The sequence below is a fragment of the Macrosteles quadrilineatus genome, unplaced genomic scaffold (genome assembly GCF_028750875.1).
Source record: "Macrosteles quadrilineatus isolate MER2022 unplaced genomic scaffold, UCM_ALF_1.0 Scaffold_3__2_contigs__length_128488019, whole genome shotgun sequence".
Taxonomy (NCBI): Eukaryota; Metazoa; Arthropoda; class Insecta; order Hemiptera; family Cicadellidae; genus Macrosteles; species Macrosteles quadrilineatus.
The window spans coordinates 8,572,848-8,717,026 of NW_026542596.1; the positions used below are offsets into that span (position 1 = coordinate 8,572,848).

At 32.6% G+C, this 144,179-nt stretch overlaps 1 protein-coding gene across 1 annotated transcript; it reads right to left on the reverse strand.

Moving 5' to 3' along the window:
- Window positions 1–16,002: 16,002 nt before the first annotated feature.
- LOC128988540 (uncharacterized) lies at window positions 16,003–87,867 on the reverse strand. The gene is made up of 10 exons (XM_054409915.1): window positions 87,856–87,867; window positions 85,661–85,881; window positions 21,498–21,551; window positions 20,977–21,056; window positions 20,083–20,204; window positions 19,313–19,472; window positions 18,397–18,572; window positions 17,628–17,696; window positions 16,864–16,953; window positions 16,003–16,131 (listed from the first exon to the last, which is right to left on the reverse strand). The coding sequence occupies exons 1-10, from the start codon at window positions 87,865–87,867 to the stop codon at window positions 16,003–16,005; spliced, it is 1,113 nt and encodes a 370-aa protein (XP_054265890.1).
- Window positions 87,868–144,179: the final 56,312 nt, after the last annotated feature.

The window sequence follows — 144,179 nt, forward strand, 5'->3', positions numbered from 1 at the left end:
TATATCTTTACAAAATGTATCCCTTTTTTTAAACAACAAAAATCCTACTACATTCTTAACTAAACAAATTTCATTTACAACATTTTTGGCGCTAACAATTATTCTGTTACGTCATCCATTGTTGGAAACACAATGCCTGATAAAGTCTCAGGCAAATCAATTTAACATAAAGCTTGTTGACAAATCTACAACCTTTCGCAATGCAATATCATTACGAAAAATAGAGAGCCATAATTTTGTTGTAAGAAATTAAACAAAGTTTGCTAAAATATAATCAGCATTTTTTAAGAATGGGTGAATATATCTTTAGTGATGACGATCATCGAAACCAATTTTGTATGTGTACCTAGGTCAGTTTTCAGTTCTCTCTTTATAAACGTCACTGGCACTGAAAGTGCAAAAAAACAATTAATGGGTCAAATACATTCTTTCGTAAATTACCGAATGACCCAAACGTCATAAGTGTTCGTATTTAACTCAAGGTATTTGCCACTACACCATAATTGGCACAATTAGTAACATCAAAGGATTAATTTCCATGTACCCTCAGTAAATTTGCATCCGAAAACTAGATTACGGTCTGTATCGTGTGATGTATCTATTCAGGACGAATACTAAATGTGTCTAGTGGTGTAGTGTAGTTTATTAGTACGGTTATCTATTTGTACAAATTGTTATTTGTACAAACGAAAACCGTTCTAGGAAATCAATAGAATTAAATATATATTTATGTTATAAAATACTTTACTTTATACTTTTCAATGAAATGGCGACCATATAAAGTAGGTATTTTAAGCCAAGTATGAATGGAGATGAGTGTAGGATGAGTGGTGCGATCTTGTAGTCTTGTTAGTTTGACTAAGGACGACATATTCCTTAGATACAGCTGTTAATTTTTAGCCCATACAGCTAATGGCAACTAAGGAACCTACAGTTTATAGTGGAATCCGAACCACATTTTTATATACAAATTGGTTTAATTTTCAGGATAGTAATACAAAGTCCACACTAATTACTAACCATATCTTTAGGACCTAAAATACCAGGATTTGTTTTTTATGGCATATTATTTCAAATTTAATATTTTGAGTTTGATTCAGTTTAGAGATTGACAATTTGAACATCTCTGATGACGAAAGTACAATTAAAAAATATCATATAAATAATATGTTAATGAAGTTTCTCAATAAACCTACCGTCTTTGCTAGTGACAAACCCACCACCCCAAATCTTCTCAGAGTTTCAATGTTGAGATCGGATTTAATTAAATGTCTGGAAGCTCGTTAACTACCGTTTATGCGCTACAAATGTTTTGAGTTCTTTGACACAGGTTTTTGAATAGGGTGTTCAAAAACTGTTACCATCTATAATGTATAATGTTTGTAGCAATCCGTATAACCATGTAAGTTTATGGCAAAAATTAAATATGTAACAACTATTGTGGCCTAGTAGCACTTTACTCAAATAGTTCTTTTTAGATAATTTATTAACGAGACTATTTGGGTTACTTTATTGCCTTAACAGAAATATGAACAATACATTACTTTACAGGCACGGGTTTCGCGTGCACCATATGATAAATTTTAAAATAATAATGAATGTTTTTATACGCATATAAATATTGCTCTATGTTTTACTACAGACTTGTATCACGGGGATCCAATAAAATACCTGCTACTCATAAACTGTAAAAATATATTACAAGCATATCAAAAACCACAGAGAGTCATCTGTTAGATCGCTGTTGTGTTACATATGCAACTACTCACACTTTTAATTAGAACGGACACGATTTTCTCTCTCACGTACGATTAAAAACCCTGTCTTGAATAATTTGTAGGAAAATTATATAAAAATAAAACGACTTGTTTTGTAAAAACACCAAAGAGAAATATATAAATGTTTGAGACAAAAGTCAAACACATCAGGGCTCACACCAAAAGATTAGTACAATTTCATATTTAAACCATGATGTAACTTTTTGTCTTACGATGTTCTGTTAGTGTTGGTTGTCTGGCTTAAGTTTAGTTTAACTCATAACTGTTGCCAATTTTATACATTTGAATATATATTGAGACCTAAAACATTATCTGTTTACTAGCAGCTCAGGCAAGGGCTAGCAGATACGATGGACAACGTTAGCCAATAACGTCGTTAGCCAACTTCGTTTTTCTGACATTATCCCGTGAAATGGGTTCCTATACGATAAGTAAAGGGACGTAAGAAAAAAAGAACGTCAGTTGATGAACTAAACGAGAGAGTTATTGAATTATTTTTCAAGGATTCCAACATAATATAAATACCCCCGCCGCAGCAAACCTGCAGACTAAGCGAATTTCCATTTACCTGGTTGGATTCCTTCTAATAAAATATTCCCTGAACACTTTTAGATTTATTTAATATTTAAATAACATTAATTTGTACCTAGGTTCGCTACTACAGGGCAGGTATTGAGGTGTGGTTTTATGGAAATGTTAATGTAATGATAGCTTAGTATGAAATAAACAAAATTGCCGATTATATCCATAAACTAGCAAACTACAACAGTTTATTTATTCTCCATAAAAATAAAATGGGAATTTTAAATTTACAGTTTTTTTTATTATCTTCGTAACCGTTAGATATGCAACAGTGCTTCAATACACAAAATTGTTTCTTTTTTAAAGCTCTGCATAATGGTATTCATTGAAATTGTGACATTTTATGTTTTTAGAGTTAAAAGTGGGAAAACCCAATTTTTACCTCCATAAACCCCTGTTCCCATAGTCCGATTATGTTGGTCGGCGTTCGGTCCCTGGTCCAGGTCTTACCATGAGTTCTACGATAATAGCTTATTCCCTAGACATTGATTTAATTGGAAATAGGATTAGTTGGAATCTTGTAGAAAGACCCCACATATTTCACTTCTAACAGGTTAACTACCGTCGGCTCACTCCTCTGTATGCAGAGTACCCAGACACCCGGTAGTAAATGGGTTAACTCATCAACTATTATGTTTTATCTAGTAGGAGAACACCATGCCATTCATTTGTCCTAATAAAGAAAATAAAAAAGGTGATTTCAAGAAAATGTGGAATCTAGGATGTTGACCAACCACTTCTATTGTGTCTGCTAATCACAAGGTTTTATTTTAAGTCAAAATATATATTTATATTAACAAACTTGTCAAAAATTATCACCAAAATTATACAACAAGCACGGATGGAAAGACAATTTTTCGTTTAAAGTAATTGGATGGCTTGAGTATGAAAATTGTATTTATATTTTGTAGACACCCACACATTGTTTTCTGTACATATAGAGTAATAACTTTTATACGACGTAAACACGTTTTATGAATTATTTGGGAGGAAAACTGAGATTTTACTACCTTTAAAATATTTTATCTGCATCTCTTTAAATTTATTTTAGTTGTTTCAAACTAATTTTAATGTTATCTCAATTTGACAACATACCCCGGCTACCTTAGCTTGGAAACACCTGAGTTCTAATTTACATTGCCCAAATAAAAATTGAACCAAGTCACTCCAACTAGATTTTTAACATTAGTACATTTTACAGTGCAAATAACAGGCTGAATATGGTATCGTTGACATGAAAAGTTGTTTTAGCAGGTTGAACTTTTAAATAATATCATAACAGATTTTTTTACACTATTCATGTGGAAAAATAATTTCTTTCACTATTTTAAGCTAAAACAAATTACTTAGAAAATAGTCCTAACATTCCAAAATTTGCGTTCCAATATTTTAACGTGAATGTTGTGATTTTCACTGAAAATACTAGAATCGGATAAGAATCAACTTTCACAAAACTATTTGAATCTACTAGATCATTAGTTTGATTAATCAGTTGTTTTCGCTTAAAAAACGATTAAACATTTTAACATAATAAAACGTTATACGTAAGCAACTTATAATACGCTAAGGCAATTACTGTAAGATTGAGCCATCAATATTTTAACGCACATTTTAAGCCAGTTGGTAAAATTGAATCTTTTGAAGTTAACCTAAAATACTCTCTTTGACGGCGGACTTTCAGGACCTATACATGATTGATGAACTTAGACGTAGCTTTACCTTAACCACAACCCCTCTATTTCTCAAATATTAAAGAAACCGTTTTGTTAAATCTGATTAAGGTTGGCGTTTTTAGTTTTAAAACTATAGCCCAAGGTTGGCTACAAGTCATCTACAGTAGTCCCGCACATTATCACATGAATAAAAGCATTTAGTGATTGGTGGGGTTTGAGCCCTCACCTTGTGGAAAAGCGTCCCGTGCTGTAACTAATAGACTAGCCTAAGCACACATTTTCTTAATTGCAACATTCTAGTTGGACCAACCCAATTACAAACAAATCTTCATTCTATTTTTGCAGTGCTTCTAACTGAACTCGTTCGTGTAAGTGTGATGTAATGTAAAGCATAAGGTATAAAATGTCTAAATTATGAATTCAAACCTCCTATTTCCATTTTGATGCTTCAGTCATTCATCAACCCTTCCAGTCTTGTTAGGCAGCTTGTTTATTTTCACAGCGTTTAGAGGTTGGTTTACTTTCATTGTTTACGCATCGCTGTTACTTTCCTGACGAGCTTTCTAGCCGGTTTGTTGGTACTTTCCTGTTAAAGGGAACATTCATTAATATCGATGATTTTTTTCGATATATCGATATTAACATATTGAAACATATCAGCTGACAACTACGATAAATATTGTTCAGTATATGAAACTGTTCAAAAAAATAACCTAAAACTAACCAAACTTGCTGTAAAATTTAAAATATTATCAAACCCAAACGGAAGTTTTAAATGGTACAGCAAGTTTGGTTGGTTATGTTAGGTTAGCTTAGAACAGTTTCATTTCTTAATCCATAAAGACTATTTTAGCCTTAACAAGATCAGTTAGTTGTTGTTGTCAATTTGTAATAGATCTGATCGGAAAACAAAAATATCGATATATCGAAAAAAATCATCGATAATAATGAATGTTCCCTTTAACAGGAAAGTACCGGTTTGTTTAACCTAATATAGAGATAACACAAATACTTTATGCCATAGACGTAAAAACATAAAGAATTGCCTCTTCGGGAATAAAAAATACCCCCGCCGCAGCAAACCTGCCGACTAAGCGAATTTCCATTTCTCTGAATGATTTTCAATTGAATCTATTTAGGTTTAACGAGTACCTAGGTTTGCTGCCACAAGGAAACTGAAACTAATAAAGTGTGTTTTAGGAAAATATTAATAGCTTAGTATAAAATAAATAAATATACCTAGTTTGATCAAAATATATCAATAAACAAACAAACTACAACATTTTCAATATTCTCCATAAGAATAACATAGGAATTTTTAATTTACAATTTTTCGAATTTTCTCCGTTACCAATAACCGTACAAAAACTCTTTGATATACTAAATTATTTGTTTTTTAAGCTCTTTAATGTGGTCAAGAGATAAATTGGGAAATTTTGTGTTTTGGGGGTCAAAAATTAGAAAAAACCAATTTTTACCCCATAAAACCCACCGGGAAACCCCGTTCCCATGCTGGTTCATGCTGTTTCGCGAACTCATTCAAGTTTATCTTGCCTTACACCTTCAAACCAAATTTCATCAACATCGGACAAAAATTAATCAAGTTATCGCGTGTTGGACACATATATATATATAAATCTATATATATATATACTGTATATATACATATAAATAACAATTTGAACGAATGGTGTTTTTGGCCACTGGGGACATCAAAATGAAAAAGTAAATCGGTCCCGGGCCTAGGTTTTACCGTGCCACCTACGGTAATAGCTACTTCCCTATAGGGAAATTCGCTAAGATACCCATTGAATTAATCAATTTATCAGCCTATATAAGATAATATTCCGTGAGACAATTAACCGTTTTCTTGTATCTAATTAAATATACTTATCTGATTATTAAACATTGAAATAATAATACTTTTTTACCATCGGTATCTGAAAAGTTAATAAATATAGTCTCTTATAAGATTATTTTTCTACGTATTTTTTAAATCTATGAAATAACAAAGACGCATTATAAACAAATAAGAAAGTTACGATACTGATCAGATGTTCCTTTGTAAGAAACATTCATGACGACATAAAGTCACGTTTTCATCTTGTTTATTTTAATTACTTCAGATGGATGTCTACCTCGTTATCTTCGGCTCGTTAAAACATATATCTTTGTTAAAACTTCTTTTATCGTATAAATGAAGCTATTTAACTAAATGTATTTATGCATTTAATTTTTTTTAAGAGGTTGGTGGCCTATTTTAGCTATGGAATACTTTGGAAGATCGATTATAAACAGCACTAACCTTAGAGAATAGTTTTGGGATGGTTATTAACATCTGTTAATTAAAGTAAATATTCATTTCAATAATGGCGATGCTTTAATGTGCATTTAATATAAATAACGTGATTATTTAATAAGACATATAGTCATACATGTTATAGCTTTTTTAAATATTTATAATCCTTATCTATAATATTAAAACGAAAGAGGGTTTTTTTATTTCACGATTCTGAATCAACCACTTGACGTATTTTCATGATTTTTGTGTTGAAAGAAAGATAATTTTGAGAACTAGGGAATGTCGAAGCCATAATTTTAGTTTAGGGTTTCAGCTTTTTAGAAATTAAGTTAAAAATCTTTTTAAGTCTAGCAGCCGACGCTAGCAATTTAAAGTATTATCAATGATGGTTTAACTAACAGCTGGTTTATAAATGTCATTGAAATGTTAATGTTACGAGTTGTTTGTTTACAAAAATATTGTTCGTTGGTGTTTGCCTACATACTATTTCACTTTAAAATGTAGGTAGTTTTCCTCTACCGTGAAGGATCTGCGTTATCAGGAAATGTGTTATTTTAAACTAAACATCTCAAACACTTGCGTTTAATCAAGTTTTGTCGTAAATGTAATCTGTGTAAGTATTTAGTTTATGCATTGCAAATTTCAACTCATATTTGGGAAATATTTTTTCAGCAGTTTATAGCTTAATTGTTTAAGATACAAATGGTTTACGTGTTGATACTTCTTTTTCTGCATGTTTGAATGTGAGTGTGTCGGCATACTAAAATTTTGGTTAGTAATGAAAGCGTCAACCGGTGTAATAGGTCTCTATAACACTGTCAAATAAACTGCGGGGTGCAGCAGAAACCATATTTATAAATTCTTTATCAATTGTTCTTTTTGTCTTTGCTATTGTATAGCTTTTGATAATATCAAATTGTGTTCTTTGCATTCTACTTAATCATTCTAATGAATATCTTTTCATTTTAGCTTTCCTTACTGTAAAACCCAAATGTAAAATTGTTATTGCCGTGTAAAAATAAATAAATAAATTTATATTGAAATACAAATAATAAATTATTGTTGACGAATCATTTATTTATGATGACGTAAATCACGTAATATTCTGACTAAAATCCCAAATGATATTTTTCGTAAGTAATAATGACAAATATCCTACATTCTCGACTATCTTTGTAAAAATATAATAAATAAAACAAATACTAATATTTTTGCATTATTTATTCATTTGAAATACATCTTTTGACATTTTCCTCAAAAGCCCTATGTGATTCTTTAGGCCTACAACACAAACGCATCCATAGGCTAAGGAAAGAATTGTCCAACGACATGCAAAGCGTCCTATCTTAAGGATTGAACACTAGTCTTAAAACATTTAATGGTTAGACTCTAGTGAGTTAATACTCATTATGTATGTTAATACTTATGTTAATACTCAGGGTTGGTAGGCCTGTGCCTACACTTGTGGTAGAGGACGATATCGAAGGTGATTTTATTCAAACATCAGTGCAGTTTTAAGAATCAGTTCGTAGTTTGAACTAGTTACCATTCTTCTTGGACCCCGCGCCTGTGCGGCCGCGGTATCAAACTACTCCGGACTGTTGTAAGTAGTCTAATTTTTCGGAACAGCAAAGTTGCCGTTATCAGTGAAGGGTCAGATTCTTGGAAATCCGACATTGCCAACGTCCTGCAGTCATTCACAACTAGGTTGGCGCATGCGCACTGATAACCCAGTGCAGGGAGCCAGCCGCACCAAATATCCCTTCAACCGGTTGCATCTGCTTGGCGGGGGTTGATGAGACACGGCTTTTTCGCTGCGCCTTCTATTTGCTGGTCTGCAATTCATCTACAGAACTGTATTGTTGATTACGGCAGATACATCGCAGGGGAAAACAAACTCCGTTTCCCTGTTTTAAACTCATTGACTGGGAGTTATTGACATTATATTTATGTTTATTCATTTGAACCTTTAAAAATAAAATTACAATTTTTATTTTTGTAATAGCAAGATGGTGATGACACGTGCTGGTAAAATGACTTTTAATTTATGTGACTCTACTTTTGAAAATATTTTGACTGATACTGAAAATTTGGATGAACAAACTGGAAGCTTAATTTCAGATCTTTGTCTAGAATTTAAAAAGGTTTCAGCTAATAACCCAGACTGTCAATTACAAGTCTTGGAGCCACATTTAGCTTGTTTGGTTAAATCACTGGATAAGTCTGCTGAACGAGTAAACAAGTTGGAGGAGCTGGTTTCTGAATTAAACATTCAGATAACTGGACTTGAGTTTCGGTGTGAGGAAGAGAGAACACAAAGACGTTCGGAACTTAATGAATCTTTTAATGTTCAGGAAATTTTGACAGAAGAAAAAGACATTGTCTTAAAAGAAAACATAGAATTAAAATCTAGTCTAAGTAATACTAAGGCTAAACTAAATAACTTAACTAGCGATTTGGATGCTATCCAAAAAAAGTTAGATGACAAGGATTTAGAAGTAAATTCATTGAGTAAACAAATTGAGCATGTTTTAAAACAAAAGACAGAAACTGTAAATATTATTGCAAAAATGAAAGCCCAGGTAAAAGAAGCCGAGGCAAGGTCATGGTATAGTAATAGGTTTCTCGATGACAAACTAATTGATTGTTATTTTCAGGCATTAGCTGCCAACAATGGGCAATCAAAGTCAAAAACTGCTTTCCTAGGGCCTGCTGTGAGTCAAATTATTAAACATGGTAGTGCTAAAGATGTAAATGAATCCCTATTGCAGCTGTCATTTCCTAGCTTAGATTATGCATTTTTATGTATTTGTAATAATCCAGTAGGCACGCATGAAGCTCTGAACTCTGACATTTTTCATTGGAGCTTACTGTTTGTTGATGTGGCTTCAAAACATGTATTTCACTTTGACTCTCTTAAGTATACCAACTCAAACACAGCTAAAGAAGTTGCAAATAGGCTTTTTTCTGAACAATGTATTTTTACAGAAGTGACTTGCAATCAGCAAAACAATGCTTTTGAGTGTGGGCTTAGCGTACTTGTTAATGCTAAGTTTATTTATGAGGGGTTTTGTAAGAGGGAGAGTCCCTGTCATGTTCAGTTCCTTGAATGGTACAATTGTTTTACTGGGGAAGGTGCTGGCTGTAAGGTGATGACAGCTAATGTGAACTCCTTTCAAGAGAAGCAAAGAAATGATGAGTGTGGTACTCCTTCTGAGTCCACGGATTTAGTAAATACTGATATCATGCCTGTAACCAATGTTCTAGCTGATAGTAATGTAGATAATGTTAGTATAAGTGAGTCACCAAACAAAGGGTTGAATCAAGGTAAAGTTTCTTCGGATGATGGTAACTGGAATGTAAATCAAAACAAGCGTAAGAGCAAGAGTAAGAATAGATCAATGAAGAGCCAAATGTATCAGAAGGCTCAGATTGACTGTCAAAATAAATTTAGTGCTTTACAGGATTTAGATGAACCAATGGGTACTTATGTAGTGGACTCGGTAAAGAATGTTTCTGGGGTATGGAGGGTTAGAAATAGTAGCTTAAGAAAGAAAAAAATGTAAAAAAGTAAAGTGCATGTTTTAGCAAAGAACAAAGGTGAGCCTAATATTACTTCTTCTGATGTCCATGTAGCAAGAGACAGTGCTTTTGGTCAGCGGGTGGGTAATCGTAACAAGGGAGTTTCGCTGGCAAACACGTTGATAATTGGGGACTCACTTTTGAGATTTTCAGGGGTAAAATTAGCTGACAATGGGGCTTTGGTTGACGTAAATCCAGGGTCAAGAATTAGACACATAAAAGAGAAACTCATGAATTATGTTACTTGTCAACCTAAATGCATTTATTTTCATGTTGGTACAAACAACCTGAGGTATGGCTACAACGGTGGTCCAGGTTATAATGGTGGTTCGGGCAAGCGCGAGGCCTTGCATGAAATGGCAGATCTCTTAAGTACAGCTAGGCATAATTTCCCACAATCAAAGCTTATTGTAAGCAGTGTTCTTTGTCGTAGGGACATAGGCAACTCATCTCTTGCATATTTCAATGAACAGCTTTACCTCATGTGTAACAACTTTGGTGTAGCCTTTGCTGATGGAAACAAAACCATTCGCAGATATCATCTGTCTCGTGATGGAAGGCATTTGAATAGAGTGGGTGTAAAACGAATGGAAAATGTAATATTTCATTGGGTTTCAAAGGATGGGCTTAGGGAAGTAGGAAGTGAAGTAAGTGATGTAGGAAATGGTGTAAAACCAACCCAACGTAAGTCTGGTGACTACCAGCAATTATGTGTAAACACTGAGTCAGTGCCTCAGGGGCAGTCTTTTTCGGGAAACGGAAAAAACGTCCAGTTGATAGTTTCAGGATAGGGCATGTAAATATAAGATCCCTAAATACAGGTTTCCCTGAGTTCAGTTCTGTCTTGGAGGATTTTGACTTTGACATACTTGGGGTGTTGGAGACTTGGCTTAACCCAGAAATTAACTCAGACTGTTTTGAATTACCAGGATATACATTTTTGAGGAGTGATAGGAAGTCTGACACCTCTGTATCCGGTCAAGGAGGAGGTGTTGCAGTCTATGTGAGATCTGAAAAAAATGTAAACCTGATGCAACTAACTGATATTGACAATCGCATGGACTATATATGCATGAAAGTTGATATTGGAAACAGAAAGATTTGCGTTTGCTTTTTATATAGACCACCTGACGTGCCTTATAGTTACCTGAAATCTGTATTATACTCTCTTTTTATTGACACTCTCCCACTTGTAGACTCTGTAATATTATTAGGGGACTTGAACATTAATCTATTCGGGGAAAAAAAGAGTGATGGCAAGTTCTTAAGTAATCTGATGGAATCCCTTAGCTTATCGCAGTTGGTAATGGAGCCAACTAGAGTCACAGAAATGTCATCGACCCTTATAGACCATATTATTACTGAAAGTGTTATGGAGATGAGCAGGGTGGGAGTGATTGACACTTCCCTAATTTTAACTAGCTATGGTAAGAAACTAACTGACCACAAACTGGTTTTTTGCGATTTTCCGTGTAGCAGACGAAAACGGAATGCAGAATATATAACATATCGAGATTTCACAAAGTTTGACATGCCTCACTTTATTTCATTAGCTTCAAAAACCAACTGGGCAGCGATAGCTAGGATTGATGGTTTAGAGGAAATCTGTACTAAACTTACAAATTCAATCATTCAGATTTATGATGAGTGTGCGCCCATAGTTAGGAAAAGAGTCACCAAACGAAAAGCTGCATGGAGGAATGAGGAAATAAAATTTCTCACAAAAATAAAAAATAAATATAAGAAGGAGCATCTGCATGCAAATTCCCCTGAGTCTAGGCAGCAGTACTGTGGAGCTAGAAATAGGTTAAATGGTGCAATAAGGCGGGCAAAGCAGAACCATTTCAGCAATAATATTGAAATTAGGAACTCTAAAATGTTCTGGAAATCAATTCGGAGAGATGGCCCATCTGTATTGAACCTAAAGAACAATAATTCTTGTAAACTAGCTCCAGATGATATGAATAGTTTTTTTGCTACCATGGGAACTGGTAATAATATTAACCCTAATGTTCTAAACTATTACAAATCTAACATTGCTAAACACGTTTCTGGGACTTTTAGTTTCTCTGAAGTAAGTGAAGGCCAAGTAAAAATGGCCATGAATAGCATAACTTCAGCATCTGCTGGAATAGACGGAATCAACATTCATATGATTAAGTCACTAAGCCCTTACTGCCTCCCTGTAATAACACGCCTAATGAACATGTCATTAAGAACGGGTAGTTTCCCAGAATGTTGGAAACATAGCCTGGTAATCCCCCTTCCTAAGACGAACAATGCATCCATGGTTTCACACTTTAGACCAGTATCATTGTTGCCTTCGTTGTCAAAACTCCTAGAGAAGGTTGTTGTGGACCAGATAACGCATTTCATTGATGCAGAGAAGATTTTAGATGTTAACCAATCTGGTTTTAGAAGGGGACACAGTACATGCACAGCTTTGCTTAACATGATTGATGAAATTTACAAAGCCAAAAATAATAAGCTGTGCAGCGTATTGTCGTCGTTAGATTATACACAGGCGTTTGATTCTGTAAACCATAGCTTGTTGATTTCAAAGTTAAAATATTTTAGATTTGATTGTAAGGCTCTAGAGTGGATGACCACATATTTGAGTGGGAGATCACAGATTACAAAGGTGGGCAATCAGCTCTCATCGTCAGTGGCAAAGACAGTCGGTGTTCCCCAGGGAAGTTGTCTTGGTCCTATCTTGTTCAATCTGTATATAGTAGGCATTGAATCAGTGTTGGATTTCGGGATTATGTATTCTTATGCTGATGACTGTCAAATCCTCTTTTCATACCAGCCTACTTTGGTTGGGGAGGCATTACAGCATATGAGTAGTGACCTTTCAAAGGTTTGTGAATGGTCTAAGGATCATGGATTAAAGCTAAACCCTGAAAAATGTTCCACTATACACTTTGCCAATACAGCAATCTATGAGCAGCTGGAAAAAAATAGCATCAAAGTTACAGTTGATAACTCAGAGCTTTCAACTTCCAAAAGCATTAAGATTCTTGGTGTGACAATTGACTCACAGCTGACATTCTCTAGCCATGTAAAACAGATAAGCAAACGTGTTGTTGGAAAATTAAAAGTGCTTAATAGGTTTAGAACATTGCTCCCAGCAAACATCAAGTTGAGGTTGGTCAAATCCCTGATTTTCCCTACTTTAAATTACTGCCTACCTGTTTTTGGATACAGCTTAACACAGGAACAGATCACAATACTTCACAGGCTACAGAATTGCTCCCTAAGGTTCGTATACAAACTTAAAAAATATGATCATATAACAAGTCACCGTAGGATCTCAAATACAATGTCCATCCGAGAGAGCTGTGATAAGCAGGTTGCATGTATCGTCCACAAAACACTGGTCACTCAGGCACCACAGTACTTGAAGGAAAAACTGAAAGCGAGGTCGGCCGTGAGAGAGCGCAGAACTAGACAGGACTTGTTGCTTGACATACCAAGGGTTGTTCTTGATGCTGGGAGAAGGGGGTTTTCTTACTTCGGGCCGGCTCAGTACAATGCACTTCCTTGCAAGCTAAAAGCACTGTCTTACAACAGTTTTAAGAATCACCTAAAGAGTTTGTAACTAATCTTATTTTGTTTCGTAGTTATAAGAGGTTTTATTTAGTTTAAGTCCTGACTTGAGTCAATTTGTAAAACAGTTTTGTAACTGAAATTCGCTCATGAATAAAGACCTTATTTATTTATTTTTATTTATTTATGTACGTACGTTTCCTTTACTTGCAAACAGATTGTTATAAGCTATCTCGTCGATAAATGTATCATCTTGTGATTTACATAATTCACCTCACAGTGTAAACAGAAATTCAGATTTATGTATTTTTTTGTAAAAAACGTTTACAAAATCAATTGAAATAACTTATAATTTATTTATTTATTCGTACTAATAACTTTAATACTTTCAAATGTAATAATGATTGCAATTTTACCTTGAAACGAAGGCAAAAAGCACGAATTTTACATAAAATCTCTTGATCATCGCTCCCTGATATACACAGTTTGGTTGAAATGACGGTTGCCATGGATACAGTTTGATTACTAACACTGTGGTGTGTTGGTTTTCGGTCACAGGAATCAACAATGTTATTACACCTTACAACATATCAATTGCCAAGGGGATAGGGTATTCATGATTCCATTCGATTTGATAGACATTTAGATCGGAAATGTATTCCGAATCATTGAGTTTTTGGTTGAACATTTCATAACTTAATTTCCCTGGGTAGCAAAATGATAACATACCCTAGCATTGGTGCATAATACTTAGTTATTTCAACTTGTAAATAAACAATCTCTATATATAAAAGGCAAAGTTGTCACTGACTGACTCACTAAATCACTCACTCACTCATCACTGATTCTCTTACTTCCCATTTACCTAGGAGTCAGAAATTTGGTACACTGATTCTTTAGGCATTAAATAGGAAAACTAAGTTCTTTTAGCGAATTTCCCTATAGGGAAGTAGCTATTACCGTAGGTGGCACGGTAAGACCTAGACCCGGGACCGATTTACTTTTTCATTTTGATGTCCCCAGAGGCCAAAAACACCATTCGTTCAAATTTTTATATATGTATATATGGATATATACGTCCGTGAACGCGATAACTTGAGTAATATTTGTCCGATTTTGATGAAATTTGGTTTAAAGGTGTAAAGCGGGATAAACTTGAATGAGTTCGCGAACCAGCACGATCGGACCATGGGAACGGGGCTTTACGGGGGGTTTTATGGGGTAAAAATTGGTTTTTCTCACTTTTAACCCTCAAAACACAAAATTTCCCGATTTCTCTTTAGACCTTTTTAAAGAGCTTAAAAAACAAATAATTTAGTATATAAAAGTATTTTTGTTCGATTATTAGTAACGGAGAAAATTAAAAAAATTGTAAATTTAAAATTTCCATGTTATTCTTATGGAGAATATTGTCAAATGTTGTAGTTTGCTTGTTTATGGATATATTTTGATCAAACTTGGCAAATTTATTTATTTTGTACTAAGCTATCAATATTTTACTCAAAAACACACTTTATTAGTTTCCTTGTAGCAGCAAACCACCTAGGTTCACTCGTTAAACCTAATGTTATTAAAATATATTTAACTGAAAATCAATTCAGACAAATGGAAATTCGCTTAGTCAGCAGGTTTGCTGCGGCGGGTGTATTTATTCTGATCGGACTCTCGGGCTCCGCCCCAGTGGCTCTGGAGTTTCCCATGTTAACCTTATCAGTACTCAACGAACTTCAACCTGGAGGCGACTTAGCGTAGCGAACGAGCTAACCTGAAGGCAAGTGAGCTCAGCGAACGAGCTCCAACCTAAAGGTGAGTGAGCGTAGAGAACGAACTTCAACCAGGACGTGATTGAGCGATGCGAACGAGCTCACTTATGAAGTTAAACGGGGCTAAGCCCGCGGGTACAGCTAGTACACTAATAAATAAGAGTTTTCCTAGTTAGATACCTCTTTCAGCAGTCCTACTCAACTGATTTTGACGATTGAGGTAAAGCTTTTTATCTAGCGGATTTACGAATGGTAATTGAAAAGGTATTCCCTTTAGGGGTTCGCCCCCCTAGCGTTTGATTACACCTAAAGTTTGCTTTAAAAGGTTCAGTGAAGCTAGAAACTCTCTATAAAGAAAATTTCTATACATAAAGAACCATTATAAAATCGTTCACATGTGAACAGCTGATCTTTAAGTTGAATGTTTAACGATAGCCAGAATGCAAACAAGAGACATAGCACTTTATGAAAATGGATTTTAAATAAACTACTTTTTATAACTGTAACCTGGTTGAGGTAGGTAAATGACTCTTCATGTTGTAGATATAAAAGCCAAAGATTTAATTCATTGTAAATTATTTTTTTATTCCTTTAAAAACTGCCTCAAATATATATATTCTTTGGTGAGAAAAATGGGCATTCCATTTCTCGTTTCGCCTCAGAAACGAATCCTAGAAAACTGCGTAATTAAACACGGTCCCCTCGTTATTATTTTATTTACCATAATCTAATTATGTTACGACATAATTTCAAGCAGATAGTCAATCAGGCCGCTACTGCTGTGGACTGCTATTGGACGATGCCTGAGTAACAGGAGAGGTTTGTGCTTTGGTAGTGACGTCTTCTGATGAGGCTTGGAACTGGATAATGATGGCCATGTAGGTGGTCACTGCACTGGCCACCTGGAAATCACCAGAGGATGAATGAAGGAGGAATCTTTTCAGCATAATAGTTATTTGTGTAACTAGTGGGCAAAGTGGCACTTTGCTGCACACCTCGGCAAGAAATGTGCTCCGCGTTTTGAGAATATAGTTCCGTATGTTTTTGTAATTTGAAGTGGTTTCTGCGCCTAAAAAAATGCTTTAAAGGTATTTTCTTGTTTATTAAGATCGTAGGGATGTTTTAAAAACGTTTAAAAGAAAAGTCGAGAAAGTTCAGAAATACCGAAACTATAAACACGAAATGACAGGTTAAATCGTAGTTATAATAGTCAATCAGCTGCTCATAGTATTATTTATTATCTTTAAGTGTTGCCAACCTATTTCCAAGCGTACACGGATTACGTGCATAATAGAACCACGCTGTTTTGTGTTGTTTCGTTGGAATCCTGATGTGCGGCAAAGTATAAACCGTACGACAAAGTATAAACCGTACGGCAAAGTATAAATATGCAGCAATTAGCAGCTTTCTGTACTATAAACAGTACAAGGAAGGCAACTTTGTCGGGTGACTGTAGGAAAAATAAAATTCGTAACAATAGGAAATCTTTTTACGAAACCTTTTGACAAACTCGTTTCGTCGAATTATTTAATTTTTGATGGATTGACTTAGATCACTTGGCTGTAGATATTTTTTATTACTTTTTGTTGACTGGCTCTTGGTGTATTTGTTCTGACTGTAAACATTTTACTTACTGATATCACGAGAGATGTCTGGAGTGTGAACAATCCACAAGCGGTGAACTCAACATCTCTATGAAACAGCTGATCTGCAAACGTCTCCAACTAGAAACGAAATATATTTTTACGATAATACAGTATTGAAGTCTTATGTTATACCATTACCATTGTATACATACATACATAACATTCATAAAGACAATATATTTTCTCAATGAGAATGAAAGAGCTTCTTATAGACCACGCTACAATTACAGCATTTTCTTTTATTCGTATTGTAGGAGGGGTGGACTCAGGATCCTAACACGTCAACTGAAGCTTATTGTGCATAAAAATATGAGATATGGTTGAATATTTTAGTTAGGCTTCAAAAGTTGATGCGACATTAATCATTCTGTACTTCACAGAGAGGTAGTAGTCCTTTTAGTTAGGCTAGGTTAAAAAGTAGAGTAGCGTATATTCGACCGAATCAGTCATTGACAACTACGCACCCTGTCGGAGGCTCAATAGCTAAGTTCATTGACATTATAAAACTGAGCTCAGCTTTAATAATATAATGGGATGCCTACTTCTATCCATACCCAACAACAATACTAGTTTTGAGGACGTTTCACCGTTACAATGACTTTAGTATTAAAGAGTTAGTTTTAAAAGTTACGTTTAAAAACAAATTAGTAAAAGTTTATTTGTTGCAGCCTACTTTGTTTTGGTAAGTATTACGATTGTGTTCTTTTGAACAAAAAAACATTTTTAAGAAACAGATTAACAAAATGCATTACCTCTTCAAATAGTGGTTTTGCCATTATGTTTCCCATCAGCTTTGCAACAATAGCCACAGTACTTTTAGCCTGTAATGGGACATGTGTAATAAGTAATGTCATATAAGTAGTTTCATCACTCAATCAATATTGTAAGATTTAATCAAAACAAACCAAAATTATAGTTGTTAGAAGCTTAACTTAGGCATACTTCTTAAGTGAACATTAGTGCTAGAATAATACAAATCTTGTCAAATACGCGAAAGGAACGTAAAAACGTAACCTTTTCACTAAATATCAAACACTAATATCTTACACGCATTTTTACATGCCACATCCTTTAATTTCTTTTTTATACTTACTATCCAAAGAACAGTGATATGTCTGAATGAAAGCATATAATTTCCTAAAAATTGTTAGTATGTTTTTCGTATGCATCATATTCAGGTGTAACAATGGGTATAAACATCCAGCTAAAGTATAATTTTACTGGATTAAAGTACTTGTCTATCTGTCAATACTAAGTTATAAAGTGGTTTTACCACAATAACTCAATTAATATGAAAATTACAAGCTATTTATTTTTTGACACTAATAAATCTGAAATGCATTGAAACCACTTAATTCTTTATCAAGAACGAAATAACAGAAAACACTAAAACCAATTTCCGATGCATATCTTGTTTACCTCTTTTACAGCCATTGAACAAGGTGTCACCATAACAAACAGAAGTAACGCCGATATCAGTGTCCATATTGCTGAAAACCCTATGAATACCCAGTTCCCTACCATGTTGTCGTACAGGACAAATAGTAGGTACGGAGTGTAAACTAGGTATGTGAATAGATATATCATTGCAGTAACACATTGACAGCCGTAGATAGAGTTGATGTCGTAAACAATACAGCAAAGACTCCAGTGAATTTCACTCAGTCCTGGTAAGGTCATCTTTGTTTCTTGAGGCACTGTAACAATTGCGTAGATTACCTTTTGGCAATGGGAGCTTTATACAGGTTCTTTTTAAATTATTTCCAGATATTTCTCTGAAAGGCTTTACTCCAATAAATTATACCAAAACACTTTTGTTAACTTCCTCTCTCGGAGTAGGGTCTTTTGAAGCGATGTCATCCACCAAATGCGTAAATATATGACATCCTAAATGCAAATCGGTCCCAAACTCAGTCCAATCACATAAAATAAAGATTGTATGACATTTTACAATATTTCATAATTAACAGGCAATATCAAGTCCAGCGAAACATGTTATGGCGAGTCAAGGCTACAGGCAATAAGATCTCAGCTTTTGTTACAAAGTTCTAGAAGCTGTATCAGCGTATATAAGCCACCGTAGTAATAAATTTGTCTTGACTTTAAATCACTCTATAACTAAACAACATTTAAAAATAAACTATTAAATAATATTGAATCAAATTGTTTGTTTTCAGGGGTTCCTTATAGTTCTCAAGTTTTTTTTTTATTTGAAAATGGAAGATATAATAAATCTAAGTCATGTGGTATTTTAAGAAAGAAGTTTTATTTTAATAATCGTAAAGGAGATGATTTTATTTAATTAAAACAATGTAAATATCAAGTTGTATTGCTCTATGATCAAGTTGTACACAATAAACCTAAAAATGTTTGAAACACTATTAGTACATTAAAACAAAACATAAAACAATCTAATCACAATAACACCCCTACTTACTTGTAAACGTTTCGACACAAGGTAAAGCCATTGTCCACATGAGCTGTTTGGAACGACTCCTCATGACCAGGTCCAGGACTCGTTCATTGACCAATCGGAATCGTTCTCTTACTGACAACACGATCTCCATTACCTCCAACATGCCGAAAATGATTACCACCTAAAAACAAAACTCTAATACAGAATCACCATACGGAATTTGAATTCGAATACGTAGCAAGAAACTTAAAAGCAATTTAACTAAATGACCTTTGAAAATAAAAAGCTCACATTAAATTTACTTCCCAACAGTTACATTAGATAGCGGCTATTTCTGCACTGTTTAAAATAGACATAAGTTTCTGTTCTTTTTCCTTTTGCTACCCTCATTTTTACTTTTCTACAATTTCAAGGTTTTCTACGTAAAAAAAACAACAAATAAGCAGCTACTGCTTAGTGATGAGGTAGAAACAAGTTTTTATCACTAGCTGTAATCAGATTGGTTATTGCACTGTTCGACATCGGCAGTTGTTTTGAATATCACGGTAATGTCTTAGGTTTGACTGTTCAAATAACTTATTTATCTCCAGAGTATGGATGTCATTGAGGGATTTAATTAGTTTTTATTTCAGTTCAGTTAATGCAAGGAAAACTTTGTAAGTCCTAGCAACATATGAAGAATTAAGAAAAATGTTTTATTAGGTTACATCTTTTATTACTGGAATCCGACAAAATAAATACGAACAAATATCCTTACATTTATTTTTATGGGTAAGAAAGAAATAAAGCACCAGGAGATTGGGATGGGCTGGACACGTGTGGAGGAGATAGAACTCATTAATAAAAGCTGTGGACCAGAACAAACGAGAAGGCAGAAGACCACTCGGCAGGACTGTGGTGAAAGAGTCAGGCTCTAAAAGATATGGCTTCGTTGGGCACTACACCTGAGGCAGCCTAGAATAGAGAAGAGTGGAGAGGAATCGTTGGCAAGGCCAAAAACCTTTTGAGGTTTCAATGACCGTGAAGGTAATTTAAGTAAGTAAGAAATAAAAAATCCATATTATGTTCTTAGGTAACAATTAATTAAAAATTCATAGGTGCAAGGCCTTCCACCCACTGCGCCACGTTCATACAATACAAGACGTGTGTATGAGGGCGTCTAAAACACCACAAGCTTGGTTTTAAACGATGTTGAAGCAAACTGTACTTACAAGAATTTTGGTGGTGGTAAAACGCATGTAGTTTTTTTCCTTTCATGTGAAGGGCCGAACAAAAATGTTTACGGTAGAATCAAGATCTCTCTCTGCCTATACACTTTCAAACACGTACTCACCCCTTACCCCCTTCAGCAGGGGTTGTCTATTCTAAAGCGGACCACCCAATGGGGTCATTGGTATCTAACAGAACAAGACCAAACTATATTCAGATCGTCTTACGTAAGTAATGTGTGGCTTGCTTAAATATGTGCTGAATGCATGTGCCAGAGGGCAGATAAATGCCACTTGTCTCACCAGTTACACAAATAGTTGTTTAAAATGCGGAACCAACCCGAAAAAACTCGAAAGTCCCCAGGGTAATAAAGGCCATAAATACGTCTCCTCTATTGTTGATATACAATGCGTGAATGAATTCCAGGATGCACATTGCGAAAACACAGTCAAGAAGTAAAATGGAGACCATCCTACTTCTTGGAGGACCTAGCTTATTATGGAGAAGGAAGTCTACTTCTCGCATCTTATCCACAAGCTGAATCTTCTGTTTGGAGCTGGAAAATTCAAAGATGAGAGTTAGAAGAATGCTAAAATGTTGATAACATGTAACTCGACATAATTTGTTACGTAGCATGGTAGTTTAGTCGTAATGTAGGCCTACTAGGCTGATAAGTCAGACTTTGCTGGTTCGGGACCGATACCTTTACTGTTGGCACTAAATGGATTTTCTGTGTAACTTACACTGTAAAAATACTTGCTTTTTCATTTTACTTTTGATCACTGTAATAGTTTATTAGGTCCAAACTAAGTACAAAAAAATATTCTTTGAAGCAGTTTAAAAAATAAGAATATTACGATTACATTTTATAATTTTATAAATTTAGTATCGTAACATGGGAGATCTAACATTAACTTATACATTCTAGTCCTTATCTTGTACACGAACCACATAAATAACATTCATTATTTCCTATTAGACAAGTATTTATTTTTACCTGGTAGCAGCAACTACAACAGGCACCATGGATCCTACAAACGTGGAAAAGAGGCTGCAAAATGAGGTTATCCTGAAAGTTGTTTGTGCTGATATATCCGGCAGATCCTTAGACTGTAAAAATCGAAACCATGTATAAAAACAGGTAGTATAATGATTCTGTGTACTGGGTTTAAGGATATTATTGAGCCAAAAAAGCACTTCTCTTTGCTGGAAATTACCCATTGAAGCTTTATGTGTCATAACTGATCTTCAAATCCTTAAAAAATCTGCTTTATGGGCGTCTAAAGTTTCAGTGTTAACAATGAAGCGGACGTTAATAAGGCATTCATTAAAATAATGCCAGCTGTTGATAACAGAAAAGTTAAATAATTATCCCGTGGAACAAGAGCTCTATGAGCAAGTTTTTTTTATTACCATCTGTTGACAACAAAGGGTGGTGCATAAATAACAGATCATCTTTAAACATATGTCAATCAGCTGTTATTGTAAGCAGAATTTTCATTGTTGTATTAAACAACAACAAATGTCGTTTGCATTTGAAGCCTATTTAAAAAATAACGAGTCTATGATTGTAACTCAGCGGTTGTTTCAAAATGATTTCAACTTTCGTCATCATAGTGTGGTTACCTCTAGGAATAATATCCATAGGTGGGTGTTTATTTTAAGACCTAAGGGATCTGTTTTCAAGAATAAAAATCCGGGTACATCAAGAGTTCGGGAACCTGTTCTCCAAAGACCAAAAAGATCGGCAAGAAAGCATTCTGTCACTTGAGGTTGCTAGGACCAACTGGTTGATGCAAACTTGTATCGTACCTTACATCTCGATTTGAACTTACATACCAAACAACTGCTTGTTGCACATGACCTTTAATCAAGGTTACAATAGATTACGCCTGATGTTTTGCCAAGGAATAATTCAGCTGATTGAAGATGAAAACCTTCTGGGGCACCTTATAATGTCACTTATAATTAAAATAGGTTTCAACGCAAAAGGTACGGTGTTGTACTGTATAACGATCCTAGTTTACTCAAATGACAAGACATTTTTGTTGTTTAATACAACAATGAAAATTCTACGCCTAACATCAGCTGATTGACATTTGTTTAAAAATGAACCGTTATTTATGAACCACCCTTTACAAAGTTCGACTGTGAGTCATTCTAACCTAACCTGCTGAAGTCCTCAGTAGTATAATCTACTAGGGACGAGAACTTGTGTACAGTTGGCGACTTGATGTAAAGTCTACCTATTCTTTGTTTACGATTTTTGGTTAATTTGAGATGCTGTACATTTGACATTATGTTATTTTTTATACAAAGAAAACTGTTGTAATTTTTTTCTCAAAATATTTGACAAATTTACACATTTTATCGTATATTATTAACATTTAATAAAAAAGTATTTTTCTCTTCACCGTAGCAGCAAACCTAAGTACAACGTAGCAACTAAATGGTACAGATCAATTTAAACAACACGACGGCCCAAATAAATAAGATGAAGTTTAAAGTTATAATAACACTAATAACAGTATTGATACATTACCTGCCAAATCCAATTAGTAAACATTACGCATTCGAAAAGAAATACTAAAACGGAGTAGAAAACCTTTAAACATGAATAAGATGCAACATCCCCTCTAAGGGGTAGATGGTTCACAGTCACTGGCATCAATCCTAGGATCTGCAGGCCACGTAACACTACCGGGGAAAATATGTACATTGTGATACCAAGACGAGCTCTCAAAATCAACGAACTTCTATCCTGACGAAAAGAGTCACACTTCCGACCAGCTTAGCAAATACAGCGTAGAATTCAAATGGAACTCTGCTATATGGTTCTATATGTCATCGTTACAACTGTGATGTAATTCGATCGATAGTAATGTTTGTTTGGATTGTTTTACGTGGACAATGTATTAGAGTGACATCGTTATCCATATTAAGTCAGAGTGAATTGAAATGATGGATGTTTTAACACTTTGTTGGGGCGGCTATTTGATTTGATTCTAGTAGAAGGGTTGGTAAGAAAAAAGGTGGAAAAATAACTTGACAATTTATATTTTAATAATTTTTGTTCTGGTTTTGTAAAGGGAATTTTCTAATCTTCAGAAAGCTCTTACCATCTTAGAAATTTGTATTTTTAATTTGAAGATCACTCGACCAATCCTTTATATAAACATGTAACATAGCTTAAAGGTATTCGTGATTGCCGGGATTTGGACCTGGCACGATAGACAAGATCTCTCTAGCCACAAGACCATTGACGCGTCTCAGTATATAGTATATACATTTAAAAGACTAAGTATTGCATGCAGAACATTTTTAAAAGAAGGTAAAATAATTAAAGAAATTCAAAAACTAGTTCTGTTGCCAACTTTGAGGTAGATTACCTACTATATTATAATTTTCTTGTGCCAATTACAAGTAAATTTAATAAGCTGCTGTGGTCAGATTATCATTCAGTTAACTATAATGTTTTTAGCTGTTAAGTTGCGTTGAAACTCACACCTAACCTAATAAGTTTCTCCATATTTTATCTAATGTATTCGGGGAAATAAAACTGCTCTTGTTAATACATTATGATACACTTAATTTATTCAGCAAATCTTTTATCTTACAATTAATATCATTTTACAATAAAAGTAGAGGCAGTTATTGTACCCTAAATAAAATTATAATACTTAGTAAATAAGCTTTCGAAATACTAAATCTCATTCGGAAGGTCGCCTGATAATTCAGTTTGGTCCGAGAGGATTAGTTCCTCATAGAAGTTGGACTGATTTGGTCTCTATACATTTTGTAATGAAGACCAGTATAGAACGGGGTTTCTAACGGAAATTATTTATTGTTTCTTTCTTAATATTTTTGATGGTATTTTAGTGTAAGTCCAAATTTATTTGTTTAAATTTGTGATCTTAATAAAAATTTATGAAATCTTTACTAAAACAGAGCTAGGCATTTATTTATCAATTCAGTGTATAAACTTACTAATTTATGTTAGATATGGCTCTAGGTGTATGTTTAGTCCACCCAAACATATGTTAAACACATAATTTAGTTAATGTATTACCATTTTTATGCAGGGCTTAAAATAAGCGAACTGTTAGGGCTTATTGAACCTTTAAAACAAAAAATAAAATAAAAATACACTGTTCCAACGTTATGAAAATAGTGCAAGGTAGAATGTTAATTCTAAAACTAATATTTCGAAAAAAAATAAATTAAATACAGTAATGGCTTTCGTTTAACTACAGTATATGATCATTTCCCAAAAGTGTCTAAGTTCCTTTTCGTGGTAGATTACTTGAAGCAATCAACTTAATTATTTGGTCATTGGATTATCTCAAGAAGAAGAGTACAAAATAAAAATTAAAAATTACATTATTATTATAAGCGATGTACTGTAGATTAAATCAAAAAGATTTCGGAAACATTATGATTAGAATACTAATAATTGTATAATGTAACACTTTCTTGTGATGGTGATGTATAACGCTGTCCAATATGAAGAGTTATTTCTCAATTTGACGTCGTATTAATCTATGATTTTGACAGCTACTTATTCCCGTTTGTTTATCATGGTTTAATGGTTCTTCATGGTTCATGGTTTATCATGGTTCTTCGTTAAGGAAAACTTTGATATAACATGATCGTTTCTTTTTTTAAATTTGTAGTTTAAAATTTGAGATAATAAAGTGCATGTCTACTCATTATATTATATAGGTATATTGAAGACTTCTAATTTTTGGATTTAAATAAAGCTTTGTTTAATCTCTGAAAACCAGGCTATGTGATTATTAAAGAACCAAACTATACTGAGATAATGAGTAATTATTTGAGATAACAAGTCTTTATAGTAGTAGGGAAACTTATAACTCATTTTTATAAACCATTCAATTATAGAAAAAAAGTTTAAGTAGAGTAGGTGCATTGTTAACATTGCAGTAAGGAACCAAATAAAAGTAAATTTACAAATGGAATAGAAATTATTAAAAATAATGTTTTACAAAGGGACATAAATACAATTTGTTACTTCGAATGTCTTTAAAATGTTAAGTCACGCAATTAATAATTATTTATTGTTATGGTCTTAGATTATCGTTGACTTAATTATTCAAACAGTTAACAGAAATACTAATTATTCTCGCAGTATAAAGTTATTAACAAATAGTAGTTTACGCAACGATTGCGTAAAGACTTAACGCGAGTTGCGTACACCACTTTACCTACGACCGTTTTTTAATTACTAAAAATCTGGTTTATTATTACTAACAATCACTACTCATAACTTCCTAGAGAGGTTATGTTTTCGTGTATTGTCATTGCCACTGAAAGTGATGCAACGACTTATTGTATAATCAGCTGATTTCATGTAATTACGTGTTTGTAAAACTTTGTTAGATAATACGTTACTTTTTCAGTCAATAGGTTCTGCTAGCAGCATTCTTACCATAAATACTGTATCAGGTACAATTAGGGAAATATTGCATATATTTTTGGACAACTGAATAATATAGTGAAACAGTTAATTTACAGTTAGATCTCAGCATTGAATATGTGGTCCACAATGAGTTGGTTATCAATTTAACCTTATTTTGTTTTGTCCATTTAATGAATTGCTGGTATGTATTTGCATACCTTTGTTTTGATTTTGGTGGCAAAAGATTAACACAAACAGTTTGTGCTCTTATTTCCATCTCGTCAACATCACTTTCACTGACTGATATTTTAAAATCAACCTTCATTTAACTTCCACCAACTTAGGTTAAGAATACGCGAGTATCAACAGGAACAAGCCGGATCAACAATTAAAATTGTCAACTGATCAGCTGATCAGCTGATTAGTTAACGTTCGAAGTATTACAATTGTACTTCTTTTCTCTCAATCCTTGAACGGGTCCGTTACCCGTGTTGTTATGAGAAAAACTATGCTGTTATGAAACTATGCTGTTATTAAAGTAAAGAGATGTTAAGTGAAACTTTTCAATTCTAAGAACTGTACTGAAATGACTACTTTAAAAAACGGTCGTAAGTAAAAAAGTTTTCCCCCGCCTGGAAGACTTATACTTTTTGGTTTTATATGCAGTTTTGTTTAATCTATGAAAACCCGGCTAAGTGATATCGATGGATTTTACATGCCAATCCAATTTGGAATACAAATATGTAAAGGCCAACAATCAACAATTTAATAGGTTGGCGAATTATTTTATAAAAATGTATAGGCATTTTTAAATAATTGCTTCCTTTCTTGCGTAATCGCTCATAATAATATTTTGTGGTTTAAAGTTGAAACATGTTTTCCCAGACCTTTTGACAAATTGATTTTTATATTTATTAAACTTCCTAACCGAAACCAAAGTGAAAAGCTATATACAAAAAATGGTCATTATATTTCTTACTACGATACACTGAATAAATAAGTAAAAATCTCACATGATTTCAAAAGTCATATAGCGAATTTTATTCAGTCTTTTTGTAAAGGTTGAACGTTAGAAATGTCCGTTTCGGTCCAAGATAGCTCAATATTGATCTTGAAGCTTACCTAAATATATGGAGGGATTTGTGCTGTCCAACCTTAAGTCTAAAGTATTTGTGATATTTCTTCATGAACTAGAATAGTATTTTTTAAACGTTTTTACTTGTTGTGCAAAAAGGGTTAGTAATTGATAACATAATTTGACATTAAGAGCCTTATAGTTTCATTATTTGTGATAATAAGTGTTGATAGTTATATGTTGATAGTAGTTAAACTTCTCTTTTTTAAGAACCATTCAATTAGATTTATTTATTACAAAATGTCTACAAAACTCAACTGTCTACAAATGTGGTGGCAATTGCTTTGGTCTTTTACAGAGCTCTAAAATGTTTTGTACTAAATAATAATAAAAGTCCAGGAGTGTTTTCAAACAACTAAGTAATTTTATATGCAGTTAACATATTTGATGTATTCAACATTAGTTGTAGGAATGTTAAGCATGTAAATATACAAGCGTCTACAGCCTGACTGATCACTTATTGCAAACGAAAAAAACTGGCCCATGAAGAAGAAGAACCATCTTGTTGATGACTGCGGTCTGTCGTCTGTTACTTAGCAGCATAGCATAAACAAAGTCAAACAGACTCCCAGATATAAATAAAACATAACCTCAACCCTCAAAACCAACTAATATTTTGTTTTATATTATTTCACCTTGAATCCTACTAAGGTATTTAAGTTATTATTATTTTAGGTATATAAGCTATTTTTAATGTTGACGTTATCGTTTATCTTATTGTTTTTTTTTTAATTATTGCTACTCCATTTGTTACTTTGATTTCCAAATTAGTAAGTTAGGTTCTAAACAAACTAGACACGTTCATGATTTCTTGGATATGAGGGTTAGAGGATTAAGCTAGATTAAACCTACCTGGATAGTATAATTTTATGTTAACAAACCAAATTTAATTCTGATTAGATGAAACCAATGGCAAATCTATAACACTAGTCCTAATGTGTTGAATCGAATTGGGGTACAGTTTCTTAACTGGGCTACGCTAATATTGATTGAAACTATCGACTCGATTAGTAAACCTTCATGCGATTTGTTCACCATCAGCAAGTTTGGTTGGTTAGGTTAGGTTATGATAGTTTAATTTTATAATAGATATATTTTAAAATATCGATTATTAATCAATATTTTCAATTCGACAGTTTCAATCAATGTTTGCGTAGCCCAGTTAAAGAAACTGTACCCTTGAATGAAATTACAAATTTTTGAAGTAGATTGGAAAACGTTGCCTCTTGTATTCACTTCACTAGAATTGGGTTTTGTAATTATTATTGTTATTATTATTTTATTGTTTATACTTCCATACTTACATTTCAAGTATTTAAATTTAACCTTTTTTATTTTTGAAAGGAAATACAAGGTGGTGTTGCTAGCCTACTTAGTGGTTAGTGTCTTCGACTTCAGAGCAAGGATGACAGGTTCGATTTCTGACACACCCACAATATTTGATGGGTTTGGACCACTTTACCTTGAATGTTTTTGTGATTAGCTCTCCTACAAAATGCCTCTGGTATACAGAGAACAGTGACAAAAAAGAAGATAAAAATATAGAAATTCATTCCAACTGCAATTTTTGTGTATGTCGGCCATGGCCACTATTAGAGTGATTAGGTCATAACAAACAGTTTACAAGTACGTACATCCTTCATTACATTTGAATCCAAGGATACAGGGACAACTTTTCCAAAGACAAATTTCCTTCCACCAAATACTGCTCTAACTTGGCAAAGGTCAGATTTTTAACAGGAGTGGGCAAATTGTATAACACTGGGTTTTCACTAGACCACAAAGTTTGTTTGGGTACTTTCCTGTTAAAGAGACATTAATTATCGACGATTTCTTTTCGATTTATCGATATTTTTGTTTTACTTCACGATCCGTATTCCTTCTGTTTTAATATCTTCAAACACATTTAAATTACAAATTAAGAACCAACCTTTTTTAGGCAAAAATAATAGCCCATAGGCCTATATTAGAGTAGGAAATGAAACTATTCTAAACTAACCTAACATAACTAACCAAACTTGCTGTAGGCTGTTATCATTTCAAAATTCCGTTTGATAACAGAAAATGCATATAGGCTATCAAACGGGGCTAACGGAAAGTTGAAATGTTACAGCAAGTTTGGTTTGTTTGGTTAGTTTAAAAGAGTTTTATTTCATTACAATATTTTTTGGCTGCACTTTACTTTAGGTCCTACACTCATTTAAATGAAAATATCGATTATTCTATTTTTTCATTTGATATATCGTTTGGTTAGTTAGGTTAGGTTAACCTTACCTAACTAACCAAACGATATATCGAAAAAATCAATTAATCAATATATCGATCTATATTTTCATTCAAATGAGTGTAGGACCTAAAGTTAAGTGCAGCCTTCAATTTGTTATAATCAATATATCGGATAGATAAAAAAATCGCGTATCTGTTGGCACAAAAAACCGAATGAAAATATCGATTGATACCCTATATCCATTATTCGATAGCCTATATAGTTTGGTTAGTTAGGTAAGGTTAACCTAAACTAACTAAGTTAACCAAACGATATATCGAATGAAACAATCGGATAATCGATATTTTCATTCGGGGGCACACTTCCATATCTGTTGGCACAAACAACCGAATGAAAATATCGATAGATAGGCTATATCGATTATTCGATATATCGTTTGGTTAGTTAGGTAAGGTTAACCTAACCTAACTAACCAAACGATATATCGAATTAAACAATCGAATTATCAAAATTACTCATTCGGTTGTTTGTGCCAACAGATATGGAAGTGTACCCTTATTCGGTTGTTTGTGCTAACAGATATGGAAGTCCACCCAAAAATCTTATTACAATCTCTCAACAGTTTCATCCATTGCACTTTCATTGTAACTTATGTAGCCTGCATTCATGTAAGTTAAATAGCATTGCCTATGGTGAAAGACTCAACGGCCATTTTAAATGTTTAGATCTTTGCTATGGAGTGTAAAAGAATGCTAAGGAGCAAGAATTCATAGGCTTGGCCGGGAGGTTAACCATGATAGACATAGGCCTAAATGTCTTATTTTTAATTATCATTAAGAATAAAAATGCAAAAATTGAGTAGGCATAGGCATACACTAAAAAACATTAAAGGGGCAAAATTACAAAAGGATAAAAGTACATTTTTATAAAGTTTAGTAAACATGCTATTTATTCACAGAAATGGATTTTAATCTATGCAGTAAAAATGTATAACACTACCCACAAGATTAATAGTTTACAAAAGACTACACAAGGACTACTAGGATAACAAAACGTAAATATCACAACATCTACATGTCCAGACATGGAGATGGAAACAAAATGAATAACTGCAATGAAATAGACAAAATCAAAATACTATTACCACAGTCTAATATAAATAAAGTATTTATTGTTAGACTGTGCTATTACTATATATACTACACTTTTGATGTAATGAAAACAAACAAACAGCTAAACCAAAACACAGCCGACAGCCAAAACGATACGTCATGTCATAAAATAAAATCAAGCAGACAACAATTGTTTCTTCTTCTTCAGTGGCTACTGGCCAGTTTTTTCCGTTTGCAATAAGTGATCAGTCAGGCTGTAGACGCTTGTTGTAAATATTGCTAGAGTCTAATACACTATATACCGAATAATCTCCCTTAAACCACTTTAGTAGTAGTTAGTCAATGATATCATAACAGGTAAAGTTTTGATCATGTAATCCCCTTTTGTGGGCCATGAGATTATTAGGTTACATGTCAGTCAGTTTGGGAAAGCTATTGTGATAGCGATTTTTGCTGTCATAGGTAAATTTTAGTTAAAGCTTAGGTTTATTTTTACGTTTACAAATTTTCAACATCTTATTTTATTTCCAATTAAATCATCTCATTTATGTTCTCATTGTCATTAAATGTAACAATAATTATTATTTTTGGGCATGTAAAAAGTATATAAAAGTCAAATTACTTTGATAAATATATTTTTAAATTTATTATTTATAGAATAAATTAAAGTTAACTGACGTTCGACACTTAACAGAGGGGTTTAACAATTTTGGTGTCCAATACATGAATCAGCATAACTAGCTGTGGCTGGATTTAAGACTCTGTTCTGGATATCTGAGAATTAATTATTGTGATTGTTATTATAGCAGAGTTCAATCCATTCATACACATGTTTATTCATATTTAATATTTAATTGTATTTTTATAAAGAATGTGAAATACCAAAGCAATAATTGAAGTTTGTACACATTTCATTGTTTCTCTATGAATTATGCAAAAATTCCTTAATATTACAAGCATGTTAAGGTTAAACTATGTAGCTTTATTTTTTGTTTTAATCTTGTCTGTAGAAAATTGAAACGTTTAATTTTAGGGATGTTTATCTGCACTATTGTAATAGCATAACAACTTAAAATTAGAAAACAATTTTCGATATTATGACTGGTTAATTATTTCTAGTGGAACAAAATAGTTTCCCCGTATTTATGCGTCCAAGCATCTGTTGCTAAAGAACTTGCAGTAGGTAATGCAATATATTGCTTAGAATTAATTTTTATTTCCGAGGTTAGGTTTTCAGGTTGATCTAATCAAATAAATATATAATATATTTATTTGATTAGATCATATAAATCAAAGTAGATGAAATTTACCCTTTAATTTACCAAAAGGTCTGTAGGTATTTTTGCACCAAGCTAACTTCAACTTACCATACTATAAAAACCATTATTAATCAAATGGTTGGAAACTTGATAACTTAAGCTCCTTGATAACAAGGCCTCCTTGAGTTGATCACCCTGTATTATAACTATTTTACGAGGCTATGAGGAAATTACAGTTACAAAAAGGACTAGTCTTTTTTTTTGAAACCCGATAAGACACTGTAATTAACGAAATAAAATGACAAGGCATTCCATTTCATCTTATTTTACAGAGTGTAACAGATTAAATGCAAATAATCACACTTTACAATTAATATTTATGTTCAACCTCATTACATTAAAGCTTCCCATTCGAGTCTCACCGAACTCGTCAAATGATTAACTAAACATCAGCTGGGGGCCAAGCGATGACAAGTGAAAATTAAATTTTAATTCAATATTCGGTGGAACTCGGCAATATCTCCTGCTCGTCCCTTCTAATTGTAAATAACAACCTTTCATATTTTTATCATGCTGAAATTAATGCATCATAATAACACCAATTAAACCTATTTAACGGTCATTGGACAGTAAGAACAAGACAAAACTTACGATTTCACTTTTAACTGTATAAGCCAAGAGTTATAGACCGAAGTTAGTAGCATACTGAATCGTATTCACAGATTTTCTCTACGAAACTTGGTTTTTAGTTAGTAACATTTAACTTGTTTTAATTTATTTAACGTATCAAAACTAAATACAGATTTTATTCGATATTGATATTATACGGTAAAAAATATTAATTGCTGCATACCGTTGCATTGAATTCCCGATCATAAGTAACATATTATTTTCTTAGAATGTGATTTATCTAAATTGTGTAATACTTCGTGAATATAAAATAGTTTAAGCCAGTCTTTATTGAGATACAAAAGCTTTTTAATCATAGACATTTGAAAAAATCCTAACTATAAATAAGAAACTAAAATCCAAAACTATGTTCTTTAATTAAAGACAATTTTTAAATTACTAAAACCTATGTTGAAATTTTAAACCATACGAAGAGCGTTGGATAAGTTGCATCATGTCGGAATAAGCACTTCTATTTTCATAAATTCTTAATCATATAGCTTACATTATATTTCAGGATAATATTTTATGAGATTAACATCTTCCTCTCGGTCATTTCAAGGGATTTTTAAGGCAAGCTATAACAACTTGAATAGCTGTGTTATGTGCAGAATTTTATAGCTTTGGTATATTCTACTTGTTTTACAAGTTTTTACGATTGTAGGATACAACGCACATGGCCATAAACCTTACGCGTATAAATAAGCTTTACAACTGTGTCATTAATTCTCAACTTCCTTAAGAAGGTTTTAAGAAAACCATTAAATAATATGAGCTTAAGAAAACGGGCTATAAAATGCATCAAACATATTTTGAAAGTATTTACAAAATCTTTTATATTATATCATTTCCTACTTTTAACTGGATTATTTTAAAACCTTATTTATGGTTTTTCTACGTTACATTTGGACCGCTCTCCGATCACTTTTTAAAAATGGCAATGCACTATTAACATCTAAAAATTACTTTGTTACTGGAATGCGTACGTTTTTTTAAGGCTACTCAGTTGTTATTTATTTTATTAAATTAGGAACAACAGCCTTCATTACCAGTTATTTAATTTCAGAATATAAAATTAAGATTGTACAGCTTTCAGTTAAGGTAAAACACCTTCGTTAAGCATAAAAGAACTTCACCATGCCTGAGAAAAGTATCTTTGGCAACCATTTCCCAACAAGTGAACCTTCGATGGGCTTAAAAACGATTGGAGTTCTGAACACATCCCTTGGTGACAAGGCATTTTCAAATAGATGAAATTCATTGGTAACTGGCGGGATTTCAGCCAAGGACTCTAGATCAGAAGTACAACACTTCAAGTGCAATACCACATCCTACCACGAAACTGAGCTTACGAAATCAATACTATTCTTACGGGGATAATGCCAAAAAATAAATCACCCTGTAATGGTGGTGGATAGGGATAATAAGCTCCCTTACCCCTAATAGGGAAAATAGGGATGATACGTTCCCCTCCTTAGAGAGATTAGCGAGTATTATTAACAATAATCACTGTTTCAGCTAAATTGTTTTTAAATATAGCTGGCCCACTGTTAATTTATTCTAACCTTCAGAATTGTGACAAACAAATCCAGGTCTGTTAAGAAAAAACGGATTTTCAGTGAGTATTATGTTTAGCAGGAGTTTTGCAACACAGTATTGCTACTTATGTGTGTAACAAATTTCTTTCTCACCTTAAAGGTTGTATGCGTAGATCAATCATGTATTAATAGAGTCGTGAAACTATTATAAAAAAATGTTTATAAAAGTTAAAAACATTGATTTTATGTGCTGCAAATTGAAATGTATCATATTTGAAAACCAAAGATATCAAATTCAGAGCCCACATTGACACTACATCAAAACGCAATATTCCCGTAATTGGTGACGAAATACATCACAAAGTGCTCTAGGGCGAGGGGTGAAATCCAGTGAAACCTGCATCCCCAGAGGAGGGGTGTTATATGGAATAGAGTGGTCGTCAGTTGGAATATCTTGTAAATACCTTTTGAAAATCTTGTAAATATCAAAATAAAAAGTGTGAGTACTGCTATATATCCACATAAAAAAACACATATATCCACATAGTGACAAAAGATAACTGAAATATAAAGTTTTTGTGTAAAATAAGGCAAAAAGTCGGGGAGCCCTTAATTATTTTGCTTTATTTTTACACAAAAACTTTATATTTCAGTTATCTTTTGTCCGATCTTTTTGATCTTGACATGGTTTGATATGGAATTAAAAAATCTAAAAAAATATCCTTGGCATTTTTTCATAGAATTAGCCATTTTTGAGTTATTTAAGTTAGAAAAATTCAAACAGCCACCATTTTTAAATTTACAATTGAAACAACTTTAATATTTGTTCTATTATAGGTCTTGTGTATGTTAACATGGTTACCAAATTTCATAATCATGGAATGAAAAACATCACAAATAAAAATATTTTTGTATAAAAAACAAAATGGCGGATAACTGGTTAAATATGCATTTTCGGACATACCTTCACATAAACTTTTTTCTTCCTTTTAGTATGACAATTCATTTCCCAAAGTCTTGAAACGTGTTTTATGGACAGCCTGTATGTTTCAAATGTTATTAGACGCACTTTTATTTACTTTATGTATCCTGAAAAACTAGTCCAAAGGAAATACTGAAATACTATGTGACATTCACCCACTTTTGGACATGTTAAATTTTTAATACGCGAGTTTGAAGTTTTTTTTTATACATATAATAAATATAATAACGAAATTGAACCAAGACTTAATAAAAGTACTTACCAAGAGTTTTAGTGAAAGAATTATTAAAATGTATTAATATTTGCCGAAATTAATATTTTCCGAAATCAAAGTCCAAAGTAAATTACATTGATAGCAAGTGCTATGCGTGGATTCACCACTCACCCTCTTTATATCTACTCAACGCACCCTTGGTAAAGGGGTGAATTACTACATCAACTGCGATTAGTAATTATCTTACCCAATTAGGATTAGGTGTTCATAATCCTTAATGGATCTCATGAATATTGTTAGTTTGAACATTGATTCATTGTGTAATAATTTATGATTGATAGAAAGTAGGGTAAATTACAAGATTTTAACTAGCTCTGCCTAAACCCATTCAAATTTAATTATTTTTAAGATCTTAAAGTTATCAAAGCTTATACCATAAAATACAGTTTTCCACTTTTTTCATGTTTGCTACCATTTTGGAAAATGGCCGCCATCTATATAAATAAAATTAGAGTTTTGTCTGTACTTTGCTCAGAATTATATACTTTTAGGTTATTTTTACGTTTTATACTTAAAAGAAGCAGAAACGAGTCTTATCTCTATTTCTGTCTGTCTGTCTGTCTGTCTGTCTTTCCCTTTGTCTGTAACACTCAAGATGGCATTTTACGCAATCTTCTCCGTGAAAACCAGAGTACCTATCAAGATCCAAGTCATTTTAATGTATCCACTAGATTGGCGAGAGTGTCTTTAGTGATTTAAATATAGCCTCACTACTTTGTAAATAAAATTACGTACGTTCAAAAATGCAGTTTTGTGCGATTTTTGTCAAATTTTCGTTCAATTTTTATCACATAATCGTCTATGAAATAACGAACAGCTGTTCGGATCAAGATTATTTTTTCTAGCTGTCAATGATATGTTTACAAATGTTGTTTACAAATACCGCAACCATTACGAATCACGTTTGAAAGCAAATCCCAACCAAGTGAGATTAAAAACGTTTTTCTTACATAACGGATTTAATTAATCGCAAGTGCAATAATATAGTCTAATAGTGTAACCGTAAATGAAATTAAATAACTAGACATCGTCCAAATCGGAACCAGAAATTCTTTGAGTATAAAATGTTTTTTGAGTTTTGAGAACCAGAAAGAAGACCTTGAATCAGTGTTGTATAGGGCTGGGACACTGAAATGATCGTCGCCAATAGCTTACAAAAAAGGTGTCCACTCATTGACGCCGCTTCAATGGCGGTTGTGTAAAGTGTAAAGTAAAAAATCACAACTGCAGTGGGTGATTGTAACAGAGGTTTTACATAGGAAGTGCTAAACTCGCTTTTCCAATGTGTCACTTTCTGTTTCTACTCACCGTGTGATGCAATCGCTGGACCATACAGCCAATAGGCCCATAGCTCATATCTTGGGTACGTAAGCCTACATATTTATTCATAACAACCTTTTTGACGACGATCCTTGATACCGGTACTTTTCCATAGAATACATGGCCTACCTACTTAAGAAATAAAATTACAAATGACCAAAACCCCAACATTGTGTGATTTTCGTCACATTTCCTTCTAATGTTAATAGATATACTAATCATTGTTTAGAGAATGCGTAATCTATTAAATAACAAAAAGTTGTTTGGGTAAGGTTGTTTTTTTTTTTCAAACTGACACCGATAAGTTTACGCTATAACTTTTTACGAGAAAATCCAAAAGCAAGAGATCAATAACCTCGGGACTAGATATTAATGTATTTAATTGGTCGTATGTACTATAGTTCCCAGGTAGGTTCTTACGTAGGTACTGGTTCTTTTCCTTAGAACCGTTGGTAGCTGCTAGAATCATTTTTACGTAGGTACCAACACATCACTGTAGTTTACAAATTAGTAATCGTTGGTGTTGCACCTTATTTTTTAGAGCCGTCCGTATTCAATTTAAGTAATGTCTTAACTCTGTATAAGTTTTGCTTTTTCTGTCTGGATTCCAAATTTTAGCTTACCCGGTATGCTAAGAAAATGATAACCTATTTGAGTAAAACATTTGTTGGGCAAACCATCATGACACCTTTACGCCTTTATATTGTTTATGTATCAATAGTTCGTGGCCTTTTTTGGATTGTTGTGTGTATGTCTGTTGGTAACGCATTAATGTCCTTATTTCTCAGTGTTTCACGGAATGGACAAGAGCACCTTTGATACTGAAAATGTCAACCGGAATAAAGTGTTATGGTGAGGTTGAGGTAGTACTTTAAATACGTTTAAGTTAACCGATGTGGAAAGTAACTTTCAATTATAGGCCTACTTTAGGGCTACGCTTCATGGATCTATAAAACATTTTTTAGTTTAATCATTGGACATATGGACCATAACGATCCGGGTGACATTTAATTGCGAAGCATTTATTTTGGCTTGAACTGTCAGATACTGTATTTGCGAAGGTTTATATATAATAGTTTTGCCAGCATATCTGCAAATGTGCAAACTAACTGCTGTTCTTAATCTTAATATAAGAAGGTTTCAACTGACTACTATAAGATCCCCGTGCGTAGAACGGGCACACAGCTAGTTTTTAAATAATAAAATCAATTATGTATTTTCTGGTATTTTTGGAATTAATATTTACTGTTCGCATTTTTGCTCTAAACTTACTCCTTTAGGGGCTACATGATGTTAAATGTACACAGGAAGTATCTTTTTCATAGGCTGTAACTCCTAAACGAGTGGGTTTATAGAACAAATGTCATTTATAAAAACGTTTTTAAATTGCATTTTCAATCCGAATACATGATCAAATATAGGGTGTTCCAAAAGAAAATTCAAAGTTGGCCACCATATTGGAAAATGGCGGCTGAATTTCTAAAAATTAAATTCATATTTTTAACTGAAACAAAAAATCAAGGAATGTCCCCCATTTAAAGTTTTCTCTAATTCTTACTGTTTTCGATATCTCAGTGGTGGCCTCCTTGAGTTGATCACCCTGTATAGATTTCAAATTCAGATTGCATGCATATTTTGAAATGTTTAGTAAAAATAATAAAGTTTATTTCCGATCGTTTATTTACGAATCAAGCAAAGTCTAGTAGTTGCATTTTTTATATAATGTATATAGGCAGCCCACATAAGAAGGAATATTAATTTTATTTTTGGGAAGTAAAATACAGCTACAAAAACCCATGAATAGTATACAATTTTTTTTGGTACAGATAAAATGACAATGTCACAAACAGTGCACTGAGTTATTCTTAAGCTGTATAGTTAATTACCTTTATCTTGGACTTATGACAATAACCATCCAATGATCAAGCGTAGTTCTCTGTTTGCTATTATTCAGATCGGTCCAATAGCAATTACAGATCCCAAGGGAGCCTTGAGTAATCATTGGGTGAGATAATATTTGCTAATTATTCACTATTAATTACGTTTTAGGTGAAATAATACACAATAAATAACTACAATTAAAATCGGTGTAATTCTGAGAGCACCAAATATTCTAAGCTAGTTTCAGATTTAAAATCAAATCTTTTAATCGATGAATCTTTACTATTAATAGGCAGGCATGTTTCTTTAAAACCTTTTTTTTATCAGCTAGTGTGCATCGCAGGGAAAATTTATGCATACTGTTAGAACGATATTTTCCTGTAGATGTACAGAATAAAATAAAATAACCTGGGCCTTATGGGTTGCCATGTTGGTGACGAAATAACAACGAAATATGAACATAAAATCAAAACAAATGGAAGAAATTCTAATCACATGTTTTATTAACAACAGTGTGGAGTGAAAATAGAGATGTGTGTACATTACATATTTTTGGTCGAGTTTTCGACCTCTGGACGACCTCTAGTATTAATTATTCAACTTACCTACGAGTACCTTAAAGTAAAACATGTTACCTTTGACCATAATTGCAAGGGTTGTTATAAGATTATACGAATTCCTGCCTAAAATAAGAAATACTCATACCAACTGTTATGATATAAAACTACAAAAAGGAAGATAATAGCTTAATTGTAGTATAATTGTCTTGTGCCTGCTAAAAACTGAGATCACCTGGCTTAATATAGATGGAATACCTTCCCTAGAATGTAAATGCTATTTATTTATCAACGTGTCTTTCATTTTACAAGAAAAGTAAGTTATCAATATTGTATAAGATCTTAAAAAATATATATTTTTTTAGAACAGATAAAAAGAGTCATATCCAGTATAGATGTGCTTCAGATTTCAAAGATGTCAATCGATTTATGGGAAATAAAGAGTTACAAAAAATCTAGGATTTACCTTGCTGTCATATGAAATGAATAAATGAGTGATTTACAATTAATATCATTCTTTATTCGAAAAGTAAAATATCAGTCGTAAAAATTGAATAAATGCTTTTTTAGCTAAAAACCCGTATTTTTTGTATTCAACCAAGGTGAATATTCTGTTGACAGGTGTGAGCGTGACTTCAGTGACAAATTAAAAAATTATCATTTGGCTTATCAAGGAGTGAGATTTTCAATATAAAGACATTTTTGTCGTCTTAGTGAGATTTTACTTTCTTTAAGGATAGAAAACTTTAGGTAGCTTTCAAACCATGGGGGAAATACATTACAAAGCTAATATCCATTAGGGTTTGGTGGGATTTTAACCTGGTCTCCAGGACGGAAGCTCCACACAATAACCTAGATTGGCTTACGTTGGAGAATTATTTCACAACTTAGATTTATACAGCGTTATCATCAACATTGTAAACCTAATTTCAAAGTTACCTTCAAAAGCCTCCTAACATTGGGCCAACAGAGGGCAAATACAAATCATTAGTCTGGTCATTAGACTATTCCTAATTGACGTCATAACCGTTGGTCATTAGTGGGGTTCTGGGTTTGATGGGACGAAATCATCCTAACAACTGCTGCAAAAGGCTGAACCATATCACTTTGCAGTTAATTTCATCTGAGATTTAATTGATTAGCTAATACCGTCTTACTCAATAGGTAATCAATGCTTCTTTATGATAGGAGTACTATTGTACTGATCTGCATAATAGTGATCACAGAACTAGGCTTGGCCATTGTTGAATGGTTACTGGTATTGCTCCTTGCGTAAGGTAGTAAGGAATGAAGTGCATTGCAATTAACGTTTACATTTCATGATTCAGTAAATAGTTGTAGTGAAACTCATCATGCTGATGGATGTTACTGGCCTTATCAACTTTTTTCCGTTCAATAGTACAAACAACAGACATTTTATAACAGAAGAAATAGAGGTTCCTCTTCAAATTCAATGGCTGACAAAAATATTGAGTTAAAAAACACAACATTCCCTCTTCTGTATTCATTGAACATGAAAATACTCACCCATGTAAATTTATTTGCCACATTTTATCATTTAATATCGTACCTAAACCGTTCTGATGTATAAGGCAGTAAATATAAGTGGTTGTCCAAATAAGGCACCGCTGGAAGGGATGAGGGATGATATATGTGGCGAGACGCCGCCTACACTGGACGAGGGTCCAACATTTACATAGTATTCTTGATATCAAGGCACTTTGAAACCCCTTAGTGCCAAAGCAAAATCTCAGTGAAAATATATTGATAAAAATATTAACTTGATTTGATACATAACGTATTGTATTGTAGCTTTAACAATATGAGAGAAAAGTGTAATATTATGGATTTAAATTTGCATGTTTATCCGTAATAAACTCAGACAAGAAAAGAGTTTTTATTGTAATTCTGTACTGAAAGTGGCTATTTCATAGTCGAGTAAAGTTTTTCGTAATAACTCTCGATAAGTAGTAAGGGGAGTGAGCTGGTATAGTGGTAGAGCACGGGGCTTCGGATGTTTAGTTACGCTTCAAAATAGTAGGTGGTATTTATTTGTTGGCCTGCCTTTCGTTTTGCGTTATTGTCTGTATTGCGGTATTAGAAAACACTTTAATTACAAAGAATATATTAGAAAAAGCATAACAATTTAAACAGGAGGAATTATTTTTTCAGAAAGGAGAAATTTCCAAAGAACAAAAATAGGCCTTATGTCAAGCGAGCAATATATTTCAATAAATTACCCAAATCAATAAAGGAGCTAGAAGGTACAAAATTCAAATATGTTCTGAAAATTTGGCTCATTAATAGGTGTCCAGCCAGCCTTAAGGATTTGGATTAAGTAAAGGCATGACTATTGTGTGAGTTATTTTGCCCAAACTTCTAATTTTGCTGCATTAGAAGTTTGTTGAGTATAACGCATGGTTTTGTACTCAAATCCGTATTTTTGCATGGTTTGCTTTGTATGATAAGTGACATTGACGATTACAATGCATGTTTTTCATGTTAAAAGCAAATAAAGACAATTTATTTCATTTCATCACGTAAATTTGTTATTTTGATAATTGGTTAGAGAGCTTTGCCCAACAACACTATGCCTACTGTTCCTACTTTAGTGTTTGGTAAAAAGTAATTTGGCCCCTATAGCATCAAACATGTTTTTTACATAACCTTTAATTCAATGGATATATTATGAAATGTGATAAAACACAACAAATTCTTTATTAATCGAACCAGCTAACCTAACATTTAACCGATCTAATTTTATAAATATAAAATATTCTTTACCTATTACGAACTTGTCGAATAAAATAAACGCAGTAAACTGAAATATGTGTAGTCTTGACATATTATTTGATGGGGGTATTTAAACATTTGTTTTATTATTCTGGATATTAATTTTTATGGCTGAATTGTGATAAGAATAACAACGTTTTCTTACATAAAATCCATCAACTGTTTAACTGATTCGTGCTCGTAAACTTTTCAAACGTCCAGTCGAAGAGTATTCTATGCATCGATCAATTCTTAAACTAGATGAATTTACAAACAGTTTGAGCATGCCTGGACCCCTAACTCCCTTGTGCCTAGGCCCAATCAAATATCGATATTTCTAACTGCTACAGTGGTGCACGTGTAATGCACTATGGATGTGAAAGGCTAACCACAGCTAAATCAGAATATTGTCGATAGCCATAAGTTGTAGAGTTGAAGTTTGCTGATTGAAGCTTTTGATCAAAAACAACAATGAAACTTTCTAAATACTAATACAGCAAACAGTTTTTTCTCCGCCTGAAGTTTACATAAATTAATGTAAATTAATTAATAAATAGAAATAAATCTAAGAAGAAAAACATTCCAACGACACCTGAAAAATTGAAAAATGCAATTTATAAACCTTTTTACATATGTACAGTACCAGGGATTATTTTTTAATTAAAAGTCCAAATTTAATAGTAGTTTTCGTTTCATCACTAAGAGCAAAAGTTTCTCTTGTCCCTCCTTGTAAAACACGATTACGTACCAAAAATACACTTTCATCCGTGTGGTGAACAACTATTTTCATCATACTGTGGAAATAACCTTATAATCGATACAAAATTAGACCACATAATTTGAGGTTATACTAAGTCATCATCAATGTTTATATTTCTGTTGTTTAAACACACAACTTAAAATATCGTATGATTAGCAGCGTTTTTCATAATGTAGCCTACTAAACAAATGTTGAGGTCAGCGAACCGAAAAATTTACTATATCTTTTTTTCTGTTCTCTATTTGAAGTTACCCGGAAACGATGATTTTGCTGACGATTTAGAGAACTAAATGGCTGTTTTCCGAACAGTATGATGAAAACATTTTTAAATCGTCCTGTACCTACTAACATAATCATAGTTTGGCTCTATTGGTCTAGGGGTTATGTTTTTGAGGTCCGGGTTCAAATCTTCCTAATATTCAATAAAATTTTAATGGAGCTATTGAAAGACATGGACAATGTTTATTGGTATTTTTGATCGTTTTGATTTGAAGGGGTTTCCAAAATTTCAATTACTTGTTTCCTATAGACACAATATGCTTTTGTTTTAAAAATAAGTATTACATTTTTTATGAATGTGAAGAAATAGCAATTTGAAATAGTGCGGTTAAAAAGTATTGAACATATTCCATATGATAATGTTGTTCTAAGTTCTATCTGTAGGTTCACTCCTCTGAAAAAATATAACAGAAAGGTCTCATGAAAAAAATGATAAATTACAATTAGACGATATTTTTATATGATAAAAGGGGTAGATAATGTTATCCCTAAACCATTAAAATAACAATAAAACTAAACAAATAAAGATTGAAAAAAAAACTTAATTTAAGACCTGGAACCCTTTTATAATAGTTTAGGAACAAAAGAAAATAGAGGCTCTATAATGCTACAAAACTAGGAATAGTGTCTTAAACGTAATTCAATATACTAAGTAAACTCAAATAATCGTGATATATTGATTGATCCCACTAAAGTGGAAACAGTGTTTGCTAAAAACTTCTGAATTCCATCTATAATACAAACAGAGACATAGAAATAAAGTTCTTGACTTCAGATAATTTTCTTGAATCCAAACCCAGTTTATACTTTTACTTTTTACAGCAAGATGGGCTTTTAAAACAACAGTTGTAAGATTTTATTGGGATAACTATTTAAGTTCTAAATAGACTGTTTTTTAAACTTATGTTTTTAATATCGTTTCAATCGATGTTCAATGTACACTTAATGACAACATGAAAACAATTTATGCATTAAGCGCTTCATTTAGTTGCTAGACGTTTTGAACATAAGTACTCTATGTTCAAAAATCTACTTTCTATCAAAATGATAAGTGTACTTCATGCTTGTAGATATGTCACACCTTAAGTTGAGTGTACACCTATCCTTATAAAACTACATCTATTTGTGTAAGAGCGCAAAGTACGACATTGCAGCTCGAGAAGTGTAGATGGCCGCACGAAGTCAGTAACAAAGCTACACAGGTCATCACACACCATTCTACACTCATCCTTCACTCATATTTTGGTTAAAATACGCACCTAGGTGGCGTCCCCATCTCAATGATTGATAATTGATAATTGAAGCTTATGCTGAGTGTGGTCATACATTTCGAGAGCGGACACAATATTGTTCCAACCACCATAATTATCTTATCATAGCATACGGATTAACTGTTAGTTGTATCTCAGAGTAATATTACTCTGAGGTTGTATATACAATGTCACGTAGGTTATGTTTGCTTTTTTAGGTTATGTTTTTGCTTTGCTAATCGGTTATCAACGTACCTGATCCAAGGATGTGATTAATGTAGAGACGCTAAAGGTGAAATCAGCTGATTGGCAAATAGGAATGCTTCATTCCCGCTCAAGAGCGTAAATGATCCATTCCCGCTCAAGAGTGTAAATGAGCTGTTTCGTGTACTGTTTTCAGCTGTGGCAATGTGATCATTTTCATGAAGTGGTATGAAATATTATACTTCATCACTTGGGCGTAAGGTATAGTATGAGTAAATATGAGTATTATACTTTTCGACACGTAATCAAGTTTCAAAAAGGAACGAGAGTCGTAAAGACAGCTGTTTAGTAAGAAATTCAATCATTTCGTCTATTAAGATTGGCTTACTATTGATATGTCAAACTATTGAAACAAAATAACATTAAGCTGAAACTGATTAAATCAATTGCAAATATATTTCGATACATGCGTTCGCTAACAATCGAAGTTTACAACAGCTGACTTTTACTTCATAGAAACTACAAAGGCTTTTTAGTCCCTAGGGAGTTTAGAGTATTATTTTAAAGTAGATGAGACATAAGTGCGTTAAACATATTATTTCTACGTGGGTTTATAATGGGGCCCCTCAATTATGAACCTTTAATGTAAAATTGCTAAACTAACTAACAACCACACAGATGAGTACTCAATTAGTCAGCAGAAAAGCCATTATTCGCCATCAGTTGCAGCAACCCAGATAGAATTAGTTCCTCGAGAGACCATTTTGCTATATTACGTATTTGTATTGCAGTCTAAAATTCATAATAGAAAGATCTATTACGAATGTTTTTACCCTGACAATAATCAAAATAATATGATAACATTCATACTACTTTTAAATTCAACAACAAAAATTACCTTATCTAAATATCTACTCAAACCTAAGGGTTTAGTCGTCAGCTTATCACAATTTCTCTCGTTTTTGTATAACCTTTGGTTGTACATGATAAATCTAAATATATTTTAGGAAAAGCCTATTGCTATATAAAATGAAGGAACATGAGTTCAAAGAGACGTGGTCAATTTATCTTTTCTACAGTTGCTTCAATGATATTCCAAAGACAGAGTTCTAAAGCAATCCACGAGTAGCAATGCCTTCATATGTTTCAAACTTCGAAATACTCAGTAGGTATTTAATTTAAGGCCCACTGCTAATCAATTATTTAATGATTTATATTTATCTTTGCTAAACAATATTTTTGTTTTATTTACATAGGTTTTTTAGATTTAGAGGGGAATTCTGGTTTTACCCACACTATAAAAACGAAAGAATTACCTTACTGACGTTTCTGTCTTGAGTGTGAATTAAAGCTGTAAACTAGTTTATCTACATAATAAAAGATCCATATCATATGACTAAGGCATGATCGTTTCTCTTTTTTAAAATATATGTGTCTCAATGGGATTTGGTGGGTCTTTTACATTCTACTAAAGCTAGTTTCTTATGTCCGTATTGAACCAATGCAACTTAATTATGACTGATAAAAATATTCTAGTTATTGAAAAATCGTACACTTTTGTCGTTTTCCTCCATGTAGAAATAACACGACTTGGAGTGAAAGTTATAAACATGTTTGTCAAAGCATCAGTATCCCTATTCACCTTTCAACATTGAGTAACCTATTTAGTCCTAAATTCATTGCATACCTACCATTCTCATATCTTCTCACTACTGATGGGGTAGATCATTATTGCCAAGGAAAAAATTGGATTGATGAAAGATTTAAAAGATGCACATCCTCTTGTTTATTTTTTACATGTTTTTGCTTACTTTTGCAAGTTTAATTATATGTCTTAATGTTTAAAAATACTGTCCATTCAATATACAACTGATTTTATGAATAATTGTGTTAGAATATAAACTCCAATCGTCAGCTAGGTAGTAAGTAGATACACTAGAGTAAGTTTTGGTTTTTATGTATTAAAATGATACAACGGCTAGGAGCAAGGCCGAACTAATTGTTTATTGGAAAACTGTAATTGAAGGGGAGATCTTCATCCAAACGGACAAATCTTCCGTCTTGGTGAAAGGAGGATTAGAAATCTTAAGAAAGATTTTCGAGTACAGTTGGATGTCTAGAAAGAAACCAATCTTTACCGGAAGTACAAAACCGATATGTTTTAATTTTGTCCTTGTCATATATACAATTTGCCTATAAGGTGGTTTATAATTTCTATTAACAATTAGGGGGGTTAAATGTAATTACTTGAGCGTTATTAGGACTATAGTATTATACTTTGTCTTAGGGGCATGGGTTGAATCTAACATATCTCCAATGGATGGTTCTAGACACTTTGGCTTTGAAACAACCTCATGCTGTATGTTCTCTTACAATATATAGAAAAATTGAGATTAAAGGAATCTCAGAAATAATAAACCTTATTTTTTAGGAGATCTTTAATTTTTGTTTCTTTAATGTTCAAAATTAAGCAAAGTTAGAACTTGAGTAAGATTTCATAACAAATAAACTATGGTGCCTCTTATATACATGAAAATATCCAGTCAAAAACGAAAACAAGGTAAAACCAAAACTGAACAGCATCGAAACAAAACAACCTGTCTTAATCATTTAAAAAAATGTATCGCAGAAAATTCACTCACCTCTGCCTCTCCTGGGAGGCTGTAAAATATCTTCCAATATTCCTAAACGACCCTTTATGAGCTTTCTGGCCGTTATCGCAACTAACACTCTCGAGAAAGATTGAAGTGGGAGAATATACAGTATAAAGGCTTTTGAAGTTTAAATGTTTCAATAAATTATACGTTTTTTTTAAATATAGAATTAGGTTACTACTCGTATTTTAAATGAAAATAAGGAAAAATAATAAATTTTCAAACATTTTATAATTTATATTCTTCATTAGAATTATATTATAACTGTTTCGTGCCAAAAAAGCAAAAGATATATTTACATGGTTGTCTTTACTTGCTAACACATTTTAATTAGATGAGTAGCGAATAAACGTCATCATGTGATCAACCAACATATCAAACATGTCACAACAAAAACATCAGTAGGTATTTCCATGCTTCGTATGCTTAGCCAAACATTAAATTCAGAAGTCCTCCTGTCTGCTTATTATGGACTTGTATATCCATATTTATCCTATGCTGTCCCTGTCTGAGGTACTGAAAGTGAAAAGACCCAGTTTCTTTTCCGACAACAATTGAAAGCCATCCGCATTATATTTTCCCTACCCAAACGTCAGTCCTACAAAGACATTTTCAAAAAATTCCGAATTCTAACCTTTCCATCTATATACATTTTTGAAACATTATCCTTCACCAGAAAAAATATATCTTTTTTTGTTCACAGCTCAACAACAGATATCTATTTCGTAATTCTTCCGACCTTGCAATTCTTAATCACTCAACGTCATTCTTCAAAAAGAACTTCCAATACAATGCCATCAAGCTTTTTAATAACCTTCCTCCTTCCCTAAAGACCGAACAGGATTTACATGGGTATCAGAAAAAACTAAAGAAATCTTTGCTAGATATTAATGCCCTCTGCAGCGTTTGTGAGTTTCTTTTCCCTAGAACTGGTAGTGGAAATACAGTAGCATAGTTGACAGTTTTAATTTATATAAGATATTTTTTTATGTTAATACAGTATTTCATTATGTTTTTATGTAGTTAATGCATTTTATGTTAATTTTGCTGAATAAAAAATAGCATTTATAGTGTACTCTAAGTCACATAAATTATCTGCAATCACCACATCTTTTTTTATGTAACCAAGATTTCAATCACAAATGGAAACAACGAGAGGTGTAAAGTGAGAAACAAAATATAGGTAATGCAAAAATATACTAAACAAAAATCATCTTTTTTGCCCTATACCTTGTGTATGATAATGGTCTTGGAAACCATAGTACAAGCTTTAGCTTAGAAGCTATGGTATAATTTATGTGGTAATATTGTACATAATCCGGTGCATTAGTGTAGTTGCATTGTAATTGATGTAAGCCATATATAGCATTGATGATTTACGTATTATACAGGGTGGTCATAAATTATTGGACACATTTTAAGATTATATAAACAAATAACCAAGCAACTTAGAAACATGGGAATCGTTTCATTGAATAGCAAATTTAAAACAGTTTTATACAGCAACTGCAAAACAATAATTATATAAATGTCAGTAATTGTAAAAAGTGGTTATAACAAATGTGCAAAAATCACTCAAACAGTGAGTGTAAGTTGTTTTTATTATGACTTGTGTTGTGGCCTAGTCAGCATAGATAGCATGGCATAGTTACTATAGCAAAACCAACAATGGACCTATCTACACTAGCTGTGTATGACATTTGGTAATCAAACCTTGAACCGAATTAAGTAACAAAATTACTAGTGTGCAATAAAAAGCAACGTCTTTGGTTTCATTAAAGCAAATCTGTAATAACTTTTCAAAAAAGGCTTCGTTTAGAGTATAACCGTAATTCTCTGTGTAGAAATTGTATAAAATGGTGGTACAGACAATTCGAACGACTGGAAAGTGTCCAAAATATAGTCTAAAGGGTCATCACCTCAGAAGAACATAACTTACAATAACAGTTTAGGTGATTTTTAAAGTCTTTTTATAATTACTTTTCATAATTGCTGACATTTGTATAATTATTCTTTGCAGTCACTGTGTAAAACTGTTTTAAATTAGCTATTTAATGAAACAATTCCCATGTTTCTCGGTTGCTTGGTTATCTATTTATTTTATCTTAAAATGTGTACAATAATTTATGACCACCCTGTATATCAGACTATACATCAGACTATACAAAACTATCAGTTTTAAAACTTGATTTACAACAAACTACCCAAAAATGTGATTAACACTTTAATTCTCAGAATAGTATTCCGAAATAGTAATCGACAAATGTAAATATTTCCTTAGTAGTCTATACTAGAATCATAATACTGTACATGCAAAAAGGTATTTTTGTAATAATCGTTCCCTAAATACCCCTTACAAATTGCGGTAAAATTTAAACTTTTTAAAGGATGGATAAAGTTATTTTTGTTAAAATATCAACTGGAGTTCACTCTGTACATTTCTAACTTTATATTTAAGGACAAAGCATTAATTATTAAGCATTTTAGTAATACATTATACACTCTGGTTCACAACTAAAATATATTTTGGCCATCATGAGTAACAAAACATACTATCTATGCAATCATAGCTAAAGTAACACTGGTAAATCTAAGGTTAAAAACACGAAATGGCTAACTATTAGTTTTTTTTTCTGATAAGAGTAGAATAATTAATGTGGTTGATGTAGGAAAAGAGAAGAACACAACTAAAACCCACAACGATGAGAGATATAATTACATGACAGTTTAAATCTTACTTAAAAACATGTGGAATTGAAACCAAGTAATCAAGTATTTGACACCTCAATAAATAAGAAACTGAATGTCTCCCGCAAACTGTAAACGCTTCTACAATCTGTTCCAGGTCGTTAGGACCTGTGCGCGTCATTTACTCTGTCCCTAATCTCTCCCTGATGTTAGGAACCCAGTGGATATCAATTTGAAAAAGTGAATTGATTTCTTTCTAGAAAATGTGACTCAATGGATATCAATTTGAAAAAGTGAATTGATTTCCTTCTAGAAAATGTGACTATGTTGAGTAGCCATTCGACGAACAAAAAGTTTAGATGTATTTTTTATTAATTCTTATTATTAGCTCCGAATCTCCTTGTATTATATTCAAGTTCAAAATGTAGTGGATAACATAATAAAAGAAAATTTCATGATTTATCGTTGGCTACACTGTTTTATATGAGATCCTGGCTATCCTGGTTTCTCATATATTATAACCAGAATGGTACTTGATCACAGGTTTATCATTACTAGTGTCCTTGTTGATCGAATTCGAGCAATTGCTAAGTATAACAGGCGTTGTTTTAAAACGAATAAGAGTCATAATTTCTGATGACTTTAAAAGATTTGACTCAAAGATTCTGGAAATACTCAAGATGTACAGAACAGATCGATATAGACTAATCAAATTTTTTTGAAAATAAATGTATCGTATAATTTTTCAAAAGCTGGTCATGTTTTTAGTGTTTTCTATAAATAGCCTTCCTCATAGCCGCATTAGGTTGTCTGTAATAACGATTATAAATTCTAAAAAAAAACCTTACAGTACTTTTATTTATTCTCTTTGATGGTGTTGTATGACTTTCCTATGTTTCCATAGTTTGCAAATAGGCTCTATCAATGATTACTAAATACTAAGAAATACAGCACAGTTTTAATTCAGTTTTCTTTTTAGTATATTAAATTATCCAGGCTCTCTCGCTTTTTTCCATTGCAATATTTTCGCCAACCCAAATTCAAATAGTAAATAATATTTCATTTCAACCAAGCTAGTAAATGTTTGTAGCAAACTGTTAAATTAGAAAACTTATTGACCGTTTAAAATTAATATATGTTCTTCTTCTCACTTTTAATTTCTGACAACATATGGAGTTTCATAACAATTTTTGTTTCATTGATTCCCATGTTAATCTTATGGAGAAATGTGAAACTTTAAAGGCCCCCAGGGCCTCACTTTCTAATTATTTCGCTAAAAAGAAAGTTTCCTGCACAACTTCACATTACGCTCTTTCCAATGACATCAAAAACATGTCAATCGGTTAAGTAGTTTCGGAGGAGTAATTGTCACAAAAAACCTGCTTGCGTATTAAATAAGTATATAGATTATTTGCTACATTACCTTTTATGTTTCTATATAAGTTAATTCTATTATTTATACGTTATAAGTTATAAGTTACTGAATAGTTGTCTCAAGTTTTTTTGTTTGCCAAAATACGATATTTTAGTTCAATGGAGTTCTATTACTATATCTAATTTAAGGAATGTGGTTGTTTGAGTGGTTCAAGCGCTGAACGCTGTCTTGGAGGCCCCAGGTTCAACTCAGCTAGTTTTAGCTAATGGTTTTTAGCTATGTGCTAATGTTTTTGTCCCGTTGGTTTAGTGTAAACCGTAGTCTCTATGTTTATAGTTTTTCATCAGAAAAAAGATTCTGATTTCTTTAAGAAGAATTTTCTCTGATTCTTTTTCATAGCTATATAAGTATCTATAGTTTTATATAAGAACTAATATAACAATTTTAATATTCCCGTGACTGTGAAACTAAAAGCTATAAGAGTCTGGGACTTGGGCATTACCATGAAAATCACGGTACCTTAATGTAATGTAAGGTATGTTGCTATCTTAGTGATAAGCGGCTTGGACTTTGGTGAAAAGGGAACGGGTTTGATCCCCACTTAAAAAAATATGGTTTTGAACCATTTGAATACGGTTCTCTCCACTTTCTGCTATGAATATTCTCCTTTAAAGATATTTCCGGTGTAGAGAACAAGAAAAACCTGCCAATGAAATGGTAAAATTTATTATTTCTTATATAATTCATTTGGAAAAAAATAATGTAGCTGGAAACGTAGCTTGGCCTCCTACGATGGAAGCATTTCACTGTTAGAATACGTATTCTGCGTTCAATTACTATACATCACCAAACCAAAGTACTAAAAATCCTGAATTTCATTAGTCAAAATATAAATCATACCGAGTATCTTTATCTATACACACCAGTTTTATTACTAAATTAAAAATAGTAATAGTAACAGATGTTTTCCTACAGTTACCTAACAATGTACATGTTCTCTCACTGATTTGAGAAAGCAAAGTGGCCTTTTCGATCATCAGTGAGACAATGTTAACATTGTCTCACTCTAATTACTTTGTCTCACTCACTCCAGATTTGCAACGTGAAGGCACGAAATAGTGAGGGCGTAACATGCAGACAAGGTCGTATGCGCGCGAAATACGTTGGCACCACTGGCTGTAAATCAGCTGTTGTACTGTTGTATCATTAAATGTAATATTAAAAGTTCACTTCTGTGTAAAAATATGTCACTTTTCTTTACCAATTAATTTGTTTTATGGCAACTGTAGGAAAAATATAATGTGCAACTCGAGTGCAAAGTGCAATTGCCTCACTCGAGAAACCATTCCTCACTCGCCTACGGCTCGTAAGTAATTATTTCTCTCGAGTGAGTCAATTGCTCCCTTTGCTCACTAGTTGCACAAATAACTATTCTCTACGTGAAGTCCAAGGAGATTACATAAAAAGCTAAGCAAGGGAATTAAGTTAGGATTTTCCTCACAAGATAACAGAACAAACCCTATCTCTTAAACTCCTTAAATCCTTGAGTAAAGTGGATTTTAATGAAATCCGAATTGAGAAGTATCCAACAAACATCGACCCACCACTCAATGTTTGTATCAATTGTTGCCGATTTCTCCCCCTGAGTATTTGAGTTTACTTTACAAATTGGAAATGCTTCTAGAACTCCGAATGGAAGTAAAGCACGAAAACGTTTTCTAGTAGAAGCTATACACTCATAAAATGTAAAAAATGCACAATTTATTGGAATGAATTGTCGTTTTGCTTATATATTATTTTATATATTACACCATTACAGTTTGTACTATAACCATTTTCTCAAGGGTTTTTTTTTACTTTTAGGTAGAACCCTCGGGTTAGAAAAATATTTAATAACTCAGTCTATAATAATATTTAAAAAAATCTAGTTGGACGTCATACCGTTATGACTATACCATAGTCAATTTGTTACTTTATACTAATGAATGTATAATGAATTATTTCATGGTACGAACATTCTTCCTAGTAGAATTTACGTGAAAGGGACAATCTTCAAACTACATAAGTAAAAAAATCCTCTTTTCAGTACTAAGTTGTTTAAGAGGCTACTACCGAACTCACACATTTAAAATGTATGTTAACTTCTGCTAATGTTTCTTTGTTTATTTTTGTGTTTAAATCTTTTGCGCAGTTTACTCTTTAACCGTCTCATGAGGTGACAGTTGTAGATAAATGCAAAATCCCAGGTTTCATTGTTTTACAAAAATTATGACTACGGACATTTTTTTGAATGCCCTTTAACAACTCAATTAATATTTTTCATTGAATGTAATCCATAAAATAATTACTTTTAGGATAAAATCTCCGAGGAAGGATGTCCACTTAACCAACAGGCTTATGAATATTAAAGACTAAACTTGTCATTCCCTGGGGTTATGTCCTAGTGTGAGGGAAATGAAGAGTAAAACAATTATTAGTAAATTATCTTAAAATTGTAACTCTATATTGTTTTCCTACAGTTACCTAACAATGTACATGTTCTCTCACTGATTTGAGAAAGCAAAGTGGCCAATTTGCTCATCAGTGAGACAATGTTAACATTGTCTCACTCTAATTACTTTGTCTCACTCCAGATTTACAACGTGAAATAGTAAGCGCGTAACATGCAGACAAGGTTGTAGGCGCGCGAAATACGTTGGCAGCACTGGCTGTAAATCAGCTGGTCAGCTGGTCAGCTGATGTATTGTTGTATTTGTCACTTCACATTAAATGTTATATTAAAAGTCATTCCTGTGTAAAAATATGTTACGTTTCTTCACCAATTTATTTGTTTTATGGTAACTGTAGGAAAAATGTAATGTGCAACTCGAGTGCAAAGTACAATTGCCTCACTCGAGAAACCATTCCTCACTCGCCTACGGCTCGTGAGTAAGGATTTCTCTCGAGTGAGTCAATTGCTCACTAGTTTCAAAAATAACTATTTCGTTGTTTAGCAAATACATTGCCGTAGTGTGTATTAATCGAATGGATGAATGTGTCATTACCGCTAGTTACTGTCTTATCTACTGGAAAAGTATTTGCTGTAAACCTGGAAAAGTTTATTATTAGTCACATCTTTTAATCCTTTTAGGTCCCTGTTTTCCAGACTCTCGGTTACGAATTCTAAGCCAATTGTATAAGAGTATTAACTAGTTTTTTCCAAATATTTGTCAAAACCCCTTTAAAATGGTCTTTTTGAAATATAAATTAAATAAACCTACAGCCAGTCTTCTTGAAAATCCAAGCCACCGAGTTATTTCTGGGTTATTCACGTGGTGAATAAACCTTGAATAAAACCTTAGTTTGGAGTAACATTTTTTTTTATCATCTGTAGTATTCACGTTTCTATTATGATACTTTATGATGTATAGAGCTTGAAAGTCTATATTTAAAATCTATTTTATCTGATCGCTGTCTTTAATTTAGTTTTTTGTTGTTGTTATTTTATAATACATGAACCCCCAAACAGGCTATGCCTCGGAGGTTTACATTTTCTCCTAGTTAATTTTTGCACAAAATATAAACACTGTTTAGCTATAACTTTGTTGTTATTATTGTGATGAGAGTTTTTATTATCCTCCTAGTCAGTCTGACACATGGGTATTTTAAAAAGTATTATATACATTCTTTTTTTATTAAATCATATTTTATGTTCTGTGCTGTGAATTGTCTTGTAATGTAATAACTGTAATAATTTTATTTACTGGGAGAAAATAAATATTCTTATTTTTTTTCTAATATACTTTTTAATAACAATTCCACCATTAAAATAAAAAAATCTAGTCAACTGTACGCCAAGTTCTGAATTTTTGGCTTTTGAATACACCCAAAACCCAACCATGCATTTCTAAATTTGTTTGCTTGTTTAAAGCAAAGCTGTTGGTTTCCCTGGTGATGACGACATGTGGTGGTTGTTGGACAATGGAGTTAGTTAACTCATGTGGAAGTTTAATTTACCCGCCAAAATAACCGAGTTGCCGCCGGTTATATTGCAGTTTTGAAATAGATTTGAAAGGAAACACGTATCTAATAACTATATCAACTGTTGTATGATTTAACCACGTAAGACACTTTCCAAAGAATTAATTACGGATGGTTATAGATAACTAATATAAATAATTATCTATATATATAATTATTTAATACATAAGCAGGTTTTTTGTGACAATTACTCCTCCGAAACTACTGAACCGATTGACATGTTTTTGGTGTCATTGGAAAGAGCGTAACGTGAAGTTGTGCAGGAAACTTTATTTTTAGGGATATAATTAGAGAGTGAGGCCCTGGGGCCCTTTAAAGTTTCATATTTCTCCATAAGATTAACAGGGGAAACAAAAATTTTTATGGAACTCCAGCTTTTGTCAGAAATTAAAAGTGAGAAGAACATATGTTGATTGTAAACAGTCAATAAGTTTGCTAATTTAACAGTTTGCTACAAACATTTACTGACTTGGTTGATGAAATATTTACTATTTGAATTTGGGTTGGTGTAAATATTACAATGGGAAAATGTAGAAGAGTTTGGATAAATTGATATACTAAAAAGAAAACTGAATTAACACTCTACTGCATTTCTTAGTAATCATTGAAAGAGCCGATTTGCTAAACTATGGAAACATAGGAAAATCATAAACACCACCACGGAGAAGAAATAGAAATAATGTTTTTTTTTTAATTTATAATCGTTATTATGGACAACCTAATGCGGCTATGAGTAAGGCTATTAGTAGAAAACACTAACAAACAAGATCAGCTTTTAAAAAATGATAGGATATTTACAAGAAATGTTGATTATAACGATCTGTTATGTACATCTTGAGGATTTCCATAATCTTTGAGTCGAATCTTTTAAAGTCTTCAGAAATTTTGGATGTTATTCGTTTTAAAATAACGCCTGTAATACTTAGCAATTGTTTGAATTCGAGCAACAGGGACACTAGTTTCAATAAATATACAAGAGACAAGAAAGAACACATAATTTATTATACGTTTTACCCTCTGTTGGTTTAATACTATGACTTTTTCTTTTTTTACTCTGTATTGTAATTTTCATTTAAAAGTAAATTTCAAAATAGCTTTTCATAATCGAGTAGACTTCGTTGTGCTTCGATAATATAATAATGAGTGTTATGGTATAATAATTAATTGTTTTCACCTATACAATAACCTGGTGAAAATTTTGAAAATAAACAATGTCTTATAATAATTTAGACGTTCTGAACCGTAAACCTAGATAAAAAGTAAACAAATCCAAGTAACACTGTTGCGAAATATTTATTCTTCGTTTTATTCCAGTAGAAACGAATATGTTTCTTAGTCTAGGAAGACCTCCATTTGTTAGAGAACAAACTCTAATAAAAGCCATAGTAAAATTTTAGGGAGATTCAGTAATAATAATCTTTGCATGCTCTAATGATGTCTATGAGTGTGTCTCTAGTGAAAGCCAGGTACTTTCCTGTTAAAGGGAACATTCATTATTACCGATGATTTATTTTCGATATATCGATATTTTTGTTTTCCATCCGAAATATTGATAGTAACAAATTGAAACATATCAGCTTACAAGTACGATATAGGATACAGTAAATAAATATTGTTCAGTATCAATAAACAATTAAAAAAAATATTATATTGAAATGAAAATGGTCTAAATTAACCTAACCAACCAAACTTGCTGTAACATTTCAAAATTCCGTTTGATAGCCTATTCCCCATATGCCTTTTCTGTTATCAAATGGAATTTTGAAACGGTAACTTAGCCTATACAGCAAGTTTGGTTAGTTGTGTTAGGTTAGTTTAGAATAGTTTCATGTCCTAATACAATATATAGGCTATTATTTTTGCCTAAACAAGGTTGGTTCTTAATTTGTAATTTAAATGCGTTTGAAGATATTAAAACAGAAGGAATACCATTCGTGAAGTGAAACAAAAATATCGATATATCGAAAATAAATCATCGATAATTATAAATGTTCCCTTTAACAGGAAAGTACCGAAAGGGTACGTATTGTATATTTAATGATGTCTACCATTTTATCGACTGAAATGTCACGAGTTACACCCCTTATATTATCATACAATGAGATTATTCCATAATTGTTCTATGTATTTGTGTTTAGTACTATTGATTCTCCGTTGCTTGAACAAGTTTTAACATTGTTGACTGGCCATGCTTTCTGTTTCAGTTAGTTATTTATGAAAGGGCTGAAAGCTGTTACACATCGCCGTTTTGTTTACTCAGTGAGACGACAAATCAATTGTAGACATTAAACTTTCATGCCGTATGTGGAGGGGGCGTTGTCAATATTGCATTGGAAAACGTTCATTCTGAACAGTAAACATTCCTAACAAACATCCTGAAATACGATTGTGTTACAAGTAAATGTTCAATCTGGTAAACCATTTTATTTCTTTTATTCTTTCGACTAAATTACCGAATACAAAAATACAATACCCCCGCCGCAGCAAACCTGCAGACTAAGCGAATTTCCATATACACAGCTGGAATTCCACTAAATTGTTACCTTAAAATTGTTAGATGTATTTCCTATTTAAACATCATTAATATTAAGGAGTACTTAGGTTTGCTGCTACAGGGAAGAAAATAGGGGGGTTTTATTGAAATATTAATAGCTCAGTATGAAGTAAACAAAATTTCATTAATATATGTCCATACACAAGCAAGCTACAACACTGTATTTATTCTCCATAAGAATAACATGGTAATTTTAAATTTACATTATTTTGCGATTTTTCCGTAACCGTTAGGCATGCAACAATGCTTCAATATACTAAATTATTTGTTTTTTTGAGCTCTACAAAATGGTTTAGAGAGAAATTGCAAAATGTTATGTTTTCAGGGTGAAAAATTAGAAAAACCCCATTTTTACCCCATAAAACCCCCCATAAACCCCTGTTCCCATAGTCTGATCATGCTGGTTCGCGAACTCGTTCGAATAAATGTAGGTTTACACGTTTATACCAAATTTCATCAAAGTCGGATCATTTTTGCTCGAGTTATCGCGCTAACGGACACACACACACACACACACACATATATATATATATATATATATGAATTTAAACGGATGGTGTTTTTGGCCTCTGGGGACCTCAAAACGAAAAACTAAATCGGTCCCGGGTCCAGGTCTTACCATGAGACCTACGGTAATAGCTTATTCCCTATATGGGAAATTCGCTAAAAAACATATTTTTTTACAGACACTTGGTTTTGCACTCTTGTAATCAAGGGGTTGTGGTCATTATAATGGATTAACATACAATGTTTTTCTAAATTGCTCATATTAATTAGTTTTCACATTTTTTATGTTTGGCGAATTTCCCTATAGGATAGTAGCTATTATTGTAGGTCTCATGGTAAGACTTAAGCCCGGGGCTGATTTACTTTTTCATTTTGATGTCCCCAGAGGCCAAAAGCACTATTCGTTCAAATTTTGATATACGTATATAGAACTGTGTGTCCGTGAACGTGATAATTTGAGTAAATTTTGTTTGATTTTGATGAAATTTGGTTTGAATTTGTAAAGCGGGATAAACTTGAATGAGTTCGTGAACAAGCATGATTGCACGATGGAAACGTGTTTTACGGGGAGTTTTATGGGGTAAAAATTGGGTTTTCTCATTTTCGACCATCAAAACACAAATTTTTCCATTTCTCTCTAGACCATTTTAAAGAGCTTAAAAAGACAAATAACTTTGTATATTGAAGTATTTTCGCTGTTACTGGTTACGGAGAAAATTCAAAAAGTTGTAAATTTAAAACCCCAATGTTAGTCTTATGGAGAATATTTTAGTTTGTTTGTTTATGGATATATTTTGATCAAACTTGGAAAATGTATTTATTTTATAATATGCTATTAATATTCATTAAAAACATACTTTATTAGCACTTTATGTAGCAGCAAACCTAGGCACTCGTTTAATCTAATTTTATTTAAATAGATTTAATAAAATTTTAGTAAAATACTTAAATTCCAACAAATATGCAATGTGAATTACTTTTTGATCACTTGAAACATGAACTAGGCTATATGAAAGGTTTCAAACGTATTTAGTAAAAAACTTCCCTCGTAATCCCGTCAATTTTTTAACTCACCCCACACCATTTCTTGGGACTCGTAGCTTAAAATAGTTTGAAAATATCACACCCCAAGATATTGCAGCTAGGAAAAATATTGGAGGCAAGCTAAGCGTTCATCTGAGAAAATCTTTGAATATAAAAATGCCCCTTCAATAAGCTGGTATCAGAAGGCGAGCGCTGCGTTTCGATAAGCTGCATTTTAGAGGCAGCCGTTTTTCTTGACTTTTAATACCAGATTCTCAATTTATATTCATGGCTCTTTTGTATGTTCCTTGTTTGTAATAATAGTTTTCTATTCATAGCATAACATCCTTATAAACTTATGCAAAATTAGATATTTATACACATTTTTGGTAAACTATTATACTTTTAAAGTATTATTGTTTTATTACCTAGTGTTGTTGGTTGACTGGATTTCTGTGATTGGGAGTAAGTTTGAAATTTACAATACGAACTAAAATAAAAAAAATAAAAAACTTATATCATTAAAACTATAGTTATATGAAGTATATATAATTAAGTCATGTATTAAGTATATACAATATTACGTCATGCGAAAATACCTTAGAATATTTAAAATATCATCAATGCATAGATTTTCATATACTACCTAAACACATTTGAATTCAATCAAAACGTTTAATAAAAATTGTTGCACTCTACAGTTATGTCTACCTTTGGTTTAGTTAATCCTATTAGATTATCACATTCAATCTATTTACCCCAGAAAAATTCGTTATTTGTACCTATAATCCATTAGAGTGTCTGTGAGGTATTTAAAAGCTTAAAATTTATTCACGTACGTGTGCGGAAAGTTTATAAACGAATTAATTGGCTGACGTATCTCTAAAACACTTATAAGTATTCAGAATAACGTATTTTTTTACACGTTGTAAATGTAGCCTTAACTATTTGTCTAGCTATGGCAGAGAATTTGCCTTTACAGTTGATATGTAAAAGTTACAAAACATGTACATAATGCAAAAGCAAACATAGAATAAATAGGTACTCTTTTATTTATATAAGCATACATTAATACCGACAAACTCAAAGAGAGAGAAAATAACAAATATATTCAATCTTACCATCCAAGTTGTTCAACATGCTACAATGTTATATTCAACGCAATAACGGAAACGTCATCCCTCTTCTAGAGGGAGAATTCCTTAAATTCCTACATTTCAAGATGACATTTATTCTCAAATAAGCTCCTGTCAGCTGTTTTACATCAATTATCTATTTGTTATTAATGTTTTTTTGTGCTAGTTTTGTGTTAATTTTAAACTGAATTTAATAACAACCGCTTAGCATCTACGTTTAGTTACTAGCCATTTACTATTTTTATTTTATCCAAATTGTACACAATTATTGTTATTTGAAATAAAATATTGACGTTTTCTTCCTGTATCAGCACATAAAAAAAAATCTCGTTCGCTACACGAAATATATAGTTTATATGGTTAAAGTGGCTTTTCGGTACACTCACATTCCGACCTCAGCATTACCTTGTTCAAATTTGAACCACAATCTAATCTGAATGAATCACAATATCAACAAACTCGATTACCCTTAAAAATCCTCGATAAATTCCTGATAACAATCTGTATCTACAGGGACTAGTTAAGCCTCTCCAGTCTGAATGGTCAGTAGCAGGTGGTTGGATTACAACATGTCTTGTGGTTGTCATACAATAATACCACTTAATACTCCAGCTTAAAGTTTACACAAACAAATTGTTTTGTCTGATTTGTTGGGATTGTAAAATTCAATTTGTATCCTTTTGGCTGTTCCGTAGGTTAAAACAACTTTAAACAAACATAAAAAAGTAACTAAACCACGATTGCGAGAACATATTAATTTAGTTTGGAATTTCGTAAAGCAATGTTTGGTATGTTGTAGAGCGATCTATAAACAACACATTTATGGTATACTAGCTGTAACCCGCGAACTTGGCCCCGTTTAACTTCTTAATTTTCAAGATGATCTCGTTCGCATGGCTCAATCACGTCCTGGTTGAAGTTCGTTCGCTACACTCACTCACCTTTAGGTTGGAGCTCGTTCGCTATGCTCACTCACCTTTTAATTGCAAATTAGCTGTTGTCATAAATGTAAAAGAAATAATAGTGCTGCACCCTGTTGGTAATCCTTGTAACTTTAATGCTATTGAACATCATAGAACAGAACCAACTTGTTTAATTGAAACAGCTGTTAAGATTCATTAATTCCATTTCTCATAAGGTTAACATGGGAAACTCCAGAGCCACTGGGGCGGAGCCGATTGGACGGATCACGAAATTGATGGTGTATTAACCTATTCCATGAAATTCTACACGTATGTACCAAGTTTCGTAGCAATCGGTTCAGCGGAGTCTGAGTTTATCACTGCCAAACAAATATATATACAAACATCCTCTTTTATACTTATAGATCAACTATGTTTTCATGTTTGAATTTCTTCTACGAACTAATAATATGTGTTCTATATACCAAATTGTTTATTCCGTTTAAACTTTCACCCAGAAGTATTCGCCTAGAATAACAATAATAGTTTTCATTTCATTTAATAGATTGAATTTCAAACTAAGTAAACTCAAAGGGTCATCTTTCAAAAATGTAAATTGTAATTAATTCCGCTGCATTTCCTGTGATTACTGACACGATAATTTACTACTTATTAAATATTACTAAGCACATTAAACATTCCCCGGTCATCATATAAAGTCATGATATCTTAATACTTTACACTAACTAAGACACAATTAGTCAACAGCAGTGCTATCAGACTTAACCAACATGAAACATGTTTTAAACACGCTCTTATCTTAAGAGAGTAAATAAGTGTACTTGTACTACTCTGTCACTACTCAATGCCAATGCCATAAATATGACATTGGACTGGAGTATGTCCATCGCAATTATGAATCTATAGTGAAGGGGCTATAATCTAATCTATAATCTATAGGTTGCTTCCCACTCAGTGACAAAATTACAAAAAGTCTTTGTTTCAACGAGGATTTAATGTAATAAAATCTATATATAAAGCCAAAAGTACCCATGAACTTTTGAGAAAACTACAAGTCACACCTCCATAAACCATATACTTAAAATGTTCGTCATGACGAGAAACCTTGCGCAAAATTATCCATTATTTCAGAAATTGCCCTTTAAGGTCGTAATTCCTTTATAAAGGGAACTTTTCATATACCTAATGTTAAAAATACCTCAGCTGTACTTATCTGTTTGTTATTCTTTCAATTTATTACCTTATTAAAATCAGGTGTGATTATTTGTTTCTTTTACTTTATTTTGTGTATTTCAGGTTAACTTAACCAATCAATAGTTTTATTAATACTTACTTATGATGTCAAACGGGGTGAAGCCCGTGGGTAACAGCTAGTTATAATTAGAGACAATTTAAAATAAAAAGTAATTAGACCTACAATGCAACTAAAAGCCAAAAGCATTATGTTCCACTTATGAGCACTTGGATTATTCCATGTCATTAAATGGCTAAAATGGCCCGACTAACGACCCTTAATTATGCCTGTGGCTTAGAGAAGTGTTTTCATTGCAATGCTGCGCTTTTGTATTCATTCTTTCTAATTGATGTTATTCAAATTTATTTCTAAACATTTATTTACTCTTTGTGTCGAAATGAATATTTTTAGTTTTTTAATGAACGAGCTAAACTACAAAGAAGTTCATAAAACCAATATAAGCATAGGTAGAACACCTAAACTACTACACCTGTTTAATGGTGTAAGAAAAACTTAATTATTTGCACAACTAACACTGAATTTAAATTGTAATAGTGGTTAGTACCGAAGAGACTGTAGAAGACAGGGTAGTTTAAAGTAGATCTCGTGGCTACTGTAGAAAAAGGTTTACCCCATCCTGTCGTCCATTATCATAAAAGTGATTATGATGCCAGTATAAATATATAATAGTTTTGTGAAATTCTACAAGAATCAATTCAACTAGCTATGAGTCAGAATAAAATAAATAATGTATTGAAAAGTAAATATGACAACATGTAAGCATTGCGTCTTTCACAATAATGTTATTGTGACAAAAGCGTAATTGTGTTATTTATGTCAGCGGATTTAAATCCATAGCTGTCCTGTGCAAGTAAATTTTACTTGGAAAATTTTAGCAACATAGCCTGTGGTTTTAGATCCATGGATGAGCTTACAGACGCCGTATTTTTTTAAATAACAAACAAAACTGATCTAGGCCTAGTTGAAGAATGCCTTATCTTCTAAACCCTGTATTGACGTAAAACCAATATTTAAAAACTCTATTTTTATGGAAGATTTCCGATTATAAAGTCCCATATCTTAGAAAGTAAATATAAGTATAGCTATGTATATGACGGTATGTATGAACATTAAACTTACATAAAACACCTTATTTCACAACAACATTTTAACAGTTATTTTAAGCGTGTTGTAAAGAGGAGTTGTAGTAGTTTACGCAACGATCGTGTGAGTCTTAACGGCTAATTATGCGAGTTGCGTACACTACTTTATCTACGACCGTTTTTTAACTTACATTCACTACTCATAACGTCTAAGAGAGGTTATGTTTTAGTCTGATTGTGATGCAACGAATAATTGAGCGCGTTCTGGGAACATGCACCGGTGCACCGGTGTTGATGTGTCGTTCTGGGAGACCGGTGAGTTAACCTAGCAGACAGCTATTTCCTCTTTTTCCTCCACCGATGCAATATTTATGCACCGGAGAAATTGTACGGTGCATAATACACCGACGGCCTCTGATTGGTCTGTTTCTTGGACAACAGCATGCAGCTACGGCAAGATGGCGGGTCCATCGAATAATGTTCATCAGTTTTATAGGTTATGTTGCGTAATGAGTGAATAATTTATTCTATGAGGGGGTTAAATTACGTATTAAGTGAATAATTTTCAAATAATTTATTCTGTGAGGACAAGTTTGTTTGGTTTAAATATTATAAAGTAAATAATAGGTGAATGTGTAAATTATAATCCGATGTGTACCCTAAACTGGTGACTAACCGTTCTGGGATACCAAGACTCTTGCTCCGGGGCGGTACCGGTGAGTAAGTCAACGGTTAATCTGCACCGGTGCACCGGTACATGTTCCCAGAACGCGCCCAGCTCAACCACTCAATAATGAATTAAATTTTTCTTAACAGCTGATAAGTTTACGTTCGAATTATTACAATTTTACTTCTTTTATCTCAATCCTCAAACCTCATTGGTGCAAACTTGTACTATAAAGTAACAAAAAAATGGTGTTAACTAAGGAAACGATCCTCTTTTCTCTCTTTTACGAATTTAACTGAATTGAAAAGGCTATTTAAAAAAACCGTCGTAGCTTAAATGACATAAGAAAATTTATATTTTGTAGCCTCTGAGGCAGCCGAGGCTCCGCATATATTAAGGAGAGCAAATTTGCCCTTATGATGAGAGACAGTAAACGTCCGTCAGCTCAGATTTACTGCGACCCAGTGGCTGACAAATGATACTTGCTGCATGGAGTTGTTGGGAAATGGTTACTATATGGATTGTTTTTTATTTTTGAAAAATATTTACAATTATTGAGTTAGTCAATCGTCTCCAGCCTTTACAATATTAATGCATATATCAATTTGAAGAAACATTAATTTTGTTTTAATAATTATACAGCCTTACATGTAATAAATTAGATAATGAAAGGAGGGTACTAAGGCAATTCTTAATTAACTGAAATAATATTGACAAATCTTACCTTATTCTTCATAATTTTGCCATTAATTCATTTTGTTAATCGACTTTGAGTGATATTTAGATAAAACTGGGTTCCGTTCAATGGAAGTTACCACTTCAGTAAATCAAGTAGGTTAAGTTATTAAATAAAAGGGTAATATGACTAAACTAAAAATATCCCAAACAAAACTACAGCCCTGAACAATACAATATAAAAATTTAATTAAAAGAATAAACAACGTGCATAAATAAATAATAAATATAAAGGCAAAGGGCAAAAATATTCCGTGATCTGATGATAAAAATGATACGTTACCTAGGAATGTTTAGCATAAATTCTTATGTTTTCATCTTGTTAAATTGTAGTATGTTCATTACTTACATTTCAGTCAGTCAAATATTCATGTTTTAATATTCAAAAGTAGACCTATATTAATGTATGTAATGCTACAGGTATAGCAGCAGGAGTGACAATTTCGGAAACGGCCTGACAAGACTGAACTCTATATTATGTTTATATTGATAATATAGGTGTTTGTGTACACTAACCACAAATACTGGTTAAAGTGGTCAGTCAATTCCCGAGTTGTTTTATGTTTTCTTAATTGTATGTTTTTGAGGAAATAAATAAATTATTAATTATTGAAATTCATTTTCATTCACAATTCAATTAATGTTTTGTTATTTCACTCTAATTAGACACTTTTATTTATTAATCTTTTTTACCCTTTAGTATTAAAGAAGTCCCCGTGCGGTACCGGGTTGGAAGAGGGCCTTCTCGGGCTTGTCGGAGTGGTGACCGACGCTCTCACTGGGAGTCCATTAAAGAAGTAGTTCCCAACAATATCATTTGAGTACATACTGTGAACAAATACATTTGGTGTCATAAAAACACTTATATTCATACACGAAACACACAAAAACTCGCTCTACATTTTAGAGAAGGATGATAAGTCTACTAGCAACATCCAATGCCAATTCCACAACTGAATGCAGTTTTGAACTAATTTAGCAATGCGGTAAACCAACTTACTCTAACCAGTTTACTTAGATGAGTTGAATACTTGATCAGATGTTCAACCAATCAAAGTCTACTTGGTAACTTAATTTGCAAAGCATCCTTGTTGTTCAAATGATCCAACTGAGTCATAAAAAAAACTTAAATGATTAATAATGTAAAATTTTACTATATATGACTTCAAACTCCCTTATTGTTGGTGATAATAAACGTAAAAATTTATATGTATAACATGTTGAAGACATTTGTTTGGTTAAGTGAAATTGTATTCAAACAATTATTTTATACTTGATAAAAGCATTATCATTTATTGACTAGCTACAGAAAGATGACTTGAAATTGGACATTTACATGTTTTCCTGGGCTGCAATAAAGATATTAGAAGGGGATTGTAGAAAGATATTATTATTTATAACGTGCTCTCACAAAATTAATTTACAACTCAGTTGCCATTCATTCTTTGTCCATAAGTTAATTAATTTTTAGTTTTGACTTTGTAAATGATTCAATAAAACTATTTTAAACATATTTCATGTCATCTACCAAAATGTAATAAAATGCTCATAGCTTTAGGTAAAAGTTTCGAAATATTTATACAAAAATTCAACTCTTGATGTTATCTACCCTTATGTTTTCATTGCTCCAATGTTTTTGCTTTATCGTTTAGATTTATTGGTTTCTGGATGTGAATGTTACACTCATAACAGTATAAATCACATGGATGGGTAGGAAATTAACAGGAAGGGGCGAAGCAGATAGCCAGATAGCTACAGGCTCATGTTATAACGAACTGGTTGATTTATAACACACTATGGGAAACAAGATAGCAGCTTGAAGCTTTGACTGTACGTAACCTTGAAGTAAATAGTACATTCCCAGCCAGATAAAAACAGCTTAGTGTACAAATGTAAAATACTGGTTTACCTTAAAAACCATTTTTATCATGTCACTCAGAAATGACCAGATGTTGTAATCTACAATATCCTCATATGAACTCTTATCAACAATCATACTTTGCATAACTATAACCACAAATAAAACTTCATTAATGGCACACTTATTTGACGACGACATTTTTTACACTTGGCTTTAAGTATAGTCCAGTAGATATACACTTTTTACCTGGAAAGTATTCCGAACTTGATGAAATTTTTACATGTTGTCTGGGGGTACTCTGGGATGTATATCCTGAGTTTTCAACCTCTAGCACCCTGTGCTAACTTTAGGAGAGGCTAAAAACTTCAAAATTTTCGGTATTTTTTATGTTTTTTGTGTATATGTTGTAAATTAAGCATATTTTGTGTACCATTATGCATGACAAAGTTGTAGAGCATAAAATATGCTAAATTTTGGTTGGTAAAACAATTTTGTAGACTCAATATTAACTGAGATACGGCCGAACAAATATTGATTTATTTTTTTTATGTAAGCAAATTGTAGAAAACGGAAAGATTCGGAAGTTGGACCAGAAGTTTTAATTAAATCGCTGTAAATATACAGACACAATATATTATGTAAAAACAATTTGGACGAAAGAAATCCCAAAATGTAAATACAAATACCCCAACCACAGCAAACCTGCAGAAAAAGTAAATTTCCATTTGCTTAATTCTCCTTAAAAATATCGAATTTTTCCCTATTTAAATAGCAATAGTTTAACGAGTACTCTAGGTTTGCTGCAACAGGGAAGGTAAACAAGTTTTTTGTAAAATTTTAATAGTTTAGTGCTCAAAATATGCTCATAAACAAGAAAACAACATCAGTTTACTTAATCTCCATAAACATAACATGGAGATTTTAAATTTATATTTTTTTATTTTCTCCGTAACCATTATTTGCATAATAACGCTTCAATGTACTAAATTATTTGTTTTTTAAGCTCTACAAAATAGTTCGGAAATAAATTGCTAATTTCTTTGTTTTCAGGGTCCAAATGAGAAAAACCAATTTTCACTCCACAAAAACGAGTGCAACATATATCAACCCCGTTCCCATAGGCCGATCATGCTGGTTGGTGTTTTTGGCCTCCAGGGACCTTTAAAACGAAAAAGTTAATTGGTCCCGGGTCCAGGTCTTACCATGTGTACTACGGTAATAACTTATTGCCCACATAAGTAATTTGCTAATTTTATTTTATTTTAACAATCCAATATACTTTCTCTATATGATAGCAGTGGAAAAGCAAAAATTTACATAGTTTACATTCGATATAGAAGGGTGAATGACCGTTTAAAGTCGATTTTCTACTTGTAAACGACATGGGAAAATATACTACTAAGCTACATTGTACAAAATCGTTGAAATGTATTGCTCATATTTCCCTGTACTTCCCGATGATACAACTTTATGTATTATGTTCAAGGAGTCGAAAAATTCAATTTTTGCACATAAATCATCGCACCAGTGAATGGCCGCATATTATATAACAATTGTTGTATCACACTTCCTCCTTTTCACCAAATAAGATTTCGTATTGAAAAAAGTAAATTAAAAATTTAAGATATCAGAGTCGTTAAAATATAGGTTCTAGTGAAAGATCATTTTTTAACTATGAAATGACCGTAAGATTTAACTCGCATTCAAACTTTGGTTATAGTGTATACACATAATTTCCGATGAAATTTGGTATTTCCTAGCAATCGCTTACTCCATAAGAAAACATTGTCATCAATTTCAATAAAGAAAATTGACCTAAATCCAGTTAATGACCGAAGCGGTCATTCACTGTTTATACCCTAATTTGTGAACCAGCAATTGACCGGCTGTTTAGATATACAATTGAATAGGACTTTGATCTTTAAATGAGTACAGAATTGTACCTTAACATGTTAACTGTGAATTACATGTAATATATTACAGTTCCAATCAATAATTAAGGAACCATGACAAATTACAACCAACCATGTTTGTGCGAGACGCCATAGTGGGAAGCTGAAAAATGTACTGCTTGAAACATCTAATTTTGTTAATGTTACAAAAGGATGATTGACACTTTCTTTTTGAATCAGTCACAGAGTGAATTTTAATAATGCCCCAAAGTTACTTTTAAACACGTTTGTAATAGACTAGGAAATACAGAAAGCCTGATATGATGTTATTGATTCAAAACTGTAATTCACTGAGGGGGTGATCATTCACTGGTGCACTCATCCTATTCTCAATATTTGAATGATTTAAAACACTAGATTTATTGAAAAGTTCTGGACCAATTTTGATCAAGTTTCCACCGAAGGTGTTTGGTGAGAGCAGGGAGGGTGATGGGAGGGGGGTTAATAGGTATTCCAAGATGTTAATATTAATTAGTTTTTAAAATAATTACATGGCAAAGATAATAATAAATAGTTATAGGGCCAAAACTTCCCGTGTTCAACAATTTGCTTAAAAAATCAAACTTGTTTTGGCCGTATTACAGTTAATTTTGAGTCTACAAAAATGTTTTACCAACCGAAATTTAGCAAATTTCATGCTCCACAACTTTGTAATGCACAATGGTATACAAAATATGCTTAGTTTACAACATATACACAAGAAACATAAAAAATACCGAAAATATAGAAGTTTTTGGCCCCTCCTAAAGTTAGCACAGGGTGCTAGAGGTTGAAAACTCAGGATATACATCCCAGAGTACCCCTAGACAACATGTAAAAATTCCATCAAGTTCGGAATACTTTCCAGCTACCCCCACTATTTTTCATTATATCGACTGGACTAGTAGTTTATATTGAATGGATGTTTACTTAATTATAAAAAGACAACAATAAAACAGAGCTTTTTTAAGTAATTCACCTACGCATATCTCCTCCCAAAAAGGCAGATGAAAATTATTGATTTTTACTTTATTGGGTTATAGAGTAATACATTATTTTTTCCTACAGTCACCCGACAAAGTTGGCTTCCTTGTACTGTTCATAGTACAGAAAGCTGCTAATTGCTGCATATTTATACTTTGCCGTACTGTTTAAACATTGCTCTCGTGTGCAGCAAAGTGCCACTTTCACCACTAGTTACACAAATAACTATTTCTTGTCATAGATTGGTTAACAATTATTTGTTATCTGCCTTTTTGAGAGGAGATGTCATAAGTTAACCTCATGTTAGAGAATTTTCTTTTTTTAATTCATATTTGGACTTACAGCTTTACGGCATCACCTCAAACTTACTATTTGTGACTGGTGGGACTTGATCCCGAGAGCTTCCAGGAAAAGTAACGTGTTTTAACCATTTACTATCTGATCCTTTAGCAGCACTCTACTTTTTAACAGTTCATTGCTAACATTCAATTTTCAACCGCGTTTTTTTAAAGCGTTTAAACTCTTTTATATAGGTATTCTTTTTAACATAATAAATATTTATCAATATTAATTCTTACATGAATCAATATTAATTCTTGAAATATGTTAACAATGCATATAGGCCCTACATCGTGAAGGGGTTTGTTACATGAAAAACGGGAAAAGAATCCATATTAAAATTTAACAAACATAACATTACTTCAAAAGTTGCATTAGAAATGCACACGTTCTAAGCTAAGGAAAACCCAAATAATCAAATACTAAATACTGAATGAGAAATTCGGAAAAGGTAACGTAAGTGTCCGTATTGTCCCGTAATAAAAAACGTTTTGTTTGCACCATGCGAACATAGCCTAGTGGTGGCGCCATATTTGGTGGTTATAATGGACAGGGGAGTTAGTGAACTCATGTAGAAATTTAATTTAGTCCACCACCCTCTGTCGTCCCTAATAATCACCTGACGGTGCTTCCAGTCTGTCCCAACATCCCGTTGGCGTGAGCCTCTGACAAACCCCACCCCAAAACCGAAAATGGTGTTGTTTTATTTAATCAGAAATCATCTAGTTTAAAATTTAAAGCCATCCAAACCTAAAGGATTTTTCATCGATTTACCATAGCCTCTTATTAATTTCATTGCTATTGTTATCATATCTTTGCCTTACCTAATGAAGGGTAAAAAATCACTTCCTGCCCTTCTAAAATATGTTGTTCTTTCAAAACAAATTTTTGGTGGACACAACTAAAATATTAAAAGTATTTAGTATTAAAAGTAAAAAGCTTGACAAATTGCAGATTTCCAATACAGCTCAAAAGGGGAGGGAGCTGGTCTAGGGGTTAGAGCGCGGGACTCTGGTTCCCGGGTTCAAATCCTGCCAAATCACCAATGGATTTTATCTAAGTGATAAATGCCACAACCCCTAGGTCTAGCCTGAAGTAATGTGAAAAAGAATTCCGGGCCCGGGCCTAGCGTCCTAGGAAAAATAATACAGCACACAAGGCATCCACCAAATATTTATTATTTATGTAATTTATACATACATTACACCTACATACATGAGTATCTGTTATCCACGACTGTAACTGTGTCCTAACCCTAAATCAAACAGAAACTATTATTATTTTACAGTGTTATATATCTGCATACATCTTCTTATTTTACATATAACTTTACCGTACTTCATGAAGCTGTGGCCTTTTTTGGTAATTTCAATTAGTAGAATCATCTATCCAGTTATTATGGTGCTTAGTTGTGTGATAATACCCGTATTGCACAGTAGACCGAAGCTACATTATCCAATAGCTCTGTGACGTCATCAGGTAGCTCGGGGCTAGTGTTACAATATTTACGAGTCAACCATGTGTTTATTTCATGTTTCAGTGGATATCCAATGTTTCTCCTTCCTCTACAACGTTAGGTATGAATTTCAGTTATAAACTCCATGTGTATAATAGCCCTGAACTGCTTGCTGACAGTAATGTTATACATATAACATTCATTTAGTTGTACTGCAGATTTCCTAAATATTTATTTAACATTATTACTACCATTGACTGTTCCGGGATTTTCAGGTTTAAACAAATAATCCCTGATGTTACACATCATTAAAAATAATTTTTGTCCCAGCATTCACTGTTCTAGGACTAGGTTTAAGTCTGGTTTTCATGTTGTTAGTTGTGTTGCTAGCCTAATGGTTTTACGCTCACACTTAGTAACGGGTTGGATCTTAATTTTAATCAATTTCCCACAAAAAGTTTTTGCGATTGTCTTATACAAAATATCACTAGAGTTGACACAAACACATATCTATTCCTTCCCATCCTCCCCAAAAATACATGACGTCTATTTCTACAGCATGTATTTACAGCAATGCAGTTCTACAGCATTGAAAGTTTTGGGATCACAGTGGATATATACGGTTTCTCACCCCTCCCGTTCGGTATAAATTACAGTTTTAGCGTTGAAGTAATCTTCCAGTAACCTTTATACACTTAGAACAGTTATTTAACATCTAAAATACTCATTTCTACAATTCTTATGTTTTTAGTTTTATTGAAATTCGAACTAATTAGTTTGTTAAATAGTTTTAACAACTACTCATTTGCGTGAGAACGCTAAACACACTCCATTTCTCCCAGATACAGAATAATAATTCAGCAGTGAATTGCTTGTTTAAGGATATATTCGAATACAAAATTGCGTGATTTCCCTATAAAATTTTAGCTCGTTGACGATTCCTTGTTTTCTCTGCATAATAAAATTCAATGAAGCATTACAAATTGAATTTTGTTTGATATTTATTGTGCATGTCCACTCTATATTGAAGTAGTTATTTGAATTCAAGATTAATTCAAATACAGTAAAATACAAGTACTTTAGCTGGAATGATGTTGTTTTTGGGGAGTATGTTAATAGTTTATACAGGGTGACAAAAAAGTCTGGAGACGGCTTAATAACTTTTTAACTAAATCTGTTAGAAAATTCAACCTTTCCCATCAACTTACATGTATAATAAAAACTACTTTTTCCGAGCATTTTCATTTGTTTACCTCTACCAGGGGACGACCCATGAGGAGTAGGTACATAATCTTTAATGTAAGCATAGCTTGATATGCACATTATTTTAAAAGGTTAGTTAAGTGGAGTTCATTCCCGGGAACCGCGTCTCAAAAGGTTCATCCGTTCGTTACAAAATGGCGGCTGTTCAAAGTTCTTGTGGAATATACCTGCACAGGCCTTACTATTGGTAAACACTCGTAATAAACATTAGCTTGAGAGCTGAAATTGTATTTTAAAGTCAACTAGCTTATAGACAATTTTAACCGGGTTTCAGATTTCCCGACTAATGCCGACTACGAGTATTTACCAATACCGCCTGTACAGGTATATTCAGCAAGAACTTTGGACTGCCACCTTTTTGTAACGGATGAACTTTTTTGACGCGGTTTCAGGCAATGAAATCCACTTGACCAGACCTTTAAAATGACGTGAATATCAATCTATGCTTACATTAAACATTATGTACCTACTCTTCATGGGCCGTCCCCTGGTGAAGGTACAAAAATGGCAATTCTTCCAAAAAGTAGTTTTCATACATACAAGTTGTTGTGAAAGTTTTGAATTTTCTAACGAATTTATTTAAAAAGATATCAAACCGTTTCCAGACTTTTTGTCACCCTGTATACTAAACAATGGTTCACTAGGATCATATTATACATATATCCCCCTAAAACATGTTTTAGGCTCAGCAGATGCTGCACTACAAGGCACTACATGTTTACAAGGTACTAAATTATGGTCAGCTGTGTTGGTGAGCTACGTGATCCTTACTACATCACATGTCTCTATAATATACGTGTATTGATGGACTAAACTATACAAATTAAAGTTAATCTAAACACAAACCAAGCAAAAAGATTGAATTCAAGGTCTGATATCGTATGAATTTTAAATTCGATGTTTCAATTCAGGAAAACTTATAATGCTCTTCGTAGGATCTCTTTTCCCGCCAAAATACACTATACCAACTCAATCACTTAGTAAACTTGAACATATTATCATAGATGATGTATTATATTAATTCATCTATGATATTATTTAAATGCCCTTTGCTCTATGCTCTGCTTTGTTTTCAGTTAGTTTTCGCAGCAACATGTTTTTGCACTCATATTAAATTATTCCTATTATTTTATTGTAAAACAAATATTATTTTCAGAAGGTAAACAAAAGTTGGTTTGTTCTCTTGTAACCAGTATAAAAAAGAGTTATTTTTTCTCTCTCACATATTCTTTTAATTTCAACGTTCCCATTTCTCAACATTAACTTCAATACCTTCTTTCCTTTGAACTATTTTTGATTACTTTTCTCATTTTATTCTATTATATCTCAATTATTACTTTATTTTTTAACATTTTTGTCCCTATACCAAATATCAGCCTTTTGTCTGCAAACATCCAGTAAGAAAAGTGTAAGAATTAAAAAAAACCATCGGCAACGTTATTTTTATCTCCAACAAAGCATTACTTCTACTTACAACCATACATGTAGGTATAGTTCAACATAAATGACTTAAAAATACAGCTTACATTTGCTCCTGCATGATATTCAAGTTTGCCCACTGCTGAACTCTATATTCTATGTTACCACCGGAGCATTTTTTCATCGTTAGTGCAATAAACAGGTAGAGATTGTTCCCAGATAGGAGACAGTATATCATTGATTGAGGGTAAGAATGCTGTCTTAGTCAGGTTTAGTGTAAAACCCTAAACAGTAGATGGTTTGAGTGGAAGTTGAAAAGAATTGTGGATATATTTCAATAAAACAATGTTGAACGAAGTATTGTTAGCACCAGACTTTGATAATTATTTGACTTTTACAATTGTTTGGTAATGGCAGCCTATGTTTACTAAAACAATTTCGTGAACCTGAACCTGCATTGATTTTATGGAGGCAAAAATCTTTTTTTATGGTTGGGATTACAAAATCTTTGACGCTAAAAGCATACAACCTAGCAATTATTTTGCAAATAAAAATTTTAGAGCTTAAGAAAACAAATAATTTATTATATTGAAGCGTGTTTGTACGCTAAAAGGTTACGGTAAAAGTAAAAAAAAACTGTAAATTTAAAATTCTTATGTTATTTCAAAAAAGTGTTTGTTAGTGTTATATTTACATTGTGGACTTTAGTCTGTTGTTTAAGAAAGCTGTCTTTTATTTACAAAATGTTGTAAACGTTTTGTAGAGTTTAGCTTATTGTACTTTTTGAAGTAGATTTTTGCCTGACTTAGAAAAATCTTTTTTTTCTTATATGACACCAAAACTAAGTACAGTAATTGATTGATTTGCTACAGTCCAATAAATCTTTTGGATATATTCACTTTAAATGTAAGTAGCGTTTTAGATGTAAATATACTTTTAATTAAGTATACTTTTTACAGTTACAATATTTTAAATTTGCATCAGCGCCTCTGTTATACCATACTAGGTTGTCTAGGAAATTTAAACCCCTTCCCTAACTGATAGAAAATAATTTTAATAAACCAAGTTAAATTAAGTTTTTTTATGAACGATGGATATGTAGCTTTTCATATAGAATATCTAAAGAGCCACAACATTCTCTTTCGTTGAAAAACACAGGTAATTATTTCTTACATAAAGTTCATTATTAAATAAACTAACTTCCTTGGTGGCAGCAATTTGACAAAGGATATGTTGTAAATTGCTTTCCGTTTGGATTGCTTAAAGTGTGGATACCCGATTTGGTTTAAGATAGTGCGGTATTGATCATGGAGCTTACCTAGATATATGGTGGGATTTGTTCTGTCCGACAAGAAATCTCAGAGGATATTGCGATATTTCTTCATACAAAATATGAAGTGTAATTTTCATAATTTTATAGAAATTGTTATTTGTAAAAAAAAACATGTAGGGATAAAAATCAATGCTATATTAATTTTGTTAAGTGACACGGGCCCAAATTATTTAACGAATTGAAACTTTTATTCAAGTAATCAAATTAGTATTTCTTGATTGAGTCTGTTATTTGCAGAACTAAGCTCTTTGAAGATTCCCTGTCTTCTAATGAGGTGTTCACGACAAATAATCCGTTTCTTTGACTAATAAAACCTCTTTTGATGATTTTCAATTCAAAGTAATTTATTTCAAAGAACTAATTATTTTAACATGTAAAAACGTAAATTTGTTAAAATATAAAGTAATACGAAATAGAAAAACTAATATATTATCTAAATATCTGTATACGGTAGTTGTTCTAGTAAAGTGAACTACCCAATCTGAATTTGCATTGATGTTTCTGTCCACGATTTTATAGGTGGTAAAATTAGGTTACAAATAATAGATTTCTTTGAATAAATTAATGAAGTATAAATTACTTTTGTAATTTCCCACACACATTTTTTACACTTCCGACCACCATAATTTTATTTCCGTCGGGTAAATAGTATTTTGTTTAACAATTTTTATCCTCGAGCAAAGTTTAGAGCCTTCTCCTCTGTATCTTGAAAATAAAGCAATACAGTTCTAGATTTTATCACTTCGATACCAGGCAAAATATAAGTTATATTTTCAAACCATTAATAACACGTTTGACGAATTCACGTACATTCAATGATTCAAGGCCATTTATGTGGCCAATATTGTATAAATGACTAATGTGGAACAATGCATACGATGTAATGTATAAGCTATACCACAAACTGTGTTAGAGGTTGGAAGGATAATGACACGATAACAGGCAAAGTTTGTCACCAAGTAATCCACTCCTGTAAACCAAGAGATTATTAACACAGTGTTTGGAAGTTTCGTGAGTATGAGTTAAGGATACGGTAAATAGCTTTCTAATAGCTTTCTAGTTAATTGCTGTAGCAGAAAGCAATTATTTTTTAACAATTTTGAGTTAAAAAACATATCGAATTTTAGTAAAGAGAGGAATGTTTTAGGAAACCAATAAAATAAGGTTTCCATGTTCTGAGAGGCGTATCCATGTTTGTCATTATGATCAGTAGACTTGGATCCAAACAGAAAAATTAATGTCATTAATTTTGTCATGTATTTGTCATTAGCATTATTTGTTTAAAGGTTTTGTAAAGAAACGATTATTATTAATTGGTCTTGAATAAATAAATAGATAAAAAGGCCTTTATTTACAAGCGAGTTTCATGTATACACGATTTTCAAACTTACTCAAGTCAAAAACATAATCCAAACTAGTCTAATATTTAAACATATAATATACAAAGAACTACTATGAAAAAATTACAAAATGTACATTTTACATTTTTTTTCTTTATTGCACCCCTGAATGTAAGTCTTGATGGAGTCCTTTACACAACTCTGGGCCGAAAAAATAAAATGACTTTCTTCCAACCTCAATCCTCACGAAGCCTGTGGTTCGAACGAGTACTATGCAGACAGATATCCTTCCTGTCATCAAGAGTGATTTCATTAGAACATTTACTCAATTCCTGCATCAGAATATGTGGTCCAGTATGCTTGACAACACACTTGTCAACATTCAATCCAAGCCCATTCATGACAGACCATTGAAAAATGCTGTCCAAATTAGCATTGATGAGCAGAATTGCTTCTGAAGTCATGTCTGGCCTGTACGACAAGTGAAGTTGCCAGTCGTCAGCATACAAGTGTACTGTACAAAATTCCACACTTATGGGCAGGTCAAACGTGTACAGCACAGGGCCTAAACAACTAAATTGAGGAACACACATTGAGGTTTGCAAAGCGGATCTGACGTCTCACTCGCAATTTTGGTAACCTGCAGTCAGGATTCCAAATTTGACCGACTGGTCCTAATATGATCATCCTTGTCTCAATACAATATAATGCAACTTTAAGTTATTTACTTCATGATATTAATTGCAAATGATATGCGGGTAACTGGTGGAGTTTGAAATATACAGCCCAGATCAACTGTAGACATGTAAATTGTTATAAATGATTATTTTCTAAATATATAATTGTATATTAAACATTTTATTATTTAAAGAAGACACAAGATTCTCCAAACTGACAATAATTTCTCTACATTATATACATGTATAATATACTAATAATATAATAATCTACTAGACACTTAAGATCGACTAAAAATACGTTCACAATAACAACGCCCAAGGTTTTACAGTATATGTATGAAATACTATTGAAAATGTCTTATGTTGTCTGTTTTCAATTAAAAGGTCACTAAAAACGCTATAAAGAACTTGGTCAGTAAAGTTATTCTTATTAACAAATGAAAAGATCTAACTTTGGTGCCAGTATGTTTTTAATTTGAATTATTATGTAAATTGATTTAAATTTAGCATTCGAGTATTTTAAAATTCAATCTTACGGTGTAATAGACTGCTAAGATGAGATTTCTATGCTTCCTATCAGTACACTGATCTAAAATAACCAAGAACATCATCAGAAGGGTGTTATAATCCTAAAAGCCGATTACATTGACCCCGTGTTGAGAATAAACTTTCCTCCGCTACAAGACTCTACATGCTGCTTTCTAAATTTGTCCAAATTAAAATATAATGGAAGTTTTCATTAAGTCTTTCTGTAACCTAATATTTGTGTAGACTACAAAAAGGGTATATGCAACACATTAAACACAGTAGTGCCTATAATAATTTGTTTTAGTAATTTATGAACGGTAAGTTAAACAGGGAAGTATTTTAGCAAAAATACTTCCCTATTGTTTGACATTGAGTCCAATCGTCCGTGTCTTTTGATGTTCCATAACAATCCAACCGTAAGTAACACACAGTGTATTGGGCCGTTTATCTTTATAAGTGACCATTCAGCCAAATATTGTCATTCCCGTATATGTTTTACTGATAGTTCATAATATTACTTTGTTGTACTTTGTTACAAGGCCAGGCCACTTCAAATTGTAATTATTATTTAGTAAATCTATTAAGTGATCACATATTTTATGATTTTGAAACCATATACAAAATCCTTTTTGGTTTAAACGATTCCGGATAAATCCCTGGATTTAATATGATAATTTCAATATTAAAATAAACAGTGTTCTTATATGTCGTCCTTAACTGTAAATAGCGATTGATCGATGGAGTAGAACAGGTTAACATACAGGGTGTTTTTTTTTAAAACTTGCATCTTTATTTATGTAAAAACCGCAATAGATAGAAATATGCAGTTTGCGGGAATCATCTATTGACGTAGGGGGCCCAATTGTTTTGAATTCAACGTTACATTCACATTCCATCCCTTTCCCCCCCTGCCACCAACTTATTTTTTTAAAAAGCAAGGTACCCCTTGTGACATATCAAATGAAAGAGCATGAAAAAGTAAAATGTTTATTGAAAAAAAATTTTTAATTGGCTAATAAGTTTGTGATTTACTCCCCCCACTCCCCGAAACTGATTTTTTTTAATAGCAAGGTACCCCTTGTGACATATCAAATGAAAGAGCATGAAAAAAGAAAATGTTTAGTAAACAAATTGAAAATCGGCTCATGAATTTGTGAGATAATCCCCCCCCCCACTTTCCCCCTACCGATAACTTTTTTTATAATAGCAAGGTACCCCTTGTGACATATCAAATGAAAAATGAATTTCACCAAACATTTTCTTTTTTAATGCTCTTTCATTTGACATGTCACAAGGAATACCTTGCTATTTAAAAAAAAGTAATGGGTAGGGAGAAAGGGGGGGGGGATTATCTCACAAATTCATAAGCCGATTTTCAATTTTTTTCACCAAACATTTTCTTTTTTCATACTCTTTCATTTGATATGTCACAAGGGGTACCTTGCTTTAAAAAAAAAATTAAGTTTTGGGCAGGGGGGAGAGGAGGGGAATGTGAATGTAACGTTGAACTCAAAACAATTGGGCCCCCTACCTCAATAGATGATTCCCGCAAAGTGCATATTTCTATCTATTGCGGTTTTTACATAAACAAAGATGCAAGTTAAAAAAAAAAAAACACCCTGTATATAGTAAGGTATAGTTTATAGCGGACAAGTATGCTCAAAATGTTCAACCACCAGAAGATTTTATGTTAGCATGGCAATACATCCGTAGCACAGCGTAAACTAGTAGCCTTGCTAATTAGTACTATTGTAATGCTGACGTGTTAAAAGAGTGATTAGAAATACATTTTTGAGATACACAATACATCCAGGAGGATAATTGCAGTTGGTTTGGTAATTTGGAGAAACAACTATAAAAAACTATTTCTCTTCACGTTATATAGCTTCTATCATAAGTTTCACATATCTATACATGATTATAACGATTATAGAATTTTTGTATCAACCGTTAAGTATAAAGTAGCATACGTGTAATGTATTGACCGACGAGACAGCCTGTTGGCTAGGCAGCATCGCTGTGTTGTGTGTAATGTTTGGCCGTATTACCCTATAAACCGATTATTCGATGCATGCACTTCACCAACCACTTGGTATAGAGCCAACAACGGACAAGTACAGCCATTAGTCTGGCTATTAATGACGTCACACTCAATGGTCATTAGCAGGGGTATGATGACTTGGAATAACTTGTGGGTGCTTGAAGAATGACTGCCTAATATCAGCTGTTTATACGAGCACTGTTGGAAATACATAAGTAAAATATTTTATGTGTATACTTAATGGGTACACATTTGATCAAGAATGATTAAAACGATATGTTATTGAATGATATACACCGTGTCCCAAAAAAAACTGAACAATTTTATTTACTTATAAAATGTTTATTAACAATCACACGATAACCTAATTACATTTTAACTGACACAAATATTCCTAAGTTTTGTTTGATATCATATGTGTTAGTGAATTTCAACATGGTTGCCATTGTTGGCAGAAAGATAGTCAATACGGCTGTCCAATTCAGCCCACACTCTATGGCGCATTTCGTCAGTAATGTTGCTGCATTTATTCTTTGCCTCAATTCTCGGACATCGGAAACTTCTGTCTTATCCTACTAATATTATAAATGAGAAAGTTTGGATGTATGGATGTATGGATATATGTTTGTGACAAGTGAACGCGAAAAATACTGGTCGGATTGGGCTGAAATTTGGCATGATGATAGCTCACATTCCCGATTAACATATAGGCATATTCTTATTTAAAAAATCCATCGGGCTCCGCCCCAGTGGCTCTGGAGTTTCCCATGTTAATCTTATGAGAAATGGAATTATTGAATCTTAACAGCTGTTTCAATTAAACAAGTTGGTTCTGTTCTATGATGTTCAATAGCATTAAAGTTACAAGGATTACCAACAGGGTGCAGCACTATTATTTCTTTTACATTTATGACAACAGCTAATTTGCAACCAAAAGGTGAGTGAGCGTAGCGAACGAACTTCAACCTGGAGGCGAGTTAGCGTAGCGAACGAGCTAACCTGAAGGCAAGTGAGCGCAGCGAACGAGCTCCAACCTAAAGGTGAGTGAGCGTAGCGAACAAACTTCAACCAGGACGTGATTGAGCCATGCGAACGAGATAATCTTGAAAATTAAGAAGTTAAACGGGGTAAAGCCCGCGGGTTACTGCTAGTAAACTTATAATTTTGACAAATTTGAAATTTAACTCACATGCTGCACAGCGAATAGACTTTCGAGGGTCGTGAAGAAATAATTGTTGCACGGTTTCAATCAATTTATTTTGGATTTTCGGCCTACCTTTACCTTTTAAATGTTGTAAGCTTCCAGTTAACATAAATTTGTCATACCAGGCTCGAATGCTGTTCCGTGATGGAGGACGTCGACCATAGCGTCTTCTAAATGTTCTTTGCACTGCAATATCTGACTTACTTTGAATGTATCACTCAACGCATTGCGCTTTCTCTCGTGCGTTCACGGTGCCTGCTTAATGACAGGGCAATATTTTTAAATTTCAAGTTTCAAGCGACAACAATGAATCAGCTGATAGTTACAATTGATATTGAACAAAACTTCATGAGCTCAGTTATCATATGACCACCTTCAAAGTAGACTAGATATGCCTGGACGTATTATATAACAATTTAAAATTGTTCAGTTTTTTTTGGGACACGGTGTATTTTCCAACAAACAAAACAGTATATAACACAATTACAAAATATATTATAACACAATATTACCAATTATAAATTAATGAAATTACCTAACACTTTTTGTTCATGATATCATTGTTTATTGGGATGTTTTCAAACCGAAACTGAGTTTATAAAATTGTTAAAAACACGGATTCTTTGCTCCGTACTAATTTTAATGTAGGTTTGAAAATATTATTAAATACATTGGTTTAATTTACTTTTGTTTAACAGCTAAACGTGTGGTAAAAAGTACTGATACAGTAATAAGTATCTGATCATTAAAATAAACTATTCCAAATACAATTGTGTGGATCATGCGTCAATGACGGAAGCTATTTAACACATTAAAGGTCGATTCACACACATCAGTTACGGAACGTCACAGTCCAGTCACTTCAGGCACGTTACAGTTAACAAAAATATTCTTTAATGGATTTTCTATTGAGCTATCTACACTCAGCCGTTGCAGTTCCATCAGTGGCTGTGTCGGCGTCCGTCAGTCAATTTCAGATTTCTTTCCACCGATATTTTTGGATATTTCGGACGCCTGACGGACCTGTTTTAGGTTAGAAAATAGTGTTATTGTTGTTTAAATGATTGTGTTTATATTATGAGTACTGTTTGTAACAATTAACAAGATGGACAATGAAAATTTGATAGAATATAGGTTTATAATTTAAAAGTTTTGTATGTAAATTTTAGAGACGGAAGACTGACTGAAACCAACTGACGGACAGTTGAATGAGAAATTGCGGATGCAACTAAGACTGAGCTGAAACTGGACTGTAACGGAACTGTGACTGAACTGATATGTGTGAATCGACCTTAACGATGGTATTTACAAAAGAACTATCGATAGAACTTTATAATTCAAAGATCCATTTTTCAGTCAAATGGCAGATTGTTTTTATTTTAATAATCTGTGCTCTTAAAACATCGTTCTATTATACGTATAAAAGGAAAAGTTTATTTGTGTAGTGATACCATCATAAAATAGCAGACAATAAAATGAGTTTGAACGTAAATGTGTAACTGAGTTACATAACTCCCTTGTGCCTAGACCCAATCAAATATCTATATTTCCCCTGACTGCCACAGTGGTGCACGTGTAGTGCACTATGGATGTGAATGGCTAACCACAGCTAAATCAGAATACTGTCGATAGCCACAGATTGTGTTGTTGTAGTTTGCTGATTGGAGCTGGAGTCTAAACTCAACAACAATCATACCATGAAAGTACAAATGGGATTTTAAATTTATAACGCAAAATCCAAGTTGAAACTATATTTTTAAACAATTTATTTAATACAGTTTTTATAACAGTTTCTTTAAACACTATGGCTCATTCTTTCGTAGTTTATCGTTAGACTTATGTACTTTATTCTAATAAAACATACGGTTCGATAAATTTGTAATAACAACTTTGACTCAGTTTTTATAGTTTTTTTACTTTTTATTTTAATTAATTTAATTTCAATTTAATTGGTTATAGTATTGATTACGAACTAAACGTTATATATATTCTGTTATAGTTAAACTTCTCAATATAGCAAAATTACAGTTTTTTTAGTTTATTAATCTGACTGACTCCGCTTCCTAATAAAATATATGTAAAATAGCAATTGTATTGTTATACATTTTTACCTCAAAAAAAGAAGAAATATTAGATGCTAATACTATCCATTCCAATTGAGAATAACTTCCTTGGAGAAGATAAATCCTGCTAAAACAATAGACTATTAAGATTCAAGCAAATAATCTAAATCATACGACCATTGCTAATGATTAAGGGCAGTAATGATAATGGAAATATCATATGACTATTGCACTGGAATACAAGGGAATATATAAAAATAAAAGACAATATCACCAACCTGAACACCTGTCACCTGTAATCTGCCACCTGTCTCAAAACTAGAAACCCTTATAATAAATTACATCAATCGGAAATGCAGTTTTGTGTGTTAAACTATATACCCTAAGGTGTGGAGCCAGCTAAACGAAAAATGGTTAGTATAGCAGACGCAGAAAACATTCTATGAGTCAAAGAACTTCCCTCACTAAAGCCACATGATTCTTGCAGGGTCCCAAATGTTTATGAATTTACACGTAAAAGGATACTTTATTTTATCGTCGATGTTTCCGACAGTCACAAACGACCATTAATCGCATAAAGAGGGTGAAACAACAATCACTTTAACCCTCTCGGTAATAAATACAAATGATCAACCACAGGATGAATGTGAATGACACGTGATGTGTGTGGGACGTTGGTTTATTTGTTTTTAACTTAGTTTGTCATCGAGCTCATAAGGATGTAAACAAATATATATATAGAGGGTAAAGTCCCCTTTCAAGTTATGCCACTATATGTATTAGTTATACACTTTTAGTGCTTGCAAAATTAAAAAAAGATTGGTTGAACTTTTTTTAAGAACTTTTAAAGGCTTTTAATTTATACAAAAGAGAAGATTTGTCAGTTGAATGGACTATAAATAATATCCATATCCCATTTCTAGGTTTGAATTATCAGTCCAGTCACCATGACATTAGTAAACTTTCAATGTCCAACTCATATTCGCATATACAGGGTGTTTTTTACGCAATCCAAATTATACGTACCATAAGATACTGTTTAACGAACAAAAAGATCACACTTTGCTATCGCTGCATTCTTGATTTCATTGACAATCACCTGATATGAATTTTTTGCATAGTTTTTATCAAAGATATTTTGTTTTATTGAGAATTTATTCTTAATAAGTCTTAACTTGGCGATTTTGCAAGCTGTTTTAAGCAAGTATAAACCCAATATTGTGTGTCATTTACACAATAAATTATCAAAATCACATTAAACCTCATAGATAACTTGAAAGATTAATAATAGCAGATCGGCATTGAAGTAAAGAAACAGGGACCACATCATACGCTGGTTATGTTGTTAAAAGGTGTTTCAATTTGTAATTATTTGGGTTGCGTAAAATCACAGCATATATAATGGGCTCTTTTGTATTTCTGAGGGAAATATTAAGAACTAAAATGCCTAAAATGGTGTTGTTGGTTATGAAATGACCAACAAATTATGAAATAACAGCTGGTCATTATTTCAAAATTATGGAAAAACAGATGTGACCGTTATGTTTACCCAAACCTAATACAAATTGTTCTTGAATTAAACCAATTGTATATGAACCAAATAATGCACATGCATAGAGTCGTTTTCATAAATATTTCTAAAATCTATATTATCAAAACGTCAGTATTGAATCGAATTAAATCTAATTGAAAAATTTAACAATTATTATAGTTAAAATGTGTTGCTGAAATATTAATGGTGATAAGCATGCTTGTATTTTAATCCTAATATGGGGTGCTTAGCTGTATTGTTAGCTGTATTGTATACATGTACAAAAATAATTAAAATATTGTCGTCATTTTTGTGTATTAAAAAATTGAGCAAACTATATCTAATTCTATAAAAATATAAATATCAATAAAACTAATAAGTATGCTTTGTTCGTAGGTCTAACGGATGACTCATTTACGATTGATTCTATATAAACTTTCATAACATTCAATTTATCAATTACTGTGGTTGAAGTTTGTGTTTTAATACATTTGGAATTTGTGTAGTATAAAATAATGAATTTGATAAGAAAATTGATTGTTGCCCTACAATACATCGCACCCAAATTGAATTGAAATTCGAGACGCGTACTCACATGAACGTTCGTGTGTTTGTTTTATTACATCAAAGTACTATTTTGTTTAATGAAACTATAGTTGCCATAGAGACAGTTTTCTACCTGGCAACACTCGTGATATGAGCTCTGTGTCTTTTGGTCTTGTAGCTTCTACAAAAAAAAACTATACAATTTAACTATATTGAATATCATGACTTAGAAAGTGTGTACATAAAACACAATATAAAAATATTTGATATAAATATATTTACCTATGAAAAAGACTGACGCAGAAAGTATTATAATGTCTTAATATTGTAATGTATACTTTCAAGAACAATAGTATACTAGTACTTACTTACTTACTTACTTACTGCTGGGGCGCTACAAATCGCAGTCGATTCTTCGCCTCGTAGATCAGCCTCTTCCACGCTTCTCTGTCCGCTGCCATCTCCACTGTCCCTCCACACTGACTCACATCTCTCTTAACTTGGTCATACCATCTCATTTTTGTTCTACCCAGTGGACGCTTTCCAGTTGGTACAGCAGAACATACTTCCTTCAGTCTTGTTCCTTCTTCCCTTCGCAATACAATCTGTGCAGTACAATCTGTGAATAGCACATGACATAGCCAACCTAATCTTTTTGCCTTTATCAAAGCTATTATATCAGGGTCCTGGTATAACGCTCGTAGCTCTCTGTTTTTTCTAATCCGCCATTCTCCTTCTTCGTTTACTGGGCCGAATATTTTTCTTAGGACCTTGTTTTCAAAAACAATCAAGCGTCCTTCATTTCTCTTGGATAGGACCCATGTCTCGCTTCCATACAATAATATAGTATAGTAGTACTAGGTTGAGATAATGTCACGAAGAAAATCAATTTGGTCCACTCAGTTTACCAACACCCTGGGCCTGGTGGGGATAGAACGATCAGTCATAGGGTCACGTGACAGCTGCTTATAACCTTGGAGGAGGGTAGAGACTGGTATAACTCGTTGAGAATTGAAACCTTACAGTTTCAAACATACATCGTTGGATGATACAATCACATTTCCCTTGAAATAGAGCCCTAACAATGAGTTGTAGTGGCTTCGATTTTTCATTTTATTCAGTGTCCGCAATATATACATATAAAAGACAGAATAGCCGCGAAAAATACGTTTTCATTAGATCCAGGAAGATATATTTTCGGGAATTAATGAGTATAGTGACTGAAGGAAATCCTGGCAATATTTTTTAGTAATACTTTAGCAGCACTCTTCTGTAGCAAAGCTACAGATTTGACTTTAATAACTGAAATTTAGTGTCTATTTATTTTGTGGTTATCAATTCCGAAGGGGTTTGTTAAAGTTTTTTTTTTAGGTAAAGGTCAATTTTCAAGTAAAGGTCAAGAAGTCTAATGGCAAATCGAGCCATATCTTTTGGAATCGGAGAATCGACCATCAGATTTGGAAATGATGAATGTGAGGGCTCTGCCACCCAGACAATTTGGTTACTTTATAATACTGATTGCCCAAATCCCTTACTTAGGCCTACTTATTATCAAAAAGTATTATTTTAAACCTAAGATTTAAAGGCATTTACTTTATAATACTTTTGATTGCCCAAATCCCTTACTTAGGCCTACTTATTATCAAAAAGTATTATTTTAAACCTAAGATTTAAAGTCATTTTTACCATAGTAGACCTGTTATGTCATATTTGCAACACATTAAAAATTATCTCAGTTTTCTGAGTAACCGCGAAAATTAAAAACGTATTCCGTTTGGGGAAATAATACAAAAATATGAGGATAGTAAATAGGTATTGTTTCAATCAAACAAATATTTTAATTTAACTTCCTTTTTGGTATTGAAAAGGTGAAATTGACTCACTGTTCTGCCTGTTTGAAGTGGAAACCTGGATAAGCAATCGAATGTAATAAAATACTACACAACTACTCATGAATAACAGCTTTGGGATTAAAATACAATATCGAGAAACTATTTGTTGCAATGCTTTTTCATTGGGTTCATCGTATGGATTTAATCTCCATGTTCCATTTATTGCAATTCAAATGCAATATTGCTGCAAAGTTCTATTGGCCGGACAGTTTCCAAGTTGATTTTTAACTCATGTTTTCATATGAACGAACGGTTGACCCGTCCTACGTACGGGAATCGAGTGGTCAGTTAAAACGGTATATAATTCGGCGAACGGCTAGTTACACGTATAAAGAAATATTTTTCTGGTAATTTTAATGTGGAAAATTGACTTGTAAACAAATTTCACTTAACCAAATATTTTTCCATCCGATTATAGACCTATACGATGTAAATTTTAAATCAGATAGTTTTACAATAAAACAGCAATTTTTTGACGTGAAAAACCCTGATATTTGCGGCCGATTTGCACACACTGTACAATAGAGAGAGTATAGTACATCGAGAAGTGTGTAGTCAACGGTACAACCTTCCATCGCATAAACTATCACTATAGACTAACCAACACAATTACTTACTTACTTCAAATTACTCATTACTTACTTAAGGGAGTATATAATATCTATACTAACACTTGCCATACCTCACCTCCTCGGCCATACTGAAACCTTAAGAGGTTTCTGCCCTCTTATTCCCTTATATCACCTGCCTCTGCTATAATTCAGATCCTTCGCAAGGGCAATTATACCTAAATCTCTATTAGTGATCGTAGCTGTTCTTTCAAATTTCACCATCATGTCTTTGCATGTTTTATGTGCCTATTTATCATTGTTATGTGTCTTTGTATAGCTTCCTTGTTGTTATATATTTATATGCTGTTATTTATATTTTGATACTCCATCCATTGTTGTTAAATATTACCATGTTAAATTAATCTGTTTCAAAATCACTTCTATATTTGCATAAGTACCTGGTTAAACTTTCACCTCATTGTTCTTGTTGATTCTTGTTATGTTTGTTATTGCTATTCTTGTTATTATTGTATAGAGCTATTTTTTCCAATCATTTTATTATTGTTATTGTTATTATATTTTTATGCAAAACAGTGTAATCTGCCAATGTATATTATTGTTAAATGGTGTTTCCGTATGAAATAAATAAATAAATAAATTCATTGAAATAATCTAAAATTGCTTAAAAATAACTTGCAAAGCGGACAGAATTGTTGTGGCAGACTTTAAGCCGCATTCCTCGGCAGGCACTACAACTATAGATAAAAGAAGTAGGCATACTCCTTTGTCTATACTCCTTTTGACAGTCTTAATGCTAAACTTGAAACTACATAACTAACAAAAAACAAACGCTCGGAATATGCTTTACAATAATGTCACATCAATGTGTTTTGGTAATAAAACCGAACGAAAAAAATAATATAAATAAATATAAACATAAAATAATGATGACATAGATTTTATGTAATATATGTTATTTATTTCTGAATACGAACATCAATTTCCTTTGATGGAAAACACGTTATAGTATATACGATTGAACGTGATATAGCCTATGTTTCATTGTATGCTAGAAACCTATGTACATACTACGTCTGCATGGCGATACAAGCTAAATAAACAGTGTTGAAAAACTTAGCTCAAATAAGCAACGGTTCAACCTTTTAAAACATATATATATGTATATAAGATATACATATGTGACATATATAAGACACATATATATATGTTATTTATTTTGTATGATGACCTTTATCACCTAAAAAGACCTTACGTGATTTAAATTAAGAAGCAGCAAGACATTTTCTCATGTGTGGCACTTTCCCAAGCTAAGGGCAATGTTTCTAAGGGACTTGTCCACTTCATCAACAAGCTTATGAATATTCAAGACTTTGCACTTGTCATTCCCAGGGATTATAGCCCTAGCGTGATACTCCGCTTATAATAAACATTTAAATTTCGTAAACATATTATATAACCAATATTTTCTTACTGCCAGTACAGTATACACACATAAGTTTACTTTAATATTGAACTAGAAGATAATCTTACTAACAGTAAATCTATCTTATCCAAACAATCCTGATGGCTAAAAAATATGCAAATCTGAGCAAGAAACTTACTTAGAGCTCACAAACTAAAACATAATTCTGAGAACCTAAATTACCATAGGCGATTTTATTTGAGTAAAGGGTATTCTATGGAAACGCGTAAAATCAATTGCAACTATAATGAACGGAAAACATTGTACGATAACATTTCAATAACAAACCAACTATTATTGTGTACATTTGAAATATAATCATTACATAAATATTATAGGAAATGAGGAAAAATACATAATTTTAGGTTCGTGAAAACAGTTTTTGCAAGTTTTGTGAGGGATGCACTGATCAATTTGATTTATAGTTTATGTCATACAAACGTAAACCAAAACCTAAAGCGTTAAATAAGTTATTTATTCCAATCCAAACCCTGTTATGTAGGCAACATTCGTTCCACAATTTAAAAGTCCAAACCTAACATAAGTAATGTGAAACAAAAAATACGTATTTTATACATGTTAATTCTCATCAACGGACATGTCAGGTAGTTTGTAATCTACACACGCAACAGTAAACCCGAGAGTTGATCAGCTGATTGTAAACACAAGCACGACTTGTGTAAACATGTTCCGACCTGCAGCTGTTTATGGCAGCGCTAGGCATAACACTGTTAAACACAAGGGGGTGAGTAAAGTAAAAACAATACGACAGGTAAAATATTCCAAGACAGGGGTAAATAATAGAAATTATGGCACAGTATTATGGCTAAAATTTTTAATTTTTGATTCAGACTTATCTTTTCTTTAAGCTTTTAAAAGAAAATTCAAAACCGAAAAAGTGTAGCAGTGACAGGTCATTTCTCATGGCGACTCGTGTAATATAGAGTTCACTATAGCAAAATTTAACTAGACACATCCACATAATTGGATTCGTATTATTCTTTATTAGGTTTCAGAAATTGACAAAGCTGTTGGGTTTCCTGGTAATGTTATTTGTGGTAGTTGTTGGATAATTGAGTTAGTTGACTCATTTGGAAGTTTAATTTACCCATAAAAATAACCAAGTTGCAGCCAGTTATCTTGGTTTGTGGGAATACAGTTTGAAATGAAAATATGCAAGACATATTTTTATTTGTTCATGGAATGTTTTTGTTTATAAAACCGTGAAATAATCCAATTGTCTGTTTTTCTGTCTCTTTATTGGTGTATTTTTTGCCTGTCTTAGTGTTCGTCGGTGACTTCAAAACGCCAATTTACACTGCCTAATCTGAAAAAGCCGATAAATATTAAAATCATTTTTCCTTATTCATAATATCATTGAGATTTTAAGCTATTAAAATATGGCCCAGTTTTAAAATAAAATTATTTTACATTAAAATGCCTAGTTTTGCAAAATTGGTCATATATTTTAGTAACGTATACTACATTACCAACACAATATTCCAGTTTTGTGGTTTGATGTCCATTAAGTTGTGTGTGGACCAATACCCAATACTCAATATTTTTTTACATTTTATTCGCTTGTGAGATGACATTAATTCGATATATACAACTCCAGGATTTTTCGACTATACAGTTTTTTTAACCAATTATGTGGTTGTTTCAACGTTTTGTCACTATGCAAATATAGTAATATTTTTAACGAAACTTTCACTGCAAGATGAGTTAACCACTCTTCTGAATCCAACAAGGTTTTATGGGACTACGCAATACCCTGTAGAACGGACACACTGGGTAAGTGAAGTAAATACTGGTCTGTTTCTAAGCAATGTAAGCGAATACAAAAGGATGAATTTAAAATTACACATAGAAACAAATGATTTGTTTTTAAAATGTTTAAAAATGTGTTGGTAGAATATAAGCTACAGATGTGATTACTGGAGAAGTAGAAGAGAGTGAACGATGAAGAAGAGAAGGCTTGGAGACAAAAAAAGTGGAAAACGAAGAAGAGATAAAACGAAGAACAAGACATCGAGCTGTGAAGAAAAGAGCGGACGACGAAGAAGAGCGGGCGATTAAGGAGAGGTCGACGTAGAATATGGTGGCCGGAGAAGAAGAGATCCGACGACGAAGAAGGGAGTGATGACAAAGAAGTCAAAGGTTGACGGAGAAGAAAGCGGACGACGGGCGGATGGGAATAAGAGAACGGATGGTGAAGAAGAGAGTTGATGGAGAAGAAGAGAGCCTACGACGAATGAGGGAGCGATGACGAAGAAGGAAGCGACGACAAAGAAGGTACACTGTTTGGTCGACGAAGAAGAGAGCGGATGACGAAGAAGAAGAGTGGGTGACGAAGGAGTGAACGATGTAGAAGAGGGTGGCCGGAGAAGAAGAGATCCGACGACGTAGAAGGGAGCGACGACAAAGAAGGAAGCGATGACAAAGAAATCAAAGGTTGACGGAGAAGAAAGTGGACAACGTAGAGGCGGGCTTATGGGAAGAAGAGAGGTGATGGAGAAGAAGGGAGCAATGACGAAGAAGGGAGCGACGACAAAGAAGGGAGGGATAATGAAGAAGGGAGAGGCGGCTAAGAAATGGAGGAGTGAGCGAACGACGAAGGAAAGAGTGAAAGAGTGAGGAAGAAGAGAGCGGGTGGTGGACCACGAGGAGAGCTAAGGTGAAGAAAAAATGGAAGTTGGAAAGAAGGTTTCGGTGCAGTTACGTAGTTCTACGTACCAACACAAAGAATACATTCATCCTTTGTATTTCTTATTCAATTTTGTGTTTCCTAGTGTCTAGTAGTACCTAAGTATGTTCCATTTTCAGTAATCAATGATCAACAGCATAGTTAATTCTGAGAAAACAAACTGCGAAAGTAATTCAAAATTTACATAGGTTGTGTTATTTTAAATGAAGCTATAAGAGAGAGTATTACTGACTGATTTTGCAAAGTTTTATAATGTTCCAATTTCAGGATTCACTGATGAAAATTATTTAGAATTCATATCATATACCAACAATATCCAAGATAGAAGATAGAACACTATGCAAATGTAATACCCTCGTCCAGTGTGGGTGGTGTATCGCTACATATATCATCCCACATCCCTTTCAGAGTTTGTGGTATTATTCAAATATGTGTTATTTAGAGATAATGAATAATTCGTTAATATTATTTTATTTTATCATGGTTAGAAAACACAAACTTAACAATATCGAGACGAAAGATGGTTTGATAATGAAAAAAAATTATATAACAACGACCTTGGTAATTTGAATTTGATTAATAATAAGCTGTGAAATAAAATTAATAATTTTAAATCGTGCATTTGTTTTAAATATATAATTTTATTGATTTTAAAATCCGTAATTTGGCGTGAATGATAATTTATTAAAGATTCATGAGCTTAATTTATTTACCATATTAAAGATGTATTTAGTTAGTTTATAACGATATAAAACTTTGTAATTTCGTACATAATTAACATTTGTGCATCCGTCACTACGCTGAAACCGTCACTTTATTAAACAAGGTAGCATAAACGGATTTATATTTGAATGTGATAATAGAAGTTAGAGGCCTGTAAGAAGCTGATTTCATCAGTAAACATTACATATTAAGTAGTTTCCCCTTCTGTATAAATTTTTAATCCAGAAAATTGATTCCTCTCCCCTCAGAATAAACAATTGCCTTCAAGTAAAGGGACAAAACGGCTGGATCATAACATAATAAATTTGAGTGCTCATCGGTAATCGAGAAGGTTTATTGATCCTCCTTAAGTATGTAATATAAAATTTACTAATCCTTTATGACAATGATTAGGTATAAGCAAAATAATTTATAAATACAAATATCTTTCTAAAATAACGTTTTTAAACAAACTAAATAGTAGAAAATGATTTATAAATATGTGGGGAGAATTAATACTTGTAAGATTTAAAACGAAAAACGTGGGGCGTATGTAATAGCCAATTTAAGATTATTATTTTCACCTATTGAACTATTATTATTTATTCCATACACCCACGTTTTTCGTTTTAAATCTTACAAGTATTTATTCTCTCCACGTATTTATAAATTATTTTCTACTTTTTAGGTTGTTTAAAACATTATTTAAAAACGTTATTTTTGCTTTTAAATTATCGTTTCTTTCCTTTAATGTGTAAATATATTAAATCTATTTTATATAGCCCGTCAATACATAACACCACTCTTTTTAACTGTAATCAGAAGATGTTGCTACTATTCTCATAATTATGATCCTAAAACTTTTGAATATCTTGGAAGAAAAGAACCTATGTACCTTTTAACCCTTTGCTCTTTGGACAAACTGTCAAAATAAAGTATTTATAGTTGACTACTTCAATTGAATATATTTACATTCTTTTCATCCATCTGTAAGCTATGTTTCAAGTTTCAAGTCCCTAGCATATCGGGAAGTCGGTTTAAAATCGATTGCAAAAGTTGTACCGAACAGACAAGAAAGCGAGCTAATAAAAAACTTTAAAAAAATACTGTTGTTTTCTTTTCATTGAATAACAGCAATGAATTGGTTACTCAAGTAGCCATGTTTTTAAGTAACTATAAATGCAGACAAACTAGAATATAAGTTTTTTTTCTCTTGTTGAACACTTGTGAATAAGAACACAACAACAGCTGTTGCAGCAATAGCTGTTGTGTAAACAGCTATTTATTTTCTATGATCTCCATGTTGTTCTCAGCTACAATAGAACCCTGTCAGAGGATGTAATCATTAAACATATGCTACTAAAGTTAATATTTATTTACCTTATCAATCTTGCATGATTGCAAGGTAGGTATATAAATTCAGGATGCAATTTAGCAAGACACTTTGTTAGTGGTTCTGAAATGTTTTTTTAATCTAAAATTTGCTGCACACAGCATTACGTGAATATTTACTTTATAGGAGTTTATTTATAGTCTAAAAATAATTCACAGTTTAATATTCGCTTAGCAGTTTAATAAACCCACGTTTATGTGTTTTTAAAATAGCAATAAGCTTTTAAACACAACTATATCATAATTATCTAAAGTTAATTTTTCGATATCCAAGACACAACTAGTATTGTACTGCAAGGTTAACCGGATTAGGTTAGATTGCTGTTCTCTTAGAATATAAAAAGCGTATTCAGACTACACAGAAAACAATAACAGAAACATCAAAAGTCTTCTAGAGACTGGATTTATTAATCGATCCTACATTTAATGAAAGATTTTACTATACGTTCATGTTCAGTTGTGACAGAAGTGTTTGTTGTCTTCAAAATTGAAGCTAAATCTTTAATTCATATCGTATGTAGCATCGTTTGGGACATGAATAGGCAACAAACATGTTCATGTATAACATTTAGGTTATTCATTAAATATTGTAAACATTTTATTTCACCACTCTATATGAACTTTGTCTTGTTCACCACTTACTAAAATAGCCTACCTTAAAAAAATTCTCGATAAATTCCTGATAACAATCTGTATCTACAGGGACTAGTTAAGCCGCCCTCTCCAGTCTGAATGGTCAGTAGCATGTGGCTGGATTACAGCATGTCTTGTAGTTGTCATACAATAATACCACTTAATACTCCAGCTTAAAGGGGCGTTTACTCAAACAAATAATTTTACTAAGGTATATACTTGTTTTTGGATTAAAAAGCTTACACCTTTTAACAATATTATTGAATTTAATAGTAATGGTTTACACAAGGTGTCTTGGAAAAAAAAACTTTGTAGTGGACTTTGAGAAAACGTACACAATCAGCCTATAAAATAAATGGGTTTAATATGAATTCAAATTATAAAGAAATATAAAGTTACAATTAATCAAATTCAAAATCAAAATTAAGAGCCGTAAAGGAAACAGAACCTCCATTTTGAGTGCTTGGATTATAAGTCATAAATGTAGATTAATAACCGTTGGTTTGGTAATTACTATGCCAGTGGTACAGACCAGTTGTGCTTTTATTGCCACTGTAAGTAAGCATTTAAATTCTTATTTCATTAGTAAAGTGCTGTTTAGTTTAGTCAAGCGTTAGGTATAATTGTCAGTGTTGTTGGAAATGTGAAATATGCGATCTTTCAATGAACAGTTTGGAACTATAAAAATGTTTATTGTATTGAAGTCACTTCTAACAAATTCCTGTAATTTTTAGTGAGTAAGTAACATTTTTCTGGTGAATATTTCAAAAATAAAACGAATAAAAATAGAAAATATAACCCATTGCCCTGTTCTTTTTATAGCATCAGGGGCTTTTTTGAGCAATCAATTATTTTTATAAAGCCTTAGGAATATATTAGTGCAGAATTGAATTAGTTTTACCAAAGGTGAGTACGTTTAAACTCAAAAATTAAATAAAACAACATACGTTTCATACAAACAAATATTTGTTTAGAAACTCAGTTTTTAAAACAACAACTAATACCGTACTACCTTATATCTCTGCATCCACTAAAGAAATACGAGGCTCCGCATACATTTAGAAGAGCTAAAGCAAATTTGCCCTTATGATGAGAGACAGTGAACGTCCGTCAGCTCAGATTTACTGCGACCCAGTGGATGACAAATTACACTTGGGGCACATGTTGTGAGAGGAGGACAATATAAACACGTATATGTCATACGTTCGGTTTTATGTTATCAGTCAACTAGATATCTTCAATAAAAAGGGTTAAAAAACTTCTACATCGCGTGTGAACAAATAGCATGAAAAGAAGGTAAAGGTAAAGGTTCATCAAGTCAAATGAACTTAAACAAAAATGATGGAAAATGAATTTTCATTTCATAAATACTGATTCTATGTTTATACTTTTAAGAAGTTCAAGCATAAGAAAATTATTTTTATTAAAATGATTAGAGGATTGATAATATAAATTCAGAGTAGCACCAAATAGGAAAAGATTTTACCTCCAACATTTTTTTTCTTTGTCTTGATTTGTCTTGAGGTTAGGTATTTATATTTATAGTGAAAAGAAAGGAAAACTTTGTTTAATACTTTTGTAGAGAGAAAAATCACCAAATAATCAAGAACAAAAGTAATTGTGTACAACCTTATTTATTTATTTAACATGAACATACATTAAAACCTACAATAATAAAAAAAAACACATGTAAAAAATTCTAAAATGCCAAAATATGTGTTGGAGCCAGACTAATGGCACAAAAATTAAAATGTCAAAACATATTCTTGGAGGCAGACTAAAGACAAAATAAATCATAAGAATTATTAATACTTATAAATTGTCCTACAGCTCGTTGGGAACCAGACTGGAAACCTTCTATAGATTCTGCCTGGCGACTGTCTTAACGAAGGCTGTCTTCGAGAAACCTATAGGTTGCACCAGACTCCCTCGTATTTCTTCAAACGAAGCACTATATAAATGTGAGATGCGACTTCCCTTCACTCATTCTCACCCTAAAGCTTACCTATTCAACTGTATCTGTATGGCAGATGCCACAGATGTTAGGTGAATTAGAATTTCCCAAATTGTAAAGGTACTTCCTAATGTACACATCGGTATAACATGATCTTACACAGGTAGTAGTGTACCATTTATGGCCAAGAAACACCCAAACGCTAAGACCCTTGTCCAAACGGTTCATAACATCGTTAATAAAAGAATTATATACTGCTTGTCACCGATGAAAAGGTCAAGGAAAATTACTAGTTTTTAACTGGATCGTTCCCGATTAATGCTACAATGCGTTTTAACCCAGCATTAAAGAGATAGCCATTTTTGTTGTGTATTTGTGTACTTATTTTTTTACAAAAACCCAGACTTTTATAATTGTACTGTTTTTTTTTATTTTGTACTTATATTGGTTAATCTGTGGAAATATTTATTGATCATGCTGTGATATAGTATATTTCATTACTAGGATCGAAAGTGGCATTTTCCGGCGGTCACTCAAGTTTTTGTGTGAGGCGAAGCCGAACACATGGAACCCCAATTTCACGTACGAGGCGAAGCCGAGGACAGGAATAATGGAGCAAGTGTCGGATAATAACTTTCTGTACGAGTTATGAACGATACTTTTCATCACGACTCAAAAACACACAAACACAGAATAGCAGACCTCAGTAATATTGCAACTGTTTTATAACTCAATTAATTAGATTTAACATCAAAATAAAATGAAATCTTTTAAAAAGAAACGTAGGTCTATTTTTTATTAGTTTTTAAAACAACAAAATTTGAAAAAAAATATTCTAAAGGTAGCTAACGTATATTTCTTGATAAATTTGGTTTCAATATCACAATAAAAGAATAAAACAACTTTTAACCATACACACAGCTGATTCAAATCATTAAATTAAACCGTAATGAATCACTACCGTGCGTAGAGAATAAATGAAGAACTAATTGAGAGCGAGGGAAAGTAAATTTAGAGCGAGGGAAAATCAGCTGATTTTTTAAAACTGTTTAATGCTTTGCAAAGCTATAGTTATTTGTGCAACTAGTGAGAAAAGTGAGCAATTGACTCACTCGAGAGAAATCCTTAGCCGTAGGCGAGTGAGGAATGGTTTCTCGAGTGAGGCAATTGTACTTTGAACTCGAGTTGCACATTATACTTTTCCTACAGTTACCATAAAACTAATAAATTGGTGAAGAAACATAACCTATTTTTAGTGAACTTTTAATATAACATTTAATGTGAAGTGACAAATACAAGAGTACAAAAGCTGACCAGCTGATTTACAGCCAGTGCTGCCAACGTATTTCGCGCGCATACGACGTTGCCTGCATGTTACGCGTTCACTATTTCGTGCCTTCACGTTGCAAATCTGGAGTGAGACAAAGTAATTAGAGTGAGACAATGTTAACATTGTCTCACTGATGAGCGAATTGGCCACTTTGCTTTCTCAAATCAGTGAGAGAACATGTACATTGTTAGGTAACTGTAGGAAAAAGTAATACTTTTACTCCGTTAGGAGTGATAAAAGATAACACTAATAGGCCGATGACAGTTGTTGGTTTTTTCATTAATTTGTGTAATACTATTTTAGTTCGAACGGTAACTCATAGAAATAATCGTAAAAAGCTAGAATGCCTTATAAAATACTTTCAATGTTATATTTTGCAGTGTAGTCCTTTAAACATAATGTAGTTTAGGAGCTAAATCAGCATTGCGGTCAACCAAACTACTCTAACCAGTTTGCTAGACGAGTTGAATACTTGATCAGTTGTTGAGCTAATCAAAGTTTATAGTTGGATCTAAGATAACAAAGTAAGGCTGTCTCTTGAAATGTTTGAAGATAATTGATAACCCAAGGCCAAATAAAATGAAGTAAACAGGGCTTCTCTTTCAAAATTAAAACTTTTTAATTCATAGATTGTCGGCTACATTAGGCTTAAACACGATTCATTTCAGTATTTAATTATGCATAGGTTTCATTGTAGTTAATCAATCTTATATATTTTATCTAAATATTTTATTTAATATTAGAATAAAGTTAATACTACATGTACATGTGGCCTATATAAGCAAAAGGACCTAAGACAGTGCACACGGCTTTCAAACAACAGGTGCCATTTAATTCAATTACAGTGGAAGAAAATATATCTCACACGGCTAGGTGAGGAATTTTGTCAGAAAGCATGTCGGAGTAAAGTATTTGTGAGAAAAAAAGTTTACAAGCAAGATTAGAAAACCGTGCTTATTCAAAATTTGCAAAATAAATATTTTCGATTTGACTTCAGTGATAAGTTAACTTAATGAAACCTTACTCAATTTTTATTTTTAAATAGAGCTAGAGAGAAAGCTGTCTCCGTTTGGAACGTGACTACTTGGTTACACTTACATTTTATTATTGAATAAAAAACTTTTGCTAATGTTGACGACATTGTTTAATACCTTACATCTGGAAGAAAAGAGCACACTGACAGGTTGATGGCTTATTATGGTCTATTTCAGTCTTGCAATTTAAATTTCGTATTATACTATAATGGTTGAATTAAGAATATTATTTTTGCTTTTCTTTGACACTATGAACATTTTACTGAAAGTAAGGTTAGGGGATATATTGGGGAGGTAATGGTGGGTCGGCGTTTCCCTAATTAGAATGTCATAATTCATCATATTGCATAACATTGTTGAAACGGATTGTCATTCACTTTAAACAATAGGTTTAAGTTGGTTATAGACGTTTTTGAAACTATTGTATGAGTTTTATTGGTACACATAAAAAAACTGAGAATTCTCTCTTTGGTTGGGATATATACCTTTTGTTTTGCAGATAGGAAGTCCCACAGCCTAGGGTCACAGTCTACAGAGTCACAGTATATAACGTAATTAAAGGTCATTACTGATCTGCGGGATTTGAACCTGCGCCCCCAAATCAATAATATCACTCTCCAACCACTATACAAACCTTGTTACACTAATACTTGTTAAATAATGTTGTGCGTTCATTCAGGTTGTAGTGTTGTAAATCCACTTCGATTATAATTTCATACAAATTGCAACGAAACCCTTTTACCTTGACTAAGAACACCTGAGTTTTCCATTACACTGTGCGCTACCAAAATATCGGTTTAACTTGGATAAAAGGATTGTTCTTATACCTCTTGCAGTTTCAAAACCTCTTTACATTGCTTGCTACGATTTTAAGACTGTGTACGAGATTATTTAATTACTTGAATTATTATAGGTTTGAGAGCTTAAAATTGTAAATAAATGAATCTAGAAAAAAAAAAACAATTCATTAATTATTTTTTAAAGCGAAATCGAATTAATGTGTTTACATTGTTTTGTTGGTATTAAAAAAAACATTATTATCCAACAAGGCAGTAGAGCAATATAGTATTTGCCGTATGCTGATTTATAACTTTTTATAATATTGTATTTTATTAATTTGGAAAAGATTGTTTAAAGTCAGCAAAAAGAACAATTGATTTTTTTGTAGGGTAGATAGACATACATAGTACAAAACATGGTACATAGTACATAGTACATAGTTTTTTGTCGTAGTTGTAGGGTAGATACATGGTTGATAGACTTTCACAGGGCATGCATTACTTTTGAACCAAAATTCGTGAATCACTACGCGAAAATCTGTCTTAGTGGAACTATTTTCGCTAACACATAAACTAATTTCGTTACTCCAAAACAAATTAAAACTAACGTTACGTTTTTAACCAGTTTTAAAATAACATAATATTTCCGTGTATCGCACGAAAAAATATTTAAATCGTTAAATTCAATACGTTAATTATTATGTCCGATATGGGCTTAGAACATTTAAAACAAACTAGTGTACATGTTACTCGAATTCGAGCAATTGCATAATATTACAGAAGTTATTTTGAAACTAATAACAGTCATATTTACAATGAGTTTAAAAGAGTCAACTCAAAGATCATTTATGGAAATACCCACGATGTACTCGTATATAACAGTTCGATACAATCAACATTATTCCTGTAAATATTTTATAATATTTCATAATCTGATATTGTTTTTTAGTGTTTTAGACAAACACTTCCTGACTTCAAGCTACATAAGGTTGTCCATGTTTATCTTTGTTATTGATTATGTAGCCTGCATGGTACCACACATGTCGCCAGCAGTAAGTTCATTTAGACGGCTTTCCTCTGAAATGATCACAAAGTTAAGTCCATGTTTCCTACTAAACATTGTAGCACTCCGGCTAAAGTCCTCGTTAAGCGTTTGTAGGAATCTTCATCTGGTAAGTATCTTGATATGCTAATAAAGATAATAAATAAATTATTTAAAAAAAATCTATTTTTTCTACTTGGTGTCGTTCTATGACTTTTTATGTTTCCATAGTTTGCAAATTGGTTCTTTCAATGATTGTCCTATGAAATACGGTACTGTATCAATTCAATGCACTTATTTGGATAATATATCAAATTGTCCAGGCTTTCTCACCTTTGTCCATTGTAATATGTACGCAAACCCAAATTCAAAGAGCAAATATATTTAATTTCAACCTGGTCAGTAAAATTTAAGTTAGACAAATTTGATCGATTTGCAGCTTACATATTAACAGCAATTAAACTATCCCGCTGATAATAATGTAAACAAAAATGTTTTTCATAAGGATAACATGGGAACTTTAAAAGTCACTGAGGCAAAGCCAACGGGACTTTAAAAAATGTAAGGTCAGTTTGCAAATCTACGTGACACGCTCTTTCCAGTGAGACGTAAATTGTCAAAATCGGTTAAGAAATGGCAAACCTGGATTATAAATAACCCTTTAAGCTTCAGTTTTGATACTCAGTCATTTATCAACTCTACTAGTCTTGTTATGCCGCTCGTTTATCTTAGCAAGGTTGGTTTACTTCATTTGTATACATGTTGTTGCATTTATATGACGACTCTTCTTGCTTTTGTTTTATAGGCTTGAACACCTATTCTGTAAAAAAAAATAATAGTTAAAGAGACTCATTCAGTAGGGTAAAATAATGTTTTAGAAAAGGATTGACATAGTGACTGACAAATACTTAAATGTTTTTTTTACGATAAGCTCTTTTAGGCCTGAACAATTCTGTGTTGCTTGGCAGGTAAAGTCATCGTTTGGCCTACAAAATTCAGTTGGTTGACATAGAGATTGCCTGTAAAAACACTTTGCAAATTATAAAACAATTCTTAGTAATAATTAAAAAAAACATGCTACAGCTAAAAAAACATGTAAAACGTAACATATATGTAAATATAGTATTCAGTTTAAATAATCGTTATGCCTGCTACAGTGATTATTTTTCTTCTAAAGGTCTTTTATTTAAAAGAATAATAATATCGTCATTCATAAGTGTTTATCAGATTTAATTGTAAATTTGTGAATAGAGGTCACCGATTGCCACTAATACGGAAAATAACGCAAGTTAGAGTTTTTGTTATATTTGTTCAAGATAAGTTTAGTCAAGCCGCAACGTAACGAAACATTTTTGCAGATTGTCTGTGTTTGTAAGAGTACACTAAATAATATATGAGAAATTATATTTTTATTTATTATTCCAGGAAATGTAAATACAAATTATCCCACTGCAGGATTTTTGAAAGCTTTGCTCTTTGTCAAAAACAAAATTCGATCTTCAGTGAGATACAACATCCAAACGCACCTATAGATCAATATCCTCAAACCTGAGTGGTTTTCAAAAACATCCCTCAGTTTCCCACGACGTGCTTGGGGAGAGATGAGGAAGACCAATCAAAACATTTATTGTAAACTCTGGCAAATATCTTATTGATAGATAAATATTATATGATTTCAACGGTGTTCGTAACAGGTTTCATAAACATATACGTGTAAATTTTATGTACAATACTTCTGAATAATATATGAGAAATTATATTTTTATTTATTATTCCAGGAAATGTAAATACAAATTATCCCACTGCAGGATTTTTGAAAGCTTTGCCTGAAAGTACAAAAATACGCCAAATAACACTTGTAATAATATATTAACACCTATACTGTATAATATGTTTACCATCTTTTATACGTTACCGTCTTGTGCGTAAACAGTATATAAGTGTAACTGTGTTATTATAAGTGTTATTTGACGTATTTTTGTACTTTCACGTAATTTAGAATAACACGTACGATGCTTATCAAGAAGTTATTTATTTGAAGACTACTCGCATTTTAATTTGCTTTGAATGAAAGGTATTTTCGCTGCTTTAGAGAAAAATTCAAATATAAGATACAGTGGCTGTAGAGATACTAGATTTCATATTACGTAGGCTACTATAGTGAATTCTACGTGGGGAAAAGTGATCTAAACAAAAGAGATTTTTCTGTTACAAAAGTTTTGAACATATAAATATCAATGTCAAATAAAAATAACCAATTCAATTATTACGTTACATTCAGTGAAGATACTTTTGAAGGAAGTAGTATTTACTTTTGAAAAACTATACTGTAGTTGTATATTTCAATATATATATATATATATTTTTTGTATAGTCTACTTGATAATATGAGAATCGTCTTAAAAACGTAAATTAAAATACAAATTATTAATCTTTAGGCCTACACAAATTCCATCTAGAGTTAAGATAAAAATACTCTTGTCGTTATTTTGCATCGTTAATAAATCAGTTTAGGATTTATATGTTATAAAAAAGTTGTAAAATATATTCAATAGTTTTGGAACCAAAATAGTATGCTTTTTTCAATCGCCTTTTCATTTTATCATATACATTTAACCATTGTATGCTGGTTAGTGACAGTCTACTGAATCTAATGGTCAAAATCAATTAATAAACTTTCATGGAACAATAAGAGATACAAATATTTACCGATGTCTCTCGAAAGTCTTTGTCAGAGACATTCATTACGACGTTCAATCCTGTTTTCATCTTGTTTATTTTAATGACATCAGGTAGATGGCTGCCTCGTTATCTTCGCCTTGTTAAAACTTGTTCGTTTATTCTGATATAATCTACCGTATTTCGTTGCTCACTCTTACCACGATTTCTAATATATTTTCAGGGTTTATTAACAAATGTTTGGAATATACAATATTTTACCTAAAGGTATTATATAATTATGTCAAAATTACAATTGAACCTCATTTACTAATTTAGGTAAACACATACCTAAATGCCTTATAAAATGACGATAAAATATAATTAAAAAAGTATTTAACCTGTGTTAAGACTTTTTCCGTAGCACGTTAATACCTTTCATAAAGTCAGGTAAAGTGATTTTTGAATCTTTCTGAGGAAAGCTGAAATACTCGCTTTGTCAATGGAAGGCTTTCACAGCTGATTCATGATTGATAAACCTCGAATGGGCTTTACATTCTCTTGTATACTCTATCTTTTTAATACTAAATATGTAGTTTTCTTAATCCTCAAGAATGGGCAAGATGATTTGTATAGTATTAATAAGAACTTGTTTGCACATAAACTTACAATATAAAATGACTGTTGATGCTCTCGGTGTGCTATTACATAGAGCTAAAAGCTAAATTGCCTTCAAAACATACTTTGATGATTCTCACTCGCCACAAATGTGTGTTGGCTGCAGATAGAGGGAAGCTATTGCAACGCATTCTTTGTTTTTATGGGAACCACAGACTACGCATTTTTAGGCAAAAGAAGTTTGGCAAACAATTCAAATAACAGAAATAAAGATTCATGGACTTTTCAACTTTTAAATGCTACAAAACATCTATTTTAGAGATAAAAGAAAAAAAAACCTTTCGTTGGTCTCATTGCAACAAAAGCAATTTTGGAAAAGAATAGTTGCAGAAATCAAGTAGTTTTCTATCAGAGAAAGTTAAAATGTTTAACTTGCCATTTTTTTAAAAATGAATTAGACAAAGCTATTGTTGCGTTAACTGATTTACAATCCTGTTGATTATAAACACAGTTTACTTATTAAAAAGCCCCTAACAAAATGCTTGATCGTGTTTACGTTTCTTTACAATACCTAACGTTTATTTTAGCTTAATGAATGTTAAACATAAATAGACATAGTAGCTTTCATACTTTGATGTTTTTTTATCGAGATTGAGGGGATTCATTGGATCATGTGTTTCTTTCAATGGGAATTTAACCAAGTTGTAGGTTAAATATTTTAGATAATCAATCAGGATTATTCCTGAAACAATCAAGAATATTCCTGGTAAGTTAGTTCTTAAACCATTTCTTGATTGGTTGTGTGTCAACCCAATTTCCTAAATGTTTATATTTGAACAATGTTAAGACATTTAAGCTTTAACTTTCGTTCGTGCATCCTAAAATTGTACAACAATGTTTTTAATAGTTTGACGAGTCTTTAAAATGAGTGTTTTTACGAAGTTGTGAAAGTTCTCTCTCTCCAATCACTCATTTTCCCTGTCGTTTCGTTGTGCAGCTAATCACTATTTCATATAAGATTTCTTTACATCGATATTTCATTTCTGTTATTGTTGGAGCTTCCTAATCACATCCTTGGTAACGCCTGTGCTGTGAGTAAACCTATATAAGCTTAACTTTTTATTCATCATACAATTTTTTTTTTTTTTTTTCTAGGACGCTAGGCACGAGCCTGGGATTGTTTTTCACATTACTTCAGGCTAGACCTAGAGGTTGCGGCATTATCACTTAGATGAAATCCATTGGTAACTTGGCGGGGATCGAACCCGGGACCTCAGGGACTGAAGTCCCGTGCTCTAACCACTACGCCAGCTCGCTCCCCCATTCATCATACAATAAAACTACCTATTGCTTAAAAAAAAATTGAAGAACGGTGAACGTTAAATCTTTATACGAAACTGCATTAATTTCTTTAAAATTATAGGTAAATCACTAGGTTTAGTTATAAAATTAATAATATTTAATCGCCGGGAAGTAGGGTTATTAAGGCGTGCCTTGAAAGAACTATCTTATATCACCTGTTTCATCATTTCAAGTCGAGTCGTCGTAATGTTCCAGTCCAGAGAGCTGAAACCCTACTGAACTGAGGCTGTTTTAGGACAAGTCCTCTTCAGCCAGGGAAAGGATTGTAGCTGTGGGAGGGACGTGTATAAAACAAAAAAGTGTAATAATGGATTGAAATTCTTCAGTAGTCATTGCCTTCGTGTGCTAAACTACCAACAATGCCAAACGCAGAACTTTCTGTCCATCCAGACTGAATTAGAAATAAAGCATTTTCTCCATTCATAATTTTCCACCTTGCTTGTTTGCACCAAGTGAAATTACTTTTGCATTTCCCTAACATTCACTTCCCACACTTCCCTCACCACACTTTTATGTATGGTTGGAGTTATGGTAACCATTTCTTTAAAAGTACCATAGATTTTAGTAATACCTCTTAAATTAGGTCTAGTTTGTTGCTTAGTAGTTTTATTATTCCAATAGCTCCATAAGATACAAACTTTACAGGCCAGTGGGGCTTAGCTCTAAGGTTAAATTCAAAACTGAATATGTCTACATGTTAATCGAGACAAAGACGAATCCAACGAATTAAAAAATCATTAAAATTTGTCCAGTCGTTGTTGAGTTATAAGTGGTGTAACTAACACGACTTTGTTATATATATATAATATATAAGATAGTATAATTGTAAGATATGCTTAGTTAAAATACCTTTATCATGGGTAAGCGATGAGAGTAACTATGGTATTTAGTAGGTAAAATCTCAAAAGTTTCATTAACTTTTGAACAGTTTTCGAATTATATGGACCATAACAGAAGGATATAAATCAGAATCGGTTTTTTTTATCCAGTTTTCCGTTTTTTAAATGGGTTTTTTATGGGAAAATAACATAAGTTACAATAACTTTTGAACCATAATTTTTACAGCAATGTTACACTGTGTTGTTTGGAATTTTATAAGTTTTATCACATACTAATTTCAATCTAAACCGGTTTCTTTTGAAAATACGATTTTCTCTTATTTTATGGGGGTTTTTAATGAAAAAAAAAAACACATAATTTACAATAAACTTTGAACCGTAATTTTTACAGAAATGGGAGTTATACCATTTTGATGTAAAGGGCTACATCATACTAAATTTTTATCAAAATCGTTAGGGCCATTTTTTTAGAAAATCCGATTTATCCGTTATTTTATGGGTTTTTATGGAAAAATCGACATTAAAAATCTAAATTAAAAAAAATTTTAAAAAATGCCTGGAGATACCATAGATTAGTACCTACATACCAAAATTCATCAAAATCGGACTACATGTGTGGTCTGTAGCTCTGTACGTACACATCCAGACACACAGACATCACTTCGAAAACCACTTTTTGGGTCCAGGGGGACCCAAAACGAATATATCCACTCAAAACTTAAACTCGAAAATTTTGACGAAAACAATACTTTCTCCATATACTATGGTATAGGGGGAGAAAGTAAAAATGAGAGTCGTCGTTAAGTTTTACCTTAAGAAATATGTTGATAGCCTTGGGGAATCAGCAATATCGGATAAGATTCTTTAAATTCCACTGTTTCAATAAACGTCGCACTGTCATGAGTGCGATCGTCTTTTACTTAAAATGTATTTCTCATTCAGAGAGACTTGTAACTCTCGTATTTACTTTGGATTGATTATTTTGTATATGATTTTTCATAAGTAAACATGATTTATGATAACAAAGTAGTAATGTAAATGGAGATACTTTTCTTCAACAAAATACCAATTCTTCTTTTGAGGTTTAGAGTTTAATTATGAAATTGTCAAGTCACAAAAGTTTTAAGTAGGCCTACTCATTTTAAAAACATTTTATACTGACGGAAATTTATGCTGTATACAAAAAACTGTTAACCGAGCCTTCTGTTTTTGATCTTCTGGTTACTCACTAAACATAACTAACCTCTTCGACTTTTTTCGTAGAATAACTTTTGTGTTATGAATAAATTTAATAATATTGATAGCCCAGGTTTGAATTTGTGTGTTTTAAAATTCCCTGTCATAAAATCATTATTACATGGAATATATTTAGGAATATTTCTCTATACTTTCACGTTTTATTGTAAATCCAATCAGGCAAATGGAAATTCGCTTAGTCTGCAGGTTTGTTGCGGCGGGGGTATTATGTTTCTTTGCTTTGCTTTTTTTGAACAGTGCATACGTTTACGATTATATGTACCGATTTTAATTCCTGTGGGTCAGTCTGTTTCAATCAACTAAGTGCACTGTTCATATTTGTTTTTCACACTAGTATGTTTTAGCTGTTTTACGTAAGTTAATTGGTGGCTGAAAGTTATGTTTTGCTGGCTATACCAGCTGTCATCGTCATTTGGGGACAGAGCAGGATTTTACATCCCTAGGGCCGCAAAGTCAGCTGCCCGCTTACTTTCTTAAAACATGAATGCGTATTAAATACACAATCAGTATCCATAGCATTGCAATAGAATTGTGTTATTGTCACCGCTGCCTAGCAATATTTATTATTATTTTTGCTGATTCCTCAAATTATTTCCTCACAAACTTAAAGTAGTAGTTGTGTTGACTATCAGTGTGCATTATTATTGTGGTGAATAGTGGTAATAGGCTATAGTGTGGTGAAAAATAGTGTTCGTACCAAGGACCGAAATTGTTTTGCAGCTCTCGATCGTTTTAAGTTCTCGACTTCGTCTCTAACTTAAAAACTAATTCGAGTCAGCAAAACCTAATTTTCGGCCCTAGATACGAAACCATATTTAGTATTAAGAAACCATGTATTTTGTTTTGTAAAAATTCCATGTATCAAAACCTTAAAAAACACAAAACGCCATAAAACATGTACACTAGCCTCCCCTAAATCATTCTAATCCAATTCCAACCTCATCTTATCTCTAAGTGCTACATCAAAAGGCAATATCTCTGTAATTGGCGGCAAAAGACATCCCAAAGTGCTCGAGGGTGAGGGGTGAAATGCAGAGCGACGTGCAGTACCTCCCTCTAGAGTTGTGTGGGAAATGCAGATTGAGTGGTCTTTGGACGCATAACAAAATATATTATCCCTAACATTTAATGTTAAGGACAGTAGTTGTTTTAATAAAACTTCACAACCATTGTGCTTTTAAGGAAATTTGGTTGATAAAGTAAAATACTCTTTGTGGGGCTGTAATATCTTCAAATGTTTGTTTGTATAATAACTGCTGTTTGTTAACGACCTTCGAATGAAGTGATCACTTGACACCTTGAGGTCTGAAGATGGTTCAAAACAAGAACCGAAACTAGTTGCCTAAATCAGCAACAAAGGATTACTATATGCATGTATTGTAAACCATTTTAAGTATAGTACAGTAACCCGGAGGCTAAACAACTATTTGAAAATATAGCAATAAGTATTTAGAGAACAATTAGACCAATGTTAAAGTAACAAGAACAAGGATATGTTTTGAGAACGTTCAGTTTAGAATTAGGATAAACAGCAAGAACATCGTTAGTCACAATTACTGTTATCTTTCCTGTCTTTGTTCCAGGAAGGGAAAGTCAAGCAATCTCTTACATGGAGGGAAAATGCAGACATGCCTCAGGCTGAAGGGATCATCCCCCGACAGGCAAGGTTCTTCTTCACAGAAGCTGTGCTAAGATAATAAAGATAAGAATGTGCTATGTGTTTACCCTTCTTTGAGCAGTTTACCTCCCGCTATCTCCGCGTCCCGCCACCTCCGTGTACCGCTACCTCCGAATTTCAGAGTGACCCCTATAATCTTCGGTTACTTCCTGCGTTAAGACTTTCCGTCCAAACCTAACCTAACCTAACTTAACCTAACCTAACCTAACCTAACTTAACTTAACCTAACCTAACCTAACCTAACCTAACCTGACCTAACCTAACCTAACCCACGGGTTAAATTTTCTTTAAATCTTCCAACGCAGGCAGTGACGTGATTATAAGGGTCACTCAAGAATTCGGAGGTGGCGGGACAGATTTGGGTTCGGAGATGGCGGAATGCGGAGATAGTGGGAGCACACGTTAAGCACTACATTTGACCATTGTTTTTAAATCCAAAACAACTTCCACCTTTTGCACCAGCTTAAGCCATTGAAAAATATTCAAATTGAATATAGTTGAATGAACCACTCAAATAGTAAACAACATGCTTCGCCTCTATTCCAGATGGCATGCATCACCGAAATAGTTCGAGGAACAGTATATAGGACCAAAACAATTGGGTTAGAGTGAAAAAGTTATATTTAACAAAACAGTTGTTTGTTAAAGTTCCATTTTATCTATTACTTTTTCAATTTATATCTGAAGAAGTCAAAATGTGCCCCAGTAGCCGGATATAATGATTATAATAAGTCAATAAACCGTATAATAAGTTAAGTTTATAACTCTAACTACACTACTTTACACTCTTTAGAGTGCCTAAAGTAGTTTCAGTATTATTTTGAGAAATAGAAAGCAAAATAGGTTTTTTTTTGTAAAAATAATGTTTGTCTTTAATGCAGGGCTACACCATATAAGACCGTTTATTAAAGCCACCTTTAGGATGTTAACGATAAAAATAATAACAAACAAAAAATAGGCTAAACATTTATCAATTAACTAAATGTAAATTGTTAATCATCCTTAATTCTTTTAATTTAGTGAGTATATAACTCGTTTTTTCATAGACTTTTTGTCACTAAACTCCCCAAAGTCCTGTATTTATTCCTGTTTGACGTTAACATATGGTCTAAAAACACAAACATAATGATTAAAAGGAAAAGACGAGACTAATAATTCCAGTTACTTTAAAATACTTTTTAATGAAATGGACACCATAAAAGTAGGTATTTTAAGCCAAGTATGGATGGAGATGAGTGTAGGATGAGTGGCACGATCTTGTAGTCTTGTTAGTGACTAAGGCCGACATATTCCTTAGACACAGCTGTTAATTAATAGCCCATACAGCTAATGGCAACTAAGGGACCTACGGTTTATAGTGGAATCCGAACCACATTTTTGCCTTGGTATATACGAATTGGTTTAATTATCAGGATAGCACTGCAGATAGTTGTAGTACTCACTCGTGCGGACGTTAATCCACACCAGGGAGTATCGCATCCACAGTGCATGCCTATAAATATCCACAATTTGTGACCTCCTAGTAGTTGGATTACAGGACGACGCCCTTTAAGGCCCTTTAAACGTTTCAGGACTTAACTGGCAAGAATCACATCATGCAATCTACTTCAATACAATGTAATGTAATGTAATGTTAATTCCAATATTTTTGATATTCAATTTTCGCTTCATATATGATTAAAAATACACAAAGCTAAACCATACGATGACAATATATAATGACACTCCACCTTCTATTAAAAACGTGTCTTTCAGACAGATTTATGTATAACATCCGCACCTCTGCGGAGGTCAACGAGGTAATTTCTGCCTCTATTGTTGTGAGCCCTTATTGTTGCTAGATGATTATAGGACTCAATTTCCAGACACAATAACGTTGATTAGCCCAGAGTGGTGGGAGATTGTGTCGTTCCCTTTGTGTATTGCACCTCCTCAATGTATATAGCAACTGTAGAAATTGCATAAAACATTTGTGAGGAATTATTAAAGATCCATATTCAACACTATTGAGAAAAACTTAATCTTTCGAGTGATAATTTAGAGGCTGGCTAGGATTTTCCTGTTCATGAATGATACTTAAACTTTGTTAGATATTATACATTTAATACTTTTATCGAACTTCTCTCAAAGGGAAAAAGTGATTAGGCCTACCATAGTCTTCAAAAGAGTTAGGTCTGATATACAGGGTAGGACAATGACATTTTCTCTCGCTGTCACATCATACGTAATTTAACAATGAATAAACAGCTGTGCTTATTGCATCAGTAAGATAAGATAAGGTCGATAGATAAGATAAGGTACGCCGTTTTAGTAGGAAGCATTTTGCTATGGTGTTATTAGCCCTGCGATTCTGCTGTGGAAATCCATTTTTTAATAAATAGTGATTCTTTTTAGACACCACAACGAACAAGCACTGACAGGTAGCTGAGCTACCAGGGCAGACGGCCCAACTAGTCCATGAGCCATGACATCAAAAGACGTCGAAGCTCTTCAAGTAGTGGGGAAATCCCCCACAGTCATCAAATCGGATCGGATCGGGTGGAAACTGCCCGTGATTGTTCGGACCAAAACCATCCTTGGTCGGAATGGTGGAAGATCGTAAAATGATAGTGAACTGGGTAAAATGATTTACGATATCAACTTAAACCCCCTGAAAATAATGTATAGAAGCCGCAAACGTACTATAGAAAATGATGAAAGAGTGCTAGCTTTGACTATCAATACATCCAATTGTTCCACAATCTCTTAACCATAAGAAATAAATTGAAAACGGTGTTTTTCACAATTTTTATTTGGGTGAGACTTTTGGCTGCCTTTTTTTAGTGTTTCCAAGAAGTGTATAGTATCAATTTGTAGGAAATTTCATTCTCTTTCAGAATATCACCTTCCACTTTAGTCGATTTCCTTGCCATTTAAAAGTTATTTGCAAAAAGCTAAGCAACCTCCGAATTTTAGTAAATCAAAATTTACAATAAATATGTATGTATGTGTATATATATATATATATATATGGAAGTTACATATACAAAGAACGTATAATGGTACTAGTCTCCGTAATTCAAAGTCCATAGAGGTTTACCAGGAAGCTTTCGTTGTTCTCAAAGTCATAGTGGAAGCTTGTTTTTCAAAGTCACCACACTTAAAGGACGTTGATTTCAATAAATGAGGTAAATGAACAATAACTTTAACTTCCTATATTAATACTTAAGTACAGTATTTATTTTTTGGTGCTAAAAGAAAATTATTGTCTATATCTTCTTGACGGCAACAATGTTCGGACAGATAAACACGAAATAGTTCTAAATTAAACATGGTATCCTTTATTTACCTCGGGGTGGGGTATAATTCAACAGTTTGTACCTCGCCACTCTGTCGCAAGTTCAGACAAACAAGTTCATTACGCAAATTGTCTGTCCCGCAAAAACCCCTTCTGTCCTCTCTTGGACAATCACTCTGGGATTTAAATATTCAGTGTTTAATATATTCAACAGCAGTATCTATTTGTGCACAAAATTTCAAACGTGAGGAAAATTCTCAATGATTGTCATGATTTCTTAAAAAGTAGTAACTCCTGCAGGCATCTCAAGTGATCCAAATTGTTCGATAAACATAGGTTCACGATTAGAATTATTAATTTTCCAATTGTGTTTTTTAACTTGTCCATAAGGGAATAGCTAGTACCAATGTTTAAGCAAATACATAGATAAATTACCAATGTGCGTTTTTTATTAAGGGTGCTTAGAAGTCAAAGTTATCATAACATGTGATTTTGATTTAAATCTGAAGGAAGTTTCAAATGCATATGTTGTATCCTTGGATCCTTCTGACATTTTAACACACCTGCAAATTAAAATTTACTTGACTGAATTGACGTAACTCCTTAAAAATATCTCCAGAAAGGGATAGAGAGTGGGGACACCACAAAAACATGCCCATAACACAAAAATGTTACTCGTAAAATTAAACGTATAAAACTAGAAATTAGTAAGAAACGACAACTGAGTTAGTTTCAGATTCATAAAGGTGATATTGGTATTGGCTAGTAAGACGTTTTCCATCGGCTCTATTACAGTCAATTTCTCATGACGGTGTCATAGTATAATTGTTAAGTTTTCAAATCACGAAATGTACGTGTTTTCACCCCCAGTGCTGTTTGGGCTACAGATCCTTGTTATATATCTAGTTTCGGTTGACCACACCTCTCAGAGGAATCCTAGGTAGTGTTTCGAAAACACGATTGGTGTCTATATTTGGTAGTATTGTTGATTTTTTACTGCTTTTATTTTGGAATCCGGGTTCATCAGGTAAGAACCAAATCGTTTATGACATTACGTACCTCCATTCAGTTTAAGATATCCATGAAAATATAGTTCAAGAATATTGTGATCTTAAATGTATAAATTTAGTTCATGATAAAGTGTAGATTATTGTATGGATTCTCTTAGTGGATAACATCCAACACAAAGTATTTATGCCCCCTTCTAGATGGATAAACCTAAGGTTTACGTTTTACTCAACATAATTAGTTTACATCAATATCGCATAACCAAAAGTATGCCTATTTATAGATTTACTCAATTCAATCAGGCTTTTATGAGAGAAGGTTTGTATAGAAGTTTTTTATTCTTGTATTTCATAGATATTTTAGGTCTATGTAATAAGATTTTTTATACTCGTTTGGATAAAACTGTTTATAATGCATTATGAGCATTGCAGTTCTCAGCTGACCCCCAGAATGTACCTAAAACAACAGTAAGAATAGTTTTGTCAGTGTGCACATTCCTGTCCTCCTCGGAACTGCGGTTGCTGTTGGCACATCTATTACCAGGTAATACAATAACAATATATATACAAGATTATATCAAATAAAAAAATAAAAAATAAAATGCAGATTTTTTAAAATTAAAAATCTTAGAGAGGTCAATTGAGAAATACTTTTTGGCTTTCAAACAACGAGTTGTTCCTTCGGCTTGCCTGCTTATAATCAAGGTTTGACATGTTTTGTGAGAATAGACATGTCATGTTTATATAAATATTTTAGTACAAAATCCAATCAAATAAATCGTAATTCGCCTAGTCTGTAGGTTTGCTGTAGTATTATCTACCGGGGTATTTGTCAGTACTGCACCATGTATTGCATTAATATTTAATGCAAAGTTATAGGCTTGAACTTAATTTTCAGGTTGCTAGGGCTGCAACCACCTACATGGCCATCATGTTTCAGTTTCAGATGTAATCTCCTTTAGATATCAATATCATCAACGAGACAGGAATAATCACCTCTAAAGCAACCCAGTATTGAAAAACAGTAGTACCAAACAACGCATGAAACTAATAACCAATAGAACGTTTAAGGATAAACGAGTACCTAACGAAAACGTGAACTTCCGAATAAATTTACAAGATAAATGAGAAATGACTGGAATAAAGATGTCGTTAAATTCAGGCGGTTCATTACATCCTGGCATCGCCTGTAGCTATCTTCTAAAGAAAGATGTCGATTTTTATTGGAATATTAAAATCTTCCTTGACGGATGTTTTCGTTGGACAACACTGTTATCTTCCGATGGATAAATCACAATCATTCATTACTACCAATCCTTTGTCAGGCGGTATTTTTTAAGACTCTGCATATTTTTTAGTAAGACTTTGTTGGTTGATCATGTTGTTTAAATTCTTATAACGTAAACAGCTCGTGGAAAAGGGTCAAGTGAAGGAAAATTTCTGAATCATAGAAGCCATAACTACAGCTTAACAGATTTTGTCAAATTAGGACATGTTTCGGTGTTGAAATGCCATTTAGTCTACTCATTTTGTGTATGTGTGTGTTTTTGGGCATTGGTATTTTTATAAGTTTTTAAAGGACCATCCAGACATTAGTATTGGTACTATCTCTAACGTCAATATTTTTTTAGATATCGTCATATTAACCCTATGTAAAACGGTATCCAGATTCAAAACATATCTCGTTTGGAATCTAAATAAGGGACCTTTAGACATAAAGGGAGTCAATGTAACTATGTTCCTACCTAGAACATTATGTTCAGCTGTAACATACTGACAATTATTTCTGAACTACTATACGTAGTATAGAAAATTATTTTGATTCTTTGAAGAATTGTTGTTTACATAACTCAACTGTGAATATACTAGTTTATTTTGTAAACTAAATCACCCATAGTAATACCTACAATCCCAAGCTTAGAAAGTTTCTTTCGTAGCACAGTTTAGCTTGAGTGGCTTGACTAGAAAGAATTTAAAATAGTGTTTCACCAATCCACTCGTAATGAAGCTTTTTTAATCTGCTGCAAACATTTGTTGCTAGCATTCCTTAATGCGTTCCTAAATAGCATTTTGTAATGGTAAATTAGATTTTATAAACTGAAATTATTACACATACTCGAGAAATTTTATAAAATACCATTACTCATTAGTTTTAGGAAGAACGAATAAAAAATATGACCAATGTGTTTTTTTACTAATTTTTCAAGGGGTTTATAAAATATTTGAATCGAATTAAGGATCACGATACAACAGACAAAGTTTTTTTTTTTGCTCAACTTCTGTTTTCCATGAGATCACCCAGTTTTCATTTAAGAGCAGATTGTAGCATTTACAAATAAATCAATGTTACAGTAGAAATTATTTTAACTTTTATACCAACCATACGATGTGTTTTATAATAAGAACGATGTGTTAAATTGTGGAGGGTTATTATTATTGTTAATAACAGACGCAAACAACAAATGTGTTCATACAACTGTGGCTGGCAGGGAGTAATGACTTGGTCCAGTTAATTGAGAAGTAATTAGTGTGGTTGTTATTGTAACTGCACACATTAACTTCGCTTGCTACAAAATATCTAGTACACTTTCGAAATCACCCGACGTAAAAACTCAGTTATTTTACTACCCTGATGAAAAATTATCCGGAATAATCTCTAGTGTCATGTATTATCATTTAGGGTTATATTTTACGTGTAACTTAAATGACCACTCTAAGTATGTTTCATAATCTGACATAATAAAACTAATATTTTATTACGAATATTTTATTTATATTTCCATAAAAAAGCAAACAAGTCTAGAAACATTCAGTAGAACAATAGACAGAAACCTGTTGCAGTTATGTCATATGTTTACGATCTGGACTCGACACAATGTATGTCACATGTTTAATTTTACGATTATACGACATCAACCATTGTTTGAGTATTACTTTATTATTACAATTACTTGAGACAGCAAACACAACTTTGATGTGTATTTTATGCAGACTATGAAAGAGGATGGACGATAATAGAGTAAGATGGCCTGTTTAACTTAGTTACTGAGTAAGAGAAGCTGTTTCTTTGACCATTTATTGAAAGTACAATGACCAAGGGCAGCTGGGTAGAGTTTCAAACAATCAAAAAACTATCAATACCATCATCAATACTATCAGGGTAGAACAGGCGATCCTTTATAACGAGGCGAGTGAAAACTTTATCTACTGAAGCCACACACTAGCCTTAGATCCAAATGAATCGCAGACTTCAATAAAAAATAAGCAGTTTATCAAAACTACTTTTTTGGTATTGTTAAAAAATTAATAAATTTTCTAAAATATAATAATTAAAATTGTTTATTAAATATGTATTCTACTATTATTTAATTATTTATATAAGAAGTTTATTTCTGTAATTTTAATAAAAAAAAACATCCTCATTATTAATGGTATTATGAAAACAACGCAGCCGTCAAAGACTAAGTGTACTGTGGAGGTTATGCTGTGTCGTTCTTTTTATGGGAAGCTGTAAACCTCAGCGATGATGTGCCATTTTTGCTTTTCGCAGGGAGAAATTTTACTTATACTGTACTTGGTTGGAATATTTACCGTTGAGCCATAGCTCAAATGTTGATTTAATTTTCAAGCAATAAAATTATAAAACAGTAAACATTAGAAGACTCTTGTTAGAAATACAATCTTTCTAAATACATATAAAATTTTAATATAGGATATATATTTAATAATACATTCCCCCGTCACAGTAAACCTGCAGACTAAGCTAATTTCCATTTACCCGGATGGATTTCAAATTGTCTCAGCTATTATCCTTTTGCGCACAGTTCCAAATTACTTTTATTAGCTGTGGAGGGCCAATCGAGTGAAAATTAAATTCATCTAACGTTTCCTGTCTCTGAAACCTTAACGATTTATTGGTTTTGTTGTCTGGATGGTAGTTAACTTCACTAACTTCAGACATTGCTTTAGGAATAAAAGTCATTCTGTTGTATATTATGAGTCAAAATCCATAATAATGTTTAAATGTAGGGTAATATATTTTATTCGTTTGCAACTAATTGAATTTTAACTTGGTTTGATTGAAAATTTATGGAAACATATTCTATTTAATAAGTAACAATAATTTATAAAGTAAATAAATATAATTATTACACTATTTATCCAATTTTATTTATTCGTGTTTTCTTTGTACCTATTTAAATGCAAATGCATTTCGTACTCCTCATCTGTACTAAAAAGTGAATGTTTTACTCGTTACAAAGTTCTGGTAAATCCATGATTTATAGTTTCACAAAATGAATTTGCAATGTTTACTAATAAATTTATAAACCAAATTGAATAATCACAGATGTAAAGGAATGAAAAGAGTAATAAAAACTCTAAAACACCAGTTCTCTTTTGCATATTCATATCTCAAGAGTAATTTGTTTTGCTTTACGTGTAAGGGTCAAGGGGATGTATGAATATTCATCCACAATTTGTAAAACTTCCATTAGAAATGTCACTCTTAATCATGCTTCATAGAAACACATATCTATATTGGATTATTTCTAAATAGGCTAAGTATTTTTTTTTTTATGAAACTATGCTGTGTTGTAGACTATGTATAATGGTTGGGTGTAATCTTTAAGACTACGACTAGCAGTGTTATATGAATTAAGTAGTAACCCTACTTGCCGTACTTAAGTAGTGCAGCTATGGAAGTTAATTGATAACCTGAAGAATTTATGAACGGTAAAAAAAACACATGTATTTTAAGATTTTAATAAAAGTTAACGCTATCAAAAAATTCTTTTCATATAAGAGTGAAATAATTCAAAAACATTTTTACCTACGACCGTTTTTTAAAGTAGCCATTTCAGTCCAGTTCTTAGAATTGAAAAGTTTAACTTTACAGCTGTTTACTTTCATATCAGCATAGTTTTTCTTATATCAACACGGGTAACGGACCAATGAGTTTCAAGGATTGAGAGAAAAGAAATAAAATAAAATGTTTCGAACGTCAACTAATCAGCTGATCAGCTGATCAGTTGACAATTTTAATTGTTGGTCCGTCTTGTTTAATGTTCCTGTTGATACTCGCCAAGGCTCGTGCCTTAAATTTTCTACTCGTGTCGTAAAGACTAACTTAACGCAATCGTTGCGTAAACTACTATTACATATAAGAGTGAAATAATTTTAATTCCTTTATTCGGTTGGGAAGCGTAGTATAATACCTGAAGATCATTGGATTTATAATTCACTTTTAACAGAGAATGTGGCCTATTTCACTACCTAAAAAAAAAGCAATTGGTTCAGCTATAGAGTCAAAATTGATTGAAGCTGTATGGTAGTTGAGTAGTTGAAAATAATTTATATCTATGTGTCAGAGTATTCATAATTAACTATTGTAAGTCAAATGTAATAGATTCATTTGTACTAAAGTGCATTCTATAAGGTCACTTCTGGTGTAACGTTCTACTAATACATTTAAAATGTAAACTGGGCACTGTTCTATCCAGTAGTCTTGATATAAAATACCGTTAATTGCTTGTTGATATTTATTCACGCCTTGATAAACAATTTCGTTAATTGTCTATTTATATTTAGTTAGGTGATTAATTCTTAGTCTGGTAGATTGGAGCCAACCATAAACTTATGTGGCTGCTTAACTGGTGATAAGAATTATGTATTATACATTTCACCAAAAGCCATTATGATACTTTAAATGGCAAAAACAGAGGTCCAATTTTGGGTCTTATTTTTTAATATAGAAATGTCTTAGGGTAAAACGCTGAAACAATTACGTCATCAATACTAGGTTTCTTTGAAAACTATGTAATCGAAACATTCAATTCCTGAAGGAGAGATTCTACATTATACAATACGTCAATGTTTTGTAGTTGATATCTTAATTTGAACGTTACACACAAAATTTCTAACCACCGTGATTGTTCCAAACTGTTTCCAAACACAGAATTAGGTTCCGGAAGCCCTCTTGGTAATCCGGTTTAGTTTAAGCGGATTAGTTCCTCATAGAAGTTGGACTGATTTGGTCTCTTTTCATTCGTAATGAAGTCCAGTGAAAATAAAGGGATTCTATCAAACTGATTGACAGTATGAAATTACATTATCCAAAAGTACACTGTTAGTACCATCAGGTGATTTTTACTATCCCAAGGAGAGCGAGGCAATGTGTGTATGGTGATTAGGGCAATTGAAATACAGTGTACCTACAGAAACTACAACAGTCACTAACAATTAAAATAGGATGATAAAATAAATTATTATTAAAATTAGTCAAGTAGTTTTATGAGCTAATATGTTTCAATTTTGAGGTACATATACGCTACTAACCTTTTTTGGTTAAATTTAAAATGTAATAAATATAAATTTAATAATAAATATTTTTTTTTTCTAAGGGAGAGGAGGGAAAATGCTTTTACGCACACAGGTAGCCAGCCTGTAGTGTGAGACTCCTGAATCTATCACAGACTACTCACTAAAAAACCCCCTCTACTCTGTTGGACACAGACCTGGAATTGTTTGTCACATTACTTCAAGTCAGGCCAACATGTGACCTAAGCCCTCAGGGCTCTCACCGTTTTTGGCATTTAGATACTTCATGACCTACACCGCATCCCGGTCAATGTCGACCTTCTTGGCGCGGAGAATACCCTGGATGTAATGTGACACACAGGTCCAATTGTCCTCACCCTCCGTCATCATTGGTAATAATAAATATAAATGTAATATATGTAATAATGTAAATGTATGGTAATTTAAAATGGCAGTAGTATTGCAAATCAGATTAACAATGTTTTTGAAGGTTATATACGCAAAATTAAAACTTATATTACTTTAATATACTATTCATTTTTATGAGTAAAAATAAAATCTCAGGTTGGAGTGATCATTTGTTATGGGATAACAAGTGTTAAATGTAAAAAAATGCTTTATTACTTTATTTTTTATTAAATAATAAAAGTGAGTGCAAATCATGAGCTTAAAAGGCTGTAAAAACTTAAATTCTGTTTTGTATAATTGATACACTGCAACTGATTAAATTCAACATATGAATTCCAATAAATCGCAGAAAATACTTATTAAAAGTAACTCGTGGGAAACTGTGATACGTTTTTTGGTGGTTTTAATAATAAACTTTTGTTAGTGCAACTTACAATGCACAAGATACTGAAAGGAGGTGGGTTATAAATAAAGTTCTTGCCAACTTAAAGTTAATTAAGTAGTTGGACTCTTTTTAACTTACTTTAAAAGATTTACGTAACTAATATTTTCAAAATATGAAAAGTGGTGTCCACGAATTTAGCTGTAAGTAAATTATAAATCTTAATATAAGTTAATGAAACTGAGCTATAAAAAAAAGAGTTAGATCCTCCTGAATAATTATGAAACAGTATTTGATATACAAAAAACAATAGTAAAAATTATATTTTCCTACAGTTACCATACCTGACAAAGCAGGCTTCCTTGCACTGATTATAGCACTGATTTTGCTAATTGTTGATTTTTTCCGCACTATTTTACTTTGGCGCACTCCAGTATTCCAGCCCAACAACACAAAACTCCTTTTATAAGGCACGTAATACATGTACGTTTCAAAATAAGTTGGCAACACTTAAATATACTACAAGTACAATCAGCTGGTGCAGTGTTTCACAGCCTTAGAGTATTGATACTACGTCTTAACACCTTTTCATTTAATTTCATTTCATTTCTTAACCTGTTGTTTCTTGTTAACATTATATTTTCGTTCAACGCTGCAATTTAACCCACGAATACTTTAACCGAACCGGTATGGGTTATCAACATTAAAAAATGACGTTGCCGGTCCGAATCCTACACAATAGCATTAAAATGTGTTAAAGTAATTTCTACTTTCGGGCCAGCAACATAATTTGTTTATGTTTATGATCCATACCGTGTCTCTTAAAGTATTCGTGATTCAACCTAACCTAAAACGTGTTGTTTAGTGCCTTAACGACTAATTAATTATATGCTTTATAGTAACTGCAGGAAAAATATAATGCGTAACGTGAGCGCAAAGTGATTGTTTTAAAGAAACTTGACAATTCTTGTAAAACCAAAACCTATAACATTTTATGTTTTGCTGTTGATGTATCGTTAATTTTTATCCATTTAGATTTAGCTGAGATCAGGTTATTTCCACAACTCCAAGATTAATTAAGGTACTTCTAAGGTGGGTGCATAGCTTACACAGGTAGCTTAGTTAAATTAACATGTTGATTCTTGTTTAAGAATAAACAAAAATCAACAAGAACACCGTAATAGTAAATATTGAATATCTTTTAACTTAGATTTCAATATTGAATATCTTAATCTAAATATGAAAATAAAATAAAATGTTATTAATTCGCTGGACTCAAATATGGAGCAAAAAAATAAATAATATATCATTTGCAGGGGGTTAAGAGTCCTCGGAGCCTTAACTTATAAAACAATTACAAAAGGAGGAAGATAATTAATAATCCCACAGTTCACTAGATATTTAAATTAAAACCACTTTGGTATTTAAAAAAAAAATAATGTGGTATTCCGTTAAATGATGATGTGAGAGTTGTGATAGGAATAATAATTCTTGCACCATTTAACACTTCCATATGACGTTGATGTATAACGCAATCCAATATGAAGAGTTATTTCTCACTTTGACGTCGTATTAATCTCTGATATTGACAGCTACTTTTTCCTGATCCATTATCATGTTTTAGACTTTGAGAAAAACGCGGTATCATAATGCAAGTTTCTCCGTACTTTATTAAGGAATAAACCTTTCTATGCGTAGGCTAAGGCACTGAAAATATTAGAACAGTTAGTTGTAAAATGATATAAAATAAATCGCAATGAAGGATTCAGTGTTCAGTAAGTAGTTAAGTACTCATTTCAATTTAAGGATTTGTAAAACGTATTTAGAATATAATTGTTTATTTGGATTTAATATTATTTAATTGCGTTAACTGTGTTCTTGGGTACTATATTAGGTGCACGTATATGTATAACGTATTTTTAAGTAAACAAGTTTTAATTAAGTATGTATAAAACTACTATATAAAAAGTAGTTGCAACACACTTACTCTCATGGGCCTTAAATAGAAGGACTTACAACGGCATTACTTTTGACTATTGTGACAGCTCATATTCTTCATATTCTCAAATTATTAAATTTAAAATCGAAAAACTTCAGTATCAACAGACAGGCAATACAATTCGGGTTTATCAATAAGCCGGATTTTGCGTCCAGAGAGATTCAATAACATTGTTGACTCTTGTTAGAATATCCACACATCAAAGCGGTTGTGTTTATATTGTAACCATGGCAACCATCACGTCAATCACACACAGGGAAGTGAACGTTAGGGAAATGCAAAGGCTGCTTTATGTGAACAAACTAGGGTGGAGGAGTTATGAATGGAGGAAATGCTTTGTTTGTAAAATTGTTCTGGGGTGGACAGACAGGTGTTAGGCTTTGTTGGGACTTCGAAACAAATCTTATCTAATCTATTTGTGTTTTTACCTAATTCTAAAACTATATTACTTTCATACATTAACAAATAAATATTTTTTTAAGCATTAAATGTTGATAAAAAATGAGAGCCTCTATAGTTCTTATTTTAACGAATACTTCCGAGCTATAAATTTTAAACACCTAGGTTATGAGAGGCTTCATAGGCTACGTTTTCAACATTTAAAACAGATGATTCACTAAAAACTCAGGTCAAATAGCATCAAAATTGTTAATACAACATTAAATAATCTAAAAAAATAACAGCACTCCGATATTTGTACAATTTATTAAAAATAATGTCGTACAATATTTTCTTAGCTGTTAATCACTGATTGGCCGATCCAAACCAATGGTCAAAATCAAATTTTTGTACAAACTAGAGGCAAAATAAAAAAAAAACCTTGCCGATAAAGCCCCAATCGTTTTTGTAAAATGGTGATACAATAGAAATAAATTAATTTTATTACATTGAAAGATAATTCTAAATGCTACAGTAGTTGTGGAGCTAGAATATGCCATTGAATTATTAAAGTATTTATAAATAGGGATACGTTTTAAAGATCAAACATATTAACACTTCGGCTTAAAATCATATTAAAACATTATAAACCAATAGGCAAAGTCTTTTCATATTATACTATAAGATAAAGTCCAAACAAACTTGTGAATTAATTTATTAAATTTATAAATTTGAAATAATTTAAGACTTTAGTTTTAAGTTTAGTTTAGTTAGTTTAGTTAGTTTAGTTGGTTTAGTTAGTTTAGTTAGTTTAGTTAGTTTAGTTAGTTTAGTTAGTTTAGTTAGTTTAGTCAGTTTAGTCAGTTTAGTCAGTTTAGTTAGTTTAGTTAGTTTAATTAGTTTAGTTAGTTTAGTTAGTCTTAAACATATTTAAATTATATTACGTATGACATAAAATATTTAAAAACAGCAAATTCTTATAACATTTATTGAAAGGTAGATAAGTAGTCTGAGTTTATAAAGGCCCTTTGAAAGTATATAAATCATGAATAAGCTGTGAAAGCCTTCTTCTGACAACGACAGCCTTTCAGTTTCCCTTTATAAGAGTCAATTATCAACTCAACTGCCTGGAAGGTATTCTTAAAGACCTTTGGTAAAATCATTGGATAAACATAGTCACAATTTAGTCCGGATTAATTGTCGATAGGTATTTCATTTTTAAATAAACGTAGGGCTTAAATATGGTTAGGTAAATAGTTCACGGGTAAAATATGTATATATAAAATGTATGTACTGGACATCTATCATAACATGTTTTTTATTTAGATTTAAAAAAATATAGTAACACTTCACATTTTCAAACAACAGTTACAAATATGAAGGGTAAGTCAAAAAACGTATCACCATTTCTGTATAAAACTAAATATTTAATCCCAAACCTAGATACTCCTGGTTTAGATAATTTCAATCGAGAACTAAAAAATACTCGATTTCCTTGAAATTAAATTTAACTGTGTTGAAGAGTCAAATTAGTAACTAGTAGAGCATTTGTATCCACAAAGATAAATGTGTTAGGCATCTTTATTTGTTAGGGTTTTCATTTTTATATAAGCAAAAAATAATCGTAAATAATTACTATAACAAAATGTGTCTTGATTAAACATTCGTACACTTAAGTCCATACAAAGATAAAAAAAAATAGGACAATGTTTTTGCGATGTGTATAAATGTGTGTTTCATAGCCCAGATATCTTTTACAAACGTTAGAATATTTTTAATACCCACCCATAATTCAAAGGCTGTATCAAAAAACAATTTCCCCCATTACAGGAATGAGATAGGGGATGTCACCCTGGCCTGTGATCTGGGATGAGAAGGCTCACGTGTTGCTTCTTGTATTGAGGAGATTTACAGGGCTTTGTTTGGGGAATAGAGGGAGGTACTGTGAAAAAAAAACCCCTCTTGGCATTATTAAAGTGTTTATTGAGTTTAAATCAACTGTAAAATATTCACAAAGATGCAAACTATGCCTCGAATGAACTGAAACTTCATTTCTTTAAGTATTTACAAAACTATTTTGAAAGTCCGTAAATTAGTCTTTTTTAGATGTGAATTTAGCTTCTAAATAATTAACAATATTTTTTCCCCATCCATTGCACGTTTTCATATATTAAGAGCACAAAAAACACACCATCATTGGAACAAATTAGTTTTAGAGTGTTGAGAGCTTGTACCGTAGAACCATAGTAGACACATTATCATGTTTATCCACCATCTTGAATTGACTGGGTAGAACCATAGATTAAACATACTCCCCAAGTAAGTAAAAGTAAAAAAAAAGTAGCTAAGGGAGTATGTTTAATCTATGGTAGAACCCTCTTAAGTTGACATGTTAAGATTAGCCTTTTACCGTACTTTTAAGTATATTTATTACATAAAACGGATTACTACATTTGCGACAGAGTATAATTTTTGTGCTAAGCGATAAAAATATATAAACAAATACAAGGTAGCATTATAATATTCAATGGGCACTTTTGTAAACAATCAGTTTAAGAACCCGTTGTGTTGACCTTAAAAAAATTGTTTGTTGGAAGGGGGCTATGTAACTATAATTTATGCTATGGTATATTTTATGCTATGTTAACTACATGTTATGGTATTCTAGCTAACCATGAAATAGCTTACTAAGAATTTTATTACTTGAATTTAACTGTAAAAGCTAGCGATTCAACTAAAGGATCTTGTATGACTATACAAACCCATGGTTTCTTATCAGTACTTACCCAGCATTATTAAATTTAATGGCCAATTTAAATCAAAAATTTTTCAGTATTTTCTTTATTCAAAATGAAATATTGCATTAAATCTAAATGAATTATTTCTTAATATAAAGCAATCCAACGTACGGCAGATAATTAAACGCAGGTGTCAATGGCGAAACACAGGCTTCGTAGAGTTTCCAATAAACTCACCCCAATTCGCAGTTTCTCAGAGTTTCAGTGTTGAGATCGGATTTAATTAAATGTCTCAAAACTCGTTACCTCCTGTTTACGCGCTACAAATGTCTTGAGTTCTTTGATGCGTGATTTTGAATAGGGGAGATTAAAGACTTTATTCCCTAATCGATTGAGTCCGTGAGAATTTCTTCAGCAACTTTAAAGTACATAACTTGAGCGATTGTTGAGAACAAAACACACTTTAAAAATATGTTACGAGCATTATTAATCATATTTTCAAAACTCGGAGAAAATGCTAACATCATAGGACTCTATTTACAATAGTTATTTGAGTTACACATATATTTTTCCCACAGGTACTATAAATCATATAAATAATCAGTCTTTCAAAAACTATACAACACAATTTTAGGTTACGTTAAATCATTGACTATTGGATACAGAAGGTTAAATCCAAACATTGAACGAAATGGGAAACGCTGCACCAGCAGATCGTAGTCGTAATATCAAGTGTTGCCAACTTATTTTCAAGCGTACACGGTTACGTACATGATAAAAGCTCGATGTTTCGTGTTGTTTGGTTGGAATACTGGTGTGCGCCGAAGTAAAAACTGTGCGGATTTGTTTACTACTTGAAAGCAAGGAAGCCCACTTTGTCAGGAGATTGTAGGAAAGAAAAATGTCTGCACTGGTTTGAAATGTTACAAAAAATAAAATAAAGAATAAAGGTGCCTAGTAATTTAACATTCATTAAGTTAAACTTATATGCTTGGTGGCTTATGTTGATCCCTAGCCCTTTGTATACAGAAATGGCAATTTTTAAGAACGTAAAAATGGTAAGGAGATATATAACAGATTTTAACGAGCCCTTTTCCTAATGGGTTACGATATGGTTTATAGCTGCACACCTATTGTTGAAATCAACAAGTGGCAGCAGCGGAGCGAGCTAGCGCCATTTTACCCGGCCTATCAGTTCTGCAATCCTCGAGTGTCCTGGAACTTCAGGACCGTCTAGGATAGGACAGTTGAGTCGTGGATTTAGAGCAGGGAGTTGGTGTCTAGTGAGGAAGACTATAGTGTACGAGAGGCAGTGGTGTCGTTGTTGTGATGCATTTGTGGCGTGATCGTGTAGTGTGTTTTGGGAGTAAAAGTTGGGTAGATACCCAAGTGGCCAATAAGTTTGTGGATATTTTATTATTCTATTAAATAGTAGCCCAGCTAATCAATAGCAAGTAGTATTTTTATTAGTTAATAATGTTATGATTTTCATCAGCTAAACGGCTTGTTGTGATGCAGAACTTTATCTTGGTAGCTTGGATGGCGTAGTACTGCCTATCTGATATATTTAGTTAGTGCTTGGAAGATATTATATTTATTACACTGATACTAAGTAGTTCAAAGATTTAAAAACAGTGCAATTGGCATTTAGATCTAGATTTGGTGGACCAGCTACTAGATGTTTAGTTACTTTTCCTATTGTATACTTTTATTATTATTTGGTGTTACTTTATTGGGTGAACTACTGTTTGATTGCTAGCTTGGGCTTTAGAGCTGTGTATGGGAATTTAGTGGCCGAGTAGACCCCGCCCGGTGATAACGTTGTGGTTTTTATTAGCGAGTTATCGCGTCACTCACATTGTTTTAGGACTATCAGATACTATCAGATAGTTAGGACGAAGCCCGAGTTGCGTAGTCAGCAACGACTCCCTAGGAGAGTAGAGAATTGGCGTAGGCCTGGTGGTGATTACTTCACGATTGTTTGGTGACTTGTTTTGACTTGTTCACAGTGGTGTATATGACAGCCCTATACCGGTTAGACCCGGCTTTTGGCCTAGTGGGTTCCTTTGTCACAGAGCCTGGAATTTCATCCAGCCATTTTAGGCTAAGCTATCCTTGGCAAACGGTTGCACCCGCTCATACGTAAAATATATTCCAGTGCAGGAAAAAGTGCTTCGCAAGATCACTGTTCACTAGGGTCTGCGTAGGACATTGAGGGAAGGAATACAGAATACAGTATAACTGATGATCTCTGATACTTTACACTACATTACCTGTTTACCTCTGACCGTTACGAGTGTAGGAGTTTTGCCAACGGGTATCAGGTAGAAAGGGTCCCCATCCATGAATTCCACATACTGCGGAGTCTTGCCAACGGTTGTGGGTTGCGCGAGAGGGGGTGGAGGAGGGAGAGAGATTACACGTGACCGTGAGGGTGGCTTCCGCTAGGGGTGGACAAACCAGGCAAGATGCTGACTGTATTCAAAGTAATGGAGTTATGCACTTCTGACTGTGAAAGGATATGTATTGAATTTTTAACCTAACCTAACCTAATCTAACCTAACCTAACCTAACCTAACCTAACCTAACCTAACCTAACCTAACCTAACCTAACCTAACCTAACCTAACCTAACCTAACCTAACCTAACCTAACCTAACCTAACCTAACCTAACCTAACCTAACCCACTGCGACAAGCGCATAACTGCCAAGCGTAGACAACCCTGACAATCGCTCTCCTTCCCCCCGTCACACTCTCTCTCCCACCACCACCGTTGGCAAATCTCCGCACCAAGAGGTGGCCGAAGGCATCCCCCCCATCTACCTGACACCCGTTGGCAAAACTCCGGTTCCCGACCGTTACATCCCCGTGTCAATGGAGTAGATAACGGATAACTGGTCAGTTGGGTCCGGGCGAAAAGAAAAATTAAAATGTTGCCTGCAGCATATACAAATCAGATTTGAGACGTTAAATTTTACAAGTTTGGATTACAATATTATTTAACGTTATGCATATGTAATTAACAATGTCATTAGAACGACCAATAGCTTGGCAATTTTCTTTATAAAATATCTTTACTCAACAGGTCAAGTTAGGCTCATTTAGCACTTTTTTTTACGTATTTGTACAAATTTATTTTAAGCTAATATGAAATTAGCAATTCGTGAAATGGTGAAACAATAATATAAAAGCATTTAGTCGATTGCTAGCAAACAAAAGTTACCAAAACTATACCACTTAAAAAAAAAAAAAAACTAAGCTAGAACCTTTTAGAACTCAAAATCAACAACAATATCATTATAAGTATTTTATTTCTACTTGGATGGTCAATTAAACGAATAATACATTGAAGATATATTTTTGAATAAACAAAGAATTATCGGTTTTGATAAGGTTCAGGGCTCTCAAGAGTATGCCGAAGACCTCGGGGACTGAACAATATTGAAGAAGATTCTTAAGGATTTTTCGGATTCCGCTGATTCAATAAACGTCATCCTATCATGAATACGATCGACTTTCACTTTAAGTATTTTCCATTCAGAGATGCTTTCCATAATCCTTATTTAATTTCGATTATATAAGAAATAAACTTAAGTTGTTTATACTATACAATAAAAAATACAGAACCTACATCCTTGTCATTTAGGAAAAAAGGGGAAGGTGAAATGACTTTTTGCAGTGATAGATAAAAATAATAGTTTAGTAGGCATATAAAGTTTAATGTAAATTAAGATGAATGGACTTTTTATTCGCTGCTTAATTTTTCACTAAATTAGCATACAAACACGTATGATTTAAAATGTAAAAGCCAAATGACAAATACGAAATTAAACTTTAATATTTTACAATTTCGAACGAAATTTCTTTTTAGCGGCAAAGGAGGTATAGTACAAGTTAAATGTTCAAATTATGAGTTAAAGACTTAAATAATGAGGTGCTAGAGTCGGTTTTGGTAAAAATATATATGTAAACATAATGCCTACGAAGCTGAAGAGTACAAGATTGCAAAATAATCATTAAAAGCTAATTTCTTAAAGGTAGTTACCGCAAACTACGTTAAAGTAAACTGAACTAAATTATCACCGAAAGGGATCGCATCCTCTAGATGTATGAAAGGTAAAGGGCGGTTTTGGATGGGGCTGGTCACTGTTGAATATTATGAATTAAATATATACTTGGTTATCAATAATTATGGTATTATAAAGTAACAAACAGACAAACTATTTATGTAATTGATTTGCTAAATAAAGAATAATTTTGGTAAATTTATGTTTTATTTTATGTAAAAATAAGGTCTTTAAAATAATCCACCAATGTTACACTGTAACAACTACACTGTACACTACTGTACAGTAGTCGTAAACTACCAAATTAATAACAATAATTGTAACAAAGCATTTTGATAACTTCTACCCATAGTAATAATAAATCAAATGACTGCAATTTTTACTGATAACGGTTGGTTTTACAGACGTTATTCTTATTGAAACGTTTACAAAGCTCATAAATCCCTTACTTTAAATTGAATTCCGTCGAAAAATAATTGGATTTTAAATATAGTTTCTTGTATGTTTTAGAAAACATCTTTACATTTTATGAGATTTAGAAAATTCTCTATAGAATTAACACCATGCAAATGTCTATTCTTTACATTATGTACATATTACATGTTTGCATGTTTTAAATTGAAGGGTCCATTTAAGTTTCTTTTTGTATACCAAATGTTTTTCATCAATCTTGGATAATTTATGTACAATAGTATTCATAGTTAATTAAAATTTTAGAAACCTTAGTGTGATTTAAAGGTTGTCAATGAAAAAATGTAATCAAATGAAATCTTAAATTGCGTTAAAAACTATGGCATAATTCGATAAAAATAAACCTTTTAATCTCAAAACGTACCCAGTAAGACAACAATTGGTTGAGCTAACAATGATAAATGTCTACACTGAACACGGATCGAGACAAAATACATCATTGCAGCCCAGTAACAAGCGTGTTCCATCCCCATATAATCCCCGGAAAGCCCAGCAGGCATTATTAGTTCTAAAAAAGGGGGCGTTTATTAATTAACTGTCACAAGCTCATGTTTAACGGTATAGCAACATTACTTTTTACATCAAATTTTAATTGGATCTTTATAGCTGTGCTGTAGGTATATTGTGTAACTATTACCATTGAAGTTATGTAGTATATTCAGAACAGACAAAATAAAATAAATGAATATCAAGTCCCTTCCAAAGCACTATATACCATCATTTATCTAACATTTTTAATGAACGAGCAAACAGCTACAAAACCTAGTTAAATAAAGTGCCTTAATATACAACTGACCTCTAGAGATTGATTTTGGATTCAAAATTGTTCCGTTTTAGGATCAAACTGGCTTAATTGCATTAAATTTGGAACAATATTATATAAAAAAATAGGATTTTAGAAAGAAAGCCGGTTTTGATTTAACTAAGTATACCTGCGTATACCTTTAAATAATGATTTTTTATTGCACATTTACCAAATTCCTTTTCCTTCTACTTCTTATGGAATAAACTCTGTCTAAATCCTAAATCTAAATAATATCTCTAAAGTGCGGGACTTAACAAGAGGATAACCAGGATGAAATCCCGAAAACGTTTTATAGTCAGTTTTCGAGCCCTGTGAATCTTAGGTCCACATACCTAGAAGACAAACAAGGATATCACTTCCAGGTAAGGAAAACTTACTTTATTTTGCAGAAATTTATACGCTTACGAATTTTTAAAGTATAATATTCGAAATTATTACATCGGTAAATCAGAAATTGAAACCGTTGATGCAACTGAATTGAGAGCTATAATAATTGTGTTGACAGATTTATGGAAACATCAGCGCTTTTTGTGGAAGGTGACAAAAATAATTCCTGCCTCTATTATTGTGAGCCCTTATTGTTGCTAGATGATTATAGGACTTAATTTACAGGCACAATAAAGTTGATTAGACCAGAATGGCCAAATATTATGCCCCCCCCCCCCTAAGTGTATTGCACTTGTATCGTACTCAAACCTTTGAAAATGACATAACTCAGTGCTCAATCACTAGGAAAAACATGTGTGTTTAAAATTTTCTGTCTATTAAAACATTTTCTTACCACTTTATACCAGTTTATTTACTGTTTAGCTTTACCATAAATTAAACATTCTCTTTTTTACAGACCACTTATCCTTATGATTAAGCAGAAGCTAATTTTTAACGCAATTCTTATATCAATATTATGAATTTGACTCTGTGTATAGGCCTACGTTCGTTGGTTAGGAAAGATACTATAAAATCAAAATAACATTTTTTTATAGCTGTCTTTTTCTCAAGATGGAGTACACACTCGCAAAAAAATACGTATTAAATATCTAATAGTAACACCCTCTCATAAAAAATAGGTGTAAAACCAACACAACATACCATTAAACATTCATCGCAAAATAAGGGTAGAGCAACTGAACTTCTGAATAACGTACGAGAAACAAATTAAATAACTGAAATCATTAGGTCGTTAAATCCAGATGGTTACTTCCTGACATTGCCTGTAGCACAGCTGTCTTATGAACAAACACGTAATTTATTACATGTTAAAACTCATTCCTAGATGCATTATAATGCAAACCCCTGGTTGCAGTGTTATTATTCATAACATTCAACTCATCACAGAATTATAACACATTACAAACATTCATAAATTTATTACAAACAATCCATAAGACAAAATGTTGTTTTAGCTACTTAATGTTTGACATAATAACATCAGCAATGAATAATATATGGTTTTATTATTTTATGTCACATATAATCTTAAAATTTTGACATGTTATGCAGAAATAATGGAAATGTTACCGATTGTTACCAACAACGGTTACACATTTGTTCAAGATAGCTCATATTAAGGTCTATTTCATTGGCAGCACGATACAGAAATACGAAAAACATAAAAAAATACTCATAAATGGGTAAATGTTTTATACACGAAGATAAAACCAGTCAGGAACTAGTTATGAAGGAGTCTGTCATGAGTGTACTGTGTGTGGTAAGGTAGTTCAAGCAAATGTATGCACTATACTCCAGTTTGGCTAATTCATCTTACTTACTTACTTACTCCTGTGGCCACACAAATCCCAAGTGATTTTTGGCCTCGCCAACAATGCTCCTCCACTGCTGCCTATCTTCTGCTGCCTCCAAACTTGCTCCTAACCTCCTGAGGTCCTGCCTCACTTGGTCATTCCACCTTAATCTGGGCCGTCCCAGCGGCCGTCGTCCTTCTGGTTGCCCCATCCATACCTTCTTAATCATACTGTTATCATCTCTTCTATACAGGGTGTTCATTTGAAAACTTTCCATATCTGTTGTGTGCAAAGGTAAGGCTTTTAACATTTGTTTGTTCTCATTTCCCCCTAATTTGGACATGCCAAATCCAATAAAATTATTTTCAATTTTGAAAAATGCCCCAAAAGGGCCCAATTCGGGGGGTAGGGGTGCTTTTTGAGAAATTTTCAAATGTAAACATGGGTTGTGTGATACATCAATTTAAAGGTCTAATCACCCCGATCATTTTGGTGCAAAAAAAGTTTAATTATCTTTAACTGTATTTACAGGGTGGGTCAAAACGTTTTAAAAAAGGACTTTGAAGTTAAGTACCGTATTACCCTAACTACTGAACGGAACAGCGCCAAATTTCTTTCCAAGCTTATTCTTGAGCTACTCTTTAAGATAACTTGTAGTAAGGGCATTTTGCAAGTTATTTTCTAATTTTAAAAAAATCCCAAATTTTAAGAATAAAAGAAAGATGAAAACTCAAAATTCTTAAATAGCAAGGTATAACAAATTTCATACCACGTGAAAGGTCCTTTTTTAACAAACATTTTACGTATTTAAGTTTTCTTTCTATCTCTTACCGTTTAAAAATTGCAGTAGAAAAACATAATTTTCTATGGTAAAATTGTAACTAGTTTTCTAATAAAACAGCCAAAATTCGTCAATAGACACATTAAATGGTGCAATAACTGAAGGAAACAATTCATAATTATTTTTAGGCAGATAGGCAAACAAGTCATTACGTTTTACTTTGTGAAAAACAAGTTTAATAGCTGATGAGAAAAACCCAAGCGTGGGCCGCTTTCTGTAGTACCATTGACTAGTCGTACCTAATCAAATATGGTGTAAACTTAAAAAAATAGACTTTATTTTACTTATTGGTCATAACAAAAGTGTTCCAGGATAACTGCAAAGTGTTTAACAATAGATATCCAGGTAAGACCTTGAGTCATATGGCTGTAAATGATTTAGTTAGGAAGTTTTCTGAAACTGGCTCAGTTACCAATGAGAAAAGAACAGGATGAAGGGTCCAAGATGAATTCTGACACACGTAAAAGTAGTCGATCAATTTGTTATGAATCCTACTGCACCGTTGAACAAAGTGCAATGTGTTTTATTAGAAAACTAGTTACAATTTTACCATAGAAAATTATGTTTTTCTACTGCAATTTTTAAACGGTAAGAGATAGAAAGAAAACTTAAATACGTAAAATGTTTGTTAAAAAAGGACCTTTCACGTGGTATGAAATTTGTTATACCTTGCTATTTAAGAATTTTGAGTTTTCAGCTTTCTTTTATTCTTAAAATTTGGGATTTTTTAAAAATTAGAAAATAACTTGGAAAATGCCCTTACTACAAGTTATCTTAAAGGGTAGCTCAAGAATAAGCTTGGAAAGAAATTTGGCGCTGTTCCGTTCAGTAGTTAGGGTAATACGGTACTTAACTTCAAAGTCCTTTTTTAAAACGTTTTGACCCACCCTGTAAATACAGTTAAAGATAATTAAAGAAAATAATTTTATTGGATTTGGCATGTCCAAATTAGGGGGAAATGAGAACAAACAAATGTTAAAAGCCTTACCTTTGCACACAACAGATATGGAAAGTTTTCAAATGAACACCCTGTATACATGTCCCAGCCATCGTAATCTTCTGCTCTTTACCATTGCTATGATATCTGGGTCATTATAAAGTTCTCTTAATTCTTGGTTCTTCCTTATCCGCCATTCACCATTGTCATTAATAGGACCAAACACTCTACGTAAGATTTTATTTTCAAAAACTATCAATTTCTTTTCATTTTGCTTTGTAAGTGTCCAGACTTCTGCTCCATATAGTAGAACTGGTTGTATTATTACTTTATACATCTTTATTTTAGTTCTTCTGGTCAGGAGTCTACTTCTAAATAGTTTTGTTAGACTCCAATAGCACCGTTGAGCTGCTGTTAATCTACATTGGATTTCGTCGTCTTGTCTGCTTTCACTTGTTATTGTCACTCCCAGATATTTAAAATTGTCAGTTTTTGTGAATTTAAAATTTAAGACTTCCAAGTATGGTTGGTTATCAGGTAGTCTACTTATCTTCATTATCTTAGTTTTCTCTTCATTTATTTTTAATCCCACTTTTTGTGTTTCAGTGATTAGCTTTTCTGCTAGCTCCTTAATATCTTTTTTATTTTCTGCTATTAGTGCCACATCGTCTGCAAATGCTAGAACGTTTCTCTTCCCGCTAATCTTTGCACCTCCCTGAAGACTGCTCACCTCTCTCAGTGCTTCTTCAATGACTATATTAAATAATAATGGGGATAGTGCATCGCCTTGTCTTAGTCCTGTGTTAATTCTAAAGGTGTCTGAGTATTCATTTTCTACTTTGACTTTGATATGGTCTTAAATGTGCACATTTTCGTAAGATTGACAAGTTTCTTTGGAATCCTGTGTTTTTCCATCAACTTCCACATTTTTTGTCTTGATATGCTATCATAAGCTTTTGCAAAGTCAACAAAAAGAATATACAAGTCTTTATTGTATTCCCAGTATTTAGATGCTATTTCTTTCAATATGAAAATCTGGTCGGTTGTTGATCTGCCTGCCATAAATCCTGCCTGGTGTTCTCCCACTATGTTTGCAGCGTATTTCTCTATTCTATTAAGAATTATTTTAGAGAGTATTTTGTAAGTTGTGCTTAAGAGTGATATTCCTCTGTAATTTTTGCAGTCTAGTTTGTCACCCTTCTTATAGATGGGGACAATTACAGCTTCCTGCCATTCAACTGGTATTTTCTCTGTTCTCCATATTTTCACAATCAGCTTGTATAAATATTCTTCTAGAATCGGGCCTCCATTCTTAATTAGTTCTACTGGTATCATGTCTCCACCTGGGGCTTTTCCATTCTTTAGACTTTTTACTACATTTTTCACTTCTTCTCGGGTCGGCTCATCAATAGCTTCATCTACATTTTCTGTACCTATTTGTATTTCATCTCCTATTCCACTGACCTCCTCACAATTCAATAGGTCTTCAAAATAATCTTTCCATGTATTAAGAACTTTTTGTTTTTCACTAACCAATGTGCCATCCATACCTCTGATTCCAAAGACTCGTGGTTGATACCCCTTTTGAAAAAATCTTACAGTTCTATGAAAATCTTTTACATTGTTCATTGATCGGTCTTCTTCTGCCCTTGTTATTTTGCTATTTATGTATTTCCTCTTTTCAGTTCTTAGTATTCTAGTCGGCTAATTCATCTTACTGCATATTAATGCTATCGATCATAATATTATAGGTGAGAGACCAAAATCTTGTTTAAAAAGATACATTCTTCATAACCGCCGATCCTCCAACTGTTGTTACGCTGTACGACTTTCATATTTGTTATTTTAATTCATACATTGCGAATCTGAATGTTAATATAATGCTCGCTTGCGTTGTATCACCAAACATTATACATTCCCTTTCATGTAGTCTTGAGGAATACAAATGGTTAGAGAATTTCACGAGGGAAATCTATTTAGTTTACCAACACTCTGGTGGGGATGAAATGATCAGTCTTAGGGTCACCTGACAGTTGCAACAATAACTGACAGTAGTTATGTTAGTTTCTTTAAACAATCGTCAATCATTAACTTAACTGTAAAATCGTCTGTCATTAACATAAATAAATAAAATCTGTTTAACGTTGCAATGCTCAGCTCCCAACAGTTTATGTAGCTTCTGTATTTATATTTAAGGTCTCCAAAGCTAACATTGAAATATATTTTCACACTACTCTCTTATTTCTATATTCTTATTTCCATTCTTAATTCTCATTTTATTTACTCTCTTATTTTGACGAACTTCCCACGCCAGCATTCAGTCCAGAAAACATTTGTTTGCCGCCAGCTTATTCAAATGGGGTTTGAATAAATTTATTTAAATGGGGTTGTATTGCGTACTACTGTACTGTAATGAGTTTTACGCCACACTACATTATTTTGACGAACTTCCCACGCAAGGATTTAGTCCAGAAAACAGCTGTTTGCCGCCAGCTTATTCAAATGGGGTTTCATTGCGTAATACTGTTCTGCAATGAGTTTTACCGGACACCAATCAGCTGATTATACTGTATTTGCGTGGCAATGATTGGTTATAAACAAAAACATAACCTCTCTTAGAGGTTATGAGTGGTGATGTTTAGTCCTTTAGTTGGTGGAAATATATAAGGATTTGTACGAATTAAGTAGTATGGCGTAAACTATCGTACGTAACTCGTCCAAAATGTGTTTACCGGACTCGTATAGTAATCCCGTACTCGACTTCGTCTCGCACGGGAACGACCACACTCGTCCGGTAAACACTTATTTTCAGGACTAGTAACGTAATATACTATTACCGGACACCAATCAGCTGATTATACTGTATTTATTTGGCAATGAGTGGTTATAAACAAAAACGTAACCTCTGTTATAGGTTATGACTAGTGATTTTTGGTCCTTTAGTTAATGGAAATATATAAGGATTTGAACAGATTTAGTTACTACTACACACATTTTGACTACATTTTGACATTTTGACTACTGGTACACACATTTTGGACGAGTTACGTACGATAGTTTACGCCATACTTGGCGTAAGCTATCGTACGTAACTCGTCCAAAATGTGTGTACCTGACTCGAATGGTAATCCTGTACTCGACTTCGTCTTGCACGGGAACGACCACACTCGTCCGGTAAACACTTATTTTCAGGAGTAGTAACGTAATATACTATTAACCTAAAGAACAAGTAACACAAAGTTTTACTTAACACATTGGAATATTTTGTTTAACAAATTCCTTTTGCGAAAGGTTATACAAAGAGTAATAGAAGTCCGCTTTTGCCCAATATAGTCCTTTATCGAACGAGAGTCTTATCTAAATATATGGTGGGATTTGTGTTGTCCAACTAAACATCCCAGAGGATAGCATATGGGTTTTATCTTTATACAATTTGATATTTTTGCTATGATTCGTTTAAAACATTTTACAAAATGCTAATATAGCTAACATATAAGTGTCTAGAAGAGAATAATGGTTACATAGAATCATACCCTAACACAAAATATTTCAGTTAAGCAGGCAATCGTTATATTTACCTTTAACTATTTCAATATAATAGTATATTTCGTACCTAGGGCCGAAAATGAAGTTTTGCCGGCTCGTTTTTTTTAAGTTCGAGACGAAATCGATCGAGAGCTGTAAAACCATTTCGGTCCGTGGTACGAACGCTATTTTTCACTACACTTTCCCCTATTACCACTATTCACCACTATAATAATGCACACTGATAGACAACACAACTACAACTTTAAGGTTATGTAAAAAAATAGTTTGAGGAATCAGCAAAAATAAAAATAAATAGTTGCTAGGCAACGGTGACAATAACACAATTCTATTGCAATGCTATGGATTTTGATTGTGTATTTAAAATGCATTCATGTTTTAAGTAAGCGGACAGCTGATTTTGCGGCCCCGGCCTGTAAAAACTGCTCGGTTCCCAAATTACGATGACAGCTGGCATGACCAGCAAAACGTAACTTTCAGTCACCAATTAACGTATGTAATACAGCCAAAAACATTATAGTGTGGTGAAAATACCATTAACTTCGTATTATGAGCCACAGTCCTTCCTACGTTTGCTATTGAGAGTTTTGACATGAAAAATACAGTAAAATACACAATTTGCTTGTAGAGGTAGCTTTTATTTAAAATAATAAAGTTTAATTCTTTTGCATAGACCGGCTAAATTTAGCATTGAATATTAAACATGACTCAATGAACAAAAGAAGTTTATCTTTTATTTGTTGCATATCAAAAACAAAATTCGAACCTTATTTAACAAATTGTATTATACTTAATTTAAACCTAAATTGATAAATTGATCATATCTTATTTAAGTGTTAAAAAGTCATAACATTATAATGTAAAATAATCCCCAAATCATCATTTATTGCTTTGGGTGATTTCACAACACCCTTTTATAATGACGGGACCCCTAACGTAGGGAGGCCAACTAATTATTACATTGCATTACCACTAGTCTAAAATTGCTAACATTAACGGACATCAAAGGGTTCATTCCCCTTTAACCCAACCATGAAAACACCCTTCCGGAGTAGAAGGGTGGGCAAGTTTGTGTAAACGCAAATTTTATAATAATTAATCGTAAAATTGTATGTTTATCGTGGCATTGTGATAATGACTTTTGGTTTCATACATGACGGGTGTTAAATTGAACTTCGTAAGAGCTTGGAAAAAAATCTTCAATCATCGAAATATTTAATGTGATTCTTATTCTGTTTTATGTAGAAACTAAATATCCTATATTCTTTTAGAATGAATACAAATGTATATAAAATAAGTTGATAAACCATACAATGGTTAAGTTAATCTGCAAAAAGAGTGTTTCGTAAAACTAGAGGAGTATTTTACCAAAGTTGAGACGTTTTACTATAAAACATATTGTAATAAGACTAAAAACAATCATTCTATCTGTCATTCGCTAATTTAAGATGTTCTAAAACTCTTGCGTGCTTCTAAACCTAACACGGTCCTGACGTTACTTTTAGCATTATTGTAACGTTCCTTAACGTATGTATTGTACTGTAGCTTTGTAGCTAATTTGCTGTAGTTCTCACCTAGCAATCAAAAGGTCACCTGTTCGATCCTGAAAAAAGTGTGCAGCTTTTTGATTATTCGACTGGGCCCAGCTGCCCTTGATCATTGTGGCTTTTAATAAATGAATGATCCTGAATTTTAAGAAATCTGGCCTTATTAATAAAGCTTCACAAGACATAAATCCCAACTTTACACTCATCTCTTGCTCATATTTGGGTTAAAATGTACACCTAGGTGGACACCCCTACTCAATGATATCAATGAAGACGATACATCCGAAATGAATACCTTTTGGGCATATCCTTATCACTATCAATGGATATGGGATCACCACCTAGGCGTGAAAGGTCTCTGTTACTCCGTATGAAATTAACTTTGTTAAATAATTTAATGGACTAAATAAAAGAAAATAAACCTGTTTATACATTACTAGAGCTGTAAGGCATCGAAATCTAGTAGGTATAGCCAAGAACACATTCGTGTTGTAATAGGTTTAGCAATTATTATTTCAATGAGCTGTGAAATTAAACAACAGCGTAATAGCTATTTACATTACAAGTGTAGTAAGAGCGTTTTTACATCACGCAGGTGAACGTTGTGCAACGAGCGGAAGCGAGTTGCATAATTCACCTAAGAGATGTAAACACGCTGTTGCGCAACGTGTAACGTACACTATTTTACCTGACCCGACAGTATACAGTACATGGGTATACGTACAATATTTTTCATTATCCATTTCACTCATCGCCTAACAGTAACGTTCTTTTACAAACAAAAGCTAGGTTAGGAAAATACTTTAAAGCATAACAATAACATTCAAGCGCACAGCTGATTTCTAGCGTTGAACGTCGATGCCTCCATAGAGGTATAATTTTTTAAGTTAAGCACTCAATGTTATTTAAATGGGTTTCATTACATCACCGAGTGAGTTTTTTTCAACTTTACATCACTCGAGAAGTAAGGAAGTTGTATACATCACGCTTGGGATAGGGAGGTTTAACATGGCAGGTTAGGTAAAACAATTTTATTTATTTATTAAATAATATTTTATGAATTAAAATAGAAAAAAAAAATTTCATCACAGAGCTATTAACCTTTTGAAATAAATATATAAATAAAATCCAAAGTTTCGTACTATTTTTGCGCACTAAAACATGAGATTTTTCTTGTAATTTCTCCCCATCTTAGATAATTAAAAGGAGATCCCCGCATTAGTCCTGTGTAAGAAATAATTGAAGGGCTCAGTAAGCCTCCCTAAGGGAGAGCTGGGATTCTGAGGATAAGAAAACCTGTTAGTGAATCATGAAAGGTACAACAATAACAATTGATGGAATAAAATAATTTAAGAAATCTAAATTATTGCCAACTGTATGAGGTTCTTGGTTTTTCAAATCTTTTACAATACTTTCATAGATCTTAGAACATTTAATAAGCTATTATTTTGTAAATCAAAGTATGTTTCTCTTTAATAGTTCAACAAAACATTTTACTCATCCTATTTAGTGGCTGCAACTTTAAAAATTCTTTATACTACGCTACCATTATTTGTTAGAGATAGTCAAGATTACATTAAATTAAGTAAAAGAGCAAGAACAAGAAATTTTAATTACAACATCAAAAATTATATGTTAGAAAACAAATGTAACTACTATGGGTCTTACTTTTGGTGCCATTGAGACCAATTGTTATAAACGATGGGTACTTCCAGAAGACAACAGCTTCTAGGAACCTTAGAGGCCTAGGTAGTTTCTTCCTGTACAAATATGAAACGTACAATTATTTCTAAGGCCTTCAATCTTCATATATGTGACTGCATCTTCATACATAACTAAGCAATTTCTTAAACTTTAAAGATTCTAGAAAAAACCCGTAAAACGGAATTTATTTAATTTATCGTCCCTTTACCACTATTAAAAAATAAGCACAAAATTGTATCGACTAAAAAAGGTATCATTTATGTGGTAATGATAATTATAGTATGGTTTGTACCCTTGTTGAATGAAATTTTTAGCAGAAAGATAATGAAAAGTCATAACTAATACCATAGAGCATTAGAGTCGCCACTCCTATACATACAGCTATACCAGTAGTGAACCCGATTTCCGCCATCTTGGTAAGAGAGTCGGGCTCGGAACTTGGAAAAAACGGCGTCATTACTACTGTATTATTCTATGCTATTTTATGAATTAGATGAAGCTACCGATCCGAGGATACATATATAACTATACCCCCTTCGATATTGACCCAGGACTCTGCCCCACGGGCTTTCGAAGTTCTGAGGTGAGAGTTTTAAAAGTAAATATTGATTGGTGGTTTCCATGGTAACAATATTTTAATGGTTTAAATGTAAATGCAGACCGGGCCGGCCACCATCTTGGTGCGAGAAGCCTGCTTCACTCCAGACGGCAAGTGCCGCCTCTATATTTATTCTATGCCCTGTCAGTAAAACTAGTTTTCTATAAGGTAAATCAACTTAATGGCTTACTTTAGTTAAATGTCGAAAATACATCAAATCAATGCTAAAAAAGTAAACTTTCTATTGCGAGAACACGTTTTTTTATAGCAATCTGATATACGTCGGTAACACCAGGACACGATATGAGAGGTTCCATATTGTATTCACACTATCTAAATGCAGACAAACTGGTGGCACTAATTCACTCCAGTTGGTGAATATTCTGTTCAAAGGTGCGATGTGTTGATTTGATTAAACTAGGGTTGCTTTCAGAGAGGTGAAAGCCAGTTGAGCGGAACAAACGTGATTTGATATTTGTATAAGTAACTAAATGTAAAAAAGTTTGTTTTATTGATAAAAATTATAATAATTCAAATTTGTTTTAACTACATTTTGGTATTCAGATACCTCTTCCAGAAGTGCATTATGGTAGTTTTGACCAGAAAAATATTACAGTAGTTGGAATCTGATATTAACATCCAAAAAGGGCATTCAAGTATAAAAAAGAAAAAGGCAATTTAACATTCAAATTCAACTGTATCCTACAACAAAAACATTGGACTTCATTTTTCACCCTTACAATCGGTTAAAGTATTTAAGTATATAAAAAAAAAACAGTAACTATTTAAAAACCGAGTATTAAAGTATAACATCAGGAGGGGAAATTAGACATTTAAATTCAACTGTGCAACATAAACATTGGTCTTCATTTCAACCATTGCAATCGGTTAAACTCAGCTTTCTTTGCTGGAAATAGTTTATGATTGTTAATACCAAGTATTCTTGATGGAGGATATGATTGTAATGTAACTGGACTGTAGGTCTTCTACCATTATTGGGACGATTTAGAGACGGCATTTTAATACTGGCCTTAATAAAACCATTGGATAGCCCTAGACAATTATCCATATTTTGGTTAAAAGTGTACTTCTATAAGCCCAGGTAATTAATTATTTACTTATTATTACGGCTGTAACTGGACGTATGTTTAGTCCGTGGCCTGGCAATCAAATAACAGTATTTATATAGGATAGGCTACTGTTATCAACATTTGACATTACTGAATTGTTACCAAATTACTGTTTCACAAAATGCAGATTCCATTTTTAGCCGAGCCATTAAAATGAGGATTTGCCAAACAATTATTAATTGGCTATTACAGAATAGTATTTAATTATATACAACTTTTCACATTTCATAAATTATATGTTAGTTTTGCTATGGTCAAAGGTCTAAATCCAAATGTTCTTTTCTTTTGGTCTGTATGTAGTAATTTGCTAGTATCATTGACTTTATATAAAGTCAATGCTAGAATACTGTAGATGGTTTGTTAAGACCATAATATGCAAGCATTTTTGAAATCGTTTCCCCGTTTAACCAACTATTCCAAAAAATAAAATAATAATATGGTGCAACACAAATAAATAAACCGATCACCTACCTATAACCTACACTTTACCTTCCTAATCTAACCTTATTTCAAAACACTTAATGTAGTCACGAATACTCATAAACCCCGACCTACCTTCCCCACATGCCTAAATTAGATCAGTGTCCAATCTGCGTTTTATTAATAAGTGTAATAACTTACTGTATCGTCGATGTAATTCAACATAATATAACCTGTGAGGTATTATCGGATTAAATATCGATTTCGATGCGGTTCGATATATCGCTTATTAAATCCTTACTTCTAACATTGACTGTTTCTAATCAGCTGGCAACACAAATAGGTGCCCAAAAGTAAGTAGTCACTGCGACATGCTCCGCGCATTGAGAAAGTAGTTCCGTCTATTTTCGCAATTTGTAGTGAATTCCGCGCCTTAAAAAATGTTTTAACGGTATTTTCTTGTTTATTAAGATCATAGGAATGATTTAAAAACGTTTAAAAGAAAAGTCTAGAAAGTTCAGAAATACCTTATGATTCTCTTGTTTACATTTTTCTTGTAAACAAAAATCTGTCATATGGCTACGTTAGCCCCATAAGCCTAATGTTAAAAATTGGAAATTTTAAGTTCGTTTTAAATTGCATTAGCATTATCTAATTGAAATTTGTTTGTTTAAAA

Excerpts from the sequence above, each read along its gene's own strand:
- LOC128988540 (XM_054409915.1), bottom strand. Across the intron at positions 21,552-85,660 it reads CGATTTGTAGCGCCCCAGCA|CCTCTTTTCCACGTTTGTAG; the intron begins GTAAGTAAGTAA and ends CTCATTTTGCAG. Across the intron at positions 20,205-20,976 it reads TAAGCTAGGTCCTCCAAGAA|AGCCTGACTCTTTCACCACA; the intron begins GTAGGATGGTCT and ends CATATCTTTTAG.